This window comes from Micropterus salmoides, unplaced genomic scaffold (assembly GCF_014851395.1).
Source record: "Micropterus salmoides isolate LMB-PRFRI ecotype aquatic unplaced genomic scaffold, ASM1485139v1 Ms_hic_scaffold_6, whole genome shotgun sequence".
Lineage (NCBI taxonomy): Eukaryota > Metazoa > Chordata > Actinopteri > Centrarchiformes > Centrarchidae > Micropterus > Micropterus salmoides.
The window spans coordinates 808561-952739 of NW_024044348.1; the positions used below are offsets into that span (position 1 = coordinate 808561).

At 42.9% G+C, this 144179-nt stretch overlaps 1 protein-coding gene and 1 long non-coding RNA gene across 3 annotated transcripts; one reads left to right on the forward strand and one right to left on the reverse strand.

Moving 5' to 3' along the window:
* Window positions 1–18366: 18366 nt before the first annotated feature.
* Window positions 18367–115565, reverse strand: large2 (LARGE xylosyl- and glucuronyltransferase 2). 2 transcript variants are annotated; one of them, XM_038700965.1, is made up of 16 exons: window positions 115120–115565; window positions 78867–78966; window positions 46901–47097; window positions 36806–37095; window positions 34395–34477; window positions 31512–31635; window positions 28797–28968; window positions 28198–28302; window positions 27841–27953; window positions 25265–25390; window positions 24290–24445; window positions 23641–23804; window positions 20642–20920; window positions 20394–20540; window positions 20117–20312; window positions 18367–20021 (listed from the first exon to the last, which is right to left on the reverse strand). In XM_038700965.1, the coding sequence occupies exons 3-16, from the start codon at window positions 46998–47000 to the stop codon at window positions 19824–19826; spliced, it is 2253 nt and encodes a 750-aa protein (XP_038556893.1). In that variant the 5' UTR covers window positions 47001–47097; window positions 78867–78966; window positions 115120–115565; the 3' UTR covers window positions 18367–19823. The 2 variants fall into 2 exon arrangements, with proteins under 2 accessions (XP_038556893.1, XP_038556894.1); XM_038700966.1 differs by lacking the exons at window positions 78867–78966; window positions 115120–115565 and adding an exon at window positions 60700–60888.
* Window positions 115566–124419: 8854 nt separating this feature from the next.
* Window positions 124420–139706, forward strand: LOC119889721. Its single transcript, XR_005442142.1, has 2 exons — window positions 124420–124562; window positions 139509–139706. It is a non-coding gene; the product is annotated as an uncharacterized LOC119889721 (long non-coding RNA).
* The last annotated feature ends 4473 nt before the right edge of the window (window positions 139707–144179 follow it).

Sequence of the window (144179 nt, forward strand, 5' to 3'; positions counted from 1 at the left end):
GCTGTTTACGCTCAGACAGGTAGCATGCACGTGATTCAGAAGAGGAATAGGGGTGGGAATTTCTGGGCACCTCACGATTCGATTACGATTCAGAGGGCAGCAATTACAAAATGATTATCCGTGCATCTTGATGCCAAATTCTTTTTCTATACAGGATCTCTGGATAATTAAGTATTTAATATGAGCATTAAAATCCAAAAGAAACATCTCCTCATTAGCTTAAAAAGACTAGTTTGCATCCCTAATTTACTTCATTAAGCTCAGCTCCATGGTCCCTCGTTTCTTTAACAGCCAGTTGTCAGACTCTCTGAAAACTGAAATATAATTATCAGGATGTTCAGTCTGTGTGCAGGACAGAGCTGTACACCAGTTTAGTCTGAGCCTGTATCTGATATTCTCAACCCTTGACAAGTAGTGAGTTAGTAATGACATACAGCTGAGCTAATTAATATTACTTTGTGGATAATTTTGCTAACGTTACATAACAGCCAAAAAACGTGCTGTACAGGGAGATGTTTGCCAGAGTTGCCAACTGTCCCTTATATTGGGCCTAATTTATTTGTCCCATACGTGACCTCTCTTGTCCTGTTTTTTGACTACTATACACATCTAACCACTGACTGATACAACGGCAGCAATGCTGATCGCGACACTTGACAATAGTCACCGACACCTGTCATTGAATCGCAGCCTCCCCTCACGCGCCTCAGTGTAAGTAACGTTAAATGCAGCTACCATGGAAATTGACAAAATAGCGTGAAGCCGCGTACGTGGATCACACTGTCAAACATGGACTCGGCTACAACCGCACCGACTGCCTTGTTAAGCTAAACGGTGCGTCGTTTCATGACTCATGAAGAAGATGCATTTGGTAAGAACGAAAGCTGAGATGATCACAATGAATGTTTTAGGACCAAAAACTGTGCACGATATCCTTAATGATCCCCGACTGAAGGTGAGCCTGTGTTACTCTGCTGCCACCGACGGCTCAAACAAGGGAAACAGAAATATTTTTTCCAGTGTGCGTGAGATATACTTCTCGAGTGCGGTGCAAGTTACTTGACTTTCCTGATAGTGATGAAACTGCAAAGGCTATTCATCAAGTTCTGAGCTGCCTGGAAAAGCTTGAACTGGAAATAAAACTTATCACAAGTAGCTATGTTCTTTTTAGTTTGTCATATGGACATGAGGGACAACCTTTTGTAACCTACAGTGAGAGCGCCACAAGTGTTTTGTATTAGACAAATAGTAAAGGTAACAGCTAGAGGTTTAATTAAAGGACTAAAATATTATTAAACCTACCAAATATTTAATTAAGAGATTAGCTATCATGAAAAATTGCTTAATACACTGTATATTCACACAATACCATATCCGCACTGCTGATTTTCTTCGCTAATTAACCTTCATGTTCAGCGCTCGCTCGCTCTCATTCGCTCGGCCTCAGACGCAGGATGCACATGGAGCTTCCAGGCGTTGCATGTCACCGTGCTCGCACACTGTTAAATCATCACTTGCGCACTGATATAAATGACATTTAAGTAGGGTGGTTATTCACGGTGGAGTGCCGAATACAGCGGGAACGCTGGTCTCTCTGTGTGCACGCCATGACGGTCCGGGCAGTGCACTTCCATGAGTTTACGCCTTTTGCATTCCGTCAACATCACGTAATAATTAACATTTAAATCTTTTTTTTTTTTTTTAAACGTTTGTAATCGAGTCAGAATCTTCCGCATCGCGATGCATCTAAAAATCGATAACGAGGATGAGGAGAAAGAGAGCCACGTGTTTAATAATAGCTTGTTGTGGAGCTTCTTGTTGGCCGCGGCGCCGTCTAAAGCAAAAATGTGACGAGGGTTGCTCTAGAGTGACGTCAAAGTCGCATGAATTCCGATCTGACTGTCTCGCATTTCAAACAATCCGACCTGTATCTGATTTGATCCGACTTGTTCAGCGTGTTATAAACAAATCAGATCTGATCACTTTGGTTTGAACGTCGTCATGTGCGACTCAGATCTGATGTTGTTGTGACATCAAAGACGTTCCAGAGGCTTCCTGCAGTGTGGAAAAGGAACAGTTTCCACAGTGGGAACACATCACTGGCAGCCTTCGTGGAGGTGAACATTTGCGCAGAGCTGATGTTGGGCGCTACATCATGACCTCATCTCTTCTGACAAGGAAACTCTGCTGCACTCGAGTTGTCTGCCTCGCTGGCAAGTAACCAACAGAAGAAGATGAATCCTTTTGTTCCAAAAATATAAAAACCTAATGAGCAGATGTCGTGGTATTTACTGAGCCCTTTTCATTTGGTCCAATTTGCAGAGAGAATATTCCCCGCGCTCCCCAACCTGAAAGTGTTACATGTTAATGACCTCTATTAGACTCACGAGTGGAGGAGCTCAGTCCTCAGCAGCTCGTTCGTCCTTTTCTATCTGGGGGTGTAACAAGCTCTGCCACATGTAGGGGCTGTAAATATATACATCCAGCTGATTTCCATTATTCTATTAAAAGAAACTGTTTCAGTTCCTGCCGTACTGACGGCAGCATTATAATTCGCTGACCATAAAACAAGTGAAAAGTAGAACAAAGAGGAGATCAGATGTGGATACTTGCTGTATTTCCTCATGAGATGAGTTTTATGACTGAGGGTGAGAAGGTTTATGCCTCCACTGGAGACGCAGGCTGGTGTCGGGTGGAGCCATGTGCTCGTCGTTTATACAGCAGCTTTAAATCATCTTCACACCTACAGTTCATTTCCTTTTGTCTGAACCACAGTGGAAATTGTTTTTTGAGTTTCCATTTTCAATTTCCATACTGGTTATTTTCTTAAGCTTAAACTTTGAGACCTTTTTTGTCTGTCTTCCTAACTCAAAGCGTGCAGTTAGATTTTATATATATATATATATATATAATAAAATATTTTCAGCTTTGAAAGCTAACTAGAGAAAACAACAATCTAAAGGAAGAAAACTAGCAGCTGCCTGCGATGGCACATCAGAGGACATCTCCACAATAAAAACCAGAAGCAAAAACAAAAGTGAAGATCGGCTTTTTATTTTAGAAATAAATCTACTTTTATTTCCAATGCCAAAAAAATCCTTTCTGTCTGTGATCGACTAAGATGACATCGTATATGCATGTAGCCTTGATTCAGTGCATCTGTACGTTTTATTACAAATGAAAAGTCCCTTACACACCAGTGAAATCTTTATCATTTGGTGTGTTGGACATCACTGACCACCCGCAGACAGTGGTGGATGAATAAATGAATTCAGATCCTTTACTTAAGTAAAAGTACTAATGCCTCACTATAAAAAAACTCACAAGTTACAAGTACTGCATTGAAAATTTTAAGTAAAGTATGTAGGTATAATCAGGATTAGAAGTAAAAGTAGAAAATTGTCCTCAATTAAATTTCTGTAAATCAACTAATGTACTAGCAGTACTTGTATAAACTGTTGATGAGTTTAATTTATAACAAAACATCATATTTTATAAACTCTACATGTGTTTTGTGTGTAAAAATCTGACTTTGTAAAGCAACTGAAGCTGTCAGATAAATGTAGGGAGTAGAAGCAGAAAGTGGCATGAAAAGAAAATACTCAAGTAAAGTACAAATACCTATAATTTGTACATAAGTACAACACTTAAGTAAATGTACTTAGTTGCTGTCAACCACTGCCTGCAGACAATAGCACTGGTATATCTTTAAAACGATGACTTTGAAACTCAGAGGAGCGTACAAAGGTAAGATTACGGAGTTCTGTCTCAGCTCTGGTCGTTACCGTCGACCAGCTTCTCTCCTGGTAGCTTTTTTTTTAATGTACCCCGGGTTTTCACGGATCTGGAGAGAACTGCGTTTCCTGCTATGCACCTTGGCCATGGAATAATCTGCAAAAATATCTAAAACTAGACACATTTTTATTCACTGAGTGCATGTGGTTGTTTTTCTGGAGGCCGCTGTGTTTGAATAGCTGTGTGTTGTGGATTTTTGTACATCATGTTTTATATCTTGCATTTTAATATGCTGTGTTTCTGATACATGGGCCAGGTCTCACTTGTAAAAGAGGCTTTTTGATCTCTTTCCTGGTAAATTAAGGGTAAGAAAAAGAAAAGGCCAGATGGATCATGAGAGATAATAATGGATAATGAGTTCAGAGGAAGGCAAGGGAAAACATAAAAACAAAATAAACCTGGATTTAAAGCCATTCATGAAATGTGTTGCAGCTCTGCGGTGCAGAGAAACTAAATGCTGCTTCTCCATGTTTGCAAACTACAAACTTGCAGAGACTCATTTCAGGTCTACAGACAGGGAGGGTTTGATACTCAAAAGATTTTTCATGAATTCATAAATTAGCATATTGTACTGTAGCCCCGGGGTTAGCCTTAAGGTTAGCTGGCTTAGATTTTCCTGCAGCTGTGTGTCTAATGGAGTGCAGGAAAAAAACCCTGTTTAGAGGGCCAAGCAGAGACGGCACTATCATTCATTTGTAATTCAGATGCAGTAGATGGATATATGAAAAGAAATTGGACACCATCCGCCAAGACTCCGCCGCTTCAGCCCCCTTCAGAACCTGCTCCAGGATCCTGTTTGTGGATTTCAGCTCTGCTTTCAACACCATCATCCCGGCCCTGCTGCAGCACAAGCTCTCCCAGCTGAGCGTGCCTGACTCCACCTGCAGGTGGATCAATGACTTCCTGACAGACAGGAAGCAGCGCGGGAAGCTGGGAAAACATCTCATCAGCACCGGATCCCCTCAAGACTGCGTTCCTTCCCCCTTCTCTTCTCCCTGTACACCAACAGCTGCACCTCCAGTCACCAGTCTGTCAAGCTCCTGAAGTTTGCGGATGACACCACCCTCATTGGGCTCATCTCAGGTGGGGATGAGTCCGCCTACAGGTGGGAGATCGACCATTTGGTGACCTGGTGCGTCTGGAGCTCAACGCTCTGAAGACAGCGGAGATGGTCGTGGACTTCAGGAAGAGCCCAGCTCCACCCTCCCCATCATCCTGTGTGACTCCCCAGTCACCCCCGTGGACTCCTTGTGCTTCCTGGGCACCATCATCTCCCAGGACCTCAAGTGGGAGCTGAACATCACCTCCCTCACCAAGAAGGCCCAGCAGAGGATGTACTTCCTGCGGCAGCTGAAGAAGTTCAGCCTGCCAAAGACAATGATGGTGCACTTCTACACCGCCATCATTGAGTCCATCCTCACCTCCTCCATCACCATCTGGTACGCTGCTGTCACCGCCAGGGACAAGAGCAGACTGCAGCACATCATTTGCTCATCAGAGAAGGTGATTGGCTGCAAACTTCCATCCCTCCAGGACCCGGACACCTCGAGGACTCTGAGGCGAGCAGGAAAGATTGCAGCTGACTCCTCCCACCCCGGACACAAACTGCTTCAGACTCTCCCCTCTGGCAGGAGGCTGCGGTCCATCAGGACCAAAACCTCTCACCACAAAACAGTTTCTTCCCGTCTGCAGCCTCATTACCAAACCCGGGTCCCCTACTGACACTCCCCCCTTGCAAATGATACACATATGCACATGTAAATATTATTTCATTTCATATCATGCACAAACCTGGCACATTACACATTCTGTTAAGCTTCGTTGTTGTTTTTTTCATTTTTTCATGTTGTCAGTTTATATATTTTTTGTACACAATATTCTCTCCTGTTGCAACATGTCTGTACAACAAACCAGAGTAATGCACATGTAAATATCTGCCACATATTTCTCTGTAAATAGTTGTATTATTTTTCTCAATTCTGTTGTTATTCTTATATAACTTGCATTTGTTTATTCCATATTTCTACATTTATTTGTGTCAACTGTTTGTCTGCCTGTAGCACCTCATCACCAAAGCAAATTCCTCGTATGTATAAAACACTACTTGGCAATAAATCCCCTTCTGATTCTTAGCCTCTCGTCATACACGTTGACAACAGCCTGGAAACGCTTCCTCCACCTTCTCTGCACCGAGCTGTATGTCATCGGGCTCTGCTGAGTGAGCATTGCTGTGGGCTCAGATTATTATTATCACAGTACCGGAGTTGTTTTTTTTGCACATATTAGAGATGAGGAAATGTTTGACTTCACTCTTTGTTTGTCAGAGGAAACAGGAGAGCGTGCCTATTATTTGAGCAACACATCTGCGAGAGACAAATCAATTTCCAGGCTGTGGCAATAAATGTCAGAGCAGGAAATGGCTGACGGAAAATTGCTTAATCTGGTTTGGTAGACTTGTGAGGATGTTTGTGTGTTTCAGTTTCTGCTGTGTCTGTCAGTAGTCCCCGCAAATACAGAAAAACCGTGTCTGTAAATTAATGATGTATAAAGACATTTTATAAATTCAGTGGATAAAACGGTCTCACCTCAACGTCCATTTAGTAACTGTTCTGGAGCTTTTGATCAGATCACATCAGCAGATGGAGCTTTAGGTTAAGCATGTAGTGGTGATGGTTAAGTCTGTGTGTGCGCTCTTCTGTTCACAGACGGTTGACGAATGGAAGGAAAAGGCAACGTAGAGCGTGTCAGTATGCTGTGAAGCCACCGCCAGCCTCCAGGACAGCTTCAGGGCCGATAGTCCCTCACTTACATACACCACCTTTTTATTTAATCAGGTCTTCTCATTGAGATCAGAAGAGATCTGATTACAGCAGACAGAACAAACATATAGCTCAGAATTTCTTAAGGAAATGTAAGAACGCTAAATTCCCATGCTGAGCTCTTGTCAACTTTTGCAAAGAAGCAATAGAAAACATCCTGACTGTAGACATCACAAACTGGATGTGCACGGCCCAGGACCTGAGGGTCAAAGACCAAAGTACTGAAGGGGTTTTCACAGCTCAAGGCCTGCAGCAAGGTTTGATTCATTCGGTTATTTTTACTTTTGGTTACAGCGTAGCTTTTCTTAAAATATGGTTGAATCAGAACTTTCTCTGTCTGAATGAAAGTAAGACTGAGGTTGTGTTGGGTCGACCTGGGGATTTAAGTGCTTGTGTATACGTGAACGTATAGTCGTCCATTTACCAAGAATTTGAAAAACAGATTAGTTCTGTTGTAAAAGCCAGTTTCTTCCAGCTGAGACTGTTGGCCTGACAAGACCGACCTGCCACGCAAAGACTTTGAAAGAGTCATCCATGCATTCATAACGTCTCGACTACAACACTGTAATTCTTTGTATGTTGCAGTGGATCAGTCGTCTCTCCATCGGTGACAGTTAGTCCAGAATGCAGCAGCTGGACTTTTAAGTGGAACTAAAAAGCGTGAGCACGTTACCCTGTTTTAGCCTCGCTCCACTGGCTTCCTGTCCGCTTTAGGATTGATTTTAAATGTGGTATATAAATAAACATTACATTAATTAATTTAGCTGACGCTTTTATCCAAAGCAACTTACAATTGCTATTTATGTCAGAAGTCACACGCTACTAGAGGTTAAGTGTCTTACTAAGGGACACAGTGGTGGATGTGTCACAGCGGGGAATTGAACTCAGGTCTCTCACACCAAAGGCATGTGTCCACTGCTCCATTGCCACGCCTAGGCAAGACAGGAATGAATGAATGAGGAGTGAACAGATGCATGTTATTGCAGCTATATAGTTATTATTATGGCATAACTACCTGCAGCACCAACTTCAGTCGAGACTGGTTCAAATTTGCCAGATTGTTGTGTGAACATTACGCTGGAAAGGAGGGGAAGAGTGCAAGCAATCTGCACCTCGGTGTGAGGAGAAACCAAAGACATGAGCGGCAGTTTGCGTTCATAGCGGCCGTCTGTTTCAAAAGATGTTAACTGTGTCCTTTTTCAGTGCATTTCTCCGTGAATTTGTTTGTTTCCGGTTTACACGGGAAACGCCGAACTTCCTGTAAATAGTCTGACAGTCCGAACCATCCAAAAAATGCTTTCACACAAAAAATGATGCAAACCACGGTACACAGTTTGATCCGGACCGAGGCTACCTCTCTTCTTTGGACCAAATTTTGTCTGTGTGGTCCGGGGGAGGTTTCACACCTGGAATTTTGATTCGGATCAAACTGAAAAGTCAGAAATTCCGGACCAAATGAAGTAGGTGTGAAAGCCTCCCTGAAAGACAGTAAGAAACCCGTTCTCACTCCCAAGCCATCGCATATGGACGCATGGTCAGGAAGACCCCTGGGCGTCAGTTTGTAACGCACCCGGAGCCCCTTAGTGTCGTTTATAAACACTAACAGTAGGTGTTGTGTATATAAAGAACAGAAAAGTCACCAGACTTTCACCAAGGAGGCCGATGTTTGTTTCCCGTGTGAATCAAAGTCAACATTGTTTTGAGGAAAGTTTTTTTTAACCCAAACTATGTTTTCCTACATCTAACCAAGTAGTTTTGGTGCCTAAACCTAATCATATTGTGCCATTTTGCAACGTTAACCACTAGTTTTATTTTTAAACCGGACATTGCATGTTCATTGTTGTTAACTTGACTGCAACACTAAAGGGTACCCAGCCTGTTTAAAAACGACGCCGTGGGGTCTTGCCCAAGTGTTTATATGTGGCGAGTGAGTGTTGGAAAGAGATACAGAAGTATCTGCTGTCACACCACCAGACTGCAGAGCAGCTTCTTCCCTCAGGCTGTGAGAACTTTAAATTCCTCCTCAGCACTGCACCATGCAAAATAATTTTATTTGTATAACTTTTTATTTCATTATTTATGCAATCTTTTTTTTATATAAAACATTTGTTTTTGAGAGTAGCGTAAAGGGAACTACAACTGTTTTAAATGATAAATAAATCTACCTACAGCATCAGAGACAGTCACAGACATCTTTAAATAGATCTGAAAATGACAGTTTATATTATGTCGTCTGGTCTGATGGAGACAACGGTGGAGAGCATTGTCTCACATGTTGCTCCAAAATCTTCCACAGGTGTGAAACTGGGTTGAGATTTGGTGACTGTAAAGGCCGCAACATAAAAATGGTCCTAGAACATGGATAGTATAACCAAATGATGGGCCTTTCTAGTAGCCTACTCTGAAAATAATATGCTGTGACTCAGTGTCTTTCTTGAATCGTTGCACATACATATTTATGTACTCTGTGATGGTTTGGGTTTCGTACCACAGGTAGGCGTAAACCGGGGCGAAAGTAACAAGGCGCCAGCCCTTGATGGAGCTGCCAAATATCGCATGATTTCGTCATCGTTTCCCGCGGCCGTCTTTGGAAAACTGTTTTCGAGCACAGCAAGTAAATTTCTGAAGCGGGACAGTTTTTTCGAATTACAAGTTGTGTCTCTCGTTTCATGTGTCACAGTAATGATTAATCTGCAGTTTGCCCTGTCGGAGTTTCACAGTGTAAAAGTAAATCGTGTTTATATGTCAGGAGTTCGTTTCGGGACAAAAGTAAAACTTGTTGCTTCATTTCAAAATGTGAAATTTGTATAGGCCTGTTCTGTAAATCGCTTTTCAATTTTTATCTTAATTTTATTTTCATTTTTGTCCTATCTTTCTAAATTATGTTTCTTTTTTCACTGTTTCTGAAACTGCTGCAACATGCAAATATCCCCAGTGCAGATCAGTTTAATCATGTCAGGTTCATAAACAATGTCCATCTTTTCATTCCCCCCCTGTTTTTAGGTGCACACATTTGAATATTATACATTTATAATATATGCTTAATATAATATGAAATATTCTAAACAATTCAAGTTTGGGCTGTCAGGTCACTTTTGAAGCTGAAGATTTAAAAGAAAAATGTAATTTAAATTTCTTTTTAAAGATAAAGGACAAAAGATGTTTGCAGTTAAACATTAACAAGGTCACAGTCATGTTGATTTTATTAAATACAAGGGTGGTAACACAAAATCTAGCTTGTATTGTTGTTACTTTTGTCCCAGCTGACGGGGTCGACAGTAACAATGTGCCACTTATGTTTAAAGTGAAATAATACGGACGTCTAGATATTGATAGACCACACCTGTCAGTTAGTGACCACAGCAAAAAAATATCTCTTTCTGAAACATTTATCTTTCAAAATCAGGTTTTTCTGAAAAATGGTACTTTGGCCCCCGCTCTCCCAACTGGGTTGAGGTTTCTCTCCAGTCTCTCTTGATGCTTTCCCTTTCAGTCTCGACTCTCTGTCTATCCAGTTTTTCTGTTTTGGGGAAAGACTTTATGGTCTTTGGCGTCACCATATCATCGACACGTTTTATTTTAAACTTCCCCCCGTGTTAGGGCGGTTGTCTTGGTCTGCAGCATCCCTGAACGGGTCCTGTGCGTTAAAAACTGGCAGCTATGTTTTCCAACCATTGTCTTGCCATCATCCCATTGGAGTGGTGCTCGGAGTCTGGTCTAAACCAGCTCCTGTGGGGAATCTCTGGCTCTTCAGCTGCTCTCTGACTGTGTCTGTGGACGGTGGCTTGTTGGTTCTGTGACATTTCCTTAGTAAAGCAAATCATTTGACGGGATAATTCCACACAGCACTAAATTTACCAGGTGATTCAGCTATGGAAATAGGCTTGATTTGTTTATTTACTTAATGAACGGTTGAACATGGTGGTGGTTACCTAACTTCTCTCAGACTGAGGAGTGGTTTTAATGCTTTGTGAATTACACTCAGACCCGAGGGTACAAGCGGTGATGTGAAACCTATCGAAATCGATTTTTTTTTTTTTACTTTTCAGCTGGTAAAAATCATACCGCCGCCTAAACCGTAAAAGTTTAGCACACACGTCAGACGCAAACAATGACATGTCCAGGTGGCGCTATAATCAAGGTAAACACACTTTGGCCTGTAACTCCCACACAGTACATTGCACCTTGTAAACCCTGAAATCCACGCGTTCCTGTGTTGAGCTGCTTCTCGTGAGATAGGCCACACCCGTTTCTGCCTATAAATTTTTCATGAGGACCGCTAGGTAAGGAGTCCGATCTGCACTAAACTTTGAATGTAGAATCTATGGACCCTCATGAACCATAGTTTATTAGAAGAATTTTAATACTCAAAATTACAAATATACGCAAAAGTTATAAAGGAAACTCTTGTACTCATACAAGCGAAGTGAAGTAATATCTCCACACAGGATTGTCTGTAGTTTCCTGCGCCACACTGAGGCGCTCTGTGCACTATTTGTCCGACTTGCATAAACCTCCCGCATTAATATCTGCTTGCAGGTCTAGTTTTTAGGAGTTTCTCTGTTATTTAGAAGCTACTATGGCTTCAGGGTGTTTTACGAATACAGCTCCAAGGGTTCATGGGGGGGTGAATACCACAATACAACATATACCAAGCTCTCTCCATAAGAGACGCACTGGCGACCAATGCTAGTGTCCACGGGGTTTAACCTCCTCATCGGCGCGTCCGAAGATAATGGTAACCATAGAGCTTACCGCTGGAATAATTCCAGTTGAACAAAACAGGAGATTCATTTCAGGGCTCTACGCTGACATTTTTCCCAATGAAAAAATTTTGGAGCCCAGTTTAAAATTGTTCCAGTAACACAGAGTTTAACAAGCTGTTTATTATATACACTTTTATACTACATGTGTGCTCCTTGTGTTCAACTATGGTATGAAACCATTGGAGGACTAGAAATGAGGACTCGGCATTGGCCTTTTAAATATTGTTAAAGCTTTTTAAAATATAAAAACAGATGATCACTCATCACAAAAAACTCGACTGTGATTGGTGCTTGTGTAGTTTTTGAACCAGGGACGGATTCACGATCCACCAGCAGCACCCAAACAACCCACATCTAATGTAAACAAGACTACTGAGCAGTGTTACAGTAACTTTAGAAAAGCAGATGTAAAACAGAACAAGTGGAACGTGGTGTTCTCCGGAGGAGGAGCAAATACCGGCACAACGGCATCCAATCTGACTCCACTGCAGCTTTCCTCTTTCACACAACATGAAGGAGAAACTAGTTTAAATGAGTGTATTAATTATATAATTTTACCATATGTATTGTCATTTAATGTAAGAGTACCACTAGTATAATATTAATTCCAGTTGGACAAAACAGCAGTTTCATGTTTTCATTCATTAAATCCTTGACAAGAAAAATGGCCTACATTTGTCTCTTAATTTCTTAATGCTGCTGTCTCATCAATAATCAGAACCATTCATGCAGGAGGAGTTCAACATCTGAAAGCTTACTGTAGCACGTCAAGGCTGTGATTGGTCAGATGATGAAAAGTGAAACTAACGAGCACACCGATTTTATGAAAAGTTAAACGTTTCAGCAAAAGGCACCTGATGTAGCTTATAGCCAGCTATCCAGACCCACGTCCTCCTCATCTTCTCCCTGCGGTCTTCTGTCTCGCCGCTCCAGCTGCTCACATCTCTTTGTCTTTGTAACGAGCTGCTCAAGTGGCCCCCGAGCGACTCGCCCACCGGGATCTCTCGGTGCTCCTGCGGCTAGCTGGCTTTTTTCCTGCCAAAAGTTTATTGTTTCACGTCGACCATTTTATTTATTAAAATCCCCCCCCTCCCCATCCGGGCTGTTGGTTCCTGGAAAAAAAGACCTCTGGAGGAGCAGGTGCTCAAAGTATAAAAGAGCACATGGAGCAAGGATTTAAATAAGACTGTTCTCATACTATTGACACGCATATACAGATGCAAAAAGAAACGGGGAATAACCAATTCTAGCTTTAAAACACTGAGGGCTGACATAACTTACAGGGGACAGTAGCTGTTGACTACTGGAGGTGATCTGTGACTACCTGCTGTAATACTGCAGCCACTGCTCACAGAGCTGCACACCAAGAGCTGCAGGTGGAGGAAACAAGATACCAGATTCAAAAAAAGTGTGGGAAATAATCTGAGAAGGAAACATTAATGGGGAAAGGATGAGGGTGGGCGTGGCAGGGGTAAGAGTGAGACAGACAGAGGTGTGTGTGTCTGTGTTGCTTGCTCGTCTGTCTACAGTAAGCAATATTGTGTTTTGTCATTTTGTATATTGCATTGTGAATCTGAGATATATTTGGATTTTTATTGACTCTAATCATAAATCTAAATATACTAGCATTAATCTTTTGTAATATTCCTGACATCAAAGTAAAGAGTGAAGAAGAAGAAGAAACGGCCCTATTAGATTTCAGAAAAATGTATGAAATGTTGTGTGCAGCTCTGTGAGCGTCTCGCCAGCAGTCAGCCTTGGCAGCTGCTGCAGTGTTACAGCAGGTCAGTCACTGTGAGCCAGTCCCAAACACTCAACAATCTTTTTATGGTCACATAATTGTTTAATCAGCTAACACATATTCCATGTTTGTTTTTAAGCTTTCATTCCTTTTTTGTATTTCCAGTTATTGAGTTTTTATTGTAGTTGAGCTGTTGTAAACACTACTGTTGCTGTCAAAATGTAAATATATTCAATACTGTTCTGAATTTAATGATAATTTTAAATACGGAGGAATAGGCTTAGTATTTTACCAATGTTGTTATACTTATTTTAAGGCACAAGGCTTTTATTAAGTTACTGTAATAATCCAAGTTCAAGTGAAAAGATTTTAGTCAAAGTCGTGCAGGCAGAGCTGCGGAATCACTAACGGTGTCTGAAGGTGAGAACTCGTCACGGATGAGATCATCAGGTGAAAGGTCATAAAGTGGGTCATTTTTATTTACTGTGAAATTATTATTCATTCATTTTACTGATACTTTAATTGGACAGGCCTTCACAAAAGGGCCTTTAAAAAATTTTAAAATAAAATTATGGAAATTTTGTGTTTGAAAAAGGGCACTTTGGGCATCAAAGGGCAAACGGGCAGGTGCTCAAGCATCCACTGCACCCCCCTCTGCACGTGTCTGTTCTCCCCTACTCTGTCTCTACTGACTGGTGAGCGTAACGTAGTGCTAGAAAAAGTCCTGGTATGCCAAAGACTAAAATGTAGAGTAACACTGCAACTAACATATTAATATACTAACTAATATTTTCTTGATTAATCGATTTGTTGTTTGGTCTATAAAAAGTCAGATGATGGTGAAAATGTCAATTTAATCGTTTCAGCTCTACCGTCCCGCTTCGAGCACTGCAAATATTGCTGTTTTCTGCCTGTTGTCTGGTATTGCTGAGGAACTTCTTCTGTAGTTGCTTCTTTTCAGTCTTCATACACTCACTGGCCACTTTATTAGGTACACCTTGCACCTCAGACTGACAACCATGAAGTACAAAGTCACTTAAATCCCCTTTCTTCCCCATTCTGGTGCTCTGCTTGACCTTCAGCAAGTTTTCTTGACCATGTTTACATGCCTAAATGCATTGAGTTGCTGCCATGTGATTGGTTGATTAGCTATTTTTATAAGGAAGCAATTGGACAGTTGTACCTTGTCATGGCGTCTCATGTTGTTTTTCCTTTGATGCCTTGTAGAGGAGGGTTGTGACTCGTTTGTATAAAAAGCAATCGCAGAGATCCTTTACGTCTTCTTCCAAATACACAAGATTTATCACGTCAAAACATTAATTCTCCGTGGTCGACTTTTAACCGAACCTATAAACTTAAATGTTTCTAATACTATGTTCACAATGCGGTCACTAATCTGTTTCTGTCCTCACTCAAAAGTTTAAGAACTTTCCCAAGTTGTTACCCAGTCACTCATTACACCTGTGAATGACTTAGGTCTAATTTATACTTCTGTTACTGCCAACTAGCATTTGGGGGTATAATTGCAGAGTGGCGGAGACACCGACGAACACGTATAAAATGCATGGCTTTACTTTCCCAACTTTAGTTCAACAGCTACACTCACCTCCAAAAGTCTTGGAGCGGTGAGGCACATTCCTTTTGTTTTTGTTGTTCACTGAAGACATTTGGGTTTAAGATCAAAACATGAGACGAGTTCAGAATTTCAGCTTTTATTTCCTGCTATTCACGTCTAGATGTGTTAAACAACTCAGGACAAACCACCGTTTGTTTGAAGCCACCCATTTTTCAAGTGAGCAAAACTACTGGGACATGTGACTGACAGATGTTTCTTGTTGCCCAGGTGTTGATTGTCCAAACATTAACTAGCTCTGCATGACTAGTCTAAGTTTTCATCCTTGGTTCAAACTTATAAAGACCGCATTTCCTGTTAAAGAGGATAAAGCGACATGAAGACCAGAGAGCTTACTGGTGTACTGAGCAACTGACGTCCAACAGGCAGCTGATGACAGAAATATGGTGAGAGCTGTGAAGACAAGCCCCAAAACATCAGGAAGTGACATCACCAACGACCTCCACAGTGCAGGGTGAAGGTATCACAATCCACTGTTGGAAGAAGAGTCAGAGAGCAGAAACATAGAGGCCACACCACAAGATGCAAACGATCAGCAGGAAGAATCAGAAGGCCAGACTGAAATTTGCAAAGAAGTACAGAGATGAGCCGCAAAAGTTCTGGATCACAATCTGATGGACTGATGAGACCAAGATTAATCTCTAGCAAAGAGATGGAAAGGCCAAAGTGTGGAGAAAGAAAGGAACTGCTGATGATCCAAAGCGTACGAGCTCATCTGTGAAGCATGGTGGAGGTGATGTCACGGCAACGCCCTGAAACCAACAAGCACTAAAAGAAGCTGCAGTAAAAGCCTGGAATCAAAAATGAAGAACGCAACAGTTTGGTGATGTGGATGGGTCGCAGGCTTGAGGCAGTTATAGCAAGAGAGGGTTCTGCCACCAAATATTAAATGTTATTTACTTTTGCTCACCTAAGAATGCTGTTGTCTAATACAAAGGGTGGTTTGTCCTGAGTTGTTTAAAACATCTAGACGTGAATACCTGGAAATAAAAGCTGAAATTCTGAACTCTTGTCTCATGTTTTGATCTTAAACCCAAATGTCTTCAGCGAACAACAGAAACAGGAATTTGCCTTACTGTTCCAAGACTTTTGGAGGGAACTGTATTTTTGTTTTTAATGTTTCCAAATTGAAAATCCAAAGTCTAAGCTTCATGATCTCAAATTTCAATAGAATTAAAATCATCTTGTTTTTACTATGACTTAATATCAATAATATTGTGGCTCCAACAGAACCTAATAATAAAGTGGCAGGTATATAGATGCATTTTCTGTATTTGCAGTGCCTTTCCAAACGTAGGTGTTGGTGAATATTTTCTCTACTTGGTTTTGTTTCCTGACAAAGTGGAGAAAATAAATCAAATGTAATGTTTCTGAACCAAAGCCTTTTTTTTTTAAAGTGTATCCGATTATTTTTATTGTAATTTGCATTTGAACAGGACGAGAGCTTTCAGGGGACCTCTGTGTTCATCCAAAATAATTTAGTTTATACATTTTCATTGGACCAATTACACACATGGAAAGTTCACACAGGCTTAAACCACAGACCTCGGTAAATAGTAGAAACTCCTGGATACCCCAAAATATTATTTGCCCTGGAGTGAGAATTTAAAACACCTTCAAGGTTTCAGTAATCCCAAAGTAAGAAGAAAAGTCGGGACTGGTGTTTGCTGCAGGTGTAAAAAAACAGACAGTGATTTTAAAAAAAGGGCAAATTTATTTAAAGCACTTACATAGAAAAATATGATTGATCTGAGTCAACAATAATAAATAGAGTGCCTGACTATCCCCAGGCCCTGTCGGTACAACAGTACAATCAATATCCAGTTTCACAATACAGCAAAGGCACTAGCATTTACCACAATCAACAACAAGTCAATGGAGGTGGCGTGGATGGCGGTGGGTAAAGGGGGGTGGGGGGTTCGCAGGGCTTTTTGTGTCACAGTTCACACTCATCAAATAAACTCTGTTTGAGCCTGCGGTCGTCACGTACACCATCACTCACGATCCAACGCCTGGCGCTCAGTACCTTGCTCCTAGATCTGAATAAATTCTTTACTATTTCTTAACACAAACGATTTCACACCCCCAATCTTTCGCTATTTGAGTAATGGAGCAAAAAAAAAGGACGTCAAAAACATTCCGAGCATCCTCTGGGGAGCTTGAACATACACCGAAATACGGGTAAATCTGGCCAATAACAGTCCAAATAGTTTTGGTCAATCACATTTTAATCAAACGGTGAGTTTAGACAAAAGCTGAGCGAGTCACCAAAGCCCTTCTGAATAATTCTCTCTAAATACAGTGGCGATATCAGTTGAGCTATTCTCACGGCGGTTGGACAGACGGTCCAAACGAACACAGCCATCCTCCAAAATAATAATCAAATCATTTAAACAGTGAAATTAGCAAGGTTAAAGTCCAACTGAAAGACGTGTTTTGCTTTAGATTTGCTCCGTCAGTTACAGGCGGCCTCTTTTTCTTTTTTTAACGTGTGGTTTAAAGGCGGAGCCTCGTTGTCTTGTCTTGTCTCCATTGGTTCGCAACTTGCAATGGACTGAACTGCTAGCTTCCTAGCTAATGTCTCCTTATTTATCTGGACGCACGGTCTTTCTTACACTGTTAGCTTGGTGGATGTGCTCCAAGCAAACGTCCACCAGGGAAGATTCACTTGCTAGGCTCGTTCTGACAGACGAGTCCAGCTGACTATGCACCTGTACATATCCTACGATAACTAAGAATCTTCAGACATCACGCGACATTGCTAATTAGCTATGAGCGTGAAAGTTCATCCTTGACCTCTAGGAACAGAACTTCATCTCACAGTCTTCATCAAACACATGGTGTTGACTCTTCCTGTATCTTCTAGAGGGGACTGTTGTGTTAAGTTTTGGTCTACGGCATTTGGAAAAAACTGCTTCTCAGTGGTAAATTCCACATCCCAGCTGCCTTTTCTGAGTGTCAGAGAATGCATCTTTTAAACATTTTAAAAATAGTGTGAAAATATGGTTGAAGGACAATGTCTATGAAGGTTCTCAGTCATCCAGGTCATAGTTATCCAACGAAGGTTAAAATCAAGGGCAACTGTACTTGGTTGAAGATACTGGAAGACGTTTCGTCCCTCATCCAAAGGACTTCTTCAGTTCTGACTGACTGGCAGGGAAACTCAGCTATTTAACCTCAGTGGGGTCGTTGGCCCGGGTCATCGGTTCGTTAGTGTTCCTGGTTGCTGTGACGACAGTCATTAAGACTACCTGTGGCCAAGACTGAACGACCATCGTTGGTATCTTCACCTGAAGCCAATAGGTTACGTTTGTTGAGTTTCCTGGGAAGGTGAAGATACCAACGATGGTCGTTCAGTATCAGTATCGTCAACCAAGTCCAGTTGCCCTCGACTTTAACCTTCGTTGGATTGAAGGACAATCAGGTGTGGAGCTGGGAGACGCTGAATGCAGCCAGTATTTGTACTGTGTGCCTGGTTAATTTCTTGTACTGACAGTTGATGTTGTGTTTTTTTGGGAGGTTGGGTATATTTGAGTCTGTTTTTAGTTTGTTATATCTGGCTTGATTTGATTGGCTTTTATCTATACATGTAAGGTTTGGATAGAGTATTGATTTTTTTTTTTTTTTTATTGTAATATCTTGCGTACTATTGGCACCTTCCCAGGGACTGCAGGAATTAGCTTTTAGCTATATCTTATCTGGTACTGTACATATATTGTGCGTTGTCCCTGTTAAATAAACAAACTGCAGTATGGCTCTTTGTTTGCTCTCATGTGACATACTAGATTATTTTGTCAGGTTAATTAGCGATTTACTGTGGTATAAACAAATTCAAACATTTTCTGTTAGCAAAAAAGACCCTGCGACAGTCAGACCGAATATAATTACAATGATGAAGGTCGGTGCCTTAGATTCTAGGAACCAAGACGATCTGTGACCGAATGTAATTATTCTCGTAATGACAATACATTGGACAGCACTGCAAAAAAAGGTTTGAATTTTGTATTTCAGTTGGACTTTACAAACAAAAACAGGGTTGTAGGTTCAGTAGGTGGCACATATATCCAGTGAATCTGACACATTATAGATGTAATGGAAGAAATAAGTAAATTGAAAAGCTCCCGGCCTTCATAGAACTGCAGCAGTTTCACTTCAGAGCTAATAGCGTCATTAATAACGGCGCGCTGCACGGCCTCAGTGTTGGTCCCAATCAGGAACGATGTATAATCTGTTATCATTAATAGATTTTTGCTTCTTTCAGAGGGGTGAATGATGTGTAAAGAACACGTAGTGCAACTCTTTACATGCAAGCAAATACATGATCAAGACAAAAGCGAGAATGACGCAGCTGGATCATACACACACAAAGCACATCCCTGCAGCTCACAGAAAATCTGAAATAATTTGACCGGGACAAGATGGATTGTTTTTTGTTTTTTTTAAAGGAAATATAGAAAGGAAATATAAACTGATTCTCATGTAAAGTCTTAATCAAAACATTGTAAATGCCAGTGTTCATTAATCATTGGTTCGGATTTACACTGGAAAAGAAAGACAAATTAAAACATTAGATATCTCAGTAAATACCATGGAACGTGATAAGGCTTTAAATCTTTCTCCAGTTCGACTGGCCTCAGTTCAAATATAGTGTCCTCTTTTAAATCTTTCCCCCAAGATGACACATGTTCCCGTCATGTCCTCGTGAACAAACTTTGTCTTCTGGAAAAAGCCCTGATTGTCAGAACAAATTGTAAGAATATGGTTATTTCCCCGCCTTAAAGCTAGTCCCGTCAGTATCCACACTCGTCCATCGCCTCAGCCGAGTCAATCCTGCGTTTAGAAAATCTGCTGTCCGTTTTTTGTTGCCTCTGCTTCTCGTTCACCTTGAGGTGGAGTCGTCTGGAGAATTAATGCACAAGGTTCGAGAATGTTTCGAAAGGGCTGTAAAGCTTTACCATCATTCTTTGCGCACCGCGGCGCAGTCAGTAGATGTCCGAGCTCTCGGGGGGCCTCGTCGCTCAGGAGCTCGAAGGCTGGCGGACCTGCTGGCTCTCAGCAGTTCTGGGTTTTTAGATGTTCCTCTGCGCGGTGAGGTACTTCAGAGCGGCCGAGCCGTACTTCCTGGACAGGTCCTGGTGGAACTCGTCCTTCAGGGTGTTCAGACAGTTGCGGTAGCTGGAACTGGAGCGAAACTTGGAGATGTCGAAGCTGGGCGCGTGCGGCATGTGGATCATGAAAGCGTTGGGGAGGACCATCAGGTCGTACTCCTGAGAAAAGGAAAAATAAAACGCGTTGAGACAAGAGAACATTCCCTCCTTCACATCGAGTTCCCATCTTTTGCATTTGGACTGTGGACACAAACCTGTGCATCCAGCTCCATGATATGGGACACCTTGTTCCAGCCGAAGCCCACGAAGCGCTGGTCGTACTCTGGACAGTCCCGTCTCACCACAACGTACGGCTCAAAGTCCGGCTCCCATTCGACTTGATACGGGGTGGTGGCTGTTCGCCATTCGGCATAGTTGGTAGGAGCGTGACCTTTGGGCCACACGTGATACCTGGAGAGGCAGGAAGGGAAGGACAATCGTATCCAGAGCCGCCACATTATGTATCTACATGTTCCCTCCTCCCCCAGGTACCTGAAGGTGTAGAGGGTCCCCATGTCCAGCATGGAGAGCAGCTCTGCTTTGGATTTGGGGAAGGACAGACGGTACCGAAGCGTCTCAAAAGCTGGAACCACCAGAGCCTTCTTAGTGTGAGCCATGTCCAGCTGCACCACAGACCTCCTGCAAGGAGGAAACATGACCGGTGAGGAGAGAGGGGGAAGGAGGGAGGGAGGGAGGGAGGGAGGGAGGAGAGTAGTTTTTGTAGTAGCAGCTGGTCTTACCTGAGGTAATCGTAGAGACCGTACATGGGCAGGAAGTCCACGTCTGTCAGGAACACGTAGGGCGTGTTGGCATTCTTCAGGGCCACGTTCCTCACCAGGTTGACGGGGTAGAACTGGCCCTCCTTGTAGACGATGTGGTAGCCCACGTTCTTGCGGTTCTTGAGGACCTCTGAGGCCTGAGCGTAGCGTAGGAACTGCTGGGCCTCGGCGTCGGACATGTAGAGCGCCAGGCTGATGGGGCCCTCCCAGTGCTTACAGATGGCCTCCAGCATCTGCAGCCTGCGGGGGGCCACAAAGGGTTTCAGTTTGCTGTGATATCAAACTGGTGAAAGCAGCAATTGTGTTACAAGGTCCATTAAATTAGCTGTCCTGGAGTTTTCGATCATGTTGCATGATCTTCATCAGCAGCCCTAATTGTTGTGCTTTGTTAGTTTTTCGTTTTGTTTTAAGCCAAATCGAAGTAGTTCAAGTCCAGTGAAAAACCTTAAATGGTGCTAAAGTTAAAAACAACGTCACCAAAACAGACATTTTCAGATCTAAAATAAGAGTTTTGTTCATTATTGCTCGGTCTTCCTTCATTATTATATATAATATAGTAGAAATAAAGCTTCTGATGGTGGATTAACAGGCTGTTCCAAGGTGTTTACTGCAGAATGACTTGAAGTTATTAACTCATTAATTGATCCCTGAAAACCTCTGAAATTTACGTAATTTCTCAGTTTTGCAGAACTAAACTTTGGTTATTCTGCAGTAAAATAATGGACATAACTCCTTCATTTAACTGTTCATTTCAGATCTGAATGTCTGTTTTGGTGACGTAAACATTGTTTTTAACTGGAATTGAACTACTTGCAGTGAGTACGGAAAGTATTCAGACCCCTTTAAATTTTTCACTCTTTGTTTCATTGCAGCCATTTTCCAAAAATCAAAAAAGTTCATTTTATTTCTCAGTAATGTACACTCAGCACCCCATCTTGACAGAAAAAAACTGAATACTTATGACCATGTGATATTTCAGTTTTTCTTTTTTAATAAATTTGCAAAAATTTCTACATTTCTGTTTTTTTCTGTCAAGATGGGGTGCTGAGTGTACATTACTGAGAAATAAAATGAACTTTTTTGATTTTTGGAAAATGGCTGCAATGAAACAAAGAGTGAAAAATTTAAAGGGGTCTGAATACTTTCCGTACCCACTGTATACCTACAAACATGGGGCTGTTCTTAACGTGCTCAGAAAACTTCAGTATCTAGAGGGTCCCTCCTGTTCTGATGGACCACCATTGGACCTTACTTTGGAAAGAATTTGTACGGTAGTCAACGGTAAGAGAGCTGAGTTTTGATCCCGTTTAAACTGTGCTCTGAATTACACACATGATGGCCAATTTGAAATGTAGAAGTCAAGAAAGTTGCAGTTCGATGTAAAAATGTTGAGGTATCAGACTGAAAATACGTAATTACAAAGACGACTAACAAAATTTGCGTATGTGTCGTCATAACCGTTCCAATGACTGAGGCAGATGTCAAAGAACTTACATAAGAGGATGATGAAAGGACGAGAGTCGCTGGATTAAAACAGTACAGGTGAGATATTTCTGCCTGGAACATAACGGGCCTTGCCGAAACTAGACCCTCCCTCACAGCCAAATCGAGCTCCCTGACCCGCGTAGGGTGTAAATACAGCGGACAAAACAGTATCTGACGTTAGCGCGGCACTCCCTGCTATAATATGTGTATGAAATAAACAACAGTGGTGTTAAGATGCAGGATTGCTGTTGAGGAAAATAACAAAACTGAAAACATTGGTCATTCATTTTGTGTCAGATATTTCTTTAAGAACGTGACTTTAGATATTGATGAAAACTAAATATTATATTCTATGATAAGATTGATATTTATTGTCAGCAGCAACCAAGCAATGAATGTTAGCTAGCATTACCGCGTTAACAGGTTTGTGTGAGAGACGAGAGATGTAGTTCACTGGATGGTTTTCACACAAAACTAAAATGTAACTTTTCTGTTTTACAACAAACTGCAACGTTCTTGACAAACGTGTGTAATTCTGGTCTCAGTTCAAACAGGATCAAAGTAGAAGTGGTTTCTCGCCGTTGACTACCCAACATAATTTTTCCGAAATAAGGTCCCATGGACCGGAAGCGAGTGACTCAGGCTCTCTGTAGTTCTCTTACATCTGTTGATGAAGACCGTGTGAATTATAGAGCTAATACAGTTTATCCCCTTTTCCACCGCACGTACCAGCTCCACGCACCTCTTTTTGGTTTTCCACTGTGGAAAAGTTGGACCTGGACCAGGTACTTTTTTTTTGTATGTCCTCCATTGAGGTTTCAAGCAAGCTGAGGCGATACTAAAATGTGACAGACTGCTGATTGGTCACAGAGAATCGTCACCAGACAGGCCAGCAACAGGGAGTTTTAGATTTTACAGTTTTCTCAGCTCAAAACTTCTCAGAAGTGGATTTAGTGATGAAATTACATACGAAATCAGCTCTGTAGATTTCCAATTTCTACAGTTTTATGAGAAGTGATGGTGAAAGTTGAAAGTTTTCGGAGTTGAGGAGGCGGGGGAAGCCTGCGGCAACCCGTGGGAGGAGCTTGCGAGGCCGGCCAGCCGCCCACTCACAGAGCCCTCTGCTCCCGCCGTCACACAGACCGCTGCAGCAACAACGGCAGAGGAAAACACAGCTGGAAGGTTTTCATACCGCTTATCCTGCGTACAGGGTCGCGGGGGGCTGGAGCCAAGCTGGAGTACAGCCTGGACAGGTCGCCAGTCCATCCCAGTAATGTTGAAACGTTTTAACTTAATAAAGCGACGGCTGTTTGCGGGTCGCATTGAACATTACGTCGCGGCAGTTGTGTGTGGCGTCGCTATGATGACCAGCTACATTGAGGGTGCTATCTGCAATGGAAAACCGAGTCGAGCTGAGCTGGTACTGGTGATGGAAAAACGACACGTATATAAAAGGCATGCGTTGGTTGGTGTACCTGTCCATGGAGAGCTGGGCCACCAGTGTGACGTCAGTATTGTCCTCGGTGGGCGTGTACTCGTACTGCAGGAAGTACAGGTGCACTCTATGAACGGTGAGTCGCTCCCGACGGAAGTCGTAACACTGATCGTCCTCGTCCAGCTCCTCCAGGGCGGCCTGCAGCTGAAGGAGACACAACGCTGCTCAACGCTCTGACAAGTTCTTTTAAAGACCTAAAATCTTTAGTTGGTCATTTTCTGTTGCTTCCTGTTAGGACAGGACAAGTTTCTCCTCAGTTTTGGCTCCTTGTTTTTGTGTTTCTGCCAGAAAAACTAGACCATAAATGCACCACAGCCAATTATCCCAGTTAAATCAGTTTGGATTGTAATCAAGATTTAGCAAATCTAGACAGGGTTGTGTTGTCATGGCAGCCACACTTTAACTGTACCGTGAACAGATATCCTGCCAAATAATAATTATATTTTTGATTGTGTTTTTTATTCTGTTAAAAATGAATACTTGTCAGTAGATGGTTATCAGATAGTTGTTGCTCTCAAAACTCAATATTGGATCAGCCTCAAAATGCAGATCGTCCCGCTCTATTTCAATCACCCTAAAGAACCATGACTAGGTAGAGCGGGGTATGGGTCATTCTGTGAGTGTCTCACCTGGACGCTCTCTGGACTGGCCTGACTCGGGCAGCCGAACAGCTCTCGTCTCAGCAGGTTTCCGTCGTACTCCAGGAAGGTCAGGTAGAGGTTCCTGAAGAACTCCACGTGTTTGTTCTTCACGCGGAGCTTCTTCGGAGAGTTCCAGTGGATCACCTGAAACACAGCGGGAAGCTTACTCAGTACATTTACTCCACTTCAGAGGGAAATGTTGTGCCTTTAACTGATGGCTTTAAATCGTTTGCTGATTTCAAAAGCATCTTGAAATCCACTTTTGTTTCCGGAGGTTTGGCTCAGACACTTGTCCGGTGTTCGTGAGGCTTGGTGAGATTCTTTCTGCCGCAATGTCAACGTATTTTCCCACAATCCTGACCATCAATTAGCCCGTTCACGTGTGCGGAATTAGAGGCAGCTGGTCTAATTAAATAAACTACTTTGATTAAGTCGGTCCCCCATGTGTGTTTCCCTTATTTGCATGGTCTCGGAGCTGGGCCTTCACACCTGTGTTAGGTCTGAGTGATGATCTTACCTAATTGGCCTAAACTGCTAATTATAGACCTGGTGGTCACAGCCAAGGGCGTTTAAAAGTGGTGGGGACATTTAAGGGCTCAGATGAGTGTGACAGAACACTTGGCCCTCGAGACGTGACAATGCAGAATATTGTGGTCACACGCACAAAACCAGCAGATATTTTTATACTAAACTACATGTCCCCAGCGTAAATGACACCTATGGTCACAGCTGCTAAAGGAAATGCAGACTGCTTCCACACACTCACACATCGGACAAATGGGGCCAGCCAGGAAACTCTTGAGGAAGTAAATGAAGCTAAAAATCATATCAAATCATGTTGAATCAGTTTCAGTTTTAACGCCTTTGATTTGCGGCGCCTCGTCTGACAGTGAATCACATTTATTTTCTGTTTCAAACATCCTCAGACTTGGTTAGGTTTAGGAAAGTAGCGGTTACACGTACCTTGAGGTCGGACACCTCGGTGTAGCACTGCTCGGAGCGAGTGTGATCCGACAGCTGGACGTTCCAGAAGCAGGGCAGCTGGTGCACCAGGACCGGGTTCTGCTTTATGAAGGCGTTGAAGATGTCCTGCTCACGGTGGACAGACAACAAAAGCGTTAACAACTCTTCTGCAGCAGCTCTTCTGGTCCTACTGAGATCTGGATCCTACTGCAATTCTGTCACAGACAAACCGTCTACGGAATCAGATTTGTGCCAAAACTTCTTAAAAATCAAACAAAACCAAAAAAATTGAAAAAGTTAAACTAACTGAAGAAAAAAATATATTTCAAAAATAAAACAACTTACAAACAAAGAAGTTGTTGTTGGTTTTTACTTTTTGTTTACAGCTCCCTCTGCTGCTTTCTCAGTGATCAGAAGTTTGACTGGATTACTACAAGATTAATAAAGTATTGATCATATGTTGTCTGAGCTGTAACCTACTTGCTGTTGTGTTGTCTTAAGTTGGCCCACGACAGAAGAGATTTGTTTTTTTGCTTCAGTTAGTTTTATTTTCTCTGCTGTGTATTGGCACAAATCTGATTCTATAGACATTTCTCAGGAGGGAGGAAACAGGAAGGCGTTCCTGAAAGCGAGAGTCACCCTGGTGTTAAGGTCCCGGTTGAAAATGCAGCAGCTCGTCTCTTGAAGGCACCACAGAGCCATGTTATCTCGGCTTTGATTTTACCATCTGTTGGACTGTTTACAACGGCTCGCTGTGTTCTGGATCAATCACTGTAAGCTGAGCTGGGATGATGCAGCGCAGATCAAAGAACAATCATATTTCATACCGGACATTTGAGATGAGGCTAATGCATCCGACCTTTCTGAACTGTATTACAAAGTTTATGGAAGGATACTCCGTCTTAACTGGAGTTGAGGGTAATCCAACCTCAGTGCTTTTTTGGTACAAACCAAAATTAGTCTGTTGCATTGATTATCAGAAACAGTCTAATTTGAACTCTTGTTGACTTATTCTTTCAGAATGGTTCTCGATTTAAATCAGAAGTTTGGATTATATTTGGCGTTCTCAGCTGCTCAGTTGATGCCTGACCTTGGAAATCACGGTTTCACAAAACAATCTTAGTAAACATGCGTTACACCTGCTGATGGATCAACATGAGGTTAAAAAGCTCTGTTTACATTTTATTTTAAAAATACCATTGTTTTCTGCATTGGTGCAGTAAACAGCGTTTCCCCACACACAGGCAGCGGGACGCCCAGGTAGATTGAACAAATCTGTCCATGTCGGAGACCGATGTTCAAAACAGTTATTAGCAAGCGTGTAAGGAGCCTAAGGATCTATGTGGAAAACAGCTGTCGAAGTTGGCACGCTGTATGACTGGTAGTCAATAGGTGCGTTTGAGATAACTGGCTGACTTTTGCCGACTTGATAGAGGAATAAAAACAGCGCCGTCAAGTCAGACGCAATCTACCTCCGGTAGACTGCGTGAGCTTACTGTGAGCTTAGAACAATGATCAGGCCTTGCTCCCACGAGGTCTGGTGACGTTTAGCAGCGCAGGTGAATTCTGCATGCCTGCCGTGAAACGCTCTGTTATACTGAGAAAACAGGTGGATGCAAATTTCTGCAGGTAGCCTACAACATCTGTTTTGCCGAATTATCCGTTCACTTATTAAATAAGGTGCTGTTCACATTGTTTAAACGCAGTTAGCGCCACTTGATTTTGCTCACTCTCAAGAAATGGTACTTTAAGTGTAAGAATATATTAATGGTTTTTAACGTTCAAAAAAGAGACTGATTATTTTTCACTATTGATGAACCCCGCAATGAACAGTATTGCGTTTAAAAGCAGAAATTTTTTCAATTCTTGGCGGGCATGCAAAGTTCGGCATAACACCTGTGGAAGTCAAAGTACTTTTTGGTACTATAATAATAAAAGCAATTGCTTTTTCAGTCCACTAGAAAAAAAAAGTTTTCCTTTGGGGACACAATTTGAAGATGGAAAAAAAGATCGTAAGTATTTAAGCAATGTATTTAAAATCGCAGTACTATCGTATTGTAACATAAGAATCGTGATGGTATCGTATCGTGGGGCCTCTGGTGATTCCCGTTATTACTTTTTGAAGGAGTAAAAAGTAACTTATTACAATTCGTGACTGCTACCTGCTGAAGAACATTCAGATTTTAATAAGCTTGTATTTCTGATTTATACCATAATGTCTTTTGTGCTCTCAGCTGTCAGGACTCTTAATGATTGTTGTATCTTTGCGGTTGTAGCCCGCAGTGTAACAAACAAATTGTTCTAAACAGTTGATCGGTCCAACACAAACTGTGAGCTCAGACTGAGATGTCCTGAAAATGACCAGATTTCCTTGAAATCTGCTATGGATTCATGATCCAGACGAATCTGACCCCCTGGCCCTTCCTCTAGCGCCACCAGGCCTCAAAATTCTTTCAGACAGCTGCCTTTAAATTTCCTTTTTCCCCTTCTTGGAGCAGATAAGTTGACATGACAACCGGAACAGCAGACACAAACATATATGACAGTGTTCTCAGCGGGTTGGAGGTATCCCTGACCTGATCAGCCAGCGATGTACTGAGCATGCTCATTAGCTCCCTCTCTGCCGTCAGCCGCCACATCTGCTCCCAGCTGATTCGCCGCAGTCGCTCCAAGTAGAGAAGAATGACGCCTGTAGGAAATAATTCACAAGCATGACTTGAGCTTCGCCTGAGCCTCGTCTGCAGACAACGAATGAATCTGTATTTGTGGCTCCAGGTGAGATGATTCAGCTGTCAAACTACTTCAGACAGCCATCCTGAGACACTGCAGCCAAATGTGGCGTCAGCAAACTCCGGCGAGGTCACGTCAGGTTCTGTCTAAAAGCAACTCGCCAGGTTCAGTGAGGATGTGTCCAGAAAAGAAACGGCCGTTACCTGTGTTGAAGCCTCGTCCCAGCGCAGGCCAGGGTTTGTGGTTCTTCCACAAGTTGCCCAGGTACCAGTCGCTCTGGTTCTCCACCAGGCCTATCACCTGTTTATCTGCACACAAAACAATCCATCATCATTAATCAGCCTCAGTGTCACAAAACTATTCTGAAAGAGCAGAGTTCTGTATATATGAGTCATGTAAATACTCTCAGACAGCAGCACAAAGAAGTCCAGTCTAACAGATTTATTTTTGTTAGACAGCAGGTTCGAGGTAAAACAACAATTACTAAAAAGACTGCTTTCAGGGTCAGTTTTGTCTCCGATGTGTTGCCTATTTGCATGATATTGAGGTTATTTATTCATTTGTAGATATCACCCTTTGCAGGCGGGGGTCACTTTTATAACTTGACGACACGGGCACATAACAACCCCAAAATCTGATGGTGTTTGATCTGTAGGTGGCGCTACAGCAATGCGGTTAAAATGAGCCGTACCTTTTGTGGTTGTGAACGTAACACACGCGCAGAGTTGATCTTTCAAAAAGCTTAACACTGTATTCTCAGACAGGGATTCTTTAATACGGTGTAAAATTCAAAGTGTCTCACCGGTGAACTTCCTAAAAATGCCCCAGAGCTCAGCGATGTCGGTGGCGAAGGTGATGTCCGTGTCCAAGACGATGACCTTTGACAGGTCTGAGGGCAAAGCTTTGGTTAGCGTCAGCTTCATCAAGCCGTAAATACCTGAGTAATGCTTGTTGGGTATCCACGACACCTCGGACTGAAACGACAAGAGAAGAAAACGTGTTATGTTTCACCAGTGAATCTAGCAGGTTTCATTTCTATCTTTTCCTTTAAAACCGGTAAACCCTCAGCGCACTGACGGATGGATCCAGTGTTCATTATGTGTGAGCAGCGTTCCGTGTGTGGGTTAACACAAAGCTACATTCAGCATGTTTTGGCAAGGGCTCAATGCGGAATCTGCAAACAGTGTATTTTTAATTAATTCTCTTGATTCAGAGTAATTGGATCTGCATAAGTGCATCATCTGCAAATATAATCGGCTTAGAGTCTCGTCTGTTTTCCTCCAGTTTAACGTGACTTCATGAAAACTGGAGAGAGAGGCTGCAGGTCGAAGCATCTGACGGCACAAAGGACTCATTGTTCAGCACAAAGACTGTGAGGGAGGAGAATGTGATGATGTGAGGCGGGGGGGGGGGGGGGGGGGTGCAGGTTGGAGTCTTACACACACACACTTATTCATGCTGGTCACATTCCCATCAGTCTGAGAGCTCATTCATCAACACTGATGTTAAAATACATTACATGGTGTTTTTCTGACACTTGACTTTGGGAGGAAAAGTGCGTCCACAGCTCGTCCAGCTCAATTATGTATTGTTGCTGCTGTGTGAAAACCTTGTAAGCCCATTGTGGTGATTGCAAGCGGCAACCTCCGGGTCTGAAAAGTGAAGCCGGCGCTGAAGGGCCTTAAACCTGCGATCTCTCCAGCAGCCAGCAGGGGGCGACTCCACCGGCTGCAGAAAGAAGTGTGATTGTATAGAAGTCTATGAGACCATAAACTCATCAGGAAAGTGTTTACTGAGGGAATAAATCAGCTGAGAAGTAGAAACATTTTCTCAGTCGCTAGTTTCAAATCTTCTTCTTCAACACAGCATGATGTTCATTTAGTAAATTATGGTCCCATTTAGGGGACAATGGACCAGAATGCAGGGGAGGCTTTAGGGCGGGGCTACAAGCTGATTAACAAGTCGCTACCATGGCAACCTGTGACTAATGGTGCGCTCAGGGATTGGATCAATGTCATATCCGTAAAAAAAACAAAACAGGGAAACCCGACAAGGTTGGACAACAAGATGGCCGTGTTGTTGTAGCAAAGTCGACATAGCCAGTTTTAGATCGTAGCAAGACGGCTATCGGGAACAGTAAGACTGAAGGCTGAAGGATTTTTGGGGGGGAATTAATCAACTAATTGTAATTTTATAGAGATATTGCGATTAAAATATGTGATTTCTTTAATTTAAGTTTTTTTAAGTCCAATATTCACTGCCAGTCTATTTTCGACTGAAGCGGCGTAAAGCAGCACAGAGCAGATGAACCGGGCAGGAAGTCTGACACAGAACGGCAGAGAGAATCCGGTCAATTTTCAAAATAAAACACCCTTTGCAGATTCCCGATCATACATCAACAATAAAAACAGTTAAAACAGACAAAAAAAACAATTTAACTACGTAGCCTTCTTAATCACAGTGCAAGCACTCATTACCAAGTCAATAAAATCTAAAACATGTCATCAAAATGCTCTTATTCTGAAATGCTCCCTGTGGATATGCAGCCGGATAGGACAGAATACAACAACAAGTCAATGCGGAGACACTTCCTGCGGACACTGACGCCGCGCTGGGGACCTAACGAAGCCGTGGCGCAGCCGGAGTCGCTGGATTTAGACAGATAGAAAAAGGCCGCGACTGGTAACAACAGCTTGAAACGTCACTCCTGTTCCGGCATGCCGCTTGCGTTTGTTCCGGCATGCCGGCTTTTCACACAGACATCTTTCCGCCTCCGTTACTACCAACATTCCCGGCGGATCAGATCGGACCCCTCTTTCCAGCGCAGCGAGCTGCCGTATTAGCGTAATAATCCCGGAAAACTGGGCAGCGTGAAAGCGCCTTGAGACATTGACGAAGTCTTTAATGTCCATCGGCCATATAGTAGAGTTTTACAGGGTGTGTAGAGACTGTATTACACATACTAAAGTGTCTAATATTCTATCCAAGCACATGAACACAACATCAGAAATATCAGACATGGTTTTATTATGTGGTGCTTCTTACTTTAATGTGAGAGATTTGGCTGTCAGTCTAAATCAAGGCTAAACTGAAGAGTGACCCTCCGCCACATCCTGAAATAACATCCAGTTAACACCTAAACAGTCCTCTGATCTCTGCTAATGTGGCATACCATGTGACAGGCGCATGAAAACCCAAGCTGGGACCTCCTGCTTTAGAATTGGTGGCGTGTCAGAACTGTGCAGTCTTTTGTATTGATGTCTCTCAGTCTTTGATGCTCTGTAAACCTGCTCCGAAGGAGATTTATAACACATTTAACTCGACTGTATCCTCACAACTGGCTGCTGCTTTGGAGCTGAGAGATTCTCCTTTGATATGGTAAATGTGGGACGTGACTTTGGCTCACCTTGTCCCAGCAGAGAGCAGGAAACAAGGATACGTAGAGGTGTGTGTGGACGAGGACCGACATGGCTTGTTTTTAGACGAGGTGTGCGAGCGTTTCATGTCGTCCTCTTACCTTGAGTTCGTCTGCGTCGTAGAAGCTGACTTGCACAGACGGGACCATCCAGGACTGAAACAAAGAACTCAGGATGCGATTGGCCACTGTGTCGGTGATGAAATGAAAGTGAAGAGGATTTCTCCTGAGGAATTGAGAGGGAAAAAACGGGAGACGTCAAGGTCAAGAAGGTTCCTTCTGGGGAGAGAAAGACTGTTATGCTAGTTCGGTGTTTGGTTGCGGTCAAAATCTAAAACAAAGGGCGCCTACTGAAAGTTTAAAACACAAAATGAAAACTGTGTTTATGGCTATACTGTTTTATTTTCCTTTTCATTACCCGATTTGCCCCGAAAAACACTCACATTTTCTAAAGAGGATCCAAATAAACAGATTTAACTGTGGTATTACTGTCAAAAAGCAAACCCTCCCACCCTGCAGTTTACAGCAAACAAGATTATGTCTCTCAAAGCAAGTAAAAATCAATATTCAAGCGTAGACTTATGATTTGTGCTCTTTTTTAATCATTACATTTATTCATTTATCTGACGCTTTTATCCAAAGCGACTTACAGCTGCTGTACGTGTCAGAGGTCGCACGCCTCTGGAGCAACGAAGTGTCTTGCTCAGGGACACAATGGTGGATGGGTCACGGTGGATTCGAACCCGGGTCTCTCACACCAAAGGTACTGTCTTATGGGGCGGCTGTGTGGAGCCGGTTGGCCGTTAAACGAAAGGTCGGCGGTTCAATCCCTGGCTGCCCCAGGCTGTATGTCGAAGTGTCCTTGGGCAAGATACTGAACCCTGAATTGCCCCTGGCTGTTCCGCCAGTGTACGAATGTGAATGTTCGTTTCTGTCTGAGCACTTAGGCTCAGTGTATGAATGTGTGTGACTGGTGAATGTAGTGTAAAAGCGCTTTGAGTGGTCGAAAAGACTAGAAAGGCGCTATACAAGTACGGAGCATTTACATTTATCCACTGCGCCATCACCACCCCACTCAATAATTTTAATTACCTCCTGGTTAAAGGATATTTCAGGTGATATTCTATCATTTTATTTCCATTCTAGCAGACTTTATCTACTAACAAGTACTGTGTGTATCACAGCCTGGTGCATCTGCTCCATAGAGTAGTTGTTCTCCAAGTGGGGCTGGGGACCCCCTGGGGACCCCGAGAGGGTCCCCAGCAAAAAGGGGAATCATTTATTTTCATCCAAGTGACACAGTGACAGCATGTCTGACTGTTTCGAGCCTGTTTCTGTTATAAAACATGGAGGACGGAGGATGGAGGACACTGGGACAGAAGATTATCAAACGGGGGTCCGTGGTCTAATTGTGTCAGTTTAGGGATGTGAAAGAGTTTGGGAGCCGCTGCCAAAGAGCTCCTCTGCTGCACCGGGTGACGGTTTCCTTCACCACCACAGACAGGAAGTCAGACACGTTGTTGTTATTCAGAACCGCCTACTAGAGACTACCAGCAACCGCAGTACGAACTACATACTACCCTTCATAGTATGCAGTATGTTAAATGGATTTATTTTACAGTATGCTAGGCCAGGCTTAGCCAGTTTCCTGTTTAGGAAAGTGGAAGTAAACAATTGGAGGAATATAAATAAGCATTTTTTTCTGATTTAATCTCGTGTGAGGGGAACAAGGCTGCAGCCCAGCGGTAACGAGCTACCTGACTACCCATAAGAAGCCCACAACTCTTATTAAGCCTGCTAAGCTAATGTTTAGCAGCGTTAACCTCAGCGAGCTGTCAATAAGAAAACACGACATACAGAAGTTATATTTCTCGCCTCGGCCACCGCTGACGCAGCGATGCAGCCGTTCGCCATTTCAACACTGACCGCTTGTTGAGACCGCCTGATTATTTTAAATTAAGGTTTTTAAAAGTTGTTGTCACCGTTCTGGCACTCTGCATTGTGGGACAAGAGGTAGACTGGTCTGATGTATACTGGAGATCTTTTCACTACATACTACATTTAGGCCACATTAGTACGTGCTGCTAGTATTGTAGGCAGGTTTCAATACAGCCTCGGTCTTCTCATGAGATTTGCTCTCAATGTCAAAGATATAGATGTCACCAGATTGATTCTATAAAACACTTCAAGTTCACAGAAACTCGTCACATGTATTTTCACTCTTTATTGTAAGACCTTCCTGTAAACATGTTCAAGGCCAGAACAATGACCTAAAACCAGTATTTACCGGGGAGAGAGACGGACATGGACTTCAGCCCCACTGAGCGGAAAAACAATTTAGAGAGATAAAAATATCTCTAACACGGGGACAGTTAGACTCCCTGAAAGGTCTACAAGAAGAAGCACTCAAGAGTTTCATTTGCAATTAAAATACAGCTAAAGGAACATCCAGTCATTCTCAAACCAACAGCACATCAAATAGGCTCAAATATAGGAAAGAAAATTGATGTTTAGATCTTTAAAAGCATAAAAAGAAAGAAAAGCAGCACAACGAAGGGAGCAGAGCTGAATGAAGTCAGCAACAAAGCCCAGAACCCCCGTCAACCCCTCATACAAACTTATAACAGAAATACAGTAATTCATTCATTTTAAACTTTTCTTTTTTAAGATTGGAGGGAACGATGCTGGGACTAAGAGAGTTTGGGTTTTTCTTGAATTCACGTGCTTCAAAAAAGTAGATGTCATTAAAAAGTTTCATTTTTACTTTTCATTTCCAGAAACTTCCTATCTTAATGTCCCCCCCCCCTCCAAGTCTGCTACTACTCAAGGATTTTCAAGGCCTGTACAAATCTGAGTAAAAGCCACTTCAGCTTCAAATAAAGAAAAGTGGAGTCGAAACAAGGTTACAGATTCAGAGAGACGGGAAAGGTCTGAAATGAAAATTCAGCGTGTCACATTTTTCTGTTTGTGAATAAACTGACTCACCTGTGAAAGAGGACAGACTTCACCAGCGTGACCACGTCTCTGCTGGCGTTGTGACCGGCACAAACGCACGCTACGTGGATCAGCTGCGGAGACAGGAGACGTGGAGGGGTCAGTTTCAGAAAAGAGGCGGCCTGAAGCCATTTCACTTCACACGTCCACACTTTCACACTCTCTCTCTCCCCTTTTCTCCCGGCAGATTGTAATGACGACATGTGACCACAGCTATCTAACTCCACACCTTGTTGCGAATTTCTGCTTCAAAACAGAAGCTCTACTTTTTAAGTTTCTGAACAGTCACCTCTTTTTTTTGGAGATAGAAGCAGCTCACACCAGACATCTTCCCATAATCCAGGACATTCACAGAACTCTCTGATGTGAAATTTCATATTTAGTCTCTCATATGTGTATGATTTCACATCACCCGCTTTTGAGCAGAAAAGTCTTTGAAAAGTTGGAGCTCAAAGGCTGGAAAAGACATCAAAGAGTGTGTTCCCTCGGATTTTAGTCCCCGTCAACACTGTAATAGTCACCTGAGACTACCTTCGGGTATCGCAGTTCTGATGGTACACGTACAGTATCTCATAAAAGTGAGTACACCCCTCACATCTTTGTAAATATCTGATTTTATCTTTTTCTGAATTATAGTGTAACTTTGCAGTCCCCTCAAAGTAACACATCACACAGCTATTAATGTCTAAACTTCTGGCTGTTGCCAGTGGTTTAGACATTAATGTACTGAATTTGAGTACAAAATGTGTTATTTTGAGGGGACAGCAAATGTACACTGTTATACAAGCTGTACACTCACTACTTTTATTTAACCTTTATTTTACCAGGAAAGAAATCCATTGAGATTTTTAATCTCTTTTACAAGGATGTCCTGGCCAAGATGTGAAACGGCACACAGTGCAAGGTGCTTTACAGTGTAGCAAAGTGTCATTTCTTCAGCGACGTCACATGAAAACATTTAATCAAATATTTACAAAATGTGAGGGGTGGACTCACTTTTGTGAGATACTGTATATTATTTTCACTCCCATATGTAAATGCTGTACATTATATCAGGGGCGTGCAACGTAAACCCAGGTTGCAATATGGATTCTGGAATTGTCATTATATTATTATTTATTTCGTGGTTATCTGCTGCTCACTCGTGTGTTAAGAGGAAGGGGGGGGGGGGGGGGGGGGCGTTTTGGCAGGTGTATGGAGCTCGCAGGCAGGTGAAGCAGACGGCGTTTAGTGAACTCAGACTTCCAGACGACTCTCAAACGAAGGAATAAAGTCTTAGCTGCAGGATATACAGTATGCTGGAGAGCTTTCTGGATTACTGCAAGACATCCCTTTATCTGAAGTGACTGTGGTGAGATTGCGTGGGTTACCTCTGGGATTACTGAACTGCGGCGATTCGCCGTGCCGTCCACCTGGTAACACTATTTCTTTCCTTTAAGAGGGAATGTATTCGTCCTCCCGGCTTTTGTTTCCGGTGTGAAATAATTAGATTTACACATCGTGATTAAAGCAACAAATGGTGTTTGTTTCATGAACGCACCATTTTTTATTAAGATTAGAGTTTATTTCTGTCGTGTTCGGCTTTTCTCTTCACGTTCTTTAAGTAAGGTGAATTCTTGCAACATCCTCCTGGCTGGTGAGGTGTGGTTGAGTGTAAACCTTCCTTTGAACAGTTTTCCACAAGACACTCGATGTCCAATCACCCTGCATCCAGCGCAGAGGTTTATTTTTTTATTGCAGCCTTTAGTTTACTTAAATTTAGAATTTATTATTAGTAGTTATTTATTCTCCCTCCAGTTTGATGTGAAAACTGAAATATTATTGAAATATTATTTGATCTGACAGTCAGTTGTTGATGCAACTACAGGTTATGGTATGAATAATGTATAATATATAATGAATAATAACGCAAGTTAGTGGTCACGATGATCCGGAGCTTTGCTTCAGTTAAAATTCAAAGAGGTCCAGTTAGAGAAAAGTTCCTGAATACCCCTGATCTAGCGTATAACATGAATCGTGCCGTACGCTGCCAACACCAGTGTGTTCTTCACAGAGGAAGTTTCAGAGATGCACAAATCCTCTGGGAACCCTGAGTAACGGAACTGAATATCATATAAATCCAGATACTCCCTGAGATACTTCCGTCAGGCAGAACAGCAGAGTAAATGAAGTAAATATAGTAATAGAAGGAGCTAGTGTTGGAAAAGATGTGTTTCTGATGGAGTGTTCTAAATCACTGGTACATTAAACTCCTGGTAACCCCAGAAGCTGACGCCCCATGTGTGACTGAACTGAAACTGACGGCATGTTAATGTTATTACAAGCGGTAAAACTCGCCTGATCGCCGCCTTGTCTTTTATTTTGGTCTAACAGGTGAACAGCTGGGTGTTGTGTTTCCTGACCTCACACTTCTGGACGGTGGGCGATCGGGGACACTCCGTGTGGTTGTTCTTCTCCTCTGCCGTGTTGTCCCCGTCCTCGGGCCCCGTGTCCGCGGAGGCTCCCCACTGCTGGTTGCCATAGTTGCCGTCCGGCGGCTGGGCGGCGGTGCCTTGCGATTGGCTGAGCTGCAACCGGATCTGGCGGTTCTCTTCCTCCACCTCTCGAACCCGCGACTCGAGGACGGCTCGCTCCAGGACTCGGGCTGCCGGTGTGTCGGCCAGACAGGGAGCCAGCAGGAGGGAGCGACCATCTGTGGAGGGAGACGCAGAGAGATTCAGACGGGTCTGTAACCCTCCTCAAAGATTAAAGCTCGTGTTTCTATGCTGTGTTCGGCTTACATTTTGTCATGATGCAAAGTGCAATAAACAGTTAAACCTTGATTTGTTTTACAAGGACCTGTTGTTGTAAAAACAGCTTTGTTATTAGTTTTCTTAGCCAAATCTCAAACTTGTCCTACAGTGCGACTGTCTCAGGCATGGTTCAATAAATCACAACCTTTATGAAATAAAATGACACATAAAAACCTCAGGCATAATGTCTATTTTAGTAAATGGCAATCATTTATTTCATCCATGTATTTCTAAAAGCGTAGGAGCTTGATACATTTTGTCCTCTGGTGTGACACCATATCTAAATTTGAATTGGACAATTTAACGGACAACCTTATTTGGTTGAAAGACCCATTTAAAGTTAATGGTACTGAAGCCCCCTGTGAAGCCCACGATGTGGTGAGTTTTTGTCTCAATTGTTCAAATATTTAACTTTTTCCAAACCACTATAAAATTGTTTTTTGTACTTTGGTGTAACAGCCCTAAATTATATTCTAACTGCTAATGACAGGTTAGCCATGTATAGCATGTTCAAAACTGGCACAAAAAGGTTGAAACATCCTCTGGTGCGACAAAAATGTCACAAGAGGACAAATTCTCTTTAATTAATAATTCAAATGACGTTTTAAGATTTGTTTAACTCCTTTGTGTTCTTTTTAGGTCAATTTTTAGTGTTTTTAAATGCAAAAATTACAGTAAGAAAGATATTTTCAGCTGTTTTTGCAGGAAAGTTGTACGGTTATAAAGTGTCCTGGAAATACGTCTGAAACGGGACACTTATCTCTAATGTGTATTTTTAGCCACACGGCTCATGAGAAGGAAAACCACTGAAACATCTACACAACAGTTGGATTGTGATGAAGAGTTCAGACCTTCATGTTGCCCTCAGGATGAACTGTACGAACTTAGGTGATCCTAATTAATGTGTCCAACACTTTGGTTTATGATCAAATACCTGCAGAACTAATGACATTCCCATCAGCCTCTGCTGTACACTGTGTTTACTGCTAATTATCTAATGTAACCCAAACAGTATGATCTATAATCAGTGATGTAATATTATAATCTGCAAAGTAAATACATCAGTCAGATAAATGTGCAATATTTGCCACTTGTAAAAAGACCAGAACCTCGAAACTGTGCACCTCCATATAAGATCCATGAAGACACTGAACCAGAAAAGGAAAGTGAGACGTTTTCACAAAAGGCAATTTGAGTATTTACAGTTATATTTGAGCATATTGAGGATGGCAGCTGCTAAGAGACTCTCTGTCTTCTGTTACTCAAACCTTCAAGCTGACAGGAAGTCTAAACCTGAACTCCAGCTTCAAATCGTCTCTTCACAAACCCCGAGGTGACACCACAGACGCCGTGGGTTTGTAGTTGATGGTTCAAACACGCAGAGGTTTGCGAGCGACATGTTCTCGTGAGTCTCACACTTGAAAATTGGCTCATCACACTTGTTCTCCATCTTCCTCCACTTGCCTCCAGCCCTCGCTCTTTCCTGACAGACTGGGGTGTGAACATTCCCAGAGTGCCTCAGGGTGGATGTGTATGTTTTGCTGCTAAAGACGTAAGTGGAAGTAAAAATATGAGTGCTAGCAGAGATGCCTTTGCTTTGAATAAATAACGGTCTTTTTCTAATTAAAAACTGTAATTGATTGAAGTTGACCAACATTTAATTATAAAGAGAATCTTCTCAACTCAGACAGACTCTTGGAGTTATAACATCAGTTGTATCATCAGCTTAATGCGTTTACCAGGTTGCCGCAGGGATAGGTCTGCATGTTCCTTTGTGGGCGTGGCCAGCATTCTCTGCCTGGAGCAAATGACCATATTTGGAAATCCGGCACAGAATGACATCATACCGAGCCATTAGTAGAAAAACAGTTCAAAACAGTGTTCAGAACTGGGGGATAGCTGAGGTTTATGATCACAGGGATTTCTTTTTAGTACTTTTACCTCATCATTTGAAACTTTGGTCATGTTTAATACGAACATCTGACATCGTAACATTGTAGAGAAGTCATAAAATGTGGAAAAGCATAATATGTCTCCTTTAAATCGACTGGAACAGGAGATGTTCACTATGGCAACAGAGCCTGCTCACGTAGATGCAGCTGCTCCTCCAAACGGCGCAGCATTTGTGTTTTTCGTCAGTTTTTTTATTGCTGAAACAATGACCTAGCCATTTAAGCACGGACGACGATCGATTTTCAAAATGCAAATAGGAAATCCATGTCTGATCCTAGTACTTTGTCACCCTATGCATGCTACACACCTCTGCGAAGATAGGAGGCTCAGCTAGCATCTCAAACCGGCCGTTTTTATCCACACCAAAACACACATTAAACATCAAGCATCTGAATGAGCTTATATCACAACATAAATCGCTCTGTAATCACTGTAGACATGGCTGCATTTACTGCCTTGTAGATCTCTCATCAGCTGTAACTCAGATCACTCAAATCACCAAACTCAGACTTATTAGCCAACAACAAACGCACAGATATACATTCACAGTTACAACCGCTGACTTGCTTTTGCCCTTTTCGCTGTCTTCAGTCCAAAAACAGCTGTTTGTGTGTAAAGAGATCGCTGCTGCAGCTATCTTAGTATTGCGCAATAGCTGCTCTTAGGTTGAAGTGTTGCTTTGGACACCCAATATACCAAACGATATGTCTCTTCAATACGGAGAGAACGAGCCCACTTACAGGATGTTCTGTTGTCAAGGTGTGGGTCAGTAAAACATGGGTGTGCTTTCGGTCACAGGAATGTTGATCAATATTCACTGTTTTTAATCAATATTTCGATGTTTTGGAAGCTTTCTGTTATTTGGAACATGGTTGTATGGACAGAAACAGTGTTTTGAAGAAAACTCCCAATTAAAGTGAACATATAAACAGTAAATATGGCTAAAACATGAACATTCGCCTGGTATATTCTGAAATATTGTGTAATAACCGTTGTATATTAGTTTATTTCATCAAATGCATCGTTACAGTTGTGTTTTAGAAGATATTCAGGTGCATTATATTGAGCTGGATGATGGTTTTGATGGTGATATTGCTATTAAAATACACTTTATACCAGACGAGGATGAAAATATATTTTCCTTTATTGCATCTCCATTTACTCTAACAGAAAAATAAATACGTTCATTTAGGTTCAGTTGATCTTCTGACCAGAATTATGCATCCAGGCCTAATGGTTGAGGAGTTATTACAGATTCATTTTGGGTATGTTATTTTAGGTTTTAGTTTTCAAGTGGCTAGAGAGGATCCGCCCGGCCAGGTCAACTGGACCAGAGAGTCGGGATCGGAGCCATGCTGACCGAGCTTGGACTTAAAGGTCCCGTCTAGACAAAATGGGACAATGAGACTGTTGTGCCCACATCTTTACAGACACCTGCTCCATCACCAGCACTCGGCAGGCGGATCGTGTCCGAGTACAAGACTCCGGCAAGATGAGCGGAGGTGGATTAGATCAGTGATGCTTGGTGCTCAAGATGATCCTCAGATGATCACATAAATAGTCTGACAAAGTCAAATATGCTCTGAAGAATTATTATAATAAAGATTGTATATTTTATTTTACATGTTACCATATTCTAAGTTCTGTGTGTAGCTTGAAGGGACTACAAAGGTTTTTTTCCTTGTGCTGTGTAATGATAAATAAACTACCTCGACACCTTGATTCAAGTGGTTTAATATAAACCATATTGTTTCATCTATGATTAGATATTTCTATAATAACCATGTATGACGGTGTGAACCTGCAGAGAATCAGGACCTCAGTCTGCAGCTCCCGTCGCCTTTTTAGAGCTTTATACTGAGTTTCAGCTCATTGTTTATCTGCCTGCCTGCAACTTTACTGGTTTTTGGCGAAAGCCACCGTACACAGCGGGTGGAGAACCCAAAACAGAGCTAACCGAAAGAAGACTGGACTCACATTCATCAGGGGACACAAAGTTACTGCCCCCAAGTGGCCAAACAAAAGCAGTTATTGCAGGTTTAAAGTTGTCCGCCTTAATTTTACAACAAACAAACCCGCAGAGAAAGGTAACTTAGAAACAAACTGAGGGACATGTTTTACTTTTGCTGTGATGCTCGAGGCTCCTGCGTCACCCGCTGAGTTCATTTCCTTCAATCTTTCTTTAAATAGTCACAGCCACCAAAACAGAGCAGTCATTTGTTTGTCCTCTCCTCATTTTAACCGAAGACTCTGTTCATCGCGACGGAGAGCGAGGGTGAAAAAAACCACAAAGCTCAGGTGTTTTTAAATACGAGTTTTCCTGTGAATTTTTATTTTACAATATTTAGATCTGCCAGGAGTTTAATGCATCCCTCTCCCTCTCTCGATAGAGTATACGTCTGGTAATATTCTAGACTTCTCTCAGCCTGATGTGCCTTCTGTCTGAGCTCCATTGTGGTCCAGAATCTATTAAACCATCAGTGAGCCTCGCTGCTGCGCTGGCTCACATGTTCCTTCATCACCATGAACTCACACACACTAGATCTGTACATGCAAACTCAGAGGGGACAAACAGGGCGACGTGTTTATGGCACAACACCCGGCCACTCTGGGCCTCACCGCCTAAACCTTATAATGGCAACCCCCTTCATATGACCTGAGAATCATTTCTGCATGTCAGATCTACACGATTCACGTGAATCACACATGCTATTTTCACCGAAAAGCGACTACTTTGCATGTATGTGGAGCACCACGTTGTGGATTCATCCGCCGCAGAAAATAGTCCAACAATTTCCTCTTTTGTTTGCTATAACTACAGTTAGCCTCCAACTCTCTCTTCATCCATCCCGCTGTGTTTCTGGTCTCCTCCTCCTCCTCCTCCTCCCAGACTCTCCTCCTCCCCCAGACTCTCCTCCTCCTCCTCCTCCTCCTCCTCCTCCCCCCAGACTCTCCTCCTCCTCCTCCCCCCAGGCTCTCCTCCTCCTCCTCCTCCCCCCAGGCTCTCCTCCTCCTCCCCCCCCCCAGGCTCTCCTCCTCCTCCTCCTCCCCCAGGCTCTCCTCCTCTAATCATTGCTCATTGTTTTTTTCCACACACTTACACTCCTCCAGACTCTTCTCCTCCTCCTCCTCCCAGACTCTCCTCCTCCTCCTCTCCCCAGACTCTCCTCCTCCTCCTCCCCCCAGGCTCTTCTCCTCCTCCCTCAGTCACTTCCATCCATCTCTTCTCCTCCTCCCAGGCTCTTCTCCTCCTCCTCCCCTCCTCCCAGGCTCCTCCTCCTCTAATCATTGCTCATTGTATTTTTTCCATATCCTTACACTCCTCCTTCCTCCTCCAGACTCTCCTCCTCCTCCTTCCTCCTCCTTCTCCTCCTCCTCCTCCTCCTCCTCCCAGGCTCTTCTCCTCTCCCTCAGTCACTTCCATCCATCTCTTCTCCTCCTCCCAGGCTCTTCTCCTCCTCCTCCCCCTCCCCCAGACTCTCCTCCTCCTCCTCCTCCCCCAGGCTCTCCTCCTCCTCCTCCCCCCAGGCTCTCCTCCTCCTCCTCCTCCCCCCAGGCTCTCCTCCTCCTCCTCCTCCCCCCAGGCTCTCCTCCTCTAATCATTGCTCATTGTATTTTTTCCACACACTTACACTCCTCCCAGACTCTTCTCCTCCTCCTCCCCAGACTCTCCTCCTCCTCCTCTCCCCAGACTCTCCTCCTCCTCCTCCTCCCCCCAGGCTCTTCTCCTCCTCCCTCAGTCACTTCCATCATCTCTTCTCCTCCTCCCAGGCTCTTCTCCTCCCTCCTCCTCCCAGGCTCCCTCCTCCTCTAATCATTGCTCATTGTATTTTTTCCATATCCTTACACTCCTCCTTCCTCCTCCCAGACTCTCCTCCTCCTCCTCCTCCTTCTCCTCCTCCTCCTCCTCCTCCTCCCAGGCTCTTCTCCTCCTCCCTCAGTCACTTCCATCCATCTCTTCTCCTCCTCCCAGGCTCTTCTCCTCCTCCTCCCCCTCCTCCCAGGCTCTCCTCCTCCTCTAATCATTGCTCATTGTATTTTCTCCATATCCTTACACTCCTCCTTCCTCCTCCCAGACTCTCCTCCTCCTCCTCCTCCTCCTCCTCCTCCTCCTCCTCCTCCTCCTCCCAGACTCTCCTCCTCCTCCTCCTCCTCCTCCTCCCAGACTCTCCTCCTCCTCCTCCCCCTCCTCCCAGACTCTCCTCCTCTAATCATTGCTCATTGTATTTTCTCCATATCCTTACACTCCTCCTTCCTCCTCCCAGACTCTCCTCCTCCTCCTCCTCCTCCTCCCAGACTCTCCTCCTCCTCCCAGACTCTCCTCCTCCTCCCAGACTCTCCTCCTCCTCCTCCTCCTAATCATTGCTCATTGTATTTTTTCCACACACTTACACTCCTCCTTCCTCCTCCTCCTCCTCCCAGACTCTCCTCCTCCTCCTCCCAGACTCTCCTCCTCCTCTAATCATTGCTCATTGTATTTTTCCACACACTTACACTCCTCCTCCCTCCATCTCCTCTTTCCCCCTCACCTCGTCTTCTTACTTTCCTTCTCTCTCTGTCGTTCACCATCTCTTTCTTCTCACCCCTGATCTCCCCTTTCCTCACCTTCTCCTCTCTTGTTCTCCCTCTAACCCCTTGGGAGCAGCAGCTGGCCCACAGCTGAAGTGAGGCATGCTGGGAATGTTCACACCCTCTTCTGAGAGCAAAAGGAAACGACAGCGACGAGGAAGGAAGTAGGAAGGTAGGTAGATGCTTTTTATCATTTGTGTAGTCGGACAGTGGACAAAGTAGAAAACAAAAAGTATAAAAGCACCTATTAAACTGGAGAATGTGTGTTTTTATATTGATTACTGTTACAGATGCATTAACAGAAAAGATTAATCTTATAGATAACTTTAGATTAGCTGTCAGATGAACGTAGTGGAGAGAAAAGTAAAATATTTCCTTCTGTTATGTAGTGAAGTAGAAAGCAGCATTAAAATATTCAAGGTTTAAGTACTTCAGAATTGTGCTTGTGTAAATGTCGTTACCTTTGTTACAGTGTGTGTAATTAATAGTGTTTTTTCACATTCTGAATAGTATAATTTACTACAATTATACTATTAGAAACTGTAAAACCTGCTTCGGCAAAACTGGATTGAACTACAGTCAGGACAAAAAAAGCAACTCTGAAGGGAGAGCGAGACAGAGAGCGAGAGAGACGAGGAGTCGGAGGAAACTAGAGCTGAGGCCACCAAAATCTGATCTGCAGTCAGACGACGCTGGTTATTTCTGAAGTGTTGCTGCTCAGATGTTCTCCTAAAGCTCACTCCACCATGGATCCATGCAGCGTGTCGACTCAGCGGCCATCCACGTTAGAGCGAGAGAGAGAGCGAGAGAGGTTTCCCACCACGAGTCCCTCAAAGTGTACTGTACTTACCAGAAACTGCGTTAGTGTTTGTGCGATATCTCAGAAGAACATACGCAGCCTTAAGAACGCTGTGCTCCACCACAACAAGTAAGTGTGATTACTGGGCCTTTAAATTCAACATTTGAAGAATCCACTCTTTAAGAAAACTCCTGCAGGGCACGACAGACGGGACTCCAGTGTGATGGAAGGGCTACGACATGATGTCGTCACTAGTGGGATGGCAATTAGGAGATAATTATCGTATATTTCAGGACCTGACAGTTAACCTCGCAAGTTTATTTACTGACTGTTACGCCACAGCATGAGAAGTGTTCTTCTGCTCGCCTTAAAGAGAAGATGCCTGCACTCCACCGGTAAGCCCCAAAAGAGAGAATAAACAAGAGTAGGGGGTCATGTGTGTGCGTGTTTAACCGTTACGTCTTAGGTTGGAGTCGGCGCCCTTGTTGCACATCAGTCTCCGTCACCACGGAAATCAATAAAACCACCACAGGGTGCACATGGATCAGGAGAATTCATGCATTAATAAGACACAAATCCATTTTAGGTGATAATGTTTCAGAATCACAGCCGCTTAAATATTAATTTCGCCTGGTCACGTACAGCAGAATGTGTTCACACAGGGATGGCAGTGGAACCACGCGCTTCATAGTTTATTTTGCCGCAATTTCAGAAATCCCCTTCAAATGTTATGGAAACGGAGCCGATCACAGCGTTGTGGTCCGTCCTGCGTTTGCAATGGACATACTGTAGGAAGGCAGAGACATGAGGCTTAAAGTACAAACAATCGCTTTCAGTCTCAACTTTTAAGTCAACATTGACGAGAAGTCCTGAACAGAAAAATGGAGATTTGAACATCTACAGTTCCGGTTTCGCTAACTGCCGTTTCCGGAGGTCACGACTGAGCTTTCAATCTCAGCATTTAATGATGTTAAAACCACAGACGCTCTCAGCTATGCTTAGGTGCTCTGCCGGCAGGAACACCCGCGTTTCATGACAATGTGGTCAAGAGTTGCCGTGAAACCCGTTCTCACTCCCGAGTCGTCACATACGGACACGCGGTCAAGACCCCTTGGCGTCGGCTTGCAAAGCATTAGGAAGCCCTTTAGTGCATGACAGCTAAAAGTAGGATTGCTATGTCAATAACAGAAAAGTCAGAGTGAGGAGGTGGGTCAAAAACCGGACTTTCATCCAGGAGACCAGCGTTTGTTTCCCGCGTGAAACCAAAAGTCAACATTGATCGTTATCAGTGACGTTACGGTTACCTGACTTATTTTAACCCAAAGCCTGATCTTTCACAACGTTAACCACTAGTTTTATTTTGAAATAACCGGATGTTGCATAGTTATTATTGCCAACTTGACCGCTGAGCCCTTCATGTGCAGAAGCGACGGTTAAAGCCTAGCTCACAATACACAAGTTTTTTGCCAGATTAGCCGCTCGGCGACCGTCAGGCTGTGATCAGGGGTAAATCGGCGGCCGCCAGTCGTGTGTGAACTACTCAGCGACGCATCAAAATGCTGACGCCAGCCAGATATCTAGCATGCAAATATCCTTTGTATTTAGAATGTTTCTGTATAATAACAAACAACAGCTGTTTCATGTGTTGCGTCATTTCCTGTTTCACAGGTTTGCTTGACTAAACGTGGTTTGGAGACCAGCGTTGGGTGACACAGCCGCTGTCAGCTCGTGTACGACTTCAAGACTCCCGTCAACACTGACAGCCGTGTAGTCTGCACGAGCCTTACGTGTACTCAGGACATTAAAAAGCAACGCGAAGGATCTTGACCAATAATAAGACAAAAGCAACTTGTAACCAGTACAGTACTTGTAAACTGAGCTCAGGCTGCTGTGCCTGTGACTTTCCGACCGGCCTGTATCAATCTGTGTGTTATAAAACGCTTTTCCAGGAAACAGCTCGGCAGCATTCTCTGAATTGACCTCGGCTGCTGTGATCCAAACAAAAGCGCTGACTGCGGCTCGCTGATGCGGCCTTGGTGGCTCATTGGGATGTCGAAATGAAAAATCAAACCGAACAGAAAATAAAGTCCGTGTTTAAAAATTGAACTTAATAGTCGGATCGAAGAGAAATTGAGCTGAGTTGCAAAAAAAAAGAAAAAGAAAAAATGTTTCATAATTGATGTTTTCTGTTCTCGCTGGTTGGATTCCCCAAACCACAGCTCCACTCTTTCATTATAAATCAGCTTTTCAAAGCCAGTCTCCATGAAAATTACAGTGAGGATTCTCGGATTGTACTGAGTAATGAGAAAATGCCTGGCAGAACTCAATTTGGGTCAATTTCCACGTTAATACGCAGGTATATCTTTAAATGTGCTCGTACTCACTCTCCAGGTTTCCAGCCAGCAGGTAGAGCCAGGTGAGCAGGACGATGGCCGTGAGAGACGCCACCAGCAGCTTCAGGCGTCCGCGGCACAGCAGGTTCATGATGGGATGGCGGCGCTGAGGGCTCTGAGGGTCGGGGGGAGGAGGGGTGTTCAGGTAGGGCTCAGTCCTTCGTCGGTTCCCTGCAGCATCCTTTCATCTGAAGACAAAGGGATAAAGAGTCAAAAGACCTGACAACTAAAATCACTGCACAAATATCCAAAAATATCGTCCTAAAAGTTTTTGTTTTTTTTTCTCCTGCCAAAAATGTATCAATGCAGCTTTAATTGAACACGAACGTCTGAAAAGTGAAGCCTTAAACCTGCGTCCTCTCCAGCAGCCAGCAGGGGGCGACTCCAGCGGCTGCAGAAAGAAAATGTTTCTACTTGTCAGCTGATTTATTCCCTCAGTAAACACTTTCCTGATGAGTTTATGGTCTCAGTCTCTAGTTTCAAGTCTTCTTCAACACAGCATGATGTTCATTTAGTAAATTATGGTCCCATTAGAGGAACAGAGACCAGGAAGCAGGGGGGCTTTAGGGCGGGGCTACAAGCTCATTGACAAGTCACTACCACTCCAACCTGTCAATCAGGATCGAGATGAATCGTATCCACCACACTGTAACTAACCATGAACTTGTTTTGGGGTGTGGTCGGTGTCAGGTCCCTTTTCACAGTCCATGAATGTTAATTGGAACATTTTAGTTACCTAAAATGTCTTGTTCAGGGTTCGGTTTTACTAAAATACACTCCAAGGAGTCGGCTAGACAAGATAATATCACTTTTAAACGAGGATTACGGCTGCACCTTGCTAACCAAGCTAGCTAGCTCCACCCTCTCATCCAAAAATGGTCAGATCTGCTTCCAAAAACCCAAGATGACGACGGCCAAAATGCCAAACTCGAGGCATCGAAACAGTAGTCCACAGACCAAAGAGTGACATCACGGTAGCTATGTCTATGCTTTCATCGCCATGTAAAGGGACAATAATAAAATCTTTGTTTTTTGTCCACTCGAGGGAGTTTTTGATCTGATTGCGTAAAATATAAAGTCAAAGTTTTTTCATTGTTTTATTAATTGTTCCTTTATTATTATTTTTTTTAAACTTCACATTTGATACTGATTGTATAGTTGTTTATTTTATCTATTAATACACACACACACACTATATATATATATATACATATATTTTAAAACAAACAATTTTACTGTTGAATTTACTTTATTTTTTAATATTTTGTTTTTTAAATTATTAATATTGTAGTTTTTTTAACGTACAAACACTTTTTATTTAATGAACTGTATAAAATGAATTGTTCTTTTGTTAGTTATTTATTTGTGACTTTGGCAATCTTGTTTTACATTCATGCCAATTTTGCATTGTAGTGTTTCAACTGCTAACCAGGCCAAACTTTAAGCGACACCACCGCCAAGACCCAACCTAGCACAATTAAGCAATAAGTCCTCAGTAGCACAGGACATCACACACCCACTCAATCACTCTCTTGCCCTGCTGCTGTAGGAGCGCAGGTACAGAGCACTGAGGTGCAGGAGGGCCGGCTTTGGGAAAAGCCTGAACCCCGCAGCCATAAATAACAGGCCTCGCTGAGCCGGCCTGAGAGCGTACTGTTGTTCCTGGATGTTGTGACTGTGTGCCGGTGGTGTCCGATGTGTACAGTGCTGTGAAAATGAATTTCCTCTCGGGGACAATAAAGTCTAAATGACCAGTTGATACAGTTCAGTTTGCATCTAGTGAAAACGTAATGAAGTACAGTCTCTGTGTCTTCAGGCTGGGAGTCGTGAGATCAAATGATCCTAAACTGTTTCAGTCTAATGAGGCTGAACTGAAAGAGGGGGATCAATAAGTGTCACATTTGTAACATGGAAAACCTGAAAAGGGGAAAATCCCAAACAGACTTCTAAACCCTCCCACCGCCAGTCCGTCTCTGTCTGAGCTGGCCTCCCTCGGCGAGCCGAGTCTGGTACGAGCGGGAGGTCTGCCTTTGTTTTACAATGCGATTCATTAATCCCACTTTAATTAGACAGAAGCCTGAAGGAAACCAGACCAGAGGCCGCCGCCGAGAGAAAACAGCAGTGAGAGGGAAACTTAAAGCTGAGTGAACAAGTTTCATCTGGTTTCTCGCAGCCTTTCATCATTAATCTTGAACACATTCTCCCCCCCAACAAACGCCATGTTCACCACCCGATACGTTCATGATGCAGCCACGTTTTTATGGGGGTCAATTTAGTGTGATTGAAATAAAGTTGATAAATTACATATTTGTAATATTTGTTTTTGATCAACCAGAGAAGTCATCCTGTCACGTCCGAATCATTTAGTTACCTTTAAGATTCAGAGTTCACGTGATCCAACATTGCGGTCTGTCAGCTGTCTTTGTTCTAATTTGACAAAATAAAAAGATTTAGAAACATTTCTCAGAGTCAGCAATTTTCTGGGAACTTTCATGGGAAAAAAAACAAAAAAAACTTTTTACAGTGAAAATAGAGATGCAAAAAAGATTTCTAAGACAGTTGTTAGAGTTTAATTAGTCCTTTAAAGTTATTTCAAGAAAGTAAAAATTAAATCATTCTTAATTTAATATTGGAAATGTTGATATACTTCAAATGTCACATGTTCAGCTGACATGCTGCGCAACAAAAGACAGTTAGTTAGATTTAATTAAGTGGGAATGTCCAAACTGAACTCTACCCACAGTATTTCACTTTTAATTGGTACCAGATTATGTTTATTTTCTTTAAACTTTAAAGTATGCTATTTATGAATCACTGTAAAATAGAGCATTTTCTACATTAGTAGGGTTTTAGAAACGTTTCGATGAAAAAGGACACAAAGGGACGAATATCACATGTTCAAAGGATTTGTTTTTTAAATGTTTTTGTTTTAAGACAAAACCCTTTTACTGACTGGCCTTGTGTATTCGGGAGATACTTCAGATGACGAGTTATTTCTAAGAGCAGTTTTGGAGGACACAGCAAAGTGCTGATAACTCTGGTGGAAAACAGCAAGATGAGAAAGGGACCGAACACAGCCGGCCTTCAGAGTTTAAATAAAACATCTCCAACGAAGCAGACCGCAGTCAGGAGGACGGCCTCGGCTTTCTGTCTCTCTGGCTCAAAACAATTCAAACTGAATAAAGTACACAACAGAGCTGCTGACTTTAAAGACGTGTCAGTCATCAGCTGCAGGATGAATGTGAGCGTGCATCTCCTTAATAAGTTCCCACAGCACTGTGTTTACGCCGAGGACACGGTCTCTGGCAGTTTCCTGTCCTCCGCAGCTGATTCAGCTTCACGTTAAAACACAGAAGCTTCCTCTGCAGCGCCAAAGGTGACCTCTTACTCGGTTCAACTGAACCATGGGAACAGCTGAAATAAAAAAAGTTTCATCATCAGCGTCTGATGTTTGATGGACTCCTAGAGTCCGTTGTGTATATTGATGGTCCTGTTATCCAAGACTCTTTGACCTCCCTTTAAAGCCCCCGACATACTTGCTTTTTAACAACGCGCAGGCGTAGACAGGCGTATGCGACGCAAACGGCATTGTTCACATACTTGCCTGCGTACTTTGCGTGTACCTGGAGGATTAAACATCCACTAGGGGGCAGATCAGGACCAGATCATCCCTCGCTGACACCGGATTATCTTCCTTGACAATCTCCGAATTTGCGCAACGTCAAACTGCAGCGACACTTTTAAAGTCTGCGGACCAGCTCCAGGAGTTTTACTGAAACCTCTCTTTTTAAAGTCTGCTGACCTTCTTTTGCGTTTAATGGCAAACCAACTGCATGCCGCCACCACCTGGGCTCGTGGGTGGAACGGGAGATTGCCGCTGACCTGCCGGTCAGATTGACGTGCTGCCCCCACGTTCATGTGCTGAATTGCATCTCACGGAAGCGTAGCGTCAATTTCTGGAGACGTGCACAACCTACGCTCCAAAGGAACGCAGGATACGCGTGGCAGCCATCTTGCGTGCGCGAATGAAACCGCTTCTCTCGTCCAGAGCAAACACCACAATTTAATGGGAAGAGAAGTGAAATCTACTGAGTATATTCCTGCTACCAAGAGGAAGATCCATTTTGAATTGAATGATCACGTGACCTTTCCTCTAATGCTGCACAAACTTACACTTTTGTCCCCTCTGCTGGTGATGCTGATCTAATAATAGCTAAGTTTGTATTCTGTTCATTAAATGATCAAGGGTGTCTTTATTATCCCTGATGGGCGATTTGTTGAACAGCCAGCAGTAACTACGCAAACATCAGACAGACAATATACAATAAATACAATATAAAAATCATCTTGAGTTGTTTGGGTTACTAAGAATGGACCCAGGACGCGTCCCAAGGACCTGCTATATGGCGAGCTAGCAGAAGGCGCGCAACTGGCTGTACGGCCAAGTGTGCGTTACAAAGATGTCTGCAAGAAGGGCATGAAGACGGCCGACATCAACGTCAACAACTAGGCATTCAGAAAGGAAACGAGAAACACAAACCTCACTGCAAAGAGAGCCAGGAGGAAGGCGAAACGGTAACGGCCTCAACAAGTATCGACGTTCACCTGCAGCAAGTGCAAGAGACGGTCGCTCTAGGGTCAGACTCTCCAGCCACTCGTGAAGGTGCAGACGCAGCCAGCAGTAACTATAAAAACATCAGACAGACTATACGCAATAAATACAAAATAAAAATCACCTTGAGATATTTTAAAAGGCCAATGGCAGCAGGGACAAGCAAATTCTTAAGTCTATACGTCCTGCATCTTGGCAGGTTGCATCTGTGACCAGACGGAAACGGCATGAACTCCTTGGCTAGGATCAGCCAGGACTGACGGGGCTCTCTCAAAGTCCTAACTTTGTGCAGAAGAGGAAGATCATTAAAGATCGTCCCTGTAATTCTGCTGCACACCATCGTCAAAGATTGCTTTGCAAGTGTACGAACACGATTGTGACAGACAGCTTACAAAACTAAATGTAACCTCTTGTCAACGACGAGTGAAAACGCCATTATCTGCTGTAAATGTGTGTGTGAACGCTCAGACTGCGCATAGAAATCCACTTCCCCAACACTCAACCAGAAGTTTCAACTTTCCAAGTACATTGACATGATTTATGAGTTAATTAGTGGGGTTGATGTATGTCGTTAAGAGCAAAGAAATGTGCTGAGATGGGAGGAAAAAAACGAGGAGGGAAGAGATGGAAAGAACAGAGAGAGACAGAGAGGATGAAGAGACGTGAGGAGGAGGAGAGAAAGATAAGGAATGGAAAGGCTTGCAAAGGAGAAGAGGGGAAAGGGTAAGCAAGATAAGTAAAGGAGAGGAGAGTAATAAAGGAAAGAAAATAGACGAGATAGTTCACTGACAAGAGCAGATAAGGAAAGGAAAGACACAGAAGCTGGGAAATAGAGAAGAGAATAAAAGGCAGATTTAGGCGATAGAGAGGAGGAGAACCGAGGAGAGAAAGGAGTCAGTAAATAAGATCCAGGCTGAGTTGTGAGATGCGGAGGTGTATTGGCCTTTCAGCCACACTCATAAACCCAGCGAGGATATAAAAGTGAGGGACAGTGCTACTAAAGAGGACTTTAATAGGCACCTTTTGTTGATTCTGCAGGATCTGCACAAAATGCTTACACTTCTGGGCTCTAATTGTAGCCGTAAAAACAAAAGACTCGGCCGGCGATATGAGGAGGAAGCGTCGGAGGACCGCAGCGGTTTGCAGCCTCCTCCGTCATCTAATCAGAGCTGAGAACAGCACTGGAGGGACGGCAGGGGCAGCATGGGAGGAGGCACAACAAATAACTTGGTCTAATGGCTGCAAATTAAAGGACAACACAGAGAGTGGATGCTCAGCCCATTCTTCTGAAACAGTTATCCTGTGACTGTTTACTGACCCCAAAATCATCTTTTACTGTCATTAAGCGACAAACAAAAACTAAGCAAAATGATGGAGCGCTACGTTCATGTCTGCTGTGTTAGGGTTAGTTTTTATAGTACTGTTTCTACAGCTGCATTTTATGTTCCCAATAATCAAAACCGTTGTGTGTTCTGCTGCCCGAGGACACAGTTTATTTTAAGTGGTTTCCATCCACCTGTTTTTGCACACATTTTCAATTTGGACATTACAAAATCTGAGTGGAAGCACAGGAGGGAAAAAAACAACCTCAAACTCTTCAATAAAACATGTTGTGCTTGGCTGAGGGGGAAATCTTGGTGTATTGACAAAAGCAAAATTAAACAAAGTGAATAAATTTCTACGCTGTGGCCATGCCGTCGTGAGCATTTAAACTTGTGCGTTGGCGTCTGCGTCACAATGCTAATTCTAACACTAGCTCTTTCTATGGTTCACCGTGTTGACTCGATGATAATCGTGCTGCTCTTCTAGACTTTCCAAATGTTACTGGACAAAATGGATCAAATTCTGATTCAGTCATTTTGCAGGAGTTCTGATGCACCAAAACATTTAACCACCGTTTTACAGCTGCGGGTTTGGCCAACAGTAAAACTGGCTTCAAAGTACAGAGCACTTCCAAATGCGATACTACCGAGCCGACCAATCCCTGTTATTGCTGTATGCGTCTCCGCAAAGTGTAGTTACATTTTTGGGGAGGTGCACGCCGTAGAGTAAGGCGTACGATATGGTGTACCTACACCAGCTGGGACCTTACGGTGAGATCTAAACAAAATATCGATTCTAGAGAGAGAAAGCATCTTTTAAACCGATCATTTCCTTTATTCCTGGGGTTGGACCTGCAGGGAGTCTCTCCTCTCAGCCAAGGCTGCAGGGGGAACACGGAGTATGATAATGCAATTAAGAGCTGGAAGCAGTGCTTCAGTCCAGCCGCCGTGTCCCCATACAAGGGCTTTTTAGCACCAAGCTAATCACACAGGAGATTCCTGATTAAGGACTAATAATCAGTGGCGCTTCCTGCATTAGTGGAGGACAGAGATAAGAGTGGAGACGGGTAATCAACTCCACTCTGTTGACCTCACTGACCCACACACACCCACACACTACAACAAGCCCTTTCAGACGTGACGTGACTTGAGCTGCACTCGCCACAGCTGACGAGGTGTTCGGGAAAGTAAAAATAGGCTGTGTTTTCAAAACTTCTAGCAGGACTACGTCAATTTGTTGTTACCAACGAGGCAACGGAGATGAATCTGTCCCCGGCTAAGAAGCACGTTTAGCGTACAGGCTACGCACACTGCCTACCTGTTTACACACCTGATACAAGGCTGGAGATGTTAAACAAGATGGGGCTTAACTAAACGCCTAAACTTGTGTTGTACAATTCAGGGAATTCACACAATATCAGCTTTTGCTCCATTTTGCCTTCTGTGCTTGGCTTGCAGCCTCATTTCTATTGGCCATGCAGGTATTCGACCCTGGTTGCGAGCTTTGCACGTGCTTTACTTGACTTAGTGAAAAGACGTCATGGCACGGCACAAGTAATTTGTTTCAGAGCGCGGTGGTGCCGTTGTAGCGTTTTGTCTGAAAGGGCCTTAAAGACAGGAACTGGGGAAGACCCGTTTATGTCTGTATGTTCAAATGTGCTTGTTATTTTCTGGGAGGGTTTGTTCGTTATCCAGTCTTGACAGATTACACACTTCTTTACCTCCCGCTGCCATGAATGCCACTAAAGCGGAACCTGTTTTGCACAAAAGCCGTCTGAAATAACAGAAATTAGCTGTAAGCAAGCTGTCCTCACTGTCATACATCTCCGACATGTTGCCGCAATCTCACACTGCGTTTATATACAGTAATCTAATTATTCCTCCCGGCTTCTGATCATTTAAATTAAGCTGTTTTCATGCCCAGCGGGAGAGCGTCTTATTAGTTTTCTTCTGTGTTAATGCTCTTTGTTCCACACAGAAGCTGAACACACTTCACCTTCCTGCAGAGAAAACCTTTAGGCTTTTTAAAAAACCCTGAAACATGTAAAGACATGATAAAACTGAACAACATGTTATAGAGAGACAAGTTCCTGCCTACATGTCTTGGGTTAACTTGACCCTTTACCTGCCACTCAGTATTTAGTATTACAGCTGCTAAAACTAGCAAGCCTTCCATTCTAGTTCAGCACATACGCAGTTTACAACAAGATCTTCTGAAACGACGCAGCCTTGATTTCACAGGGGGGAGACTAACTTGGCGAACTGACATCTTTTAAAACAAAGACCCTGTAAATGGGTCTTAAATAAGCAATGATAAAAGGTAAATGGTAACAGGCTAAGGGTAAAGCTACATGTCCCAAAAACGTCATCATCCTCAGCTGATCCACGTGAAAGACTTGGAAATAAAGGAGCAGCATTGTTCACACGGAGCAAGGTAGCCCTACCATTGTAGGTACGATAAAGAAAAAGGTTATTTTGTTCTAACATAACCCTGTTCAGTTGCTTATTATATCTTTAAAACAAGTATCTCTTCACTATTAATGTGCTTAACATGCTAGTTTAACCCATTCCTTGGCATAATATTACCAAGCTAACACTCTATACATCAGTCTGTTAGCATTTAGCTCAACAGAGCTGATAACATTGCTGTTCATTGGTTCAAACCAGCTGACAGTTTTAAAATCAGCAACTGCTAACTGACCAGAGTCCACAGACTGTGTTCTGCTGCTTTATCAGTCCATCCATCAGTTAGTGAACCAACTGTACATACTGAGACATAAACAGCAGAATGGGACTCACGCCAAGTATTACTTAGCCCACGTCACCCCCCCCTCACTAAACACACCCTAAAAACAATCAGATCAACCAACCAGCAGGAAACCGCTGGATGGATCGATACGGACTCAGACTGCCCTGATGGGAGAAGAGCGCATGAAACCAAAACCAGCTGAATCCAAAAAAAAGACCATGAATCCCCCAAACCTGAGACAAACCATTGCATTCTTAACATTCGCCCATAAATCAATAACACAGCTGTGACCTGCCGGGTTGTAACTGATGACTATTAAACTCTAGACATGATTAAACTTCATGAGTACTGGGGCTGGTGGGGAAACTTGGAGCAACTTAAGAAACCAACTTTCTAACAATGACTAAGCACTCTGTCCAGAGAAACCTGCTCAGCGTCATCTTTAGGATTTCTGCAAACTGACGGTGCCAGAAATCAGTGCCAACGTGTGAAAAATTAGGCTGCTCTCCATCCTCTGCCCTCCGGCGTTGCTGTTTATCATGTTTCAGCATCTTCCTGCCCTATTTTCCCTCTGCTTCATGACTGCTCTCATCCAAAGGCCTCAGCTGCTCCTCTTTCCCCTGACCAACATCAAGAGCTCTGCTGCAGCTGTTCAGGATGTCCAAACCTTTTGTTTAGCCGTCAAGGATCTGCCCTGCACTGTGCAAACAAACAACTCCTCTGGAAAATACTCCGTTACAGTGCAAGTGAGGAGACGCACAATGAACATATGATAAAAATAAAAGATTTCAGCACTGAGTTTTTGAAACAGTATGTTTTTTGATCCCTTAATGACTAAAAACTATTTTTGCTTTTTGAAATAAGCCACACTCCACAAATGTTTAACTGTTTTACTATAAAAGAGTCAAAGTAAAATAAAATGGGGAAAAACCCTTTTAAAAATGTAAAATCAGGAATTTATCTGATTAGAAGAACAAGCGTTTAAATGAAACTGGATTTTAGAGGAATCTGAAAATGAAGTGGAATCATCATTCACTATTTCAGAGCCGTTTATACTGTTCATATTGTTTAATCTGAATACCAAATCCACCTACCTCAAGTACATAACGCCAGCGCATAATATTTATCCCAGCATCCTTTGCACTACTTGTATTTGTACCTGTATATCACATCCACCTCCGACATGTACATAATGATAATTTACTCCTGCATCCTTGTAAATCTGCTCACTGCACAATTTGTCAATCTGCCTATATTGTTTTTGTGTTCTCTATACTGTAGCCTGTGTTTGATTTTATCATTGTATTATTGTGTAAGTAAGCACATCGTGAGCAATGTGCAATCCTGAGTCGAATTCCTCGTATGTGTCCGCATACAGTTTTAGATACTCTATACTATGGAAATGTTTCTATCTTGAAGAGGGTTGGTTACATACATACGCTGGAAAAAGACATTTTTTGTACCAATTCTTTCCTGGACTTTGCACTGGCACATACTACCTGCAGGAAATAGTCATATGCTCCAACAGCGAAGAAAAGCGCTCACCTCAAATTTGAAGCACATTTAAAATGTGAAGCTCACTCGAACTCTGTGGGACAAAGTTTAACTCACGTTAATCGGGGCTGGTAACAAGCTAACCTGTTAGCATCTTAGCCTGTGGATATTATTCCAGTTTGGTTAATAGTTGGACTACTTTTAGTGCTTGTGATTTATGCGCTGGTCCTACTGCATATTGCTAAGTTCATGTGTTTAATGAAATGACCACACAGCAAATCTGGTTTAGGTAGTGTTCTAGCAGAGAAAGCTTAGAAAAAAAAAAAGTGTCCACAGTGCACAGAGCGGAAGAAACGAGGGGTTTAAAAAGGGCCCCAGCATCTTTTTTGTTCATCCTCCTGGGAGGTTAATCCGGCTGTGCTACAGAAAATGCATATTTCATCACAGAGATCAAATATAAGTCATCTTATCATTCACTCTGACTGTCTGACATTTCTTCTGGTTCTGGCAGGAATGAGCTGCTGTAATAAGTCGACTGTACGGCACACCCTCCTGTTCTGATTTTAATTTGATTCCTTTAGGTCAGAGGCGTGCTCGACTTAATCTGCTGTACTGTTGGCACGCTGGCCCTGCTCTGTGAGGTCGAGTGTATTTCTTTGTGATTTATCAGAGTGAGCTGAGGTGGGATTAGTGGGTTTGTGACCGGGGACGACCTTTTCATTTCATTTCCCTGCACTCCCACAGACGCAGGCAGGAATTCACAATGATACACTGTCTGCCTTTGTCCGCCTCCCCACAGAGGAGTTGAACCACATTACTCATTTTTAAAATTACTCTTAAACGCCACACAGCGTTTTTACATTATCACTGCTGTTCTTGGTGGAGATTTTATTTTATTTTTTTATAAATGTAAAATGTGATAACAGCATCAACAAATCAAGGAATGTCTGCAGGCGTCACCCCGTACTCATCTTAAGTTAGGGAGGCACCAATCCAACTTTTTCAGTCCCGATTCCAAGTCCTGGGCTTTGGGTGCTGGCCGATGCTGAGCACCAACCAGATACAAGTGTAAAATTAACAAGCTCTATTCCCCACTGTGAGGAAGAGACTGTTCTTTGGCATGAAGCTTCTGGAGGAGCTTGATTAAGTTGGTTGTTTTAAGCTGCTTTTCCACCAAATGAACTAAACCCCGGAACTAGGAACCTTTGGAGGAACTCACTGCGTTTCCACCGCAGGGACCAGGTCTAAATGTAGTTCTACTGTCTTTATTTTACCCCCAAAAAGTCCCTGTTCGGTGGGGAAGCACTTTCCAAGTGTGCCGGTACTTTGGGCTTGCCTGCAGGGAAATTCTGAATGGGCGAGTAGAGGCTACTGGCTTTAAATCGAGCATGTCGGAGGTTTTTCTACGACTGATCCTCTTTTTTCCACTGTTAATAATAATAAAAAAAATAAAAATCAACAGTCAGATAGCAACGGCGAGGCCGAGACTTGTGTGGCAGGACTTGCCCATAAGGACTTTAGTACAGTGTTTACGTCAGCTGGTTAATTTGCCTAATCTTCGCAGGTCTTTAGACCGCGGTGGAAACACAAACAGTGGGCTAAAGGACTTTTAGTTCCTTGAAAAGAGATCCGAAGACTTAAAAGTTCTGGGTACATTTGGTGGAAACGCAGCTTTAGGCGTCCCTCGAAACATTGGTTTTGCAGATATTCAATTTTATTAAAAATGCGCTAATTGATGACAAAAGTTCTCATTGCACATTTCATAAACAGCAGGTCTAGACCATTAATGTTAACAACAGAGACAATTCTCACCATGAGCAAGCACTTGGCAACAGAGGCAAGGAAACCTCTTTTAGGAGGTGGAGAAAGCAGATTCTCAATCTGCCTTGACCATGTCCTGTCCATATTGCAAGTAGCCGTTGAACTTCTTGGCGTTTCAAGTGTGATGCAATGCTATGTTAGCTCTCCTAGCAAAATGTTCGGGTCTACCGGTGCACTGCTGACGCAACATGTAGTATATGCACGCAAGTGAACTGAATCGACCGACCGACGGTGATGGATACAACCCGGGTTCGATTCCCACTGTGACAAGACACTTAACGGCTAGTTGCTCCAGAGGCGTGCAACCTCTGCCATATACAGCAATGTCTTGGATAAAAGCGTCTGCTAAATGAATAAATGTAATGTAATACTCGATCTAGCTATTTGAGGCAGAAACAGGCCAGTGTCCGTATCGGAGCATCACTATTTAATCAGTCAGATGATCATAGTGAAAAGGATTGTGCACTAATGGTCCATGGTTTATAAATCATACTTCCAGCAGCATTATGTCAGGGGTTAATTTTGCTTCTATGATTATTAGTAGTTCATAGACTCACCGGCCACTTTATTATTAGGTACACCTGTTCAATTGCTTATTAACACAAATAGCTGCCAATCACATGGCAGCAACTCAATGCATTTAGGCATGTAGACGTGGTCAACACACAAGTTCAAACTGAGCATCAGAACCCGGTACTAGCAAGGTGTACCTAATAAAGTGGCCATATGTGGACCCCAGGACAAGTAACTAGACAAGTAAAAATATAAAAATATAACACTGACCAATCCAAGTACACTTTGGGCAATTAAATGTCTTTTTTATATTTTTAAGTAAATTTAGGCACAGAACATGGTTAATAAAACATGTCATTAAAACACAGTTTAATTGGTTTCAAATTCCATTGGCAGTCAACCCTTTGCACACTTTGTGCATGCTTTGCCATATTTTGGGAGAAACAAATGAATTAGGAATATACTGAGCATGTGCATGAGCTTTGGTAGAAATGGCTTATGTTGCAGGAGGAGGAGGAGGAGGAAGAGTGCCCAGTGATAAAATACATTTTAAAAGCTCAACAGCTTATCTCGTTTTCAGTGGAACTACCACAGAAATATTTCCACTTAAAACTGTTCACAGCGATCAGGGGGTTATTGTTTTTAGAAAAAGAGCTGTTGAGTGTTGTTTTTCCTTTTAATTTTTTAAAAATGGGATTTTCCAATGCTGTGAGCACCACAAACCAATCAAATTCCATTAATCTCCATTGCATTGATGGGGAAGCAGTAATCTCAGAGAAATTAAACCAAAACTATCTGCGTGGATAGAAACCACTGGAGGTGGAGGTAAAACAGCGTGTCTGCTTGTTAAGGCACTTCAACAAACATCAAGAAAACCACCCCCTCCGACAGTACACTGAAACTGGCAGGTGTAAAGGTGCCTTGTAATAACATCTCAAAGGCAAACAGATAAATACAAGTCAGCGGTCGCTCGAGAGATGAAAGGAAAAAAGCTTTGATGAATCGACAGACAGGAAACCTGACGGGAGATCGACGATCTGCACTACAAAGACTGAGTGGAGGAAGACATGCTGGAAGATACTACTCCTGTTTACACACATGCAGAGATACATATTGCTTCCACTCCTACGCCTTCTCACAGTCGTCCTATTCCACTCGCTTCATGTCCAGTTCTGCTTTTTCTTAAATCAAACTAACAAGCCAGCAACAAACACCTTCAAGGCTGCACACACACGTGAACCAGTAACCAGCAGCAGCGACCTTTGCCCAGTCGTCCTACCTGAATATTTCCCTTCCTGCGTTCAGCGGGATCTAAACATGTTCAGCAGCGCAGAGTGAACTGAGTGCTCCTCCTTCTCCTAATCCTCCTCTTTCAGAGCTCTCCAGTGCCAACAATAAACCTGAGAGCTCTTTTCTGTCTCTCGGCAGACTTTTGTCCCAATTCCTCAACCTCTGTCCCTGCTTCATGCCCTCCTTTCCTTCCCTCTGCCGCTCTCCTCCCACTGCTCCTCCTCCTCCTCATGCACAAACATGCCATAAATCGCCTCCACCTCCGAGGGAGCGGCTCCGATTTCAGCCCCCCTCTCCTTCCTCTCCTCTCCGGGCTTTTTACTGAAACGAGTTCAGCTCCCGTCAGACAGATTGGGGGGGGGGGTGTGGAAAGAGGGAGAAAGGAGAGGTGTCATCTTACATACTATCAGGAATAATAGAGAAGAGCTGTTTTCTCGAGCTGTGGAAAATCTTTTGAGACCAGAAAAAGAAAGCATTTAGATTCGGTTGCCTCTGTGAGTGCAGGAGGGATAACAGGCTCATCTACTGCACACAGCATTGTTTCAGCCAGTGCACCATCGCGTGCGACTGGTCAACAAGTCAAGATCTTCACTTAAAGCAAGACTGCGTGTGTGCCTTTCTGATGCTGTGTTCGTGTTAGCAAATGTCTTTACCCAAAACTGTCAGTTTCCATCCTGCAGGCGTTGACTCAGACGCTGTGGTAGTGGTTGCTAGGAGCAGCTAACTTAATGTTCCTTCAGTCGTAGAAATATTTTCCCAAACACAGCCATTCACAGCACAGACAGAACACGAACATCATTCATGAGAGATGACCTGCAATGTTCGAACTGCTGCAAATGACAGCAGCAAGACCCTGACTATGGAAAAGGGTTTTCAGTAGGGCTGCTCGACTTTGTATACTTTACAAGCACAGACCAGGTAAAGCAACGCTTAACACGCCTGGTTTAAGCACACATAAAGTTAATTGTAAAGCAGGCTGCAGAAGGAGCCACAGGGGTTAGCTCACAGGAGACTCCCATTTTATTTTGTCCTCTCACGGCTCACATTTCTCTTAAACTATGACAAATGTTCACAACTTTGTCCTTTTCATTACAGTTTCTGACGCTGTACAATGCAACTGCCCGACAACTCCCTCCAACTTCCAACATGACAGGTTTAACCTCAGATTAATGCCACCTGCCCGTCAGTGGACACACCAGAATTATTTCAGTGAAGACCAATATGTTTCAAACACGCCAGTGATGTACTCAGGAGCGGCCTAGTCAAAGCCCAGGACACATAGCCACACAGTAACTAGACCACATTTAAACCAGAACTGACCGCTTTAGATCAAGGCACCGGTTTAATATATAACCTGTCCAGGAAACCGGCCCTGATGTTTCACTCCTCTGGCTGTGACTGGTATGGATGAACATTAACAAACACATGGAGTACCTGCAGGTATTAGCTCGTCGCTTTGGATATGCCAAACACGATTTCACTGACTCATCCTCTGTTTTTCTGCGCCCGCAGGCACGAAGGTAAGTTCCGCATCACGATGGAGGGAGTGCTCTGTAATTACAGAGCACAGACCTACAGTGTTTGGCAGCGCCGGGTCGAGAACCCGCCGGAGCAGGCCGCATGCCTGAGCTAACGAAGCTGTGCTGATAGATGCTTCATTACGGATGGAGATCAGTGGGGCGGATCGGCAGGGAGGCTGAGAACCGAGCACCTCCGCAGCTCTTATCTCTTCTCCGGAAACAACTCGCGCGCTATCTGAAGACGCAGCCTCGGGGAAAACTCAACACTGCACATGAGCAATGCCAGGAACGTCTGTAATCACCTACTGTAACTTAAACTGTGTGCAGAGCTCTGGGCCTTCTCTACCTGGAGCCTCACTTTATTTCCAGGAGGTTATTCCAGGTTATTTTCAGCGACACAGATCAGTAACACAAATCTCTCTCTATGCAATTCATTCTTTAGCTTCTTCAGTGCAGATACTGTAGGAAAACAAACACATATGTTCACTGTCCACATTTCCTCATTGTGCTGATAAAAAAAAAGGCATCCGAGCAGCAAAAGGTTTCTTTGAAAACATATTTTCTGTCACAAACTCCTGGGAGGGAGGTTGAGTGCTGTATGGAAATAACGTGGAAACAAAAGGCTTCAGAAACACTAAAACCCACAAGAAACGTCCCAAACAGACAGCAGGCCTTTGAGAAAAAATGGTTAAAATAAATATAACTAAAACGTTGTAGGTTGTTTAAACATAACGTATAATAATTCTGTCACAACCACAGAAGCCTCATGGGAGCTGCAGTTGTTGGATGCTAAGACTCATGGGATATGTTGTTGTTGATTAACAAAGAAATCTTTGTGGTGGAACCTCAGACTGATAAATAACTGTACAGATTTTCAAATTATTATTATTTTTATCGTTTGATATTTTAGTAATTGTTTTTACATTTGATACTGATTTTTTTATTTATTATTTGTCTATTAATATATACACACGCTTAGTTTTTAAATTTTATTTTTAATATGCTTTTTTAAACACACACACACACACACACACACACACACACGGTTTTATTTATTTATGTTAATTTTAATATATTTTTATTTATTTATTTTTTTAACACACACGCTTACGGTTTTATTTATTTATTTTATTTTTAATATATGTTGTGAGAGAGAGCGAGAGACTGCAATAGGTTGGTCTTCTTTTCATGTCAGCAACAGAAAATTCTCTCTCATTCCCTCTGAGATGAAACCAGGTTTTTAACAAACAGGTCAGCGGGTCAACAACACTTTCAGAAATTTACTCCAAGAAAAACAACACCTTTTATTTATTTTTATTGCCGTCTCTCCTCTGGCTGCGAGAGGATCAGGTGACCGTCCTCTAGACGACCTGACAACTTAACACCAACACTTCCCTCCTCGTTCAGGGGTCAGAGGTCAGGTTCAGGTACGGGGGGGGGGGGGGGGGGGTGTTACTGCAGGCGGGTAGCACATAAACAAGGAGTGGGAGAAAGGTGAAGAGACGGAGGATCTGGTTTCCTTGACGAACATAGAAAGAGTCCGGCGGAGGAGGTGGTGGGTGTGAGGGGGTTCAGTGGACAGGCGAGGGCAGGGGTGAGGAGTTGGGTTTCCTCCCCTCCCACCTGCTGCACATCCCTCTTCCTCCTCACTTCCACAGAAGTCTGAACTCTGCAGAGTCTCAAACGTATCTGCTTCATCGATACGACACAGAGACCTGAGGACAGCAGGCGCAGAGCAGACTCATACAGGTTTCTTCTATTCCAAAATTAAAATATGGTAAAAACACATTTTCCCCACTTTCATTTGCAGTATCTCTCCCTCCCTCCCTCTCCCCCTCCCTCGAAGGTTAAAATCAAGGGCAACTGGACTTGGTTGAAGATACTGGAAGACGTTTCGTCCCTCATCCAAAGGACTTCTTCAGTTCTGACTGACTGGCAGGGAAACTCAGCTATTTAACCTCAGTGGGGTCGTTGGCCCGGGTCATCGATACCGCTGGTTCGTTAGTGTTCCTGGTTGCTGTGACGACAGTCGTTACAGTCGTTAAGACTACCTGTGGCCGAGACTGAACGACCATCGTTGGTATCTTCACCTGAGGCCAATAGGTTACGTTTGTTGAGTTTCCTGGGAAGTGATGAAAGGACAGCATTGTAAGTGGGGGATAAGTGGTGGCGTAGACCCCCTCCTCTGTTCAATGACGGCTTCTCAACCCTGGTGTAGATGCTTCCTTGACACCTCTTTCAAACCATCCATCTTCTCTGTCTAAAATGTGCACCTGGTGGTCCTCAAACGAGTGTCCTCTGTCCTTCAGATGTAAGTAGACTGCAGAGTCTTGACCTGAGGAGTTGGCACTTCTGTGTTGACAACACAGACTCTAGACAGAGAAGATGGATGGTTTGAAAGAGGTGTCAAGGAAGCCGTCGAAGGAGGGAGGGAGAGATGGAGGGGGAGAGAGAGAGTGAGAGAGAGAGCGAGAGAGTGAGCGAGCGAGAGAGCGCGAAGGAGGGAGAGAGAGCGAGAGAGTGAGTGAGCGAGAGTGCGAAGGAGGGAGAGAGGGAGGGAGGGAGAGAAGGAGGGGGAGAGAGTGAGAGAGTGAGCGAGAGAGCGAAGGAGGGAGAGAGGGAGGGAGGGAGAGAAGGAGGGGGAGAGAGCGAGAGAGTGAGCGAGAGAGCGAAGGAGGGAGAGAGAGCACGAAGGAGGGAGGGAGGGGGGGAGAGAGTGAGAGAGCGAAGGAGGGAGAGAGCGAGCGAGAGAGAGCGAGAAGGAGGGAGAGAAAGCGAGAGAGTGAGCGAGTGAGCGCGAAGGAGGGAGGGAAGGAGGGAGGGAGGGAGATAGCGAGTTGGTTAAAATCGGCGCATGAAAAACCAATCGCTGGCCTGTTGTTGCCGAACCAATCGCAACAACCCTAGTTTCCACTGCCACGAACCTCCGCAACCCTCGCTGACGGCATGCTGTCCAGACTGTGGCTGACGGTGAACAATATCTAAAGGTAATATTTTTTCAATGCAATGCTTTTGACCTGCCAGCATGTAAAAAGTAGCTAGCTCGTTGTGCGTACCGTACGTCGTGGTCAGGGTCAGCGGGAGGTTTGACCAGGCAGCGTCCGTCGCCAGAACACCGGTACGCCTGACCCGATCCGGGAAACGCTCCGCATGGGTGTCATTTTGGGGGAACGGTCATATATGTTGTTTTGGGACACTTGAACACGGACCTATTTCACCGTTTAGGTAGGAGGATGTGTTGCATCAGCAGGCGGCCTCGTCAGGGAGCTGCTGTGGAACGATGGTCGAGCTCCCCCTTGTGAGTTTAGGGAGGTGGTGCCTTTACTGGCTAGCGTTAAATACATATTGTTCTACTGTAGAGAAAAACACAGTGATCACAAAGATAGAAGAACTAGAACACCTCTGCTACAGGAACCAATCTTACTGCTAATTATCCGTTTGTTATTCAGCCATCATAACCAGAAAGGAATAATGGAAAAAAAGTTGTAAAGTTCAGCTACTTTAAATGAAGAGAGCAGCGGATCGGTGTGTGATAGCGGAGAGGATCTCTCTCCATCTCTTTCAGTGTAAACATGTGCTGCCCTCTGGCTCTGCTGCCCACCCACACTGACTGTATAAATAATATGACAATAGACATTCACACTAACACACAAGAGCTCTCGTGTCTGTTTCTCTGTGCTCCGGCTGCCTACACACCGCAGATTCATATACACAAAGTCCGCTTCAGGGCGGTCGAGTGGGTCAGAGGTCCTACTGAGAATCTATTAAAAGCAATCAGCTGTTGTACATTCACCCACATAAATACAGCTTTATAATGTCCTCCAGAACAAACACGCCATAATCTCTCTGTGGGGGTTTATAGGGATCGATACAGATGACTCAACGATTGCTTGGCCAGTTTCTTAGACTCCGGCCTTTAAAAAAACTTACTTTCTTGCAAAAGAATAAGTTCCTGCAGAGTTGCCCCAACATATGGCCGCTGTCCATGCCCTCTTTCAGCCAGTTTCCACGGTAGCAGCTGAAAATGTGACATCTTCATGCACACAGTCTCAGGATATTTTGTTTCTGCTGTTCCCTGCTTGCTTTGGGCCGAGTTCAGAGCTAATTCAAGCCACCGTGCTGGAGATCCAGGTGGTAAATTATTATGTATGTTACGCTCGTACCCAGAGATGTTTACAGGCTTTTTAAGAACGTGCACACCGGACGCTTCAGTCCAGAAACAGGACCACAAACTCCGCGTTTATACTGACAGGGTTAGAGGTACCGGGGACTTCACGTGATCAAACGTGACACGTCGTCAGCTGGTTGAAGTCCAGTGACGCCGAAGCTTAAAATGGTGAAATAAGCTACTAGAAATTGAAAACTATAAATCAGGGGTCTGTGCTAGCGGGTTATATTTTCTGTCACGTGCACAGTGACCTGGAGGGAAAAACAACAAAGTGGCTCACACCGCGACTCCTCCGTAGAGACGCCGCGAAAGTAGTCAAACTTTATTTGGATCAGCTTTCAACTTAACAGAAAGATATGACCACAAACTGCAAGTGTTGGGCATATCCGATCCACTTAACGTTACAGGTCCCTGCCGCCGCTCGACTGCGGTAATGTTTACTTTTACCTTGTAGGGAATCCCTCACCTAACACAGCCCAGGCTCGTCTCCTCCTCCATAAGCGCGTCCGAAAGCACAACAACCATCCAGCATTTTGTTGTTCGTTTTCCTCGGAATGAGACATCACGTGAAAACTATGAATAGATAAAACTCAAAGTTCTGGAATCGTCATGTTTAAGCTGCACCTGCCTCAACATCCTAAATCACTTGATACGAATCCATTAGCAGCCTGTTAGCATTAGGCTGAAGCTGGTGATAGTCTAGTCTGACAATGTAGTTCCAAAAGGTCCTGGTCCATGGAAAGCATGTGCCGGCTAGATAACACTAAAGGGTAAGAGAAAATAAGGTTGTGATTTGGATGGACTGACTCCACCTGTAAACCTGCGTCTAACTGCAGTTTGCAGCTGAGTTTTCCACTAGAAACACCAGAGAAATCTTGCAACATGGAGCTCAGCGGCCCGGAGGCGACGGCTGCTCCGTCATGAAACTCAGCGGAGGCAGAACGAGAGCCTGCGGGTAACAAAACTACCAGCTGCTCTTTCCCTGACCCTGACTCAGATACCATGCTCCATCTGACGCTGCAGGGCCGCTCCGTCCGCCCACACACTCCGTCCTTCCCGACGTCCAAAACGGTTTCTTCACGGTCATGACTGCTTCATGATGTTTACACTGAAATATCCAAACACAAGGACTCATTCTTTCGGTTTTGGGCGGCACCGTTTCATCACATTTCAGAATCAGAAGTGCTTTGCTAAACAGGAGATCAAGTCAGAGCATCTCCAAACGGGTCTGCAGGGGGGGGGTCAGTACCCATCAGATGCGGTCCAAGCAGTGAACCGGCGACAGGGTCACGGGCGGCCAAGGCTCACCGATGCACGTGTGGTCCGATCCAACAGACGAGCTGCTGTAGGTCAACCTGCTGCTGGTTCTGATAGAAAGGTGCCAGAACACACAGAGCATACAGAGCGTAGTCCGTGCCTCGACGGGTCAGGGTTGTTACGGCGGCAAAAGAGAAACCTACATTAGGACCAGCGGGCGGTCATAATGTTATGGCTGATCTGTGTGTGTGTAGAAATCTAAAAATATAAAAACACTATAGTATGTGACAGAAGTGTAATGGATCATTTCAGATGTCTTCTTGTTGATAGCTTCCCATTATTCCAGTACAATCACATATTCATGTTCTCTCAGCAGCGACGTGTTGTTTCGGATGGAAGCTTTATTAATGAAACAGTCTGCGGTTCTGCTGTAGATTTCAAAGCGAGGCTGGTGTTCTACGGGGAGCGGGGTTCAGTTTGTCAGATCTGACTTCATTCAGCTGCATTATTCTCTACAGAATAACTATGTATATTAACACTAGCCAGTAATGGTGTTAGATTAGAGCTGCTGTCATTTAGGATGATATATCGGCCTCGTGAGTGCAGGTATCAGCAGATGCCAGATATCGATATCACTTTTCTCTCCTAGAATTGAAAATGACAGTTCTGTGGGTTTGAACAGTGTTTGGTTGGATAACATCGCAACAGAAGATTGCGTTGACTCCCTTTTAATTACATGTTTAATAGACCTTGAATTTCTGCGATGCACAAATCAAAAAATTATCAATCTAATGTAATTTAAATATAATAAATAAAACTTGCTGTATGTGCAAATGCTGCCCGGTGCCGTCCTCCCATATTGTCAAAGTGAAATGGATGTAAAGTTGATTTAGTACGGTCACAATGATCTGGTTCATAGGAGTTTACATCATCATTTAAACAAGGCAGGATTGTGATTTGGACTAGACCTAAAATGATTTTCATGTTTAACTTTTACAGTAATGAAAATAAAACATAAGAAAATCTTAATTTGACTAGAATGCGTCCACAGGCCATAGAAAATGTTTGTTTCATTGATTTGGTTGTCCCTGAACGTTCATACATGTGAGCAGAAAATCTGAACCGTGTCATCTTCACCACGGGGTGTAACCTTAACCTTACTGGATCAAATCAGAAACGTAAAAAAAATCTGATCAGATCTGTGTCTCGGGACAGAAAAGATACAAAATCAGACAATGTTCGAGCTGCAAGTGTGAAGATTTCTCTCAGGGTAGGACTGGACGACATGGCCAAAAATGATAAAGATAAAAAGTTTCATATCTTTCGATATAGATAATTATCACGGTAAGTGATTTAAACTCTTTACAAATCTGAGGTAGAACATTCAAAACAAGATAAAATCTTTAACAAATATGCACAAGTAAAATTAAGTTTGTCCCCCGTCCTCAACAAAATAAACATCTTAATAAAAAAAGTCCTAAACTGTGTTTGATTCAAGTGAATAAAATCAAAAATTGTTTTATTGTTGCTGAAAAAAATGATACTGCGCTAATTATTGTTTTATTGTCCAGTCCTATCTCAGGGGCTTCAGATTCATCCAAACATGCAGCAGCGGTGCAAAAACACCAACGCACACACAAACACACCCACGCTGCTCCGTTAACCCCGTCTGCAGCCTCTTCCTGTCCCTCGCCTTAATAAGCCGCTCTCCGTGCTGTCACGGCTGTCAGTCGTCAGCGCTAACAGGACCAGACAGCAGCGGCGACACGCTCTGTATGGGACACACACACACACACACACCTCTCACAGCAGGCTGAAGCCATGTGACCTGAAAGCTACACGAGTCACACATATCACCACGCTGTTCACATGCCGCACGTCCGTAAAAAGATTTCTGGCCACCATTTCTGTGTACACCTGAGCAACAGGGAAATGACGAAATCTCTTCTTCTACGTCCTCTTTTCAGTTGACTAAAACTACAAACCTGGAGTGGGACCGACAGCCGGTTACCGCCGAGTGGCAGCTGTTAAACCTGAGTTCAGTCCCGCCTCCTGCTCTCTGTCATCACCTCTACTGCAGCCATTTTCTTGCTCTCATTAAAACATTTTTCAGTTGGTGTCGTCAGGCGACAGAATTCATTCATCGCAGCCCATAAACAAGCTGCTGTACTGCAGGTTCAGGTATTTGTACCCGTCAGTAGATTTGTTTTGCTCTCCCTCAGTCTTCCGGTGCTGGAGAAGGTTTTCCATCATTTCAGTTGTATGGGCTGCCGTGTGGTCTTCTGGACAAGACTTAAGCATCCACTTCAATGCTCGATCTCTCTCGCCATTGTTTAGCTAAAGCACCGTAGCCCATGTAGGCGGCCAGCCTCAAAAACAAAATGTCGCTCTTGTAACAACATGTGCAGTACGGCATTTTAAGCTGCTGCACCACTGCTGTATTTTCATTTTGTGCAGTCTGCGGGTTGCGTCTGCAATTTTCAATATTCGTTTTCCTCAGCGTGCAACCGGCGTACAAACAAAAATAATCTGCCCCTTTTTTGCGAGTATGAGCAGAAACACTCTTCACATAACCTGATGTATTAAAGCACGGTTAATAGACGAGTCATCCTCGCATTTTAGAAACACAGACGGTAGATAAACATAGTGAACGTGCTCAAGGCTCCAATCATCACCAAGTAATCACTGCAGTGATTCAATCATTTTATAAGTGAGGAGATGCCATCTGACAAAATAAACATAATTCCTGGTTAATGACAACAACCGAGTGATCGGCTAAATCGACGTCTAAAATGAGGCGTTTAGCGTGGACAGGAAGTTGTTCATGCATGAAGGCCGCTCGCCGGGCGGCTTAGGTCACCGTTTTGTAAAAGTCTAGACTCGGATCAGAAAAAGCTCCCGTGTGTTACAAACACTTCTTCTGGTGATTATTTGAAGGACTTGTTGAGTCCCAGAGGGGGTTTGTGTCTGAATTAGTTTAAGCAAGCAAACATCTTTTGTTAGGGTTAATCTTTGGTCGGGTTAAAATAACAAAACTAATAGCTTGATGTAACATTCCTTCTTTCGAGCTGTGGCTACAAAAGAACAAATCAGTTTGTTGCGGGAGGAGGAATTTTTCAGCGAGTCTTTGTGAGAGGCTTCATCAGTGCAGCAGCTGATGTTTGGCTGAGGATCAGACCCAGTTAGCAGTTTAGGCCAAATCTGTCAGCATGTCGGCTCATTAAGAGCCTGAAGCTCTATTCACACAGGACTGGTATTACCAGGGGACCTCATGTGATTTAGAAATTACCTTCATTCTTCTCCATTCATTCGTCTTCTCCTGGTGCGCCAGTATTCACGTCCACAACCTGCATGTGTGCGTGCTCACTGCACTTTGATGCTGTGCGACCTCGTCGGGCTGCCGTTAATGTGGCGAGTCACGTGCTGCTTTTCCTGTGCAAGGCGCATTAATGCTGCTGTGATGGAGGCTCCCTCCTGGTCTGAGGTCAGCTCAGGACACGGATCGCCGGTACCTCTACCAAGAGGTCTCATGATCGATAGATCTGTTTGTAAATTATTAAAAAAAAATTTTAATCTCATCTTTTGTCATTAACAAACCTGGAAAACTGGAGATTTTCTTTTAAAGCCATGATCGGTTTGAGAATAAATCGATACTCCAGGTGTTGTCGTGTTATTATGATCATCTTTCTGAATCTGTTAAAGAATTCCTCCCAAGATTTTTCATTGTGTTCATTCTATTTTAACCAATTTCAACACCAATTATGCAACAGCACATCCAATCCAGGAGGTGTGAAACTGATTCACCGGGACGGGACAGGATCTCTGTGGATCAGCAGCCAAAAAGGGGGGGGGGCTGGGGGTGAAATTCAAAGTGCTGAGATGGAGCTGCCGTGTGCTGAAGCTGCTTCAGGATTTGATTTTGAGATTGTGGCGGCTCAAATGTCACATACCAAGAGGGCGAGCGAGGTCCGGAAAGAGAGAGAGAGAGAAAATGATTAAGTATAGTCTGAGAGTTCATTTGCCCCGCGGAGTCCCGGCTCCATTTCTTCCCATCCACCTCCAGAGATTCATCTCTCTGACAGCACGGAGAGGTGTAGGTGTGTGTGTGTGATAGTAGATGCAGTGAGGAGGAGGAGTGACATCCATTAATAAAAGCCTTTCACTGTACGAATCACATGTTGTCTCCCTCAATCTTCGTTCGTCACTCTTCCCTCCATCAATCTCCTCCCACTCATTTCTTCAGCAGTCACAACGAATGTAGTAGACGGCTCGGCAGGAGGGCCCCGTCATTTACTCCCTATGAAGGAGAGGACAGCAAAGCACTATGGGAGGGCGGTGTTGTTTGGAGCTGAAATGCGCTACTGGCAACAAATCCGAGTCTTATTTTCAGAGCTTTGGAGAATAATTTCCATCACTTATGAGAACATTTTGTTTTTATTGCTGAAATCACACGACGCGGCTTCACAATGGAGATGATTAGAGCGAGCAGTCCGCAATCAAATAACGTTAAACTGAATTACTGAAACCTAGTTATTTATTACATGCATTGTACACATGCTCATAACCGAGGCTGCCATTATCCAGTATTTCTATAAACAACAACATCAACAGATGCCCGTCAGCTGTTAGGTGTAGGTGAAAAAAGTGCAGCATCACTTCACTACAGTCAGTAAAAGGTTACGGCAATGTTAAAGGTAAAAAACCTTGTGTATGTATGTATCTGCAGATTAATCACGAGTCACCAGAGGATCATCCAGAAAAATGATTTAAACAAATCCCTGTTTAGGAGACATGTTGAAAAAGCTATTCTTCTGTTTGGTCATGTGACTGATCGAGCGATGAAGCCACTTCCCCACGATTCAGTAGTTGGAAAGTTAAGATAGAAAGAAAGATAGACACTATTTATTTGAAATTTAGGCAAAAAAAAGGGAGTAGGTTGTAGTGAAAACACAATCCTTGATCCAAACATGGAAAATAGGATCGATTTTGTCCGCAATGTTTGTGGCAATAGCAGAAAACAGGTGGACAATTCAAAGTAGGGGTGTGCCAAAATATCGATACAGCAAAATATCTGTCTACATTTTTCACTGATACTGTATCGATATCTTCCAGCCCATCATATCGATACATAAAAAAAGAAAATAGCGCTTTGACGGTTAGCTCAATGCTAACACATAATGGGAATCTCCCTTAACGTGCTAACGGACATTAGCATCCCAAAAATACAATCTTAACATAAACTACACATTTTGCTTCACATGCTGAACATCCTGAGTGACATGCTGTGCAAATACCTAAAGAACATATGTTTCCTGAGCTCTGCGTGAAATAAAAAAGAGCTGCTAACTTCACAGGTTTGATCTGCTGCTTCAGCACAGCAGACCAGCTACAGCAACCCCAAAGGGTCAAACCCAAAATTCCCAGCGGCCTAAAAATACAGCTGTCAGGTGGAGAAAGGGCAGCACATATTAGACTGGTACACAGCAAATTCTATTTTCAGCAAAAACTCATTTATGTGCCTTTAATAAAGAAAAGTTTTTATTTACAGACTGAAAGAAATGTGTGCTGCAGAGTTGTGCTGTTTTCTAACAGATTGGAACTGGATTTAAAACAATCTTTGATCCAAATGTGAACCAAAAAGCTCACAGCGTACAGATTTTTCATCTAAAATAACACTCTTCAAACACATTGTTTATATACATGTGGTCAAATATTAATGCACATGTGAGTCATCAGTCCCTAATTTGGGTCTTTACTTCACCTCAAACCCTGACAGAAACTCCCCTGGGCCAGAAAACTGTCCCTCTCCTGGGAACTAATTAAATATGAAGCCATCAGCCTCCCGCCGGCCGATCAGCACATCACACGGCCTCCTAATGCTCGTTATCTGTCCAATCCTGAGGCAGGGTGCAGTGGGGGTGGGGGGGGTCAGAGGTCAGGGAAATAGGAGTGGGAGAGCGGGGCACTGTGGGTGAGTGCCCTGTGGTCATGTCAGCTCACCTCAGTCTGGAAAATGTGGTGGGGGAAAACACTGTGTGTGTGTGTGTGTGTGTGTCCTTGTAAAAGCTCATTACAAGTCTTATAGGTCATCTGCAACCGCGAGCAGAGCTCATCAATCAGTCAGAGGCGTCGCATTTCTGCACACAGCAGGTGCAGGGTTACACTCTGACAGCCCCCCCCCCCCCCCTCACACACACACACACACACACACACACTCTCTACAGGGTCTGATTTAACTATTTAAGGCTCAACTAATCAATAGTTTTTATATTACCAATGACTAAAATGACCACATGTGACGTGAGCGTGTAGCTCGGCGAGACAAACCCACAGAGGATTCTTCACGGTTCAGTCTCAGTGTTTCAATCAGCAGCAGCAGATAAAGCCACAGTACACGAGCTGCTCAGAACCAAAAGCGCAGACACCGTTAGAGACCAGCTTATTTTACAAGACACAAAGTGCACACAGAGTATGAGGACAGTGATGTTTGCCACTGATTCATCATCGTGAGGTGAAAGTGTTGACTTGCTACAAACCAGTGGTCGACAGATGTTAGTTATCTTGGCGGCTGTAAATATCCACATCAGCCATTGACAAACTGGTCTGCCCACGCCCGACCTCTCAGAACTCAATTGTAAGGCCATCACACACCCACTAAATCACCACGTCACTCTACGACCCTCTGGGTGCTGGTCCAGGTCCCGGAGGTGCAGAAGGGCTCCTTTTGGCAACAGCTTGGTACCTGCAGCCACAACAGACCTGAACCAGGAGTGTCGCGATGAGGACGGAGGGATCCCTGCTTCCACCAGTCCTGTCTGCTGTTGTCGTCGTATTGTTGTTTACGATGTACATTTGTTGGGAAATGATACGTGAGGGGAAAGATATTGTTGTATGTTAAATGCACATTGCTGTGAAAAAGAATTCCCCTCTGGGGCAATAAAGTCTGAAGTCTATTTCTACTGAGCAGGGCAGCTGATGGTCATTGACAATTATCTCTAAATGCTGGATATCGGCTTGATTAACGGTCAATACCTGCACTATCTCTGCGGACACATCTGCAGGTGGCCTTGCCCGATTAATCATCATCTTTATCATTATTTCCTACCAACAGTTTCATTTCACCGTGACTCCAGTCTTTCCCGCACCTCTGCTGAGTGGTTTTAGTTTCCTAAATCTAATCCAAACCCTTTGACATCTTGAAAAACATGAATAACTTATCTAACATTATACACTGATAAACGATGTATTTTGCATTTTAGTTATAAGGCTTATTGGTCAGTGAGCAAGTCAAAAGATTTCCGCTTGTACAAGTTAAAAAAATAAACAGTCAAGGCTGCATCTTGATAACACCTCTGACCTCTGAGCAGGCGGGCATTTACTGTATAACTACCTAAAATTAGCGACACAGTAAAGGCCAATTTATACTTCATGTCAAATCTACGCCAAAGCCTGATGCGCACCTCCCCAAAACTGTGATAACACACCGCGACGACACAGAACGCAAGAACTGATTAGTAGGGGAGGTGATGGTGCAGTGGATAAGACACATGCCTTCGGTGTGAGAGACCCGGGTTCAACTCCCCACTGTGACACATCTACCACTGTGTCCCTGAGCAAGACACTTAACCCCTAGTTGCTCCAGAGGCGTGCGACCTCTGACAGATATGGTCGCTTTGGATAAAAGCGTCAGCTAAATGAATAAATGTAGATGTATGTAGTAGCATCACATTTCCTCCAAACCCCCAGGAAGTGCTTCTGGCTTGAAGTTAATTCTACTAGTAGCCAAACCAGACATTTTCTCATTGGCTTACATTGTGAAAGAAGAGGCTATAAAAGGCTCAGTGTCTAGCCTACACCGCAGAAGTATAAATTGGCCTTAAAGCTGCAGGCGTTCATGTCAAAGTCTTTCATGTAATTGTGGACTTTTGTTCCCTGACTTCAGTCTTTAAGGACGCGCCTCCTCGTAAAATGGCACCACGCCTGGAGAGAAGCATTTCTTAAGGACAAATCTGTTCCATAAACTGCGATGATCATTGCTAATCAAGCACACGCAAGTACAAATGTGTGTGCGTGTGTAAAAAAAGATGGAGGTTTTACAGGTGCATCATCTGGCTTATCAAGTGGGGAAACTCTTGCTCTTCTTGTTGGTTAAATTGGGATCAAGATGCCTCCAGGAGCCGCCTACACCACTGAACTACACATGTTGGGTTAGCACACACTAACACACCCCTTCCCCCAGCTAATTCAACCAACAGCTTCACGTCTTGCTGGTGGATCCTCTCGTGCCGCGCAGACTTCAGAGGACGTTAATTCCCAAACTCTATTTAATATAATGTGCTACAGCCATGGGAGTAAAGGCGGACGGATCACAGGACGCCGCCTCTCTTATATCACACTGCCGCACAGTCAGTCTGTTTCCACAACTCCAACCAAGTCCCAGTGCCTGGGAAACGAATCCGTTTCAAGCAGCTGCTGCAGCGTGCACGTGGGCACACCAAACAGCAGGCTCTGTGTCGACACTCTGTAGATTGGGTTTTTAAAATATAATGAGTGCTAATCTGAAAGCACAGCCATTTTGCAAATGCCTTCAGGGAGTGTGCAACAAAGCAGAGGGATGGTGGGCGGTGGCAGCGAGGAATCTAGTGTCTAACATTCAATACCAGGAGGAAACAGAAGCTCTATTCCCGCCTAGTGCACTCTGATTTGGGGCGTCTCCTGCCTCTGGTCAGGTGTTCACTGCCCCAACGGTCTTATCCACTGCACGAGAAGCAGGTGAGGAAAGCCGCTGTGCTCTGCTTCTCTATCAAAGGCAGGACAGTTAAAAGCACATGCTACACCCTGCGTTTGATAGTAGTATAGGAAACAGTTAAACACATTTATTTTGCAGTACGCTCGACTGCAGCCGATCTGTAACGAGCTAACGTTATTAGCTAGCTGTATTTGTCCGACTACCCATAACAAAGCAATAATGCTTATTACACTTGCAGATCTCCAGCAGGTGTGTCTGGGGGGCAGGGAACAGGAAGTGCAGGGCAGCTGTGTGTCCACCCTGATTGGGACCTCAGTTCTACGACCGTAGTTCTTTTGCAACAACGCCATCTAGGATTGGTGGTGGTAATGCACAGCAACACAAAGGAGGTTAACCCCGTCTGCTAGAATGTGCGCAGCTGTAGGTTAACAGGTCCACATGCACATAATCAATAACTTAGGTTTAGGAACACACCATATGATCTTTAGGGTTAGGTTTTTTGGCTTTGGGGGGGGGGTTGTCAAGAGTAACAAAGCTTGCTAGCTAGCCAGCCAGCTAGCTGGCAGTATCGACGTAAACAAGGGTCCTACAAATGCAGTTCCGGTCCTGCAGCCTCTGGTACAGCAGCTACATCCTACCAAAGTCCTTTTAGGCAAGTCCTGCCACTCGGCCGCCATCTTGGCAACGCCTCCGGGCAGCTATGGACTAACAAGAACGGGCTCCTATCTAAATGAATGGGCAGAGCGCCAGATCTGCACTTTCAACGACATGAATAGAATCAGCAGTAAAATCTGATAAGAATCGCTGAAAAAGACATCTTTGCCCCAAAATAAAGTTTAAGAAGAGTTTTTTCCGACTGGTTATACTTCTACTACGCATGCGACAGCGCTTCCGTAATAGAGACCCTCACGCCGGTGGAACCACACGATTGGCTGAAATGCGTTTCCCACTTGGGAAAAAGCAGACGATTGGCTTTCTAGCAGGAGGGGTGGGACGGCCGCCATCTTTGCCGTTACGGGCTTTCCCTATACAGTTGTATTGAGGATGTGATTGAGTGGCGTGTCTCCTCCAAGTGTCTGATACTCAAAAAATAAAATAAAATAAAAAACTGAAACTTTGCCACAGTGGGTGTTATCTGCACTCCAGCTTCAGGGGGCAGTAATGAGTCCATTACACCGCACTCAAAAACGTACGAAGACAAGTGCCACAAAGATGAAACTGCTTTACTGGAAGTGTTTTCAATGTGCATTAGTTTAACAAGAGAAAAGACTTCGGGATGAAGACCATCTGCTTGGCTTCCCACCTCTGAAGGGGCACACAGCCGCCACGCTTCTGTTTCTCCTACGCAGCGAATGAGTGTTCATACAGGACGACACGACAGACTCACGAGCAGTTTCCCCAGGAGAAAACAAAAAGCACGCCAACACTGCACAATAATCTCATTTTAACAAGTCATCTAAGAACAACCAGGGACCTGATGTGATTAAGGAATCCAGGATCTGTGCTTCATGGGAAACATATTCACACAAAATATAATACTCATATATAAAAATCAAACCAAAGTCCAAATACCCCTGAATTGTGGACATAACATTGCTTACACGTCTCTATTAAACCTGTCAAACACTGAAACCTTTTTAACCACATGCACGTGAGTGATGGCTCAGAGCAGACATTTTGATTGTGACACCAGGACACATTTCAGCGATACCAGAACTGCTAATGATACTTTTCACTGATCAGATCTGAGAGTACCTCCACAGAAGAGAGGCAATGTTCATAAAATGCTAAAATTTAAGTTAATTTAAGAGCCGATTGACAGCAGAGAGTGTGAATAACACACGTCATTAATTATAAGTCGTATTCTTTGAGAACATGTACTTTACAAAAAACGACATGTACTGCAGTATTGATCTACCTATATTTCTTTAGAGAGCTTACTCCTCTGTAGAGACTCCACACTGCTGTGCTAAATTAGTTCCCACAACGCTGCGAGTGCACATTAATCATTTCCACTGCAGCTTCTGTTTCTCCTCAAGCAGAAGAAAAAAAAAAAAAAAAGCACAGAATAAAACAACCTTAATTATCAGATGACCTTTGTGTTCAACCAGGTGTTTTCTAACATGTTGAAAACTGAAGCTGCGGCACTGAAATGCCACGTTATACTTCCTTGTGTCAAAGTTAATGCAAGGAAATAAACTGCAAAAAAGCCAAAACAATAAATCCAGGGATTTTCTGCATGTGTTTCCGAACGTGTTCCTCCTGTGCAGATTTCTCAGAAACAAACTGATACCCGTTATGGTCTTTCGACCAGTTTTACACTTCACATGCAGTCATTTCTCCTCCCCGACGGTAACACACTCCCACACATTCACTGAGCGGGAAGACAAAAGGAGTGAAGAGGAAAAGGTGTCACATTTGAAGCAAAAAATAAGAAGAAAGAAAAGGCATTTGTTCCTCACCAGATTGGTAGATGTTGATCTCAGTGTGGGGAAAACTGACGGGAGAAGATGCTCAGTCGCAGTCAACGACGCCAACAGGAACCTCGGGAGAAAATCCAGTCTGTAAATAAATATAAAAATAGGTATGAGAAGACAGACGACAGGGCCGGGGGGAGATTACTGATCAGATGATAAATATACAAGATATCAAATAAAAAACGAGAAAGAGAGGAAGATGGATTTCTGATGAGCCGTGTGAACAAAAGCAACAGAGGATCAATCGAACTGTCAAATGGCAGCGAACTCTCTACTCGACTGTCATCATTAAAGTTAGATCACAAGATCTTTTTCCTAAATTTGTTTTTGTTGCCATCGTTAGCTCTCAATGCTGTATTTCTGCATCCTGTTTCACCCGTCAATCAAACACGGCAGACGGCAATCTGTTTAAAAAAAACAGAGGTGACCAAAAACCTTCGTCCACCAAGGCCCAGCGACCGTTTACTGGGGTTGGGTATCGAGAAACGGAGTTGGAATCGGTACCAAATTTCCGAGAACTGGGATTTGTGTTTGGATTCTAAACACAGGTGAGCTGATGTTCACCTTTTATACTGAAGGGAAACCAACGATGGCTACAGATGAGACGAGTCCCAGAGACGTCCCTCTAGGACAGAGACTCCTCACTTTAGAGACATGAAGGGGAGGAGGAGCGAGGAGGAAGAGGGTCACAGAGTGCTGACAAGATCTGTGGTGAAGGAACCCGATAAAATTGAAACGATGCCCAAACCTACCGTTAAAACAAAAGAAAAGGTGTTTCACTGTCAGGTGAGAAGAATAATATTAGTTTCAGCTGTTAGTGTTCATAACAGAATATCTGTGATGTATTTAGCTTAGCATCAGGACTGGAAGGAGCAAAACAATCTTCTTCAGGAATAATTCCAAGCTGCCTCCGGCCGTGTTCAGACCATCATTAGCACAAACACGCAGCCTCCTCATTCACAGTCATGAGACTGTGTTGACAAAGACAGAGGTCCTGGTGTGGAGGCCGGAGCTGCAACATAATCCATCATATATGAGCAGACGTGGTGGATAACTTTATAAGTGAAAAGGTGTATTTCTACTGACAAAATATAAAATAACTGTAGCCGTGATCACGTTCCCCGAGGTTAAAATCCAGTTTCAGAGCATTGTAATCCGCCATGCGTGGTTTTTTGTGTTACTCTAGCCACTTTCTAATTACAGTACAAGACTGATCTTTGGTAATTGAGTTGTAGACTGCGTACAGGGGCTGAATAGTGACATAAAAGGTGTAAATAAGCATAATTACAGAAGGGTTTAAACCTGCGTCCTCTCCAGCAGCCAGCAGGGGGCGACTCCAGCAGCTGCAGAAAGAAGTGTGATTGTATAAAAGTCTCTGAGAAAATGTTTCTACTTGTCAGCTGATTTATTCCCTCAGTAAACACTTTCCTGATGAGTTTATGGTCTCAGTCACTAGTTTCAAGTCTTCTTCAACACAGCATGATGTTCATTTAGTAAATTATGGTCCCATTTAGAGGAACAGAGACCAGGAAGCAGGGGGGGCTTTAGGACGGGTAATTACATTTTGTTTAAATGCAGTTTTTTGCTAGCCAAAATTAGCATCCCGGTAAATATCAGTTAACGCGAATTACGTCCAAAAAACCAATATGGTGACGGCTAAAATGCCAAACTTGAGGCTTCAAAATGGTCCACAAACCAACGGGGGACATCACGGCGGCTACGTGAGTATTTAGGTTTAAACCTAAATACAAAGAATCAAGTCCAAGTTTAGTGAATGCTCAGTGTGACAATCTGTCGACCACGATTATAAAGTTATAAAGATGATGAAGGGAAATCTTAAAGCATCAGCTTTAAAAGTGTTTTTTTTTTATATCTTTGTCTCGTTTCTGTTCCAGCATGACGATGCCCCCGTGCACAAAGCAGCTCCGTACAGAAATGCTTTCCCCAGTTTCACTGGTCTGCACAGAGCCCAGACCTCAACCCCATCCAACACCTCTGAGATGAACTGGATCTGACCGGATCAGCCAACACCACTGAAGATTTTAGGTTTGTCTGGTTTCACAATAAATAAATGATCAAGTATTCAGAGCAGCAAACGGAAAAGCTTTAATGAGCTGGACTGGATCACTTGTGTGTCAGACTTACTGAGACAAGAACATCACTGATCGTCTCTGTAACAAATGTTGAGTAAATGCTTCCAAGTCTGCAGGCCGGGCTCATTAGAGTTGACTTTTGGGAAGGTAACACTGTCGTAAGACTCTGGAGGGGGACAGCGAAGCAGATGAAGGAGCGAAGAATGGAGGGGGAAAGAAAACCCTCGGCAAAAACAGTCTCGTCTTTATTTTGTCCTGCCCGACGCTCGCTCGCTGCGTCCAGATGGCAGCTCGCCTCTGCAGCCGTACAGAACAGAGGGAGGCGACATGACGCCTGTCAGAAAGCCCTGCGAAATCCTGCCCCGGAGGCCAATCTGAGCCCGGAGCCTGTGACAAACCCTCACCGCGCATGCCGGCAGTCTAATCTGCATCCACATCAAGGAGAGCGCGGGGGGGGGGCTGGAGTCATCCTGAACCGCGGGAGGTCCGGGCTGTTTTTACTGCAGCTGATAGCGGGAGTGCTGCTGTTGTTTGTGTGCTAACGGTCCTCTGATGGCTCCAGGAGCACAGCCAGATTGGCTCGTAGTGTGAAACAACAGCAGCCATTAAAGCTGCTCAATACGACCTGGGGGAGGAGGTGGCCATCCGCCCCTGAATCAGCCCTGCTCAGCGTGAGAGCGGGTAATTTTCTTTCTGTCTTTAGCTGGCAGTAAAACAGGATCAGGGGAGATTTCAGACTCATTTACACGCACTTCACTAATCTGATTGTTCCATTCTTCTTCAAGCTGTGAAGTGATTTCTGCTTTTCTTTATCATGTTAAGAGTTTTAAGAGTTTGACAGATTTTCTGATGGATCGATTAATATGAACCATATGTACGCTTACATTGGCTCCTTGAAGGTTTTCTAAAACGTACAGATGTGCATGACGGACCCAGGAAAGTGTCCTCGTGCCTGCAAAGGATCTCTTCTCCAAAGTGTGTCAGGGCATTTGCACAGGTTACCATCTGGCTTCTCCAGCAAACCGATTTGTTAACGATGTACAGGAGAAACCCGGAGTAGAGGATTTAAGAAACCTTGACAGAGTCTAGTCTTCTCTTTACATGAGAGCGTGTGCAGGACAAAGACAGCAGAGCGGCAGGATCTACAGGAAGACCATTAAACCCGGCGGCCCGTCTCCGTCGGACTAAAACTGAAACAAAGAAGTGAGAATAAGTCTATCGCTTACTGCCGCTGTGATATTACTGTGAGATTCTGAAGTCTGAATTTTCTGCATCCTAGTAAGCGGTGTTTTGGTCAAACAGTGGTCCAGATCCTTTTGTACCAATATCACACTGTAAGAAACGGTGTTACAAGTAAATGTACTGCTTGGAAAATGTTGTCAGTATAAATCAGGAAAATGTACTTCAAAGTACTCAATGCAGAAAAATGTCCCCTATTACTGTTTACTGATTATTATTCCTTGTGCATTCATGTAAAAGCAGGAATTTCCAGCTCTAGTTGTCGAGCTGGAGCTCATTCTGAACTATTTTGTATCGACTGCAACGAATAATTATTTTCATTATGAAATCATCTGATTTTCATTGTTGACGCCTTCATAATGCTTTTTGTCCCACCAACAGTCCAAACCTCAACGTTCTTAATAAACATTCAAATAATTAAAAAAAGGAAAAAGCAGCAGCTCTTCACATTTGTGAAGCTGGAAAATTTACTTCATCAAAATAGCTGCTAATTAATTTAGCCGACTAATCGTTTCAGCTGTACTTGTATACACTGTTTTGTTATAAATTAAACTACCAATCATACTTGATAAACTACTAAAGGTGACAGATAAATGTAGTGATGTAAAAAGTACAATATCTCCCTCTGAGATGTGGTGGAGTAGCTCAAATTCTATTTAAGTACAGTACTTGAGTGCTATAATGTAATTAGTGTTACGTTTTTCCTCAGATTGCTCTGTACAATAATTAGTGTGCAGCTAACATGAAATAAAAAACAATCTAAAAAGGTGTATTTCCCATCACGGTGCAGTCCAACAGGAACAAGCTCTGACAGATAAACACTCTGCTGATTATCAAAAACGCTTTCATATCACATCTAACGAGGAGCCACAACCGTCACTGCAGCGTGTCACTTAGACTTCAGGCGTGAACACATGAAGTCTCAGACAAAAGCGGTGACAAACGTTGAAGAAATCAGCACCACAAAACACAACAGCGAGTCGCACCGGCCTGCGAGCCAACCGGCAGCTGTTTGTAGCTGCGGAGGAGGTCCGGCAGTCAGCACTGTGATGTGCGACTTTTCAAAGCAACATGACAGAAATGACAGAGCGCCGAAGAGGACGAACCGTCTGGGATCAGACTGCAGGTGCAGCCGTTTGAAAAGGTTCTAAAAGAATAGAGTACGTCATGAAGAGCAGACAGAACAGTGACGAGCCCAAACGAACGGAAAGACGGCCAACTGCAGTTGTTGGTAATGCTGCAAATTAGCATTAAAGCTAATACCATCAGTAACTTATATTGCCTTCAACATCAGTCCAGACTTCATTTAGCTCTGCTCGGCTCTTTGCAGACCAACAGGCTGCTTATTAAAGCAAAATGCCCTCAAAGACAGAGATGATGAGGATGAAGGTTCAGCTGGCTGTGTTGAGTCTCATTTACAGCGAAGTGAAGGTTTGCTAAGGCTGAGAAACGCAGTCCCTCTTTCGCCTCAATTTGTAAGATAAAGCCTGTGGTTCTCAGCATCCCACAATGCACTGGGTGACTGACACTAGCCGCTGTGCACTTTTTAAAGTAATTTCCAGTGCAGTTTTATGCGTTTCCAGAAATGTGTGTCTTGAAAGAAGAAAGTAAAATCAGCTGCTGCAGTAGAATCAAGAAGCTTTTATAAAAAGCATCTCAAACTAAGTTGATATGACCCAAGTACTGGTTTTCAGATATTTTCAAAAAACAAGAATTTAGGACTCCAAGAAAGACAGAACTATGGAGGTACAACCTTTAGGTGGAAACTTCCAACGTTGTGGTGAATTACCTGCAGATTTTTTATCATCTGTAATAATCCAAACAGACCCTGAAGGACACGTCATGCGTTAGCTGAATGCAACCGCTGAAATCACACAAACACAATGTGGTCAGGGAAATAAATAGGGATGCACCCAGATGAAAATTCTTGGCTGAAGCCGAAACCGAAATATGTACATTCACATTTTTACCCTATTTTTTTAACCACTGCATAAATTAAACAGTCAGAATGAGCTTTTTTACCCTCAGTGTTTCCACAGGATGTGGAGAGACTGTTGTGGGGGGGTCCGAGGCCCGAGAGGGTCCGGTAAAGTAAATTACATGTGTCCATTAAAAAGTAAATGGACACTCGCTCTGGGCCGCTTCACTTACCGTAAAGGCTGGAATACGTGTGCACTCCAAATGTAGGTGCAGCTATCTTAATCTCCTTCTCACAGACGAGAGACAGAAACACTCAAAGCGGTTCTTTTCTAAGAAGTCAGCCACAGATGTGCTGGGAGACAGTTCAGCAGAACAGCGTCTGCAAACAACACTTTAAAATGCTTCCACACTGTCGACATGGCAACGTAATTGTTCTGTAAAATGCAATCGGCCCGAAAGTGCTATTTTTGGCCAATTAATTTCAGTGGCCGAACATTCGGTGCATCCCTAGAAATAAAATGTGAAACTCCTGATGTTACTGACACCGTAATGGAGGACGCTTCACTGCACGAGTGTGAACACGGCTGCCTGCACAGACGCCACATGCTCGTTCACCTGCTGCCTGTGTAGGTTCTACAGTATTTCAGACAGCTCCGCAACACAAGAAATACAGCGACAGAGATAGATGGACCGTGACTGACCATAATGAAAAAGTAGATGGAAAGAGATTGTTTCCCGGATCCTTTGTTGGTCATCTGTTGTGGTTTGAAAGGTGATCTGCGCTGCGTCCTCCTCAAAAGTTCTTTCTAAAAAAAACCCACAAACACATCCATGGAGGTCACGTGTGTTTCTCTTGACCAACGCACCTCTTTGTGAACAGGGATGAATCTGAGTCCTCCAAAGATCACACCACTGTAGGAGGTGTCCTTTCAAAAGGAGGCGCATCCCCCGCCCCATCAGGCCTTTCACCGCAGGGTCCTCATCCAGAGTCCCATCAGGTTACCTCCTCTCTCCTCAGAATACGCACAGCTAGAATTTACCTGGCATCTCTGTCTCGCTCACCTGGACTAACAAACTGCGGCTACATGTTTGGTGTGAAAGTACAGCAGAAACAGCCGAGGACTCTGCTGCAGGGTGAAAAACTGACAGGGAGGAGCTGAGATAAGAAAGATTTTTAGATGAGTTTGGGGACTCCGGGAGGGATTCTAGCTTTGGTTGGAGGTGGGGGAGTGCAGAGAGGGGGGGGGGCGTCGAGAGGGGTTAAAAGCTTCAACCACACTTCTTCTCCTGCTTAGCATACAGCAATGAAAGAGGGGGAAGGGGGCAGCTAAGGGTGGATCCTCCTTTTCTTTTTTGAGGTGAGGCTCAGTGGAATAAATCTGCTGTCAGACGACACAGTTCAGAGTAAGAGAGGCTCCTCTGGTGATGGGGACAGATCAGAAAATGTCTCCACAGATAGAAAGTGTGTCATACAGGGTGTTTGGGATTCTTGGCAAAATTTTATAATCCCATTTTCTACCAAAAACCGAAACAACCAGGGTAACAGCGGCTTAGACTTAACCACAAAGAGCTGGTCAACTCTCTCTCTCTCTCTCTCTCTCTCTCAGATATCCACTCTGCATGCACAATTAACCCATCGACTCGCTCTCTGCTGCTTCAGTAGCCGGTGGAGTTGGCAGAGTATTTTGGAGCGAGCGGGGGAGAATAATGAGGTTATCATAGCATCCCTCCACGCTTCATTACTCCACTCTCAGATATCCCAGCTACATCGCCGCTACACCCAGGACACAGAAACCGAGGCTGAGCCCAGACCCGGTTGGTTATTTTCATGTCATTGACTCCATTCATGCTAACAGAGGGAACTCGAGAGCGCTGCCGTTTCCTGTCACGCCCAGCTCACTGTGGGCTTCTTCACACGTGGGTGTATGTGTGAGCTTGTGTGAATGCAAGTTTAAAGAGTAAAATGCTCCAGCAAGGTTTAATCTGACCTTGGCAAAAGATGGCAGCATCTTCCTCCTCCAGTATTATCTATGGTTTTAAAAGCGTACGGTTTTGGTTTTTCATGCTCGACTTTAACATTTTATTTTTAGTGTGATGTAGTTCTGCAAAGTGTTCCTGTGTATATTCAGTCTACTTTTAACTCAGCTTCTGCATCACACCAGACTTCCTGTATAAAGTAAGGATAAATAAGATTTTACAAAAGCCAGTAGGCCACAGCGGTTCAGCCCAACAGCAGCCACGTCGTGCCAAATTCATGACGTGAAATAACCGAGCCAAGATCACCTGTCTGATTCCGGTGCCAACGCCGGCCCAAGTGCTGCTTCCCAGTCCACTGTGGCCCCGTAAAACCTCGGCAAATCTGCCAGACTTATAACGAGACAGATGCGCCGCACATCTGGTCCTCCGGTGCCAGAACACAGCGGAGGAAAGCAACGTTCTCTCACCCTCAAATGTGACACAGATCTGATTTTTAATGTGTAAACAGAATGATCTCTGAATGCAACAGTCCTGACTCCACAAAAACAATAGCTCTCATTTGAAAGAACAAAAACGTCAAAACGGTGCATATTTAGTCATTTTTAGAGGTTCTGCTACACTTGTTAAGGTTGGCTGGACTAGTTATAGACAGACAATGTAAAAACACATTTTAAATAACCCAAAAAGTCTGTGGTCAATTCTCCTTGGTGAATAACTTTCACCATGCAAGCATTAAACTATTGAAGGAATTTAAACCGCTCTCTTTTTTCCCTCCCAGGCACCGTTAAGAGCGGCTCATTCCTGGAAGGTTGTGCGTTTATCGGACACATTCTTGTCTTTGTTTCCTCAAGGACAAAGTGAAACCATGTCAGGTGAAGAGAAATGTCCTGCTGATTACAGACACACTTTAAGCAGACATGTCACACGGTGGTGTTACGGTCACACATCAGTGTGGAGGTGAAACCTGACGCACACACCCCCAACGTGTACGCAGGCTGAACACACAACCCGCTCTGATGTTTACACACAGATTAACCTCGTCAGGCAGGTTAAGGTAAAGTAAACTTATAGCTCCTCAGAACAGGAAGTCGCTTACATACAACAAAGAGGCAAACACACGAGAACAAAATGTTCCAACAACCCAAAAGTCACTTTAGTACCGAACTGATTAGTCAGTAAATGGTTTAGTTGATCTACAGAAAATATACTTTGATAATGGAAAATAAAAGGGTTTCACTAAATGAGGAAAAGTGTCAAATGTGAAAATCTGCTGCTTTTTCCTCTCTGTTTTTACACTGAACAAAATTATAAAGGCAACACTTTTGTTTTTGCCCCCATTCATCATGAGCTGAACTCAAAGATCTAAGACTTTCTCTATGTGCACAAAAGGCCTGTTTCTCTCAAATATTGTTCACAAATCTGTCAGAATCCGTGTTAGTGAGCACTTCTTTGCTGAGATCCACCTCACAGGTGTGAGCATATCAAGATGCTGATCAGACAGCATGGTGTGCCTTAGGCTGGCCACGATAAAAGGCCTTAGGCTGGCCACGATAAAAGGCCACTCCAAAATGTGCAGTTCCATCACACTGCACAATGTAAATTTGCCTTCCCCTCAAAATAACACATTTGGACATTTTCACTTAGGGGTGTCCTCACTTTTCTTGCCAGCGGTTTAGACATTAATGACAGCTAATTTCCACTGTTATACAAGCTGTACACTCACTGTCATTTCTTCAGTGTTGTCACATGAAAAGATACAGATATTTACAAAAATGTGAGGGGTGTACTCACTTTTGTGAGATGAGAAAAGTTGATCTACAGGAGAAACGGATCTGAAAGCAACACAGAATGACAGAGCTGCACTGACTTGGTTGCTATTATATTTATATATTTTGAAATGTGACCTGAATTTTGTGTTTCCTTTTACATAAGAAAACATTTCCACCATAAATTGGTGCAGAAACACCGCCCCCCCGCTCATATATCTAAGCATGGAGGATATCTTTAAAACAGTGTTTAAGAATCTTTTCGTCTCGTTCTCGTGAACCTAATATCGCCTATCTGAGCCCCGATGTCTCCACCAGTTTTCAACACAAAGTGACGCCTTTGGTATCAGGGCTCATTTTTCTCCCAACAAAACAAACCTTTTTCTGAAATACTTCTAGGGCTGAATGAAGTTCGAGTCCAAATCTTACTAGTGTTTGGAGGCACCTGGAATCTTCTTCTGATTCATACTGTCCGTATGTTTTTGCATTTTATTTAGCTGGTATTGTTCCTGTTGTTGTTTCCTGTTAGTACGTACCTAAAGGGTGGAGGACACATTATAAATCCCTCCCAGGATAAATTGTGATTTATTCTCCAGCAGCCCAAGTCCATTTCACTCAGGCTGCTGAGTTCAGGAGCGTTGGCTACCGCATTATTTCAGAACAAGATTAACAGCTCATGTTCAGTACATTTCCAATTTTCACAGACATATAAAACCATATCTTGCTTTTTCTCTCATTCATGCTGCTCCTCCCTTCTCTCCTCCGCTACCAGCAGGCCGATCACGTTAGCTGTAACTGAGCAGTCGGGTTCATTAGCTGCTAAGATGCTTTCAGATCGAGACGACGGCGCCTTCCCTCCGTCGGCACGATGCAGATGATGAGGAAGCTTCAGCGGCCGTACGGAGAGACAAACAGGCCTTCCCTGGCTGTGCACGCCTCTCATCGTGACACACAAAGGTAGAGAGGTGTGCTCACACACTGACGAGCTGAGTCACACCCCACACAGCGAGCTATTAAAACAACAGGAGTACGCTGGTGGTGCCAGTTGACTGAGGGAGGAAGGAAAAGGCTTTCTAAAGAGAAAGTTTAGTTCACCAGCAGAGTGCATCCTCGTGTACGTGCGTTTGAGCAGTCAGAGCTTTAAATGGACTCAAGTAGTTCTGAAATGTTCTGTAGTCAAGAAACCTGGTTTCTCTAACATAGAAGTACATGTTTAAATAACTTAGAGACTCAGTAGGCTGGTCTGTAGAAGACACAGCAGACTAAAATTCAGACATATTAGCGCTGTGCCCAGGGGATGCACACATAGGATACACTAGATCAGTATCAGCAGGGTCGGGATCACCTTATTAACCACATCAGTTATCTGCCACAACGTAAGGGTTGGGTATCGAGAACCATTACCAATATTCCAAGAACCGAGGATCTCCGCTCCTGGCTGAACTCCAGTGAGCATCTTACAGCCCATCAAAGTGTCTCTGATCTGCCAGCAGCTGCTACGCCGACCGAAGGTCACCTCATTTGTTACGTCAACAAAGCGTGAAGAAGAGAGTCCTTCCGTTTCCAGTCCTGGACCGTGGCGGACCGCAGCAAACGCTCCAAAGATGGCTTAGCTTCACTAAAGAAGAGAACGACACAGCAAACTGCAACAGCTGCAGTAAGGAGGTTGGGTGCGAGAGAGGAAGCAGCTCCAACATGACGAAGCGTTCACTTAAACGCGGCGTGAATCTGAAGGAACGCTTACTCTAGTACAGAGACTCCTTTCACTTCCCATGAAGGGGAAGATGAGCGAGGAGGAAGAGGATGAAAGTCACTGAGCGCTGACAAGATCTGTGGTGAAGGAACCTGAATCGAGATTCAATAAGAACCAGAATCGATGAAACAAACGATACCCAAAGCTAGACATTATGGATCCACATTAACTACAGTTTCTCTGTTTACGACATTTAAACAAATTGGGGTTTTTAGGCCTTATGTCATTTATAAAAATGCTATCAGCAGATACCCTGAACGGTACCAGAGAGGAACAAGCTTGATCGGTGCATCCCTAATTGTAACATAGGGGTGATGTGATGACACAAATCCAAAGGCGATGTGTGTGTCTAATCCAGAGATTCTGCAGATCTATCCTCTTAATATCTCTGGGTATATTAGACCCCGGTGGAGTCGTCAGTGAACAGAGATGTTTCATGCCAATATTTGACTTTTATACGGTTTCGGGATCAAATGTGACGAAGTCCATGAACCTGTCGAGTATTTAATTACGCTGTCGGTCCAAATGCCGAGTCACACATGCACATTCACACAATATACATACGCTGCATGAAAACATTGTGCTCAGGTTATTCGGAGAAACCATTCAGGAAGTCAGACAACAATTTCCCAAAAACATCTTTTCGGCGAAGATGACTCTAGGCGCCAACATCCTCTTGGTTTTTAAGATGCCGAACGAGGGAGGAACACCCACAGAGAGCTGCAGCTCGACCTTCCTGAAATATTCAACAGTCTCAGCTTCCCCTCCTCCTCTCTCTCCCTCAGTTCTGCCTGTCACTTCTTCGGCCTGACTCAGCACCAGTTGAGAGTCTTTCCTCTGTGCCCCGTTTGTCAAACACGCCCACAGGTTCAGTGGAGAGAGGGTAAAAGACAGAGCCACTCATCTGTAATTCATTAGTTTGGTTTTTAAAAACTGTATAAATTACAGCTATATTTAAATTTCAGTGGCTTAAAGGTTTTGAGAAGCGCACTTGTGATCGGTCACGATTCAACCAATCAGTTTGTTTTGTTGGCGTGACAATGAAAGTTCATTCTGGACCTCAGAAATAGTTTATATTTAACAGAAAAGGTGTCTCAGTGAGACGTGGGTGAATGTTCTGGAACAAGCTGGAAGTGGTGGACCTCCATTTTAATCTGCTCATGATTGAAAATAAAAGCCTTTTCTTGTATTTGCAAATATTACATATTGAAAGGATTCTTTAAATAGTGCTGGGCGACGATTAAAAAAACTAAACACAATTAATGACTCATTGTTAAGTGGATTACGCACTTAATTTAAATGTACTGCTATATACACACAAAAGTTAAATAACATGTGGTTTGCAAACACTTATAAAGGTGCTTTTTACCAGCAGTAATCCCTTTACACAGCAGCAATAAAATATTTCTTGTAAACAAGAGTCCAGAGCCAGGATCAGAACATCGTAACAGGCACCTACTGAGCAACAGGTTGACGTATATAAATCGGTTCTCTTTCTGAACAGGTATCAGCAGAAGGAGCAGCAGAAACGGTCTGTTCAGTAGCAGGTGTTCCTGTTAGAGTGAGCCGCACACGCCCGCCGCCACAGTTGAACTGTCTTGAACTATTTTTACGCGACGCCCAGCACACAACATTGGAAGAGAGATTGATCCTCGCTGATTAGTTGGAGTTTTACTAATGCAGCACGCAGTGTGTAGCCGTCCACTCTGCTGTGACGTTTGTTCACTTGTCTTGCTTTTGTTTATCTGCTTCTCCCACATGCTGCATCCTGCCGAAGCCTCCCCCTGCTGCAGGCTGACCAACAGCCCCCCCCCCCCGTGACCCGTGGTTTGACAGGATGTGTATTCAGAGCCAGTGAGCAACGCACTTTCAAAAATAATAATAAAAACTGCGTTAAGATAAAATAATTGTCAGCGTTAATTAATGCATTAACGCGCCCGGCCCTAATTTTAAACCATCAGAAATATGATAACTTCTATGTAGATTTTAATAGTTTACTGTTAGTCTGAGCATTAAAAGTCAATCCGTTTGAGTTTCCAACCCTGTGATATTTCATGTTTAATTGTACATACTGCTGTTTTTTTAACTAAACGTTACATCTCTGCTCAGCAGCGTTCAGATTGATTTCCTTCCTTCCTTCCGGGCAGTAACTGGTTTCAGTTCATTTCAGTAGCTTGCAGACACTTAAAACTTCTGCTGCAGAAAGACGACCCATCCGAGTCAACATCGTGTTTCCTGTTAATTTAATTTGCCAAAGTTACATTATCATAATGTGATGCTGCAGTTGTGAGAGGAGATGACTTTTAAAAACAAATCTCTGCCTGTTGGTGCATTTGAGGACATCTCAGATTTGATAATTGGATGCTGAAAAGCTTTTATTTTTCTGTAAGAGCTGCGGGAATTAAAAAAACACCTTGTGCTTATTGTGATGGATTAAATCTCTCAAAGGAGCTTTTCACAGCTCTCCAAAATTAAAATCTGGAAACTGATCTAAAACAAAAAATAAAAATAGTATAGAGCAGGCTTGAAAATGCTCAACCCAGATCTGAACTATGCCCCACGTGTAGAGCCAAAACACGTAAAACCGCCCAACAAGTCTCACAGGTCTGATCGTCGGTGGTTTTTAATGAGACTGGACGGCTTCTGATTGGTGGGCGAGACACAGTCACGTGTACAGACACACAAATGAAGCGATTCTGTGGCCTCTTGGCAGACTTTAAAGGGGATCGAGCGGAGTGGCTTTTTGGAGAGATCATCAAAGTTTAACGGAGTCTGTGAAGATGAAGCCTGAGGCCTGCTTCCTGTCCACAAACAGCCCAGGACAGAAGAAGAAGAAGAAGAGAGCAGGGAAGGAGGCAGATAGAGGATTATATCAGGACACAGCAAACCATCCTCCATTTCATTAGACAGAGATGGACTTTGAAATCCAAAACTAGTAATGGAAATGTGTTAAAAATTTGTACTTGTCTGCCTCATATCAAAACAGCCTGCTCATACTTTACATGAAAGTCTGAAGTAAATGTGGTCTGATTGACAAAAAGATTGCAGCAGCACAAATGTAAAAAGAGAATTCAAATCTCATCCTTCACCTCTTGTTCGCAAAGGAAATGAAGTCACTTTAATAAGCCGGAACTACGTTGTTGATGAGATTCTTCTTATGTCAGACCAGTCTAAGATGATTTCCCCCTTACAAGGTGAGCAAAAAGAAATCAACAAATTCTGAAACTGGACTCAGGGGATCGACTAGTGAGGAGGAGGCGGCCCACTGGTCATACTTTCAGGCTTCGATGGCAAAATATCTTTTAAAATCCATCACCGATGCTGCCTGAGAGAACAGAGAGAACACAATCGTGCCACCGTTGGGGCACTTTCCATAACCGCCCTGTCATGTACGAATAAAGACGCAATTTACGTAACCACCCACCTCTGCAAAGACAAAAAGCCACCCCTTTAACAGAAAGACGCAGTTAGAATTTCATGTCTGAAAGGGGCATTAGACACCGTGTGCGCTTGGAGCTGCTTCAAAATAAAAGCCTTTGGTTGCAACTAGTTCTTGGAATGAAATGATAAAATACAAAATTCATAATCTCAGATTTTAATTTCTGATTTTATGCCCTTATGAGCAAGGAGACATCATTTGTCTGTGCCTTTCAAAACATTTAAAAACTGTTTTCTGATCTGGCCTCGCTATGATTAATGTTTATTAAAGTTGGCAGCCATTATTCCAGCAGCCTCTAGCAGGCTCTGTCACTTTTACATACAGCCATTGGGCTGAACACTTCTACATGCCCGTGTTCAGTTTCCGTCATAGCACCACCTGCTGACAACAGGACTTAAGCTCTGTGAGACATTTTCACGATGTGTTCCACACGTGACGTACTGGCACATAATGTGTAATAACCAACATAGGGGACACAGGAAGTGGTATTTAACTCCTTTGAGGCACGAAAAAAAAAACCCTCATGAGCCGTGTTGATGACCTCCAACACCTGCACAGCGCCAGTGCGCGTCCAGCGCTGCTTGCAGATTTCTTATTATTTTCCCAAATGAATTGCATTTTAAACGGCCTAAATGTGCTCAAAATTCTACCATGGTGAAAATGTACATGTCATGTGGCAAAATGGCCTGTGTCACTAGGACGTATACATGCATTTATTGCTCCTTTTCTGACACAGAGAAAACCCATCTTTTATTTCTGAAGCAACTTATTCTGATTACAACAAACAGCATCATGAACCAGTTAATACGAGCATCAATGCGTTTCATGACATCTTCTAGGATTTTGTCATATCAATACAAAACACAGGTTGTGTTTGTCTCCTCCTCTGTTATTAATATTCAAAACCATGTGAGGGACATCAGTCCACACAGACTGCTAACTGCGTTCATATCAGCGAGTTAAGAGAGGAAACAAAACAGGCGCCGCCACCAAAGGCCACATCGTCATCAGCTAATCCAACATCAGCTGTCACGCTGGGCCCCGGTCAGGACCTGAGCTGTCAATCAAAAAGGGACAACAAAGGCATGCTGGGAGAACAGTTCAGCTCCAGTAGAACTGACAAGCAGAGGAATAGATACGTATGGGAATATAATCACAGTACACATTACATTTATATGCAATCCGAAAGAACCGTCAGGAACAATCTGTTCTTTTTATGCCACATCTGTAAACAAACAACACTGTAAACAAAGCTGCTTTGCATAAATGACAAAATCATTTTTAACTCCAGCATTTGTGTCAGGGTGGAGTCAGGGTGGAGGAACATCCTCAGGGAGCCATGATTTATGTCAACTAGTGATGGTTTAAACAGTTGTGGTTACAAATGAAATGTAGCAAAGCAGTTCAGATAGTGTTGTGGTGAAGACCGCCCAAACCGACACCAAGTCAAGACCAGTTCCCCACATTACAGGACACACTGGACGAGATCAGAGGTGCTTCTCAAATTGATCTGAAAGATCCACATTCCCACTAAAAACCCACATACAAACACTAAGAGCTGAAATCAACTTAAGCATCTTTATTAATCTCTCCTTTTAAATGCCGACCATCGCAGGGAGGGGGGACGGTCGTTAATGATAACAAATTTTAATTATTGGTTGCTTTTGAAGAAATAAGTTTTACATCCAATCAAAGTTAGGATGTTAACAAATAAATCAGACAATGCAAAAGTATTTATTGATATTCCTAAAGTTATGGCCTTCCTCAATGTCGGAGACCGGTCTCGAGTACTACAACACAGGATGCATTGTGATAAAGACGATCCTCTGACCTTACATAGGGCCACCATCAGGTCAAACGTTTGGTTGACGACATTCCCATTAACCTGAGTGTTGTGTTTAGTAAAACAGTAATTAGCAAGTGTTAGCATGCTAATATGCTAAACTAAGATGGATAATTATGCGGCATTCAGACCAAACGCGCATTTTCTCCTCGCAACGCTTTCCTCGTCAGAGTAAATATGCAAGTGTTCACACACACACACACACACACACACACGCCATTAGGCGATTTTAAACGCGATAACGTGAATAAACACAACTCTCCATTACTACAGCTGTATGAACCCAAAGTAAACAGATTAAACTGATGCTGAAATAACTACAATATGATGCAGATCTGTTAAACAAATGAATTCATGCTTTGTCAGGTCTGTCAGCAGGACAACAACTTCTAAAATGTTTGTTTTCTGAATGGAGTTTGGATCCATCAGGGCTACGTTGAAAGCATAACAGCAAACATTAGCTTTTGGTAACTTTTCTGATAATTGAAGTGTCAAAATGTCATGCGGTGCGACCGTCCGGCCATGTCTGCTGTTCTGAAAACTTCTTTGAAATTACTTTAAAATCTATTCAAAATTGTGTTTGGCCCTATTTGGCATGATTTCCAAAGTGTTTTGTAGTCCCCTACAAGGATGCAAAGCATCTGTATTTACACAAGCAAACTTTGTCCGATGAAGTCCATTTTATGAAACATGTGCTGCGACCACTTTAATGTTGAAATCCATTAGAAGACAGGAAGTTGAATAATATACCAATTTGCCAAGGACCCATTGAAACAGCAAGTAGGTTTTAAACTCTCTCTCAAATCTGCAAAAATGTAAAATTGTAACAGCTGGTATGTAGTTGCCACTTCACTTATTTCTACCAATACTTGTATTGATTATAAATTTCATGGAAGCTAGCTTGTTTTGTTTATGTGGCCTATTCTCTGCCTGTAAATTTTGACTAAATTAGAAAATATCATGTGGTGCGACCGCTGAGAAGTGGGTTTCCATGACTGGCAATTAAGTTTTTGTCCTTTTATGACTTTTACATATGAAGTACTGTTATTGTAGTATAATTTGGAACAGATTTTTCTGCAATTTGACACTTTTTCTTACAATTCAGAAGCATCGGATTATTTTTAGTCTTTATACAATATCATGAGAAAAATGCCCCCAAAAATATTAAGAACTTGTACTTTCACTTTGGTAACTATGCAACATTAGTAATATTTAATTAATTATAACCGTTTTACCAGATGCCACTCCCAAATAAAGAAAAACTTCTCGCCCTGGACAGCATGTTAATTTTGACCCTGCAGCAAGAGCGGAGGCACTAAAAGAAGCAAAAAATGTTGCGTCTTAAAGAAAATTTAAAGTGAAAACTACATGAAGCAACATGTTGCTCTTGTGCGTTCGATTCCCCTGTGAAATCAAGTAAATTTAGTTATTTTCTGTTTGAAGCCAACTTTAGTCCTAACAATCCTTGAATGCCTTGAACATCCTGTTGCGTACGGCAGCCACTGCACTTCACCGTCTTTTAAATGTGGCTGCTGATTGGGTAACACCTCTGACACACCCAATAAATGAGAAAACACATAATTGCAGTTAATGAAATTAGATTAAATATATTGTCAAGTTAAATGTTTGTTCAAAACAAAACCGTAAGTGTGTACTGCACTAAAATAAATGTTTGTAATGAGATTTTCATCAAAAAATGTTTGAAAATTCTTTTAAATTTTAATAATGATATCTGGTTTAAATATATTCTTTGTTTAGAAGTTTTTGTTTCTCTTTAAATGTATATTTTTAATGATATGCAGTGTTCATGTCATTTGGAGCGACTAATCATCATGTGGTGCGACCAAAAAATAACTTTATTAAAAATAAATAAAATATCTCCTTCCTGTGACTGAAATATTAATTATTGATACAGTAAGTTTCATAATTGTATTTTTAAAACATTTTAATCAGTTTTATGCAATTTACAGAGAAAATTAATCAATTAAACTACATTTAAGAAGGGGATTGTGACATTATAGAGAAAAAATATAAGATCATTATTTACTAAAACCAAAAGAATAGCAAATACATTGCATCTAAAACCTTTATATTACTGAGAACGTGTAAAAACTGTTAAGCATGTTAAGGATTAATTAATTTTAAAATAAATTATGGTCGCACCACATGACATTTTGTAAGGCCACAAACAGTTTATGTAGCTGAAAAAAAACACTAAAATCATTTAATTTGAAAAAATTACATTCATTTATGTGTACACAGCATTCTTAATGTTTGAACAATGCCAATAAATGTTTTAATTTTTTGCATTTTATAATTGGCCTGTTGAAAATCCTTATACGTCATTGACAACAACAGTGGAACCAGATGTGCGCGGAAGCTGCTGAGAAGCTCCAGTGAAGATAAATCAACGTTGTAATCCCGAAAACTAAAGTAAAAAGCTAATTTAATAAAAGCAGTTTGCTCCGAGCTCCTCCTGCGAATAAACGGCGTAGTTGTCAGAGCAGAATCCGACCGACTACGGGTGTTTATTTGTCCAATGGTTGCAGCGCTGCTCCCGGCTTCTCTCCCCCAAGTTTAGCGGCTCTCAGCCGGCCTGCAGATTTACTCGCTTCGCTTTTGGTCTGAAAGCGCCGTAACTTTAGCCTCACATGGCCACCAGCAAGCTGGAGACCCTAAAGGCCAATTTATACTTCTGTGTGAAATCCACACCCTCCCATCTCCTTCAACACATTTTAGTAATTTTACTAAAAAGGTAACTGCTGTTCAGCATCGATCAACTCCGACTCCACCATTACCCAACAGCTTCAGTCACCACTGTTTGTAGCAGCCTACAGTACACCAACGAAGAAGAAATTCAACGCAGTGGAACATAAAACCCTCCACCACCAACTAGCATTTTGACGGTGTAATCGACTCAGTAAAATGTTTTATCTGCAGAGGAAATTCAACACCACGCTCTTCACACACTATAATCACTTCCCAAAAACAAAATGCTGCCATGCCCCGACACCTCAGCTAGGAATCTGCCTTCAAGTCCTAAAAGAAAAGTCGTCCCAATGGACAGAAAGTCTGATCATTAGTGGCCAAATTACGGATCCCGACGAAGTGACACACAGCCGGTCACGCAGCTCTCATACATGAAAACCTGGTGTTTCTTCCTCACCCGTCTCTGGATAGCAGCCTGGGCATTCTCAGTTTCTTTAATGCACAAAGCAGACCATAGTGGTTTTTACAGTGTCTTACATGTTACAGCGAAGCAACTTTCAAGGCTGATGAAGGGAATTCTTTTTAAATGGAAGAAGCTCCGAAACTCACATTCCTCCTTTGACTATATCTCGAGAATGCATACCACATTCCACAATACTTCCTATTCAGACTCCATAAATCACTTTTAATGTCGGACTTCAGGACGCAGAGCTGACATTATTACGTTCTCTGTGCAGCCGTGTGAAATACACACCAGTGACATGCAGCGGATTCAGCTGAAACACTAAATTCAACTCAGAATATCCCAGAATACGTTTGTGCTCATTTAGAAAAAAAATACACCGTATAAATCAATCGTTTAAGGCTTCCTCATGAAAAAACTACACATAAAAAGCATAAATCTGACTTTTGTTACCTCAGGAGAGAAACATCATGCCGTCCGTCAGAGTTAGAAACACAAATCCTTCTGAGGGAGGTTTCTCACACCGACACCTAATAACAGCTGGTCTGAATACGAAGAGGCCGACGGCGAGGACAAAAGAGCCTCCCGAGGCTAAAACACCTTATCCCCACCCTGATCCTTCATTCAGATTCTCCTGCAGAAGCTGCCCCCCCCGGGCCAACAGCCCCCGCTCAGGCCCCATTAATGAAGGGAGCATGTTGAGAAGCCGCATGTTGGACACAGGCCATTAGCCCCCCCCCCGCCCCACAACTCTGCTCAGCAATGTGGTGGAAAATACTAAAAGGTGCAGAAAAACTGCAGACGAGACTGACGCTTCATCTTCTACAAAGTAATATCTCCAAAAGAGACAATGTTATGTTCAGATAATAGAGTCAGCTTAAAAAAAATATTCATTTATTGATGTAGTTGCAGGATTAAAAAAAACAAAAAAACAATGCACACAGTCTTCTTCAGGGCCGGCCAGGTTCCCATCAGGGAGCGACTCGTGTTTTATTCTTGACAGACCAAGAATTAAACTGAAGAAGAAAAAAAGGGGGAGCAAAGCAGCAAATCCAGTAGTCGTTTGACGTGTAACTTCTAAATACAGCAAGAAGCAGCAGCTTTTCTCAACAAAACTAAAAGTATTTTATCTGCCTGGTCAACTTAGAACTTTCCCCCCCAAGCTGACGGTTCAAACGGAGAACAGAAACCGTGTTCAGACACGACCACGGGTCACACAAGGTCAAAATGTTCCAAAATCCCTGATTCATTTGGGCCTTTGAGCTCACCTTCAGCAGGGGTTTGCTTCATTTCACCCGTTACTGACCGTTAGCTTGCCAGGCTAATGCAAGAGTTATTGACTTGGTCATTTTAACAAAATATTCTGTGCCGTGCAAATAACACTTCCAGCCTACACTGGTACTGTGCAGGTCTACGTTCACTGCGACTATCCCAGCCTGTTTCAACTCCCGTGTTACGTTCAGTAACAGTCCCAGCTCGTTATCGGTCCATGCAAAATAAAACCTGGTGTGCTCTTAATAAAGCTCTGGTACAGGACCGAACGACCACACAAGGTTTCGGTTTAGTCCATTTGTGGTGGGAATGCGGTTCAACTTCCATCCGATCCAACTACCATGAACTGCCATTAACATATCACGCTTACTACAGATCACAAATCTCACAGTTCGGATCATGACGTGGTTTTGAGTCACGGATCGGATCATTTTTTAATCAGGGTTAAATTCATTTTAAAATGCACTACTTTGGCTCTGATGTAGCTAGGGCTGCAGCTAATGAGGATTTTAGTAATCGAGTACTCAGTGGTACTTTTGCTTGGCGCCCCAACAAACAAACGCATACATTTACAGCTGAGAATTGCAGCTTACTTTTGCCTTCAACTCAAAATCAATCATGATTTACGTTACACGGCGTGGACCTGATGAAAGACGGGCTGCTTTCTGATCAGACGCCGTCGTGCTGCTGCGGTAGGCGACAAAAGTTTTGTTTTATGGCGGACGGACTGTAACATTACAGAGTTGTTGTTTCCTTTAGTTTGAAATAATCCCAGACTTTGGACCCTTTCTTCTTCGTCTCTCGCCATTTTCTCTCTCTTCCTCCACTTCGCAAACAGCGCCATCATAATCACATCGTGTTCACAGCCAAACCAAACCGAGGAGATAACGCTTGAATATTACATACTCATCAACTGTCTCACACCAGAGCAGCAAACTATAGGTGAGAAAATGCCCGGGTTCGACGCAAAGTCAAAAATCAGTTCTCCTTCATAGGACAGCGAAGATTCTTTAGATGGAGGATCAACACCCACCCACCCAGCCTTTTCTACTTTACAGAAATAGCAATGCTGAAAGAAAAAAACCCAGCAGTGATCTATAGAAGGCGTCAAATCACAGTTGGACTCCCACGTGCAGCTCAGAGCTGAAGGCGGTCAGCGCTGCGGCAGCTCTGCTTCATGTCGCACAGCAAACTGAAGAGGAGGAGGACACCGGTCAGGATTTATCCTGCTGCTGCAGCTCGGATTCAGTCGGGGACAAAAGACCTGAAAACATCTTTTTAGACACAAGACGACACAGCTTCACTCCAGGTCTGACCCCTCATATGCACTCTGTTGTTAGCAGGTAAACACAGGGAGGTTTTCATTAGTTTCTGCGCCGCTACCAGCAGAGAATAAATATGTTCCTGTTTTTCTACAGGCCACATTTCCATCAGATTTGCTGACATTCATTTTCTCCACGGAATGATTCCTAATGTTCCCACAAAGACTGAAAAAGACAAAAAGATGCAAATGAAACGAGACACAAGACTACCACTAAGACAGGCCCTACAGGAGGATAACAGGACCGAGTCGGGTCAGAGTCGCCCTCACAGCGTCACTGGGGTGTTCCCTTTCTGAGGCTGGTTGGAATCCTGTAGTTTGAGGGGTTTGCAGACATAATCTGAAGGTCACCTGGTGACAAAAACCTGCAAGAGCCAATAAGATTGAGCCGAGCTATTAGTCCCCACTCTGAAATAATTTTATATAAAGCGGCAAGAGTGTGGTCCTGCGTCTGGACCGAGTAGACTGGAGAGTGCGTTCTTAAGATTAAAATATTAAAAATCCGTTAATTCTGTCGTTATTAAAAATCTGATTTGAAAATCCTCTGGTGTGCAGCAGGCATTTAACATTCACAGCCGTTTAGGTGTACATGACAAGCTGGGGGAGTGACAGGCTGCTATTAATTGTGAAACACTTTATGCAAATGTCCATATACTGTATGAAGGTACATATATGAAGGTATGAAAAACTAGATACCGCCCGAGCTTGACTCAAATCCCAAAGAGACAAGCTCTCATCACCGCGACATCTTTCGGGGATATTTTCTTAGACTGGACAACTTTCCTTCAGAGCCACAAAAGACAGTTTACAAATGTTTTCACCAACTGAGTAGCACTAAACATAAAGAGCAAACTGATCTTAGTGCGACTCTCCATTATGGACTGTTTGCATTAAACTGAGCACACGTTGCAAAGCTTTCTATCCATCAGTCTATGTTCCAATCCTGGTCATGAGCCGTGGGTAGTAACCCAAATGAGGCAGAAATGAGTTTCTTCCGTAGGATTTAGAGATTGGCAGAGGAGCTCCGACACCCGGGCGGGGCTCAGATTAGAGGAGCCCACCTGAGGTGGTTCAGCATCTCATCAGGATGCCTGCTAGCTGGAGGTTTTCCATGCACACCCACCTGGGAGGAGAACCCGGGTAGCCCCAGAACTAGCTGGAGGGATCACATATCCCATCTGGCCTGGAACGCCTTGAGATCCCCCAGGAGGATCTGGAAAGTGTTGTTGGTGAGAGGGACGTCTGGACGAATAGCCTCTCACTGCGACCCGACCAAAGATGTTTCAATTCCTTCACATTTAATGCTTCCAGAAGTCCAAACCAAATATTGCTAAACTGAAATAAGAACATAAAAGTAGAGCATCAAACCACTCAGAGGAACAAAAGAAGCATTTCCATATTCAATTTCAATCTGTGCTTTTCTCCCAGGCGCCCATCATTTTCTAAAATCACAAAAATGCTCTTAACACAAGCTCATAATTGAATAAATGACAATAAACCGCCCGTCTGCAGACATTTTCACGACATGCAGTAAGTCAAAATGGAAGAAGTATAGACGTGCTGTAAAAGCGGTGATAAACAGACATCCTAAAAGCAGAATTTGACTCACACTTGTTAACGTTTAATCCTCAGTACTGGCCAACATAAATCTGACATCTAACAGCACTCGGCTCCACCAGCTCTGAAGCACAAACACAGCAAACAGATAATGACCTGGAATCAATCAGAGCTTCAGGGGGGGATTATTAGCATGCAGCCCGGCAGACCACGCAAGTCTGCAGTCGTCTGTGCCGTCTGGATTTGGTTCAGGGGAGAAGGACGACGGTGTTTAGAAAAGACAAGCTACATACCCGCAAACACAGAAATCTGTTTCCTCACATGGAGAGGATTAGACGAAGGAGACAAGTGCACAAACAGCCTGATGGAAAGTGAATGGTCACTCTGTTTACCTTCAACAGTAGCAGAATGTGCTACAAACATCTTGTTTACTGTATGTTAAATAAAATGAACAGGCTGGAGAACAAATGAGTCCCTGCTTCTGGAAGGAACTGATTGCACTGTACATAAATCTTCCTGTAAAACTACAACAACCACAAGACTGCTGACAAAAGGAATTACTGTAAAACATCCATTACCAGCCCGGGCTTTTATTTGCTTGATTCACTGAACTCACAATGCCAATATATGAAACAGGACTTTAATTCTTTTCAGGCAAAAACTCGTGGACAAACCAAAATGAACATTTCTGGTATAAAAAATTGGCATCAGTTGTCGATCTGGACACTTATGGACTAAAGGAATATAAATACTTGACGGCTTTGAACGTCGGGAGTCACCACTTTTTTGTCCCTCTTGTTTAACACGCCAGTAAATCTGAATGAATAATACTTTTGGGCTCATCGTTTCCCTAAAAATATAAAAGGTTTAAATTGTGGAGAATCTAACTGATCTAACGATGTGTAGGAGGTTTATACGTTTATATTTGTATGCAGCTTTAGAACTAGCTCAAGCAGGCGATCTAAAGAACTTCTAGAAAGACCAGACCAGGTTTCTAATTGAGACCTGCGTTAATTTGTCAAAAAGGTGCAGCTACACCAGGCCAGTAAAAAGGGACGGGCGTCTAACTGGGACAAGGCTTTTTAATAAGTCACAAGTTGAGGTGAAAGATTATTATTATTATTATTACACAAATAATCTAACACCACATGCTTAATTCTGTCTGTCTGGGCCTCTTCTGCCCTTGCTAGAGTGTAACGCTTCTACCTTGACAGATAACAGGTTTCTCCAATAAAAACCAGGAAGCAGCTCTGTTTAGAAAACCCCCCCCGAAACAAACATTCATCAGGTGACACAAACACGTGTCCACATGAACCATCAGGTTCCGTTTGCTAACAAGTGCAACAAATAAAATTAAATGGGGATGATGTTTGTGAGTCCGTAGTGATTTTATTTTAACATTGTGTTGCAGAGGAATGTAAAAAACAAAACATTCTTGCTGGACTCTAGTTAAACTGGAGATACAGCAGCTACAGGGTCATCTAGAGACAAAGCTGCACACAGTTACACCTTCTGGCAAGAGTTTCCATTAGTGTGTGTCTCTCTCTACATGGTTAAATCTGTGACATGCACGGCTGGCTAATGTCTCTTTTTGCTTGGTCAGACACGTTATTTATTTCTCATTGTGTGTGGCCACAGGCCGTAAATAAATCTGTAATTACCCACACAGCCATCAGGTGGGGTTAATGGAGAAACCATTAGCAGGAAGAGAAAGCAGAGCAGCAGAGAGAGGACAGACGGACGGATGGACGGAGGGACGGACGAAGGGATAGAGACAGTGGAAGGGGGGAGGAGGAGGAGACGGAGGCTGCAGCGGCTGCAGCCATGGGCATAATCAGCACATAATAGTCGTTAATTCAGCTTATTATGAATCTGTCTGCCACCCTGCTCCTTACTGCTTGGAGATAAGTCAGCAATTAAAAGAGGATCATATGAAATAAAGAAGGATATAATAAATAAATCAAAACAGTAAAAAGAGGCCGGTGTTTTTAATACCGCTGCGTTTCTTGTTAAGAAATCCCATGAAAAGACAAAGAGACACTGACATCACAATATTTCTCTTTTGTGCAATTCATATTGCGATATGAAAAACTACAGGCTTTTTAACCAGATGAGACCAAACCATCCTTTGAGTTTTAATGCAGTAGACATATTTTCAACACATGATAAAAATAAAAAGCAGCGGTGGTTTACAAAGGTTTGCAACCAAACCCATAGTTTCAGTGTTTTTTTAAGTTTCTCACTTATTTTGAAGTTGTTGTTGACAACTAATGGGGGCGGGGCCTGCTTTGGTTGTTTGATAAACTGATTAAGAACAATATTGTGATTGGCTGTCCATGCAGAGCCTGCTCGTCACTCACTAGCAACAAACTGCAGCCAAGAACCCTTAAATTGAATTAAATTATGTAACAGACAGACTTTTCTTTAGGGCTCAAAGATTTTGGAAAATAATCTAATTGCGTTTTATTTTATTTTTTTAACCAATATTGCGATTGAATATGCGATTCATTTTTAAGCTCTTCACCTTCTGTATTATTCAGAACATACAAGCAGTAAATCAGTGTTTAGGATAACCAACACAGTATTAGATAGATTAAAAATACACAGGCCAGCCTGTGTTGTGATGAAGTCAACTGAAGCATGAATTCTTATGAGCAATGGTGGAGAAGAAGTATCAAATTTTAATAATATGAGAAAGATAATTTGAGTCAAGTCATGGCATTAAATAATATATCCTCATCATCATCATCATCATCAGGTCGGCCTACAGACCACAAGAAAAACTAAGTTCACCACAGTTCAAACGATATATCGTGCAGCCCTAGTTTCATGTTTGAAAAGAGCTCATTAAGTTCCTAAAAGAGCTGCTCTGGAGTTTTTAAAAAACTCCAAAACAGGGGGAAACAGTCCATTTGTTTGGGGACTATTTCCAGCAGCGGATAAATCCACAGGTGTAGCGCTAAGGAATTAAAGCAAGCCGCAACCTATGGCTAAAGTCACCACAAATGATTGCCTTGTATTTATTATAAGTATCATACTGATTTTTATGTGCATTGTGAAGTTTGTGGTGTACTTGTTATTTTTGGTCTACCTGCCCACGGATACAACTGATGCAAACTGGCTGCTAGCCGACTCTGGTGCAATTACTTAATTGTGCGCTGTGCCTGTAAAAATAAGCCATAAACACATTTGGGGCAGCAGGACGGTGGATGTGGGACCGAGTCAGGATAAAGTACATCGTGTGTGTTCACGGTGATGAAGGAACATGTGACCCAGTGGCTCACTGATGGGTTTTAATAGTTTCTATGGCTCAGAGGATTTTTAAAATTCTTCTTAAAAGTCAGAACATTTATGTATATTATCATCAGGAAAGGAAAAAGAATTCTGTAAGTTACCAAAGTTTATGGCTGAGAGGAAAAATAAAATACATTACTACACTATCAGCTGTGGGCTGCAGAGTACATTAAGGTTCACTCAGCAGAGCTTCTAACATTAATATTACACAGCGTATACCTTTGAAATATTGATCAACCATATTTTAATGGATAGGTCCACTTTTCTGTTCTGCAGACTACAGAGCAGGAAGAGCTCATTGAAGACCAGAGCAGAGTCCACTGCAAGTTGAAACACTACTGTAGGCCGTCAGTGTGACGGAAGAAACAAGAAGTCGAAGAAAAGAACTGATATTATTAAATAAATAACTGATTTTTATATCCAAGTATTGGATGAAGGCAACTGGACAATAAAAATATAATTTAAACAAAGTTTTAAGCTTCTGCAAAAAAACAATCGCCTCTTTAAAAGGAATAAATAATATACACTTACTGTACGTACTGGGAAAAAGAAGCTACAGCAAGGACAGATAGCTTAGCTTAGCATTTACATTTAGCTGACGCTTTTATCCAAAGCGACTTACAATTGCTAGACATGTCAGAGGTCGCACGCCTCTGGAGCAACGAGGGGTTAAGTGTCTTGCTCAGGGACACAATGGTGGATGGGTCACAGTGGGGGATTAAACCCGAGTCTCTCACACCAAAGGCACAGTCCTATCCTTTGCGCCACTGCCACCCCCACAGCTTAGCATAAAGAATGGAAACGGGTGGAAACTTGCTAGCCTGAGTTAGTTTAAAGAACATGCACAACTACAGTTTGCCGTTTCTGCATCAACCACATGAAATACTGCATTGTTACCTTTGACAGAGCCAGGATAGTTGTATTCCACTGCTTTGAGTCTGTATGCTAAGCTAACAGTCAGGCATGAGGTGGTAGCTTCTCATCTAGGTAAACTCAGCTGTAAAAACTGGTATGTCAGAAATGTTCGGTCACCATTTCAAGCGTATCTTTGGAAAAGTCTGAAGCGCATTATGTCAGTAGTTTTGTGACTTTTAAAGCTCTACAGGCTTAAAAGCTTTAATGATAAACCTGGCAGAAACTATTCACTTCCCTCCAAGTAATCAATAAAATATTGAACTGATGTTACGATCAACTGTAGGCCAAATGGCTGTTATTATATAAAGGTCTCTTCTGGTAATAATAGCAGCTTCACCTACTCAACCTGGAAACATTACAGCGTGCTGGTGTTCAAGTACACCACACACACGCTCCCACATACTGAGCACGTACCGTGGACGGAGGGAGAAGGAACAAGAGTATTGCGAAGACAATCATTTCTGCTCTTCTTGTAGCTCCACTTGCTTTCAAGACAACTTGGCAACGCAAATCCACATTTGAAAGTGTGAAAGGAAGCCTCGTCTCCCCAAAAAGATTTTTTTATACACACACAGCAACACCAAAATACATTTTTTAGTATCTTAATACTGGAGGGATTCATTTTTTGTATATATACACACACACACACACACACACACACACACGAGGACACATTTCTGCAGAGTATTTACTTTGTTTTCATGCCATATCTGCTTTAACTAAACAACTAAAACTAAAGCAGGATTCATGTTTTTTAGTTCATTTTAGACACAGCAGTTGGTTAAAATTCACGTGTGATGTGGTCTTGGATTAAAGTTCCAACAGTGACTTTTGTGCACCACTATGTAGCAATTTCATTTGCAAGCAGCGTTGCCCCCCCCCCCCCCCCCACATGTAGCGCGTCGAGGTGTGACTCAGTCGCACCGTATATTCCGCAGGTGCGCCGATGTGGCTCTGAACTGTCTCACGCTGCAAACGCCACACAGAGGACTTAGACGTCACTCCGTCACCCAGTGTTGCGCTAGAGAGCATGCACCAACTCCCAGCTGGGTGTCGGGCATCTCTCCAAGAGTTTTTTTGTACGTCTTCACATGATACACATACCACAGAAATTTCGTACGTGTAGGTGAAACTTTGTCTGGGGGCTGCTCTGTAGGGGGCGCTAACCAGCCATTCTGCCACGCCCTGTGTGAAATCCGTAATACAAACTTTTTTGCCACGCCTGAATTATGTACAAAGTTTGGTGAGTTTTTTTAGGCCGCCAAAATTACTTTGCAGAAAAGGACGGACGGACCTTCAGTTCCAATAGGGACCTCACTCGTTTTGTGCTGGGGCCCTAAAAAGTCCCTTGTGCTGGGGCCCTTATTACAGCTTCAAAATGAATTTTATGGAACACTGGCTTGTAATTGGGTGAACGTCGACTTGCTGGCCCGTGCACGAACATTATTTCAGGACAACAGCGTAATGGTTTACAGCACCAACACAGCTCTTCAGCAAACTATAAGAAGAAGCAAAAGTATACTAGAGATATAGCATCTCTGGAAGAAGCTAGCTCTGTATTTTCAGTACGGATATCATGGCAGAAGCTGCATAGAGACCTAAAAAGATGTTGGAAGAAGCGAGGATGAGAAAAGAGAGCGACCGAGCAAGAGAGCGGACCAGAGTAAATATGGGACTGGCTTTTACTCGTTGGCGTGAAAGAGCTGAAAGGATGCAGGACAGACGGCGAGCTGGCCTCCTGTCTGTTGGACCGGTACAAATACAATAATACTATAATACAATGCTGACAAGTATGTGCAAAGATGGCAACATGAGCATAAAGCACAGTTGAGCGTTGTTGAAGAGTGTGGGGTCAGGAGAGTCACTGACAGTGGGGACCCGGGCCCTGTTGAGGAAGCCCACTGCCATCGGGAAGAAGCTGATCTTGTGGCGAGAGGTTTTGGTCCTGATGGACCGCAGCCTCCTGCCAGAGGGGAAGAGTCTGAAACAGTTTGTGTCCGGGGTGGGAGGAGTCAGCTGCAATCTTTCCTGCACGCCATCTCGCATAATGCTGCTTTAAGCACAACAAAGACCGTTTTTACTCTTTCAATATTTAACCCAAAGCATTACCCAAAGTGTTTTAGCCTCTATTAGAGTCCCATCTAAAAAGGTGACATGAGCTCTTCATCACTTGTACACCTCCTTTAAGACTTAATATCAGCCTTAAAAACTTTACTCATTACTACACAAAGCGTTAAGTAAATGCAGCTGAGCTTCATTGGCAAACTTAAGGACGTAAGGTGAAATCATAATTCTGCACAGCAATCCTGCCGTAAGCACTCCAGGGTGGGAACTGAGTTTTAGTTCTGATCTCACACACCGATAACACCCCCACCACCACCACCGCGCCAGACGTGTGTTGAACATCATGAGGGTAGAGCTGCAACGATTACCTGATTCGTTGTCAACTATTAAATTAAAATCTGCTGTTTTGATAACCAATTACAGGAAGAAGTCACAATTATCTGATTCCAGCTTCTTAAATGTGAATATTTTCTGGTTTCTTTGCTCTTCTGACAGTAAACTGAATATCTTTGAAAAACAAGACATCTGAAGACGTCATCTCGGGCTTTGGGAAACACTGATCGACATTTTTCATTTTATTTTTTACATTTTATAGACCAACCAACTAATCAAGGAAATAAATTGACAGATCAGTCAACAATGAAAATAATCATTAGTTGCTTTAATTATTATATCGCAAAGAAATCATGTTTACTTTTACATTTAGTTTACCAAGTATAGTAGCACAGTAGTTTGAATGAATATTTATAAATGTGCTCAGTTTTATATTTTGAACCGGCTTCATACGTGCTTTGGATCAGCTGTGTACGTTTTATAACTGATGTTATTGTATGTAAACACCGTCTATCTTCTTTCATTAGCTGCTGGCAGCTCTGCAGCCCTAATGAAGAACCACAATAAGTGTTTCACCACCTAACACAGAACATATTAAAAAGGTATCAGATTACCACTCAAAGGACACCTCATCACTTGGTGCCGAAAGGATATTCATAAGTACGTTACATTTGTCACATTTTAATTTAATATTTGCTCACCAACCACATTCATCTCTCATCAGTGTGACCTGATCTCAGCCTCCCACACAGCGTCCCGTTCACATCGCTGACTCATTTATTTGTATAATGGAATTGAAAATCTTATTAGTTCGTATAAGAATTATTATAAGTACAATTATCTGAGTGAACCAGGAGAAAGAAATGTTAAAATGCTTCATCAAGCTCTTCTATCATGCACGCACCTGAACCCCCCTAGTTTTTTCTGCAGATAATTGTGGAACATCTGCTGTTTTCCTCTTTTCTCGCTCTCCATTTTTTATTTTTTCTCTCTTTTCTACAACCCCCTCCTCCTCCTTGATGATTAATTACCAAGTCAGCGACGGAGGGGGAACAGAGAGACAGATTTTTAAAATAATGAACGTCCAAGCAGCAGAGGGAGCTGCAGCAGAGGGTGATATCTCCTGACCTTTAATCCCTCTGAGTCAAGCATGCGATATTCCCCATATGCAACCTGACAGTGTCCTTTCATTAGACCCCGCCGGAAAACCTTCACCACGACCTTCCAACTCCACACCTCCAGGTTTGTTGACTCCTAACCCTGGTGACCAGTGCTTGGCAAGTTACTCAGAAACTGTAAGAAGTTAGTTTTTACTCCTTCAAAAAGTAATATTACTTTAAATTAACAGTCAGAACTGCAGAAAAGATCAGTTGTGCCAACCTGCCCGCCATTCAGGACTCATATCCAGATCCATCTCACAGCGGACACAACCCGGTCCAGCTTCTCCCCTCTGGAAGGAGGACAAATCACTGAAAAATGACATCACAAAAAGAAAGGACTTTGATATGAACTGTGACACTAGTGAATATCAAAGTCCTTTCTTTTTGTGATGTCAGCGTTCAATTATTGTCCTCAATTCTGTATCATATTTTCTTTGGGGCAGCGAAGGGAAGCCAAGACGATCAGACTCTGGAGCAGTTTCTATCCGCCTTCACTCTGATGAACAGTTGACTTCAGACACGACGCTGACTCTATAGCCGCTTTTCCACCGCACGGTTCCAGCTCGACTCCCCTCGCCAAGTTGTACCTGTAACCAGGTACTTTTTAAAACGTAACGTGAAAACAGACAGACTGCTGATTGTTCAGAGAGAATATTCACTATTAACAGCATCATCATTGCTGCGCCAGACAGAGGCCAACAACAGGAAGTTTTATATTTTACAGTTTTCATACATTGTTTCATCACTAAATCCACTTCTGAGAAGTTTTGAGCTGAGAAATCAGCTGTGTAGATTTCCAATATTGACAGTTGTACGAGAAGTGATGGCGGAACAAAAATGTGCTCGAATATTTTCGGAGTTGAGGAGCTCCGCAGGTGGCGGCGGGGGAAGCCTGCTGTGACCCGCGGGAGGAGCGTGGGAGGCCGGCCAGCCGCCCAATCACAGAGCCCTCTGCTCCCGCCGTCACACAGACCGCTGTAGCGACAACGGCAGAGGAAAACACAGCTGGAAGGTTTTCATGCCGCTTATCTGTCTTTACATCCTGAGGAAGGTTGAAACGTTTTAACTTAAATCAAGACACAGCTGTGTGTGTGTGGGTCGTATTGAACAGTACATTGAAGCTGTTGCGTGTGGCGTCGCTATTAAGACCAGCTACATTGAGCAGAACCATCTCTGGGTACTACCAGCAATGGAAAACAGGACGGCGGGCCAAAACCGAGTCGAGCTGGTTCTGGAAACAGCATAACATCCACCTGATATTTAATACTTACTAGCAACTGAGTAGCTCTCGCTCCCATCATGTACATAATACTGCACAATGTACTTAATGCATGAAAATATGTATTTATTCCAGCATCCTTTTCACTACACTATTGTCTTTATGTCTACAAATGTTTTTGTTTGCGATTACTTTTTTGTACACCGTCTTTGTGTTTTTGTTTAGCTTGCTGTCTTGTACAGTGATGTAAAACCGAAGTCAAATTCCTCGTATGTGTACACATACCTGGCCTTTAAAGTGATTGTTATTACCGGGTATTAAGAGTTAAATTAGTTACGTTACTCCTTGCAGTACGATATTACTGAATCAATTTTACTGGAACAAAGTTTAACCTTCAACAATCTGCCAAACTGAAAACACTGACGCCATGTTTAGCTTTTTGGCTAGCAGCAGACTTGTGGAAATTGAAACCCGCCAAGCGCCAAATGCGGGTTGATTTTCCGCTTGGCAGCTAAATGTTGGAAGGTTACTCGCTACAATGGCGGTTAAAAGTATTCCGCATGATAACGCCATTTAATATCGATTTGACAGTAACTAACAGCAGCCCAGCGTTCCCGTTTGTTGTGTGTCGCACTTAACGTGATCCCCGCTGTACCAAGGGATCCATCATCGTGTAAGATTAGGGCCATTCGTTGGTTGTTGTTTATGTTAGTTTCATGTTACTTGTGTTTGATTGGCGTGGATTTGTAAGGGGGTGTGTGTTGGGGGGACAATGGAAAGAGATCCCGCAATAAACGAAAAAAAGAATGGCCGCCAACAAGCAGCATTTGCTGATTCATACTGAACAAATGTCTGGAGCCAAACAGCGCTCCAGAAAATAATGTAGTAGCTACCACCGTAATGTGGTGACATTTACCAGGTGTAAAGTAACCAACCAACCAGCAAGACGGAAAAATGCATGGAAAAAAAAAAAAAGGAGGCTGTGTCAGAACCAGGAGGCCAGACTTCCTGGACTGTGTAAAGGGGGTGATTGTAGAAAGTGAGCAGTCTGATGAGGAGGTTACGTTGAGTGATAAAGCACGATTAAGAGCGAGCAGTGACGAGATTTAAGTAGAATGATCAATAAGTCTCTTGTAAATTTACAAACAATTCACTGTTATGTCTTAAGAGGCCTACATTTAATAGCAATATTATAATTTTGCTTCATATTTCACTCTGGTTACTTGGATTAACAACTGTAATATTATGGAAATAATAATCTCTTACACTACTAGTAAGTGGGGAAAGCAATAATATAGCAGTATTACTGCCCAACACCGCTAATGATATCCTACAACTGTACCACAGGCAGAGTGGTACGGTCAGGGTTCAGCTCCTCGCAGCCCAGATGCAGTCTCCATGCTCCGGTAACACTCTGACATGCGTCGCCGGTTCCCTCCGCTAATGCTCCAACCGCCACATTAACATAAAGAGCTCCAGGTGAACTGTGCGGCCTAGTGATCAGGAATTCCAATCGCACACATGAGGGCTTCCTGAACGAATGTAAAATGGCCTTTTTTCCATTTCCCAAATCAGATTTCACACTTCCTGGACAGGTTAAGTGTGGAGTCAGTCGTGGCAGCCGGAGCCAAGCCCTGCTCCTACTGCTGTTCCCTCACAGCACAGCACTTTGGCACACCTTCAAACAAGGGATGAATATTTAAATATCGCTCCCGCAGACATACATTAGAGAGGGCGGGACTCTTCTGTCAAAACAAAATAGAGAGTGAGCCAAATGCAAAGGGAAAGAAAGTCAAATAAACCCACGATGCAGTTCATCTGCCAAATGGCAAACCATGCAGGAGGGAGTACGAGTGACAGGAAGCAGCCGAGTGTCAAAGTAGTAACAGCTGTTACAATGAAACCCCAGAGATGAACAGTGTGGGTGCATGTAGACGCTTCTTTTCTGGGAGCAGGTTACATTCTCTAATGGCGATTAGGTGTGGGGATTATGATACGACACCGGAGATCCAGAACAGATATTTTGATTTCAATCAATCAAGCTCTGATAAAAACCCGCCACACACCACCTGCCTAGCGCCAAACCGCACACAGACACAGTGAAGAGACCAGCTGGTGAAGACAAAGACCAATCAGGCGCACACAAACACTACTACACTGTGTCTGCTGGTCATTAAAATAGGCATTTGCTACCAAGGTCACACCATAGATTACTAGGTGATAATATGTCGGTGTTGTGTTTACAGCTCATTGCACTGCCCCCAAGTGGCCAAATAAATAAGTATACAGCAGGTTTGACAACAGGAATCCTGAGATGTTGTCCTAACACCCAGCAGGTGTCCAAGAAGCTTGCCTGAATAAAAATAAATAAATTGGCTGGAATCTGGATTTAAATCAGGAACGATCTGATCAAAGAATACATCAGGAGGACTGAGAATCTGGGCACTCTGTAAAAAGTATTAAGACTCGATATCCAGTCAGTAAAAGTGTGCAGAGCTCAACTGAAACGACTACCACACCTCTGTAATTAGAGACACAGCGTTGGTAGTAATTTGTTTGTCTGCATCTTATTTGGTCATGTTTCAATCTCAAAACTACAAAAATCCAGCGACAGCCAGTGTTGAGGTTAGAGACGCACTGATCCAATACTGATATCGGACCAATACCGACTCAAACAGCTGGACTGCAAATTGGTCACAAGGGGGCCCGATCTGTTCAGTTACGCCTGGTAGACCAACATTTTTTACAAAGATGGAAAGCATTGTTTAAGTCAAGCCTGATGTTGCCTTACATATAACAGAAGTATTCAGTCTCCTCCTGGTACTGGATCAGTACTCAGCATCGGTTGACACCCAAAGCCCAGGTATCGGGACTGACAGAGCCTGATCGGTGCATCCGTAGTTAAGGTTTATGTCAGCACTGATTCATGAGCACTGTCCCCTGTAGATAAACTAAATCTCAGCACCCTGAGTTGCTTTTCGATCACACATGAAACAGCCACAAACACACAGGCAAACAGGCACTGACAGACTCGGGGTTTGACATAACACAAACGTGAAACAGTCACACCTTCCTCTATCTGTTTAGCATTAAAAGCCCCACACACACAAAAAAAGCCATCCCTTTCTGTGGAAGTGAAGGCGTCCTGAGGCATAATGTGCCAAAAACCATGAGCAAGAATTTAAAATAAAATGACTGCTTCAAGAGTTATGAGTGAATTTCATTAACGGCATCCTAACAACAATAAATCAGTATTTCTGTGATTATGCTGAATTAATTGTCCCAGCCATTAAAGTATTTGTCTTTATTGATAAAAACTAGCTCCTATCTGAGCCTCTGCTGCCGTTTGTGCTGCAGCTTTTATTGGAGAATTCCCAGTATGTGTGGTTACTGTGTATGGTGGGAAAACAGTGCAGCACTGAGCAGAGTTGTACTCTGCTCTCATCTACAGCAGCTGTATGATTGTCTTTTTAATATGCAGGAACTAGGTCATCAGTCATTAGCAATTTAAACCAAATGTTTTATTAATTAATTGCATATTTGAAATAGAAAAAGATTATTGAATTACTAAAGTGATTTTGCATGGGGTGGTGTGTGTGTGTGTGCGCTCTGGTGGGGTTTCTGAACATGGCTCAGCACATAAGAATGTAGCTCAGACCTTTTCCAACACAGCAGTCACATGGACCTGGCTCTCTCTCTCTCTCTCTCTCTCTCTCTCTCTCACACACCTCAATGATCAGAGACATGCCCATAATCAATCAAAAGCCGAATTACAGACATTATTTCTCTGAGATTTAAACTCTTCAGCTCAGTCAGACCCCTCCGGAGTCAGATCTGAGTGTAAAACACAAACTGGCTGCTTCTGGATCAGAAACAAAAAGGCAGAAAGTGTGGATCTCACCTCGCCTCTGTCTTTAGTTCTGAAGGTTGTAACTTCCACTGTTTGTTCTGAGCCGGGAATCACTCCATAAATCTTAATCCGCGGGGTTTGTAAACCAAAAATGCATCCAGAAATCAGGAGAGCTCTGCAGGAGGAGGTGGCATTGCCTCCAATCCAAAGGTGTGTGAGAAGCACTCACATTAACAGCTCTGCAAAACTGTCCTCAAACACACACAGCGAGGGAAGCCAGGTGGTGGAGCAGAGACGCCGAGTGAGACTGCAGAGCTCCAGAGGAAGAGGCCGGGTCCGTGCACGGTTCCCCCCCGGGACGGTGCGCCCTGCCTGGGTTGGAGGAGCGAGGACGGTGCCGCTGTCAGAACCTGTCTGCGGTTCTCAACAGTCGTGTTTCTGTCGGTCTGCTGTTCATCTGTGAGCCGGTCGGTGCTCGCTGTGAGGAGGACACACAGTCCGCTCTCTCTGCCCAGCTCCTCCTGACAAACGAGGATCACTGCAGCAGCACCGCCCCCCCACCAGGATAAACCCCGCCCTCCCACAGGGGCTCAGCCAATACCAGAGGCCGCCTGGTCTGACTTCCTGCCCCCTCTCCCTCCCTCTCTCTCTCTCTCTCTCGTTTGCCAAAGACTCAGCTTCACACCAGGAGCCAATCACAGATATCAGAATCAGATTAATTGCCAAGTAGTTTTACACATGCAAGGAATTTGTTGTGGTATTTTTGGTACAGTGAACAAAGTAGGTTGAAAACAAATACTGCAGGGCAAGAATCCGAAGCATAAAACTGACTATAAGATACGAAAAATATAAAAGAATAATAAAGAATATGTAGGTATGGCTGTTATGTTAATAACAGTTTGTGCAAAATATTTTCACGAGGTTTATATGTGCAAAAAATGTACAGTATGAGTACAGTGTACTGGAAAAGGGGGGGCCATGTTGTTCAGCTGCAGATGGAAAGAAACGGTTCTTGTGGCCTGAGGTTTTGGTCCTGATGGACCATCGCCTCGTGCCAGAGGGGAGTGTCTAAAGCAGTTTGTGTCCAGGGTGGGACGGATCAGCAACAATATTTCCTGCTCGCCTCAGAGTCCTGGAGGTGTCCGGGTCCTGGAGGGATGGAAGATTGCAGCCAATCACCTTCTCCGCAGAGCGAACGATGCGCTGCAGCCTGCCCTTGTCCCTGGCAGTGGCAGCAGCGTACCAGATGGTGATGGAGGAGGTGAGGATGGACTCATCCAGCGCACCATCACTGACTTTAGCAGGTTGAACTTCCCCAGCTGCTGCAGGAAGTACATCCTGCGTGATGATGATGATGATGATGCCGCCTATGAAGCTCCTCTCTCCGCAGACTCCGCAGCTCCTCAGCTCCTCTCCACTGTCTTAACAGCATTGAGCTCCAGGTTGTTCTGACTGCACCAGGTAACCAGTCAATGTGCCACCTGCAGTCTCTGGGGTGGGTAGTTATTGAAGGCCCCGGGCCCCTGCTGAGGAGGAGGGGGAGGAGGTGGAGCTGGTGAACTGGAGCTGGTCGAGGGAGTCACTGGGGATGGTGTCAGATCTGTCCCATTGTATAAAAGTAACTCCTATTGATCAGTTGTGTTTGATTACTAAAGATCAGCAATAGTTTAAGAGGGATGGGGTTCTGTTGGAGCAGGGAGACGGGGTGAGGTTGCTACGTGCGCATCAAATTGTATTTGGTACATTTTGCATAACTCTTAAATACCAATAAAAAGACTTTGAGCAAAAAGAAGATTAGGAAAAGATGGAGGTCAATGTTGATTTTGAAGCATGAGATGGAACATGTGAATGTTTTCATTATTTAGCCTGAATCACAACCTTTCCTCAACCTTAACCAAAACTTTGTATTCGACCTCGAAACAAGTGGAACACTAAAAGAGAAAAGTTTTAGATTATTTTCTGCTTTTGGACTGAAAACAAGCTTAGAAAAAAGAACAGTGAGAACCATTAAGTGAGACAGGCCTCTTTACAGACAGGAAAGGAGACAGAGTTTGCCAAGGTAAACGGAAAACCTGCGGGAACATGAGAGTGTAGCCAGGCAGTCCAAAGTGTGAGGAAACTACCAGCAGCTGCAGTCTGAGAGCAGACATCACACTTTAGCTGTCATGTTTAGATAAATCTTATCTCTGTGAAGCATAGGAAGCATCCTAACTCTGCTTTAAGATCTTTTCATATTCCGTTTCAGATCAACACGGGAGCTCTTTCAGTTTTGAATAATCCTGTTTGTATGAAAATGTGATGTTTGGTGTCATCAGTTTGGACCTTTGGGGGCAGAACAGTTCCTGAGAATGTAGACAGTCATTTTTCTAAACAGATGAGAGAACAGACAAACAAGATCAGACACAGAACGGCCTCAGAGATAAAACCGTGTGAATAATGAAACCTACGAGGCCAGAGCGCAACAACGACCTGATGACTGAGTCACTTTTAAAAGAGTACTCCACAGATTCATCATCGCACTCCTGTAACCCTGTCAGACTCTAAACAAAAATGATGCAGCAGAACCAGAGATACCATCTTTCTTTATTCCATGCATTCTTCTTTCCTTGTCAGAACCTGACACCTGCATTACCCACAATGCAAAGCCTGTCTTTTATTCAAAACTTGCCATTGTGCATTCATTTGGATTGTAAACATCTCACCAAGTGATGAGAACATGTGGTTTAATCACCAAAACACAAAATAAAGTTAGCTTTTCCGGTTATTTGTTTTACCTACCAACGAATCCAATAACAAGCAAAGCAAAATACTGTACATGTTTCACATCACTTTAGAAGTGCACAAAGTACTATGCTACAGTACTGTAAGAGGCAAATTACACAGTTTTCACATCAGGCAATACACTTTCATTACCCAACATTTACAGAATCTATCATTTCCATAATATCTATCCTATATGTAATCAAGATATCATCATTAAGACTTCTTCTCCACGCAAAAGATTTAATGGCAACATAGAGGTTTGTCTAATTTGTCTAATCAAATATAACTCTGAGCCTGTCCACGAGCTCTCTGATTGATTCCACTGGAATTGCTGGTGTTCACATCCATTTTTGCAGTATATGGTTATGAATTGAGTTTTCCACCATGTGAAATTAGCAGTGTAATTGTGGATGGTAATCATGCAATGTATTTTAATGTATGGTACAAACTGTAATCATTGCAGTGGGGATTTGTGGCTCTGTTGTTAGAGCACTAAGCTACCAAAACTAAGGTTGAATCCCACTGAGGACACGTAAACATTGGAAACAATGAGCATAATGACAGTACAAGGTATTTTAACAATAGATTAGAAAATCTAATTAAAAGTAACGCATGTACTTTGTATGAACATAATGTATTTCAATGCAAATGCAATGTCTTTCAACATGTTCCTGTTATACTCACTAAATGTCAGATGTACTTATAGTTGTGAAGAAAAGGTATTTTTTAATGGTCTGTGGTGTTTGTTGTACTATGAGTGGTGAAATATTACCACATACTTGTGTGAATAGTACCATAGCAACAGAAATAAACTATTACTTTCTGCGACATCTAAAAAATAAAAATGCATAAACTCCTAATTGGGACACTGAGCTAAGATTTTTATTCCTTGATGAACTCTGTCACTTTTAGATGTTTAAGGCTCCACGGCCAAGTTAGCACCAACAAATATGCAACGTCCTGTAAAGTTAGCAACAATAAATAGCCAGGTGTCCGATTAGACTTTCAAAATAAAACGCTAGCGTTTCGAAACATCGCCATTTTGAAACGGGAAGTTATTAAAGTCGTGAAACGTTGCAGTTTGTACAAAAAGTACTTGGTTAAGGTTCGGAAAAGATCCTGGTTTGGGTTAAAATAACTACGTATGTCAGCTAACACGTAAGTTAACTTACGCAATTTACATATCTCCCGTAACTTAAATAAAAATATTTAATGTTGATTTTTTTTTGTTTCACACAGGACACAAACCCCAATCTCCTGGTTTAAAGTCTGGGTTCTGGACCTCCATCCACCCCAAGGACCTCCTTACTCAGTCTATTCTGTTAAATATCATAAACCTGCCTTTACCGTCACAAACTGACGCTTCTATTGATCACTTTTAAAGCTCTTCATGGCCTCTCGCCTTGTTATATTTCTGACCTTTTAGTCCCATACGCACCAGCACGTACCTTGAGATCCTCGGGCAGAGGTCTGTTGTCTGTTCCAGAGTCTCGACTGAAAACTAAAGGGGACAGAGCGTTTGCTGTCAGGGCCCCGAGGCTCTGGAACAGCCTGCCCGAGGAAATCAGGTCGGCCGAGTCAGTTTTTAAGCTTTTAAGTCCCTTCTTAAAACATACTTTTATAGGAGAGCCTTTCCCGATCTTATTTGACTTTATTTTATCCCTTTTATTTTATTCTATTTTACTAATTTTATATTTATCTGTACTTTAGTCTTTTCAATGTTTTCATGCTTTTATCTTGTATTGTTTTTTGTATTATTGTCTCTTGGGTATTATTGTCTTTACACTTGTTAAAGCACTTTGTAACTTGTTTTTGAAAAGTGCTCTACAAATAAGGATTATTATTATTATTACAGCCCCCCCCCCCACGGCGCTGACCTATGACGCTACAGGGATCGTGCGTTACAAACTGACGCCGATGGGTCTTGACCCTGCGTCCATATGAGTCGGGCTGAGAGAGCGGGTTGACAGGAGAGGACTGGAGGTGTGACGTGGATGTAGAAGACAGGGTTGGACAGCACGGTTTTATTTCTGTATCTGTAGCTCCTCTATTCAAGTGTCTACAGTGATGTGTATAGTTTTGTATCGCATTATTAGAGTTACTTTCGTTTCATTTTGTTCTCTTGGAATTACTCTCTTGTTGTAACAGTCTCGGTTCAAGTAAAATAAATAAAAGACACTTCAAACACAACAGTGCTCCATTTTGAAATGCTACCAGTTGTTGTTTCAGGTCATTGTGTTCTGAGACAAATGCTGTCAGTGTTCAGGCACAGGAGAGGATCCTGAGGTGTGGAGGAAGTGTTTGTTTAGTGAGCTGCCTGTTGGTGAAGAGAACTGTGCAGAAATAAGCGTAACATGATCGGGACACAACTTTATGTCGGATAGAAACTTGTAATTGGCACTGTACATAAAATGGGTTAAAGGGTTAGGTTCATTCATTAGGTCAAATGGCCAATCAGAGAGCTCTCTCTAAGGACTTGTACATGCTGAATCATCCAAACAGCTGCAGATAAGGCTGACTACAACTAATAATGCTGGGAAACCTGCAGGTGACGGTTAATCGTAAGCACTAAAAGATGGCTCAGTGATGGCCAGATGATGGCCAAGGTGGTGTGTCAGCGGTCCAGGTGGCAGAACGGAGGCTGAGCTGACGAGAGACGAAGGTTCAGAAAAGCTCTGATAAAAGAGAGAGGGAGAAAGAGAGGGGAAGACAGAGACAGCAAGAGAGAGTTTACAAAATAGATTCAGGGAGGAAAAGAAGGTGAGGCAGCACGAGAAGCAAAAAACCCGCAGATCATAAATAATTCAGATACAAGTTGTTTTTATAAGAGCATGGAAAAAAAAAATCAGACGAGGACTACTTTCACTGAGCAGCGACTCAACTCTGAGACGAGCGCTTTCACCGCGCACGCGCACACACACACACACACACTCATCAGCATCTACTTTTATAAAACACACACAAATATATACGCGCAGCTATTCAAGGTGAGGCTGAAAGATCCAGAAGAGGCATCATATGCAAATAGCCCATATGTGCTTGCTGTCAGAGCAGCAGTCTCACAGGCACGCTGGACACACATAGAGTTAGGAGTGTGTGTGTGTGTGTGTGTGTGTGTGTGTGTGTAGGTGACAGCTGATAGTTAGGATAGCGTGTTAGTGGTGGGGTGATAGGTCAGATGGGACGCCTAAAAGACAGCTGAACGACCGTCCTGAGAGGCCTGGGCGGTTACTGTACACTACACACACACACACTAAACACACACACACACACACACACATACACACACGGGTTTACAATATAATTAACCTTCTCTGACCCGCCTTCTGCTTTCTGCAGGACTTGCAGGAAACGTGGCGGCGTATTTTTTTAGCTGACAGTTTTTTGAAAGTTTAAAAAATGATTTTAAAAACCACAGAAGCAAAAAGTCCAGGTGAAACACTGAAAACAAAAATACTACCTGCAGCTTTAACACGCTGTAGTTTTTGTACAGCTCAAACCAACAACACTATAGGCTATTTTTGCAAACTCTACACCACAACAACTCTTCAAACCCTTTTAAAAATTTTACTTTTGCATGAATACAGTTAACACAAACCATCTTGCAATAAGCACACGAAACAGCACCCACGCACTGTACTATAAATCAAAAACAATGTGCAGGACTTAAGAGTTTGCAATGAAGTTTTGTCATGCATGTAATACAGTAAAACAAAATGTGTATGGATGTGAATTCTGATCAAACTCAAGCTCAGAGGAGGAAAACAGAAACATCTCGCCTTCTTTGCGGGTTTGGAAGAATTCATCCACATCACACGCGATGTTTTAATCATCTAAAAGTGTTTTCGCATCATCATGCCAGTTGGCAAAATGGTGTAGTAAAATAGAACCCAATGTTTACAGTTTTGCAAAATGTGTAAAGCAGAGAACGTGCATCAGTTTGGCGCATTTGGTTATGGCATCGGCTACAAGAGTTGAATGTTTCAGAAAAAGTGCTTAGAGCATTTAGAAAAAAAGCAGGTCTTTTTCTTCTTTTTAAACATTTTAATCTCCACTTTCTCTCAGTTTAAGCTTTTTCTGAGCGACCTCGCCACCAGTGGCGTCTGTTCACTGTAAACTGAACTGAACTGTGAACTCTGACAGCAGGAAACTCTGATTGCGTGATGCATTCATGAGCAGGGAATGCTGTGAAATTCTTCCTCGTTGGTGTGTTAAAGACGAGAGTCTGAATCAGCTGCAACAACAACAACAACAACAACAACCTCAATTCATACGATCCTCTTCACAAAGTCTGTGTTTGCTTCTGGGTTTCATTTGAATTTATTTTAGTCACACAAAATCAAACACAACAGTACTAAGGTATGACTGATAACCCTGAATATTTATCTGCAGCATTTTTCTCTGGAAGTTGTTTTTCAAATAAATTATCTGAAAACTACCTGGAAGGAAGGCATCAATCTAAAAACTGATGAAGTGGAAAACACTGATTGGTAGTTAATGGACTTAAAAAGGAAAAACCAGCAGTATCGTCTTTTAAGTACTGCCTGCACCATGAGGCTCACTGTATTTGGATTTTACTTATTTTCATCCAAAACACTATTTTTTTTTAAAGAATCAGATTAAAAACTGATCTGAACCTGGGGCCCATTAAACCAAATTTCCAGCATCTAAGCTGTGTTCTGCAACATCTTTTCAGTCAGTCATACTCGCAAGCACACAAGAGTCCTGCAGGACTTGCAAATGTATCTGCAATTTGCAAACAGCAACCATTTGCCATTTGCACATAAGCAAAGCTCTCAGAGCACTTTTAAATTTTAGACTCAGATTTTACTTCTGCAAGAAGACACTGCACTCTGCAGTCCACAGTAAACACGGTCCTCCAGAAAATTGGGGGTAAAATGCAATTCAGCTGCAAAACTGTCTGATGATGTCCACATCTTGCAATAACTCGCCACACATCATTCATCGAGAGAGAGAGAAGAAATATCTTAAAATTATAATTATGTATGAGATCCTTTTCATGTAATTATACATATGTGGTGATTATGTGATCTGTTCCTCATAATTATGGGATGCTAAGTCATAATTACGAAATAGGGAAGTGATAATAATAAAGGAGACCCATTATTCTCATTTCCAGCTCCAGCTATATTTTATTTTTGGATTCCATCAGAGTAGCTTTGCATGATTCACAGTTCAAGAAATCCTTAATTATCTTTGGAAATCAAGTTGGAAAACAGCGATTAGCTATGGAGCGCTGAATTTGATGCATTTACTGTTTATCAGACAACAAAAACGATAGTCGTGTTTCATCGATTCCTGTACAAAAACAAACAACTTTTATAACTTTATTCACTGAATTGAAGACGCTTTCTGGTTTCCCCTCTGCTGTCCACCAGCGGCTCCAATGAGTTCTCACTCCAGAGTCGTCTCATACAGGCGCTCGCTCAAGACCTTGGCGTAATCTTTCAACTACACGTGTTTTATTTCAACTGGACACTGCCTATTTATTAGTTACAGCAAGTCCAGAAATTATGCAAAAGGGAACCCAGGGTGTTAAAAAGTGGCACCATGGGGTCTTGACAAAGCGTCCAAATATGAGGAGCTGGTAGTGAGACCGCGTTGGGCTGCTCTGCTTCAGCACTTTGTGATTTATGGAGTTTCTTGATGGACAGACAGCTTTAAAATAACCGCTGCTAGCTTTAGCTTCCACCAGCTAGTTAGCTCAGCTTGCCACGCAGCTAGTGGACTAGGAGCATTCAGAGCAGCGAGCCTTCTGCTCACAGGGACTACTTTTACACAAGTTTACCGCATTATTTGAAACTTTGGCCATGTTAAGTATGAACCTCCAACCCTGTAACATGTATACAACAACAACAAGAAAAGGGAAATAATGCACTTTAAGTGAAATCATCTCCAGATTTTGGCCATGGTGTTTGTCTGAACAGATTTTCTCTCCTAAGTTCAGTTTTTCAATCTAAAACGCCTTAAATAAGGAGCTCTGAGCGTGTGCAGTACATCTCTTTGTGTCACCAGCGTTTCTGTCTCTTTCATTTGTCCAAGGTGACATTAAAGTTTCCGACAACTACAAGGACGAGTCGTCACATGAATGCAGCCCGAATACATGTTCACAGTATATTTGTATGTGCAGTCAGTTTGGCTGCTGCTGCTGCAGACAGACCTCTTAATATTTGATGAGCTGCCAGATGGCACAGTGGAGCCTTTGATAACCATCTTTAATATAGGTAGTCAAGCACACCTCTGTGTGTGTGTGTGTGCCTCGATGGTGGGGCTCCTGCGATCAAAGAACCCACCTCTAATGGCAGACACACGTCAAGAGCCAGACGTACAAATCAATAATTCAACCAAACACACACAGACGACACACACTGGGGCTCTGCCAAAAGTGGGGAGTTGGCTGAGGCGGACTTTGGATGAATGTCAGAAATAGACAAGAATATCTGAACTAAAGGTGAGGCTCAATTTTGTTTGTGAATTATTTATTTATAGAAGAGAGTCTGTTATTTGTCTTTTGCACCAACTTTGTGAGTTTGAGTTGAACATTTTATTCCTATGGAGGAACAAAAAAGACGTTTTTTTAACCCGGGTAACAGGTGAGGACGGGTCATAAACGCTCGGGGTCATTGACAGATCCAGAGGTAGAGGCAAACTCTGTCTCGCTAGCTGGAGTTCTTCATACTGCTGCATGTTACCCAGGAGCCAAGTGTGGGGTAAGCCTTACTTCTTAGATGTTTACAGACGGACTGTCACTGCATAGAGTGCAACACCTGAGTCTAGCTTCCAGTAGGATGGCTACGCATATTTAGGCCAGTAAAGAATGATCTTGTCTGGCATAGCAAAGGGATGAATGTTGTGTGGATCAAGAGGGCTTCTTCACATTGTGGTGTTGGCTGCCCGTTGTGTTCTCGACGATCTCCCCGGCCCCCGCATTAATAAACAACGCTCTGTAAGACATCCCGAGTTTTCCTGACATCTTCTAAAAATAAGAGCTGAGAATTTTCAAACAAACTTTTTAACTTAGCCTTGATTTTTAAAAAACTTTTTTATTAAACCAGTATTCGAGCAAGTTATGCAGACTGCAAGACTTTGTGCTGTGACAATGCTGACAATGTCACCTGACGACTCTTTCACGTTTTGTCAACAAAACATATGCAGGAAGTGACGTGGGAAATGATTCGAAACATGAGCCAAACAGGAATTGTTTATTATTACAGAGATAAAAACTTCAAAGACAAAGAATATGGGTGAAAGAATGGATTAGCATGTGCGGGCAGCAGGGATTGTCAGAGAGGGGAGAGGAGTAAAAAATGTTTTGTAATGAAAAAGCAGCTGCCTGCTCTCATTGGCTGGATGTCAGCTCCACGTGTCTGTTTGGCGTCGAGTAGCTCACACATATGATCGCGCGTCGATCGCTCACTGATCTGCCCCCCGATCACCCCCCACTGTCGCCGAGCTCAGGGTTAAAATCGTGTAGCATGAACTAGGCTTTAGCCTCACGGGGGTTGAAAAGCTAAAAACAGATACCAGTACTGAGAGTTTAAATAAGCTAACAGCAGAGCCAATGCTTTCGCAAACTATTCCAAGTGACTGGAGCAGAAAACATGCAGGCTTACAGCAGAGAAATGTTTTGTCATCTGAGATAACGATTGCACAACGAACTCTATAATAAGTTTGAAGGGATATGATGGACGTTTGCCTAAAATGGCTTCAAAAATAAAAGTATACCAGTGACTCAGTCGGCCGAGGTGGCGTGCCAACTCCGGTTTTAGATCTGGGACAAAGGTCAACAGGCTATGATGAGTCCGAAGTGTTGAGAGGCTGTGCTCATGCATTCAAGTATAACAAATCCCAAATCATGAACTAGGGAGGAGGGCTACAACATGTTCGACATTTATCAAACCAAACACCAACATATTAATGACAGGGAACAACTTCAACCCTCCACAGTGACAGCGTCTGTAGACTTCGTCAGAGCATTAGAAGGTAACATGGCTTTGTTTGCATTCAAAACAAGCATGAGGTGAATGTGGTAATTCACATACTGCAAATCTTTTGTTTTACTTCTAGTAGTTTTGCTACTGAAGTTAAGTATTTGACAAATTAAAATATGATCTGATGATGGTGCTAGATGAAAAAAGGATCACTAAAGTTATTACAGTTCATTCTGAGGGGAAGATGAATGTCACTTAAAAACCACAAATGTCCGCCTCATGGTGGCGATACAGCAAAAGTCTGGATGTGTCAGCTAGAAACTAGCTGACAGCAAGGCTAAAGGTGACAGTCTGCCCTGCTGAAGTCTTCTTCTGACAAAAAAGCAGCTGTAAAGTTCAGAACTTTACATCATGTTATTTGTGCAGATTTACTTGCGGTTTTGCAGACCGTGTTTATTCGCCACCATGCACCATGTTAGCTGTAGCTAGCTAGCAGTGTACACACTCCTTTTCCTCTCGTCTCCATGTATTCATTAAGAGGAGTCACAGAACCAGGCAACATTTTCACAATAGCTGAAACATTTTGAACAAACGTAAACGCCTCTTCACTTCAATATGTGTGGCGAAGAGAAAATTCAAGTCCACTTTCTTTCCATTTGCTTTATATCAGAATTTGCTTCCTTTCTTTGTAGCGACATCAACAAGTCTGCAGGACCCAAACTGCAAATGAGTTGGAGAGTTAGAATTTAGATCCATGAGGTGCTTTGCATCTAAAAAATGAGAAAACAGTTAAATTAATGAATCAAACTGGGCTGCAGCATCACAGATATTTTCCCAGTGAGGTCACTGTCAGCCTGATGATCACCAAAGTTTGTGTCTGCATAAGTGTGTGAGTTCCTCTGACATTATATTATATTAAGTATAATATTACTTCAACTTGTTATGATGATTGGCACATTTAGGCTCAGGCAGGGTCTACCCAAAACAATAAATGTAACGCTCTATTAGCACCAAACTGCTTAAACTAAATTGGATTAAATCTGGATAATTAGGATTGGTATTTTAGCAAAGCTAAATTTGAGTGAGAGGCACTTTAAATGGGAAAAATATTCAGAATATCTGAGCCATAAAACATGAATATCCAAAGGGAAACATAAAATGAGATGGGAGGAAATTAACTCTGCCTCTGACACAACATCCATCTCAACAGGTCATTCAGTGTAATAATAAGACAAAGCTCATTCAACTTGTTCCTGATTCCTTTCTTTGAGCAAGTGTTCAGAAAGTGTGTAGAAAGAAGACATATTAAGCAGATCCACTAGTGTTGTAGTCAAGACAACCACAAACCGAGACCAAGTCAAGACCAAGACCAGAGTTTATCGAGACCGAGACAAGACCAACACTTTTAGGGGCTGAGATCAAGTCGAGACCAAGACCAGTTCCCCACATTACATGACACACAGTAAAATGTGGATCGAGATCAGAGGTGCTTCTCAAATCGATCTGAAAGATCAATGTGAGCATCTTTATCCAACACTCCTTTTCCATGCTGACCATCGCGTTACGGGAACAACACATTTTTAATTAGGGTCATTGGTTGCATTTGAAGCAATACGTTTTACATCCAATCAAAGTTCGGATGTTAACAAATAAACCAGACAATGCAAAAGCAATTTATTGATATTCCCAAAGTTACGGCCTTGAAATAAAATCCAGAGTCCTCAATGTCCGAGACAAGACCAAGACCATCAAAAAGTGGTCTTATGAGTACTACAACACTAAGATCCACACAGTCAAGAACATTACACTGGAAGCAAGTTGGTTTACATTGAAACAGGTGAAATCACACCACACTGAAGCTATTTGGTTCATTTTTTAAAAACTATTGATCAGCCAAAAGACAACAGAGAAAAGCCATGAGCATGGCCTTTAACTCCAACAAGGTTTGTGAGCAGCAGGTAGAGGCCTGACCCGAGAAAGTAAGAACGAACAGTGAAAGAACAGAAAACAGTGAGTGTACATACAGTAATCGTGTTTTTTTTTTGCGGCAGTGTTTTTGTACACCAGCGAGTCTTCTGGGAGAGCACTGAGATCGTAGCTCCAGCTGCCTCGGGCATGAAGAACATCACATAATCTTCCCCTTCATGATTGCATGATTGCATATCAACAAATCCCAGAGTCTCTAACCAGCCCAGATATGACGGCTGCAGACAGATGAGGAACAGTTTCAGAGTGAATTACAGTACAGAAACAGAATATCGCCGCTCCCTGCTGCTCAAAATGCAAAGGTTGTGTTTTGCGAATAAAGACTGAGAGGAATGAGTTTCCCATATAGAGGAGACTAATGCTAATGCTCAAATACGCTTCTTTAGAGGTTCATATCTGTACATGCAGAACGCTGCCTGAGGGCCTTATGTCATTTTGGGACAAATTCCCAATCAACCTATTTTGTTGTTTATGAGGACCTGTTGACTTTACATTCATGGTATTCACTGAACAATATTTGTATGTATACAATATCTCACAAAAGTGAGTCCACCCCTCACATTTTTGTAGATATTTAATTATATATTTTCATGTGTAACGCTGAAGAAATGACACTGTGCTACAGTGTAAAGTAGTGAGCGTACAGCTTGTATAACAGTGTAAATTTGCTGCCCCCTTGTTTTTGTGAGATACTGTACATGAATGTAGATTACATCATATAGATTCAGGAGACACTTTCAAATCAATCTTTCTCAACCTCATCCAAATCACAAAGGTGAACCTGCTCGGGATGGTCAGTAAGCTCAACACTACTAAATCTTCTCAGTTTTGGTTTGCTTAATGTTTCTTCTCACCATTTTCCTTTATACTTTTCAAATAGCAGAAATGTAGAATAACTAATACAAGGCAACATATTTCTAAACATATACTGTGAACCACATTTAAAGAATAACTCTGCAGGTTCCCCACACATAGCTGAGCAATCCCAGTGAAAGATTTGTTTGGTCCGTCTATTGTCAGACATGTTAATTAGCCTGCTTGCAGCACGCCATCCTTTTTCCTAGCGTCACATGGCTCCCATCTCATATCACCACAACATACTGACAGTAGCCCTTACTGTCAGCATTTTAAGCACATCAAAAAACAGAAAACGAATAGCTTTGTTTAACACCTTTTTGTTTGCCTACAGCCCCAGACCCCTGCAGCATGTATGTACTGTAACCAAGGCTTTTACAAAGCTCAACCTCGTTCAGAAACGCCTCTGCCCGGTGTTAGATTGGTTTCTGTGGACCATGAATGTCAAATAGCGTCAGCACATTATGGTCTATATGACTGCGTCTCTCAGTTTGAGATCATTCGAATAGATGTTGAGAGATAAGAGACCTGCAGTCTCTCTGTCTTTGTACTTGTTCTTCGCCTTCAGTGTTGGATCGTGGGTGGTTTTGTGCCTTTGCATCTTTGCGCTGCATCATCAAGGACAGTTTTCCCACACTGGTGACAGTTAGCCAATATTCTCTTTTTATTCCATTTACAGAAGCACTTTCTGTATCGGCTGTGTGGCCCCTGATCCGTTCAACAGAACAGTCAGAGCACCGAGCGAGTGTGGTAATGTTTAAGTGTATGCGCTGTGGCTTTTAGCCGTGGCACGGTGACATTTCCTGAGCTGGCGGAGCAGCAGAGGTGAACAGTTACTGGGGTGTGACTTGCCAAAGTGTGGCTGTAATAAAGACCTGAGAGGACGGCTCCTGTCTGCTCCGACCTCCATTACTGTGTGATTGTGGGGGCCCGGGGAGCCGCTCCCAGCTGCATTACCCCCCCAATGTAATACGAGAAGGTCAACCAGGAAGGAAACTCTTAACAAAGATAGTAAACCTTTTTTTCCTACAGTAAAACAGGAAAGGGGCCCAAAAAAGAGATGAATCAATTGTTCAACCTTTAAAATGACAAAAAAAGTCTTCAAGTCGCTTATTTTGTTCAAACTGATCAAAACCCAAAGATATTCAAAAAACAAAGTGAATCCTCAAGATTCGGAGGCTGAAACCAGCAAACATTTTGCATTTTGTCTTCATGAATGGCCTCAATGAGTTATTGATGGCCAGAAGTGATTGATTGGCTCATTGTTTCAGCAATAATTTGAAGTCATATAAGATTAATTGTTATAATAATAATAAAATTATTAAATTTATTTATTTAATTCTTTAAAAATAAAGAACACCATAAAATGAGAATAACGACATGAGCACAGAGGAAGTTAAGACAACAACATTTCTAAAAGCTTTTACACAGAGAACAGTTTTAAAAAGAGATTTCAAGTGTTCACTGACTGAAATCTAAAATGAGTCAGAGGCTACGTTCACACTGCGGGCCTTAACGCTCAGTTGTGATTTATTGCCTAAATCCGATTTTTTTGATTGACCACAGACTGAAAGAGACGTCCTCGCGCACATGAATAATATAACGTCACAAGCAGCACGCTGTCATATGGAAGTAAACACGGAGGCCACGGAGGTTAGCAGTTTTATTCTCTTCTGTGATTTCAGGTGAAAGAAAGAGAATTCGTGAGCAGATTATGTCGTGGACGAGGCTTCCACTAGTGCACATTTGTGCCAACGGTCGCTCTAAAGGGACTCCAGAGCTGCATGAATTCCGATCTGACTGTCCAGAATCAGGTCGCATTTTACAAAATCCGACCTGTATCTGAATTGGACCAAATCCGAACTGGAAAGTATCAGATTCCAGGTGACCTGGACTGTCCACGCTGTTATAAACAACTCTGATCTGGGTCACACATGAATGAACCTGATTCGGTCCACTTCGGTCAGCAGTTTGAACACAGTCCAAATTTAACCATCCATCCATCTTCAGCTGCTTATCCTGTGTACAGGAGCCAATCCCAGCTCCAAATTTATCCCCATTATTTACCCAACTGTATTTTTAATTCATTTGTTTGTTTGTTATTTTTCTGGCTGCTCGTGTTTCTGGCTTGTTTCTGGATGTATCTTTGGATTTTGCCTGCCCTGTTGCTGGTTCTATGGACTTGGATTATGTTGCACTCGTTATGTACTTTCTTTGGACTATGGATTATGTTTTCGCCAGTATGCAATTACTGTTGGTTTCACGGACGGCCTGCCTCACCTTCAATGTAATTATCCTCCTGTTCATTCAATAAATGCTGTGAACAGTACATTGTGCGCCTGAAGTGTCCTGATAGATAGATGGATCTTTGTCATTTCATGCGTTCATATAACAAAATTCTGTTGGAGCAATCTCATCTTAAAATATATCTAAAACATAATGCACAGAGGACAGCGGTCATCAGTTATTGCACTTAAGCCATGAGAAATGTTCTGACTCATAATCTAAAAAAGATACTTAAATATAAAATAATCTAAAAATATGAGAATAAATATATTTATTTATATTTATATATACAGTGAGGAAAATAAGTATTTGAACACCCTGCTATTTTGCAAGTTCTCCCACTTAGAAATCATGGGGGGTCTGAAATTGTCATCGTAGGTGCATGTCCACTGTGAGAGACATAATCTAAAAAAAAAAAAATCCAGAAATCACAATGTATGATTTTTTAACTATTTATTTGTATGATACAGCTGCAAATAAGTATTTGAACACCTGAGAAAATCAATGTTAATATTTGGTACAGTAGCCTTTGTTTGCAATTACAGAGGTCAAACGTTTCCTGTAGTTTTTCACCAGGTTTGCACTGCAGGAGGGATTTTGGCCCACTCCTCCACACAGATCTTCTCTAGATCAGTCAGGTTTCTGGGCTGTTGCTGAGAAACACGGAGTTTGAGCTCCCTCCAAAGATTATCTATTGGGTTCAGGTCTGGAGACTGGCTAGGCCACGCCAGAACCTTGATATGCTTCTTACAGAGCCGCTCCTTGGTTATCCTGGCTGTGTGCTTCGGGTCATTGTCATGTTGGAAGACCCGGCCTCGACCCATCTTCAATGCTCTAACTGAGGGAAGGAGGTTGTTCATACATGGCATCATTCTTCTTCCTCCAATGCACGGTTAGTGGAATTATGACCAAAAAGTTCTATTTTGGTCTCATCTGACCACATGACTTTCTCCCATGACTCCTCTGGATCAAACTGAAGACGGGCCTTGACATGTGCTGGTTTAAGCAGGGGAACCTTCCGTGCCATGCGTGATTTCAAACCATGACGTCTTGGTGTATTACCAACAGTAACCTTGGAAACGGTGGTCCCAGCTCTTTTCAGGTCATTGACCAGCTCCTCCCGTGTAGTTCTGGGCTGATTTCTCACCTTTCTTAGGATCATTGAGACCCACGAGGTGAGATCTTGCATGGAGCCCCGGTCCGAGGGAGATTGACAGTCATGTTTAGCTTCTTCCATTTTCTAATGATTGCTCCAACAGTGGACCTTTTTTCACCAAGCTGCTTGGCAGTTTCCCCGTAGCCCTTTCCAGCCTTGTGGAGGTGTACAATTTTGTCTCTAGTGTCTTTGGACAGCTCTTTGGTCTTGGCCATGTTAGTAGTTGGATTCTTACTGATTGTATGGGGTGGACAGGTGTCTTTATGCAGCTAACGACCTCAAACAGGTGCATCTAATTTAGGATAATAAATGGAGTGGAGGTGGACATTTTGAAGGCAGACTAACAGGTCTTTGAGAGTCAGAATTCTAGCTGATAGACAGGTGTTCAAATACTTATTTGCAGCTGTATCATACAAATAAATAGTTAAAAAATCATACATTGTGATTTCTGGATTTTTTTTTTTTAGATTGTCTCTCTCACAGTGGACATGCACAAGCAGGGTGTTCAAATACTTATTTTCCTCACTGTATGTATATATATATATATTTCATCATATAAATAAGCTACTGGGCCCAAATCCCGGTTCTCTGCGTCCACGTTTTTATAACACCATGTGCATACACGTAGCATATAGCTATAGGATCACTGCGTCAAGATAGAAGGTTGTTGGCATGTCCTGCTGGGAGCAGTGGATTTATGAGTTTCAACTTCTGCCATTTAGATATTGATGGCCTTATGTTGCTGTTAAATTATGGAGGACACTCTTGTGTTTCTCTGCTGCGTAATACTGACATTATTGTTGAAATGAAAGTTTCAAATGTGAATCCTCAAGAGTAAAAATAAAACTTCTCCTCTGCAGCAAACCACAGAACATTTTCCACAGACGTCTCCCCTCCCTGTCAGGTCTGCTTCTTGTTATCTTGTCATTGTCCCCCCTCCTCCTCCAGCCACCACCTGTTCCTCCAGCACCCACGCCTTTCCTCTTCTGGGGTGTTTTATTTCTCTTATTTTATTAAAGAATATTTATTTTTATTGGTAGCAGATTAAACTGGCAGAGCTGTAATGAGATGCCATTTTACTGCAGCAGTATGAGTCGCCATCTGCCTCCATCTGCTCTTTCATTCCATAACACCCACACACACACACACACACACACACACACACTATACATCACACACAGCAGGCAGTAACTCAAAACACACAGCGCCGTGTCCAGCAGGTAGCGAGAGGCGTCTTTAATCCTGTCTGCAGGTGGTTCCACCGACTGCACGCCGTGATGGCAGAGCGCTGAGAGCGATGGATAGAGGGAGGAAAACAAGACAACACTCCCAAATGTTCATTAGGCTGCAGCCTGATGTTGATCGTGGTTATACCCGCAGACGAGGCCGCTGCTGAGCTCTCTGATCAGCTCCAGTGGTGGAATGTAACTATCAAGTACTGTCCTCCAGTACAAATTCAAGGTGCTTGTACCTTCCTGGTGTTTTACTCCATTAAATACTGACATTTTAGAGGAGTAAGACGGTGGTTGGACAAGTGGGTCAGAAACCGGGTTTTCAGCCAGGAGACCGGTGTTTGTTTCCCGTGTAAAACAAAAAGTCATTATTTGTTTTTAGTGATGTTACTTATGCAAGTTCAGTAACATAAGTAACGTATTTATTTTAACACAACCCATGATCTTTTCCTAAACCTGACCTAATTATGACGTCACAATTTGTTTCATACGGGAAACAAACACCGGTCTCCTGGCTGAAAACCCGGTTTCTGACCCACCTGTCCAACCACCGTCTTACTCGAACTTTTGTATTATTTATACTGGGCCTTCTTTTAGCTTTGAACAATGAAAAGTTGGCCATTTGCGTCCGTATGTGAAGCCTTGGAATGTTTTTTTGTAAAATCTGAATCTGAGTAGCTATCGTGAAAAATAAGTAAAAAATATTAACACCTGAGATGTAGTGTACTATAAATTGTAAGTATATAATGGCGTAAAATGGAACAACTCCAGGAAAGTACAAGCACCTTGAATTTGAACTAGTTTTATTTTTAAAGTCTAACCAGGATATATATATTTATTCTTGGTAATTTGACCGCGGAGCCCTACACGTCCAAAAAACCACGCTAAGTGTCAATATGTGACGCCCTGGAATGAGAACGGGTTGTATAAGCTTAAAGAGTACAATATATTCACAGTTTTCACATGACGTCACTTTACAAGGAAAACGCTCCCTTGGAGGGCAAAAAAGACGTTATTTTCTGCCAACCAGGAAGCAGGTCATACACTGTTACTTTGAGTTTGTTACTATTGCATTGCCAAAATGCTGGATGGTTGTTGTGCTTTGTTTGTTCACCGACTCCGGCTGCACCACGGCTTCGTCGGACCCCAGCGCGGCGTCAACGTCCACAGGAAGTGTCTCCGCATTGACTTGATGTTTGTTTGTCCTTTTTGTGCTAATACTACCTTCTCCACGGCTCTCTGTGACCCCGTTTCATTCCGTCAACTTCAGGCTGCATATCCACAGGGAGCATTTCAGAATAAGAGCATTTTGCCTGATTTTGACGACAGATTTTATTGATTTGGTAATCAGTGCTTGTTTTTGTGCTCCTGCTATGATTAACTAGGCCTCATAGTTAATTTTATTTTCTTCTTTTGTCTATTTTAACAGTGTTTATTGTTATTTTACGATTGGGAAGTTATTTTATTTTGACATTCTTTCGGTGTTTATTGCAGAAGCTCTGTGTGAAAGCGGCTATAGTTTCATATAAATAACTGTCCGAGGATGAAAAAGCTAAAACTAATTTTCTTCTTCTTTTTTTACACCATAAATCATCTCACAGCCCCTCTTATCTAGTGACATTAAGGAAGGAGCCCTTAGGTTTGGAACCACTGGATGAAACTGCCTAATATATATAATTAAAACTAGCTCCACCTCGAGCAGCTACAACAGGAACATGCTGCTTAATTAAACAGTGATGCATCAGCATTAACAAACTATAGTAACATTTCAGGCACAGGGGACTGCGGGACAAGTACTTTGAATTAAAAAAAAACTACTACATAATGAAGTGTACAGTTTTACAAATTCAAAGTGCTCCTATAGACAGAGAATACAGCTGCACTCCACCCTTTCTCCGTTTCGATTATGGTCAGACACAAAGTCCTGTAAAGGAATTGGTCCAATCTGTTTTTAGTTTTGTGTGACAAACTTTCAAGTGTGATTAAGTTTTTCCAACCAAAGTGAGACATCAGGAGGTTCATCACCAACCCACCTTTGGAGAAAACTGCAGCGAATTCTCAAAAACATCCTTTATACCTGACAGCATGCTTTGCGCTGTCATCTAATCCTAAAATACAAATACCTGGACTCGGTGTAAGACAGAATATCATCTAATTTTCTTTTTAACACTGGCTGCATGGAAATATGTCACTTTGCCAATTTTACATTTTTGACAGACCACATCACAATCAGCCACTTTTACATTTGATAGATTACAAGTACATTAAGCAAATAATACTCCTGTACCTTCATGTTTACTTAACTTACATGCAATTGGAGTATTATTACCGTATTGTATTTGTACATAAAATATATTAAAGCGTCTGTAAAGCACTGATCATCTCGCTTTGAGGTGTGAAGTGACGTCAGTAAATGTCATGGCGGATAATTCACATAAAACATACGATCATATTGTAAAATATGATTAAACTACACACTTACTTATAAATTTGTTAAAAATGCAGCTCTTTAGTTATTACATATTATCTTTGGCACAGAGTGAAGACTGAGTGAATCAGAATCTAAAGCTAACATTTAAGGCTATCTTGCCCTTTTATCCTATTTAAAGACTATGAGCTGTATATCGTCTGTGCCTTAAGATGGTTTTGGGAAATTGGCCAAAGTTTAAAAAGCATCAAGAGCTTCTTGGGAGCTATTGGGCACTGAAAGAAAATCAGGAAGTGTGTCTTTAAATGAGTGAAACAGAAGAGTTTAACCTTTTTTCTTTGTTCTTTGTGGACGTGGAGAGATGAAAGTGGTCTTGGCAGGTTTTGCTGCTGCAGATGAGCAGCCTCAGTCCTCCTGAGGGAGAAGCTAATTGAAACTCGGCCCCCGTTCAGCAAAACTGCTGTCAGTCACCCCTGACCACTCTGCCGGGACGCAATAATAAAGCTTCCCCTCCCTCCACATAGAATAACAGAGTAGAGGTTAGCTCCAGCTAAACAGGTCTGTCAGTGTTAACTCCAATCCGTGAGCCACCCTCAGCACCCGGCACTGTGGAATTTCTCTGACTCCACTGTCAAAGGAGGAATTCAGTATTTAACGCTTATGTTTTCAAGTTTATTCTGAAAACTGTAAAAATTTAAAGAAGAAGAAAAAGAGAAGGAAGACTAGCTGTTCTCAGTCATGATTCCTGAGCTCCGCACGTCTTCAGCTAATCTCATCAGGCTCTGATTTACAGTTGGGATGCCAGGTGAATGCAATTAACCGCCTGGCAGATAGAAAAGCACCAAGGCAATTGGGTTCAGAAATAAAACCAAATGGAAGAGACAGATCTGTCCGGCTGCAACAGCTGAAAACAAAACAGCAGTAAACAACCCGCCACATCGTGAACTGAATCCCAGTCCAACTTTCAGTAACAAGTTTCATATTTTCAGTCCACTCACATAACAACACCTGAGAAACACAAAGACACACTCGTCCGAGCACGGACCGGTGCAGTTTTGTTGTGCACCTGCACTTTGAATTCATCCCAGACATCTCTGACACCGAAACAAACTCAGAGCTTTGTTGTTTGTTCGCACAGAAAATAAAGAACTCAGATTTGTTGTTAACCATGGATCGAGAGAGAGAGAGAGAGAGAGAGAGAGAGAGAGAGAGAGAGAGAGAGAGAGAGAGAGAGAGTAAACTGTAAAGCTGTAAACTCGTGTTGTGATTTGTGACTTTGATAAAGACATATTAATTGTGCATTAACAGAAAGCAGAAGCAACACAAAAAATGGAAGCAGTAACACAATTACGTCACTTTTTCAACATGTCCTCAGTGAGTTTTTCCCAAAATGACTTTTACAAGCATGGGCAAGTACCAGTCCAGCACACCGGCCCTTCAGTACGTTACATAAGTCCACCCACACCTGCTTAGTTTTAGTGAAAGGTCGTAGGTTGCGTGACTAGACGTCATGTCACATAAATAATCTACAAAACGTTAACTTAAAACATGTCACTTTTGACTTTCTTTCACACAGAACTCGAACTTTCGGGGCCTGAGTTAACTTGAGTCATCCATCCACCCCACCGCCTCCTCACACAGACTTTGTCGCTATTTGTACTACGTCACCTGACTTCTTCTGCCACAAGGGGTCACGGCCTAACAAAAAACCTGAAGATATGTTAAGCTGGTGCATCATCGACCTATACGGCCGCTTTTCTGAGCGCAACATCAATGTCTTCCAGGAGAGACATCAATCTCATGTCAAACTCTTTTAAAGCTACAGTAGCCAAAACGGATAAATGAATACTTACGAAGAAGAAGAAGAAGTAACGTTACTAGTAGTAGTAGTCGTCGGGTTTATTAGATGTAAGAAAAGAAGATAAATCGGGACAAATGGAGGAACACACGTAATATTTAGCACAAGAGCCGACAGAGCGTGTCGGCCACCGTAGCTTCTCCTGCGCGCTTGGAAAGGGAGGGGTGAGCGATGCAGGTGTCGGATTAGTTAGAATCTTTTTTATCTTCCATAAAATCTTTATTACAAACGAATGAAGTGTACATGGGATATAAAGAAGTGTACAGAACTTGCAAAATTATGTTTTGCACATACATATTTTGCAAACATTTAATTTGTAATATGGTTATAATGTTTAGTTTGCTGTCAGGGCTGGACTGGGACAAAAAAATCGGCCCTGGCATTTTCGGCCAGGAGACGCACCAGAATCGGTCAGACAGACCTCACCAATACACCATCCTTCCATTAAGGGCTCAGATTAGGGCTGTGATCTGCCCCCCCCCCCCCCCAGAAGACTTTGTGCATTAAACACTTAATTTCCTGCATTCTGGAGACATTTTCTGCACCAGGTAAGCACAAAATTCAGGTGGCAGGTGAAAATATAAAAATATAATACAATATAATGCAGTAATTGGTTGCTTATTATTGTTTTTAGCCTAGGTTACTTTTTTTGGTTAACAAAGAGTTTTCTTCTATATTTACATTGCATTGCAGGCTCATTGTGCAAATAAACCCAAGCTGTCCGTGCTTTATGGGGTGGTCGTTGGCCCATTTTTAAAAAACAGTTATATAAATACATAATTTACATTACACCTGCCCCAAAGGTGCGTCGGCCCACTGGGCGGTGTCCATGTAGAGTGAACTAAATGTCTGCGTGTAGCGTCCATGTTGATTCCACGTTCCCACTTAAAAGCACATGAACACACTGAAGTCCGAAGAACGACTTCACAACTCAGGAAATGGGGCCATCCGAGGAGAACGTGAATGCACCATGAGCCGCTGGTTGCAATTTGCAACCCTCACCACTAGATGCCACTAAAAATTACACACTGAACTTTTAAATATTGGTTTGTAGTTTTATTACTAATATACTTCCATACAAATGAAAGAATATAACGCCTAAACTACACTGACATTACTGGGAAACCTTATGCGCAGTTTGGTTTTATAATGACAGACACACAGCTGATAAATATTGCAGTGCCCGCATTTTTTGCCTTGAAATGTTCCCTGCAGCCACAGGCCAGTAGTTAGAGCCCAGAGTTAGCAGAATAAATCACCGGTGTTGTCACACAGCAGGATGGAGGGGAGCAGCAAACAAAAAGCCTCCATCTGGATGACGAGGACGGACACAGTACAGTTACAGTAAAAATAATTAAGTGTCAAAGCCTCCGCTGTGTTTGCTTCACTGCTGCTTCTGTTCCTCCATCGAAACACAAGTTTGTTAAGAGAGTGAGAAACTTCTGATTTCTGGCTCGAGGATGCATGGTTACCACTGATTGATGCTAGGTATGGCAGTTGCCATGGTAACAGTCCTGCTGGAGCAGTTATATTTTTTTTGGAACGAGCTTGAACATCACTTCGTTTTTTTTTTTTATTCAATATTTGGTGTCAGATGATAAATGCCTCTGGGAGTTGAGTGTTTGTATCACACCGTTGAGGTTTTAATAATGGCCCTTTTCCACGGCATGGTACCAACTCAACTCGCATCGTCTCTACTTGCCTTTTTTGGTTTTTCCAGTCGGGAAAAGTTGTACCTGTTACTTTTTTTGTATCACCTCCGTCAAGGTTCCAAACGAGCTGAGGCAATACTAAAAAGTGATGTGAAAACATCAGACTGCTGATTGGTCAGAGAGAATCGTCTGCATCATCAGTGTGCACGCCAGACAGAGGCCAGTGTTTTATAATTTACAATTTTTGTATACTATTTCATCACTAAATCCAGTTGAGGAGCTCTCCAAGTGCCGGCCGGCCAATCACGCTCACAGACCTGCCGGGTCCCACAGACCACTGCAGCAAACGCAGCAGACGACTCCAGCAACAAACGGCAGAGGAAACAGGAAACAGCTGAAGGAGTTCTGTACCGCTATTCTGTTAATGCTAATGCTGAAACATTTTAACTTAAATAAAGAGACAGCTGATGTGTGTGTGTGCGTGTGTACATTACATTGCAGCAGTTTCATGTGGCACTATCTGCAATGGTGGACGGCGGGCCAAAAAAGCGAGGTGAGCTGAGCTGAGCTGGTGCCAGCAGCGTAAAAGCGGCATTAGTTACAGCAACCACATAAAATATATCACTTGGATACTTGATACTATGATGTATGTGCTGGATCAACATCAGGAAGATTTGTACCACTGTTAAAAACAAAGCTGGATGATTTTACAAAACTACTAAACATATGAATGTTGATGTTTTGTTATAAATCAAACTACCCAACAGTTTATACAAGTAGAGCTGAAACGATTCTTTGGTTGAGAGAAATTTAATTGGCAACTATTTTCAAGACATTTTTCATGCAAAAACATTTCATGGTTTCAGCTTCACAAATGTGCAGATTTGTTGCTTTTTCCTTTTAATTTATTTTTCATAATTTGAATATAGAGTTAATAAATAAAACAGAGCATTTCTCACTATTTTCAGAATCTTTCCAATCAATCAATGGAAAAAATAGACAGTAGATGAAAGGAGCTCCAGCTCAACAACTCAAAATTAAAATAATGCTTTTACATTAATGCATGAGGAATAATAATAATAGTATAGTGACAGTCACAGGGGACATTTTTCTGCATTGCATAATTTTATTTTTAATATTTTAAGCACATTTTTCTGATAATACTTACATAGAATATGTTTCACTTTTACATGTAACAGTTTTCTTTACAGTGTGGTATGAATACTTCGTCCCAGACAATGTCAAGTGTCTCTTCCTGCAACATGGCACGTAGTAAGCAGTGTTCTTAGCCGTGTTAATAGATTTTTGCTGGTGCGTTCCTTTGAAATAGTTCATGTGCTAAACACTGTACTGTACAGTATCGCTTGCTTATAGTGCTCACTGGTGCGCAGTAACAAATATAAGCATGCAGATAGATAGAAGCCATCAACAGAGCAAAGTCCTGATGTTCCCTCTGAAGGTTCCTGTGGTGCACCTGTCAGCTTACCTCAGCTCACTTCAAGTCCAACTGTTTGGCAGGAAGTGTTGTTTGAAAGGGGCTCTGAGGTGAAGGCTGTTGAGCTCTGTGTTCGAGCGCATCTGTGAGTCTAATGGAGCCTGAAGATCCCGCTGCCGTCAGAGAGAGGCTGTAATCAGGCAGGCTTTTAACGCCTGCTCTCCACCAGTCTCACCCACCACCACCACAGCGGCAACACAAAGCCTCACCATAGACAATCGATGTATAATATATGCACACAAACAGAAAAACACACCAACGTGCGTTTGAGGAGGATAAGTAGAGAAAAATGCAGCAGTGGAAGATGTTTGGGAGGGATTTGGAAGATTAAACGGTGCTCAGCTTGAGTGCTGTCAGAGGCATAAAATGAAACTCCGTCTGGAAAACAAAAGCACAGCTGAGTCTCTGTGAATCCAAACTTTTTATTTTGCTTTGTCAATATTCTGATTATTTTTCAAAGCTGACAAAATTTAAATAAAAGTGCCACCAAACTAGTCCTGGTTAGCCCAACTCTGCACGTGAAAACAATTCTAATACTTCTACGGTTTATCAAAATTAAATAGAATTTATTTACATTTGTAAAATAAATGTTACTGGCACTTTAAGCAGACAAGAGAGAGTATCGAACACTAAAGGTTCAGTGTGCATGTTTTGGTGGCATCCAGTAGTAAGGGCAGAGAATTGCAACCGCCTTCCCTTTCCAAGCTCGCAGGGGAAGCTACGGTGGCCGACACGCTCTGTCGGCCCCAAATAATCAACACATTCTCTCTCCTGACTCGACGCACATTGACGCTTGGTCAAGGCCCTTTGGCGTCACTTTTTAACGCCCTGAGTGCCCCTTAAGCACATTTTTTAGATGTTTAGGGCTCCGCAGTCAAGTTAGCAACGCTTAGAAACAACAAATATGCAACGTCTGGTTAGACTGTCAAAATAAAAGGCTAGCGTTGCAAAACATCGGCATTGTGAAACGGCACGTTAGTGGTGAAACAATTGCAATTTGGTTAGGTTTAGGCCCAAAAAGTACTTAGGGTTAGGGTTAGGAAAAGATCATAGTTTGGGTTAAAATAACTGCATACGTCAGTTAACGGGTGAGTTAAGTCATTTACCTAACTTACTTAAATGAAAATATTTAATGTTGACTTTTTGTCTCACACGGGACACAAACCTCGCTCTCCTGGTTCAAAGTCCAGGTTCTGGACCTCCATCCACCCCAAGCACCTCCTTACTCAGTCTTTTCTGTTAAATATCATATACCTGCCTTTACCATCAAAAGCTGACACTACAGGGATCCCCAGTGCGTTACAAACTGACGCCGATGGGTCTGGACCATGCGTCCATATGTGATGAGTCGGGGAGGGAGAACGGGTTGAAATAAGACGTGTGGGCCTCCATTTGTCCAAATTTAACTTCTCTTCTAATTAACCAGTTGACTACAACTACTACTACTCAGAGATGGGGACTCAAGTTTGAGACTCGGACTCGCACATAGTGAATTCAGACTCGACTTGAGACTCGTCCTCAAAAGACTTCAGACTTGACTCGGACTCGAGGTGCGGGACTCGTGAACAATGTTTATTTTTAGGAAACGTTTGAATCGTCCTGCTGGCTGCCATCACGTTAATTATTAACGGTAGCGACAAACAGATTAGAGTTTTATTTAGTTATAACATTACACAGGAACCTCTGTCCACCTGTAAACGTGCAAGTGGGTCCAGAGTATAACTGGATCAAAGTGGCCTGTGGACAGACATGTCCTGCTTTCTCTGTAGTGTCCGAGGGTTTTTGGAGTTTCAGTGGATCCAAAGATTGAGAGAGTAGATTAAGTGTACTTCTGTTTATTCTCTTTCCAAAATAATTGTAACTCAATTATTTGCTCAACCTCTCAGCCTGTTTTTATTTTCCATTTAACTCTTTGAACCCTGATTGTACACTGCACTGTAACTTTTATTATTTTAATGTGTATTTTTTAAATTTCCCTATGTTGCTTTTAAACTTTTTTATATTTCCCTGTTGCTTTTATGTTTAATGTAAAGCACTTTGAATTACCTTGCTGTTGAAATGTGCTATACAAATAAACTTGCCTTACACTGGTTTGAGAGTCTGGAGATGTGTTGACTTACAGTAGTTTCAGCTGTCATTAGTTGTAGATGCATTATGCTACATGGTTGTGCTCTGTGAGTGAAAAACAGGTTACAGTTACAGAATGTGATACAACATTCATTATAACCACGACAGACTTGAAACTTGACTTGGATTCTAGATCAGTGACTTGGACTCTAGCTCAGAGACTTGGACTCTAGCTCAGTGACTTGGACTCTAGCTCAGTGACTTGGACTCTAGCTCAGTGACTTGAGACTTGACTTGGACTCTAGCTCAGAGACTTGAGACTTGACTTGGACTCTAGCTCAGTGACTTGAGACTTGACTTGGACTCTAGCTCAGAGACTTGAGACTTGACTTGGACTCTAGCTCAGTGACTTGAGACTTGACTTGGACTCTAGCTCAGAGACTTGAGACTTGACTTGGACTCTAGCTCAGTGACTTGAGACCTGACTTGGACTCTAGCTCAGAGACTTGGACTCTAGCTCAGTGACTTGAGACTTGACTTGGACTCTAGCTCAGAGACTTGAGACTTGACTTGGACTCTAGCTCAGTGACTTGAGACTTGACTTGGACTCTAGTTCAGAGACTTGAGACGTGACTTGGACTCTAGCTCAGTGACTTGAGACTTGACTTGGACTCTAGCTCAGAGACTTGAGACGTGACTTGGACTCTAGTTCAGAGACTTGAGACTTGACTTGGACTCTAGCTCAGAGACTTGAGACTTGACTTGGACTCTAGCTCAGAGACTTGAGACTTGACTTGGACTCTAGCTCAGTGACTTGAGACTTGACTTGGACTCTAGTTCAGAGACTTGAGACGTGACTTGGACTCTAGCTCAGTGACTTGAGACTTGACTTGGACTCTAGCTCAGTGACTTGAGACTTGACTTGGACTCTAGTTCAGAGACTTGAGACCTGACTTGAACTCTAACTCAGTGACTTGGACTCTAGCTCAGAGACTTGAGACCTGACTTGGACTCTATCTCAGAGACTTGACACCTGACTTGGACTCTAGCTCAGTGACTTGGACTTTAGCTCAGTGACTTGAGACCTGACTTGGACTCTAGCTCAGAGACTTGAGACCTGACTTGGACTCTAGCTCAGTGACTTGAGACTTGACTTGGACTCTAGCTCAGAGACTTGAGACCTGACTTGGACTCTAGCTCAGAGACTTGAGACGTGACTTGGACTCTAGCTCAGTGACTTGGACTCTAGCTCAGTGACTTGAGACCTGACTTGGACTCTAGCTCAGTGACTTGGACTCTAGCTCAGTGACTTGAGACTTGACTTGGACTCTAGCTCAGTGACTTGGACTCTAGCTCAGTGACTTGAGACCTGACTTGGACT

What these genes read in the sequence shown, in the direction of transcription:
- large2 (XM_038700965.1), bottom strand. Translation starts at nt 47,000, where the DNA reads ATGAACCTGCTGTGCCGCGGACGCCTGAAGCTGCTGGTGGCGTCTCTC. An exon ending in AAGTCTGTCCTCTTTCACAG is followed by an intron (nt 31,636 to 34,394) that starts GTGAGTCAGTTT and finishes TCAATTCCTCAG; the next exon opens with GAGAAATCCTCTTCACTTTC. An exon ending in GGGACCCTCTACACCTTCAG is followed by an intron (nt 20,313 to 20,393) that starts GTACCTGGGGGA and finishes CTGCCTCTCCAG; the next exon opens with GTATCACGTGTGGCCCAAAG.